Source organism: Corvus moneduloides, chromosome 3, assembly GCF_009650955.1.
Source record: "Corvus moneduloides isolate bCorMon1 chromosome 3, bCorMon1.pri, whole genome shotgun sequence".
Taxonomy (NCBI): Eukaryota; Metazoa; Chordata; class Aves; order Passeriformes; family Corvidae; genus Corvus; species Corvus moneduloides.
This window is the reverse complement of record NC_045478.1, coordinates 59,727,044-59,848,894: the sequence shown is the minus strand read 5'-3', so window position 1 is coordinate 59,848,894 and position 121,851 is coordinate 59,727,044. Positions and strand designations below refer to the sequence as shown.

At 38.1% G+C, this 121,851-nt stretch overlaps 2 protein-coding genes across 4 annotated transcripts; both read left to right on the top strand.

The window, feature by feature from the left end:
- Positions 1-44,124: 44,124 nt before the first annotated feature.
- HBS1L (HBS1 like translational GTPase) lies at positions 44,125-103,739 on the top strand. 3 transcript variants are annotated; one of them, XM_032101788.1, is made up of 18 exons: positions 44,131-44,277; positions 46,854-46,919; positions 48,701-48,838; positions 50,971-51,165; positions 78,300-78,408; positions 86,613-86,869; positions 87,340-87,505; positions 88,555-88,672; positions 91,270-91,416; positions 92,070-92,144; positions 92,908-93,025; positions 93,212-93,280; positions 96,495-96,599; positions 98,604-98,694; positions 100,279-100,387; positions 100,984-101,084; positions 101,978-102,122; positions 103,075-103,739. In XM_032101788.1, the coding sequence occupies exons 1-18, from the start codon at positions 44,235-44,237 to the stop codon at positions 103,084-103,086; spliced, it is 2,064 nt and encodes a 687-aa protein (XP_031957679.1). In that variant the 5' UTR covers positions 44,131-44,234; the 3' UTR covers positions 103,087-103,739. The 3 variants fall into 3 exon arrangements, with proteins under 3 accessions (XP_031957680.1, XP_031957679.1, XP_031957681.1); XM_032101790.1 differs by lacking the exons at positions 44,131-44,277; positions 46,854-46,919; positions 48,701-48,838; positions 50,971-51,165 and adding an exon at positions 61,856-61,935; XM_032101789.1 differs by lacking the exons at positions 78,300-78,408; positions 86,613-86,869; positions 87,340-87,505; ... (9 more) ...; positions 101,978-102,122; positions 103,075-103,739 and adding an exon at positions 51,829-54,813 and having other exon boundaries at positions 44,125-44,277.
- A 2,368-nt stretch (positions 103,740-106,107) lies between these two features.
- Positions 106,108-117,880, top strand: ALDH8A1 (aldehyde dehydrogenase 8 family member A1). The gene is made up of 7 exons (XM_032101791.1): positions 106,108-106,303; positions 110,882-111,029; positions 111,402-111,557; positions 113,297-113,446; positions 114,106-114,362; positions 115,173-115,334; positions 116,743-117,880. The coding sequence occupies exons 1-7, from the start codon at positions 106,166-106,168 to the stop codon at positions 117,193-117,195; spliced, it is 1,464 nt and encodes a 487-aa protein (XP_031957682.1). The 5' UTR covers positions 106,108-106,165; the 3' UTR covers positions 117,196-117,880.
- The last annotated feature ends 3,971 nt before the right edge of the window (positions 117,881-121,851 follow it).

Here is a 121,851-nt window from a genome sequence, read left to right as displayed (position 1 = left end):
CACCGGGGACCAGTGTTAGTGCAGAGTGACATGTCTGCAAAGCATTTCTCTGCGAGGAAGTGGGTGGGGGGGGGAGTTAATGCTAATCTAGAAAATTGAAGACCAATTCAGCTGTGTTCTACACCTTTGTGTAAAAAGCATTTTGGCGTCAGCAGAGAACAAGGCTGCTCATATCCATTGGTTTTTTAAGTTGTTTTGTTGTTTGTTTGTTTGGTTTTTTTTTTTCCCAGTAAAGATATTTTGGGCAATGAAAGAAATCAGGAGACCAGAGAAAATACAGAAAGATGTCTCACTGTCATCAGGGTTGCCAGGTGTTCGGGATATTACTGTTGCAAAATCAAAGCTGATAATAAGCCACAAGAGTATGAATTTTGTGTGTGTAAAATGCTCCTGAACTCTTTACAGAAAGTTATTTAGAAGTAGGAGAGCAGTACTCTCTTGAGTACTGCTCCACCAGTGAGTGTTGCTTATGTACACAGGAGGCCCAGAGCTGAGCCTGTCATCAGGGTGGCTGTAAGGATATGTCAGGATTCACTGGATCTTCTGTTAAGGATATGTACTACTCTGTGACTGAAAGTGCACATTTCACTGAAGTGGTCATTTTGCCTCCAGAATCCCAGAGAGGTAGAAACAAAACTGTGCAAGGTTATCTCTTCCTTCTTCTGCAGGAAACACTTTCCCTTATTGATTTTTGCAAATATTTCAGTGTTAACTGAGGTAAATCCAACATCTTCCTGATTTGGATGTAAATTTGCTGAATAAATGCAAAGAATGTCTATTATTGCTCTCAAGAGAGTTCTTAATATGCACCATTTTCTTCTGACAGTTTTTTTGCAAGACTACATTTCTTCTCCAGTGACTCTGAAGAACCACATTTTTTCCTCCCAGACTGAAAAAAGAATCCACTACATTTGGTTTATAAGATTCCATAAAATTGCAAATAAAACATATCTTACTGTGTTCAAAATAGAGAAGGAAATGACACCTCTGCTCCAGCTTTAAAGATCAATCTTCCACAACTCACTCTGCATATATAAACCCCACTAAAATCAGTAAGGTGTGTGCATGCACTCCATTCGTGTTGCTTCATTCTTAATGTTTAAAATTTAGCTAAATACAAGCCACAACTCTACTATTTTGCTTTATTTTCCAAGCATCTGTAGCCTGGGGGACTTTGATGTGTGAGGGTTCTTTTTAATATATTCTTGCCAAAGCCCAAAAGAAAAAGAAATCACCCTTCTACGTCTCAACTTAGATATCATATGCCATAGATGTGAAGTAGCAGACTTCTTCTTATATTACCCTTCCAACTTCATTAATTAGTGATGTCTCTGAGCCTATTTATAGTAATTGCATCAACTGACAGAGTAATTATAAACAGTATAACTTCATGTTCTAGTGATTTTTTTTTGCTTACACAAATTATATAGGTAGTTTAATAAAAGTAATTATATAAATGGTAAATACAAGTTGAATTAGTTGATTTCCTGCACCTCCACTATAAACATAAACCTCAAAATGAAGTTTAAAAGCATGTGAAAAAAGTTTCAAGAATCCCAGTTAAGCATCAAATCCAAGCTATGTTGTCTTCTTCCTTATTGTTTTCCTATTGCGATTTGCTGTTCAGCTGGCGTGGCTTGGGCTGAGTACAGAAAAGGAATCATGAAGGAAGTTTAGCTGTAAGAAGAACAGTGAGCCTGAACACAAGGATTTCCCAAATGGACAGGAGATAGTTGCATACATTGTTTTTAGACTTTGGAAAATCTCACCAGCAGTCTCTACCTATGTGTTCCTATTTTTTCTGAGTTTGTCAGAGAATCTGCAAGGAATACTGTGAAATCAGTGTCTAACAACTTACATGATCACACATGTTTTTTCCTATCAAAAGTCTTATAAATTGCCATCTTTCCCTCTGGTGCAAAGATATCTTAGAATTCCAGAAGCATTTTTATAAGTGTATGTTTATGTGTGCTTCTTTGGTTACTTTCTGCATTTCTTTCAGCCTGTGCATCATAAAACAACAAGCAACTTTCACTTTTTTAGTTTCACTTTTAGACTATAGTTATGGTAAAGTTTCAAATGCAGTTGTGGTATTTTTACAATTGAACATCAGGTGATTTTTGGTATTTTGGCCAGAAATGTTTTTTAATGAATACTGTTAATACATCTGAAGCAAAATAAAAATGTATGCTTTCCTTTGATGTAGACTTCCTGAAAAGTTCCTCATAAAAGGCGATAAGAAGAGTGATTAAAAGTTATGGGGAAGGAGGCAGGAGACCAGGGTTTAATGCCTCTTGCATACCAAGTCACTTCGAGCCAGATATTTAGCCGGATTCCCCTATCTGTGGATAAAAATTACATCCAACAATGTGCATTAACATTTTTGTTCTAATAAACTGTGCAGTGTGTGAGGGCCAGGCTGGTGTCTGGCCCTATGCTGGCTTCCTGAGGGGTAGCTGCCTCAAAGGTAGCTGGATGTGTCACCACCCAGATTTGCATGTGCGCCGGGACTCCAAGAAAACACTTAGGTGTGAGTGGAAACCACCTCCCCTGCTGAAAGTGGATGCAGCCTGGTCCTGGGTAAGGCCGCAACAAATGGCAAACTGTGGGCCAGCAGGAGATGCAGCTACCTCACACCATCATACCCATGTGTTTTTACAGCCAGGCTGGAAAGCCAGAGAAAGGGTACTGTCATGGTTTAGCATAGGTAAAGAAGGCTCCATCAGCAAGTAATGGATATTTTGAACCAAACCACTACACTTAATTGGTGTTTCCGCCCGGTTTATGAACTGAACCCACTACAGGTAGGAAGCTGACTGGAAACTTTTAGCAGCTGGAAACAAGTTCTCTCCTAGGATATGCGTCCCTGTGCTTAGAGAAAGAAGAGGTGCTCTGCTGGTTCCTACTCCAGCAGTGTAGATGGTGTAGCCTAGATCTTTAACTTTGTACCTCTGTTTTCTGCACATGCAGGTTTAGAGCCCTCTAGACCACTCTTACCCTGATTATAGCAGAGCACCTACACTGAAAATACAGTGTGTTCTGGTGTACAACAAAAATAAGATAGCAATGGTTCAGACTTACCAGTTGATTGCATTATATCTTTTTCTTTACTTATTTTGAAAGTGTAGTTGACCTTAGATCAGGTAGCAATAAGAATTCAATGATAAGGTGAAACTGAATCAATTGAAATTTTATAGGACTTGATGAAATTAGGATCTTGGGTGAGGGAGCAAAGGTAAGCCTTAGACTCTTCAGCAGAGGCTCTTTTTTGTGGTAAACCCTCTTTGTTTGTGTATGGCTTGGAAGGAGAGTAATGCCTGAGGCCTTCCAACTGCAAAAATAGCTTACTATAGGAACTGAACATATGTTGTACAAAAGCTGTTTTTCATTTGTTCTGAAACAGCACGGTACAGAAGGTGAAAAAGGAGGCTTGGGGCAAGTGGCACCAGATCTTTGGACACCAGCAGAACCACTCATCAAGTCGGCTGCCCAAGCATGGTAGGCTTGGTAGTGTTCCAAGTGCAGGGCCTCCTGTGAAAACTAGCCTTTCCATGTAATGCCCTACATCATCACACAGAACAATCTAATTTCTTTTTAAAACACTTAAAACACATAAAACAGTACAAGCAACAAGAAGCATTCATCGCATATGCAGCTTCATCTTTTTAACCTGTAGCAGAGCACTGACATTCAAAGCAATAGAAAGTTTGCGATATGGTGGGATATTGACATCGTATGGTACCAGAATACCTGGAGCAATACAGCCTTTCCAACTACTCTCATCACACAGAAGACTATGTGATTTCTTGACTTTATTTTATTGCTAGCAACTACTACTTGAAAGGCCATAATGACTTTTGTTTATTTATTTATATAAAATATACTGTGATAAAAGTATTAGGCAAATTTGAGTAATAACAGAAGAGAGGATAAATAAGTGTGAACATAGGCAAATAAGTATATTTTCTTAAATGATTCCTTTAAGCATACTAATATGTCAAGGAACAGCAATATGCATTTCAAAACGATAAAGTAAACCCTATTCACAAAAGAAGTGATTTGCTCTATGTACATGTTTACCTAGAAGGGTGTGGTTACTATAATATATGCCTGGCTGGCAAGCAGAGAGGCTTTTGTTCTGTGGCTGCTTTTAAAAGGGTCCTCTGAGGGAGGTGCACCTTTGCACCGGCTTAGCAGAGAATTCAGTCTATTCCTTCTCTCTTGTAAATGCAAAGCAACTCCGACGATGTTTCTTAAGGTTCTGTAGATATACCTGGCTGTACCTGAAAGCAGAGCTTAATCTATAAACCATAGAAGTGTAGTTGAGAGTAAACCCATGTACATGAGTTTAGCCACTTATTTGTGCAATGCACAACATAGCAAGATCCTACAGACACCAACTGATTACATTTAGCCTTTTTTCACTGTCATGCAGCTGGAAAGGCCTCGTTCCCCATTACGGCAGTCTTTCTTCCCTCTTGTTCTATTGACTTGATAAATTGGAAGGAAATACAAGGTGATTTACACCAGTTTAAATAAAAGCATGGGCAGATTCTTGTCAAGTCCATTGTCTCTAAAATTCATTAATTTCTCCTATTACTGGAAGATATGTACAGGAGATTTGTCCCTTCTGTGGTTCTAGCTCACTGGTTGCAGTAATTTCTTACATGTTTTCTTTTAGATGTTAACCCATAATTCCAAAATTAATCTCTTTTTTTTTGTCATGGACACTTACACTTCTCACACAAAGCCCTATTTCCCATGTAGTCTGTTATTATCTTATTAAAATCCAGTATTTTATATGCTTATAACCTTGCCCCTTTCAGACCGTCTCCCATCATTTAACTGACTGAATATTGTGAAGTGGAATCAATCTCTTCTTTTTCCACTTTCCTACACTCTTACTGTATTGCTGTGGAAGACTAATGTAGACTAGCTACTAAAGCTTTTCATTTTCACCTTTACATCCTCAGGCCCTATGTCACTCCTTTCTGTATTAATCAGTAGGAGGTGCCAAAATATTGGCAAGAAAAGTAATTTTTTCAGGCCAAGACAGAATCACCTCCATTTCTGTATCTTGCAACCCTTGTTAATCACTGCTTTTTAAGAGGTAGTCAAATTATGTTTGCAGTAATGCTGTGTATACAAACACGGTAGTGCTCTTTCCTCTCTTCCTTGTGCCCATAAGTGCTGCCATTTAATTCCATTAAGTTACTCCTACATCACACCATTAGCTTTTAAAGAAGTTTGCTGGATCTTAGACCAAGTGGTTGAATAGGTGATTGCTATCACTTAGACAATTCTGAAGCAATCACTACATTATTAATAAGTATTTATGTCCAACAAAGTTTGGGTATGAACTTTGAAAATGTGTTCACCAAGTATTTTTTAGCAATAATTCTTCAAATTGTATGTTTACATGCACTGTTTTTTCAGCGCTGAAAATAACTTCTGGGACCCGAGGTAAAATATTTCCCCAGGTATCTTGTAAATGTCAATTGACAACATAAGGCAACTTGTGCTTTGAGAGCTCAACCAGATAGGAGAAGGATAGTCAGAAGTATTGAAAAAGCTTGTGCTCAGCTTCTTGAAGAGAGGATACCTCAGCAGTGCTGGGTGCTTAGTTTTCTTTAGGGATTCGAGCCTTTATTGGGTTTACATGGCAAAATTAGCCAGAAAATGATCCTTGCTGGCTAATTATAAAATGGAGTTGGTTTAGTGGACCCATAAAGTAAGTGAGTAGAACACCAGGTCTGTGGCCAGAATGACTTGCTGGCAGTGCTTGGCTTTGGGTCTGCTGCTGTGCAGTAACTACAAAGATAAATTGTGAAAATGAAAACAGCTTTAAAAGACAGGTGTCAAAGTGGAATTTTCTGTGCTTTCCTTTACTTCTCCCTTTAGTGAAGGCTGGTGAGTTATATAGAAACTGATACTTGGAAGACTCTTTCATACATTTCTTAATTATATACCGTGTTCTTTTGCTGTGCACTCTCTCACACATGTAAAAGAAGCCATTACCTTTCTCATTCACTCTTCCAGTGCTTTCATTATGTTCATTACTAATGACTGCACTTTCTGGACATGCTGGTGTTTGTATCCCTGTTCTTTAATGTTTTATTACTTCTGTTTTGTGCTTCCCATATGTTTCCGGGGAGAATTCCCTTCTTTCTTTTACTTGTCTTGTTTCTGCTTGCTCTTTCTGTGTATGCCAATTAATAATGAAGGCTATGCCTGTGCTTCCCCTCCCTATGGCACAATGTGGTTTTCTCTAGCTCTCACTTTTTGTGAAAAGTAGGCCATCTACTGTTGCTTTCTAGTATGGATTACAGATCCCCTGGCAAATGGCCATGCCATGCATATAACTCCAAATTTGGCTTCACAAGTGCCTATTCTCCTGTTTATTGGCACTTCTTATTTTGCAGGTATACTGTGATGTAATAGTCTCAATAGCAAACTGAAATCTTATTTCTTTTTCTCATTCTTATGAATAGTAACCAATATAATTGGCCCATGTTCATCTGCCATAAACCAAGTTTTTTATTTTGTAATCTAGATAGTATTCAGTGTTCTGGTTTGCTACTCTAAAACTTTTCCTCAAATAAACATTTTTCATAGTTATACATCGAGCACCTTTCCCCTTTCCCATCCCCATTGAAGTTAGAGGGCAAGAGATGACCACCTATTGATTTAGGCAGCTATTAGTGACAGTTTTTGTCAGTTTAGCACATCTTTGTTGTGGGGTTTTTTTGTTTTAGTTTGGGGTTTTTTTGCTTTTCTTCTTTTTTTTTTCAGTGTGGTTTTGAACAGAAAACTAACTTTAAAAATTGAATCTTGGTAGCACACATTCTCCATATGTCTTCTGAGTCATATCTGGATAGTACACTGATGAAAACAAGCTCCAGTGTTGTCAGCACTGTAAAACACAAAGAGCCGTGAAAGGGGAGCTGGCCCATCATCTGCCTGTTGTACCACCAGGTCAGCAGTTGGGTTCTGATTCCTCAGCTATTTTTGGAGATGCTACAGAAACTAAGCATTGACAGTGCTCAACTTCTTATCAAAGGTGAACTTGCTGTCGGAGCAATTGTTTGGACTTCAGTTTGATGGAGATACTATTGGTAGATTAGAATCATGTGCAGCCAAATACAGCTTTTCTGGTCTGTACTTTTAGGTCAAAGTTGGATATTTCTTCCTTTCCTTCCTGTGAAAACTGACTGAGTGGCTTATCATACAGCATTACTTTTGTGAAAAAATATTCCTTTATTTAGTGGCCTATTAGTCTTAGTTCTGCAATAAAATATTTACTACTTGGTTCATTAAGAATAAAGCATGAGTATAATAATTTTAGTATGCTCAGTTAATTTTTTGTTCACTTGCAATTACATATTATTTCTCAGGGCCTTGTCTCTGTTTTCACATGGAACCGTCATTAAAAATTTTTATTCTGGTTTTATGTGAATTGCAATTTTCAGGGATGTTCCCCTTTCTCAGTTAGAAAAATAAGGGATTGTAGTTCCTCTTGGGAGTGTTTTGTTTTTTTTTTTTAAATACACCTACTTTATATAAGCAAAATTACAGGACAATTTCATCTTCTTGAATACCTGGCTCTTTAAACTGGTCACTAACAGAGAGGCAGTCTTCCACTGGGGGCAATTGCTATGCAAAATAAAAGAGAAAAAAAAGTAGGTAAAGGCCCCTTTAGTAGCTCTGAGAATGATAAAATTATGTAGATCCTTAGTGCTTTGTGGATTGAAATATAAGTGGAGACAACTCACTTTTCTTAAATGACAGTTAGGGAACCAGCTAAATTGCTGAGGGGTTCATATGAATAAATAAAGCATCTGTCCTTACTGATCTATCACTTGTCAGATGTTTTAATTTGACGAGGAGGCCAATATCTACTTATGGCCCCACTCTGCTCAAATATAACTGGAGAGCAGGACTCAACCTTTAGGGTGAGGCACTAGAACTGAACAATGGCAGCACACCAGCTAAGTGACACTCTGGATGTGCAACAAATGACATCTAGATAGATACATAGGAGATATCTGATTACACTGGAAGAGGCATTAAAATTAACCTCAGATCCCTAAATCTCAGTGTGGTAAGCTAACACACAGGCACACATTCTGTCTTCCAAGGAGCCAGTGCCTTCTAGAGGTCAAGAATGAAGTTGAAGGCATTTACTCTGTGTTAGAAGGAATCTAAGCCTAGAGGAGTTTGGACAGAATTGAGAAACATTTTTAATGTTTCCAATATAAATGATTAAGTATTCAATGACAATGCCTAAATGGTCCATCTCTAGTTTTCAGACAGTCAAATGAATGTCATGAGCTTATCATGGGAGCTGCTTCTTCAGACTGCTTTAAACAGAAGCATAAATCCCATACCAGTTTATACTGTTCAAGTTAAACACATTTGACTGAAGCAAATACGTATTAAACCTATTTTCACACTATCAGAGGTTGCTTTGGTGGCAAATCATGTGATTTTTTTTAACCTCAGATACCTCTTTGCAAGAAATAGAGACAATGTTGCTGTTTATGTTAAATATACAGTTTCAGTACTGATAATAACAGACTTCAGCATTTCTTGTAGAAAAGTACGCATATGATTTTGCTGACACCATTTTTTTTTTCTCATCACCTATATTCTCATCTAAATGTTTCAGAAACAGCTGGACATCATCAACATGGTCTGTACAACCTCTATGTCCTGTAAATAGATAGGTAGATACATAGACAGAGTGTCACTCACTGAGATGGCAAGTGCTTCTCTGTAAAGTCTGTTTTATTTAGCTGACATAACAGGAGCTGATCTGTACGTAACTGTGCCAAGGAAGGATCATCTTGTCTGCACATTTCTTCCAGTCTCTGCCTTTGCTTGAGGATATTGTGGGCTGGTGATAATGCAGTAGAAATTATATCTTGCCAAAAAAGCTTTGAAACCTTGCCCTATAAACACTGGGGTTTTTTTTTTGTTTTGTTTTTTTTTTGGTTGATTTTTTTTTTTCCAATAATAGTTCCTCTGGAATTCCCCAGTAAGAAAACATATTCTTAACCTTCCTAGTGACATTTTAGTTGTACTTGACAATCACACAGTTCATGAGTGTTTTGGCTAATATTCTAGCCCAGCTGGCTATTTTTCTCCCTCTAGCACACAAAGATTGATATCCACCCTTCTAGTCTCCCTCAGACAAAGCTGGTATTATCAGAAAATCACCTTTTTTTTTTTTTTTTTTACTGCCTTAATAAAGTGTCAGAATTCAGAGATTCTCATGCTTTTTTTTTACATGCTGTAGGCTACTCTAGAAATAGTGGCTTTTTCAGCAGTTTCTGAAGGCCTCAGGGCCATCCTGTCTTCTATTTTCAGTTTCCTCTCCAGGTTTTAGGGATTACCCTAAACCTACAAAAAATATGCTTTTTTTGCTTGTAGCTAGCAATTCACTACTGTTTTAAAAGGCAGGGATGACTGTTTACTCTACTCTGTAAGGTACTGGTCAAGCAAATGTAGTTCTGTTGGTTTTGGCTTTCCCGAAGATTAATGGCCTGCAGAATTCCCTGACCCTCTGTGTCTGTGTCTGTGCTTTCTTCTACAGCATAAACATGTTAAGATTTTTGTTTCTATAGCTGGATGACAGGTTGGGATATCCACTGTTATCAAATCTTTCCACAGGAAAAGCTTTGGAGTAATTTACCCCAATACTGTATTAACAGAAATTTTTGTGGAAGGAGCAAGTCACAAAAGCTTCACATGATTTTATATAAGAGAAGAAAGAAAGAGGGAAAGAAAGAGAGAAAGAGAGAGAAAGAGAGAGAAAGAAAGGAAGGAAGAAAGGAAGGCCCATTTTACTTTGACGTGGAAAGGACCAATACCATTCTTTGTTTTATAAGAAACATTTTCAGGCAATTTGGTACACTACACAATTTTTTTAATGGGTGTTGGAAAGGCCCCGTCATACTGTATTCCTTTCCTTTCTGGTACAGATGAGCTGACTGCACAGAATGACCTCATGGTTACTGTAGGCAGCAGCGAAACTCACAAAAGATTCATTTGTAGAATAAGTGTCTTCCACTGGTCTCATATCACAAAACAGGACAAAGCCCACTAGCTACTTCCTTTTGCATGAAGAAAATGCTCTCCACTTGCAGTCATCTTCTTGTCGAGAAATGAGATATGACCCCTGCAACCCTGCTGCATCACTCTCCAGTTTTTCATCCTCCTTGACACTTTCAAGAGATCCACATTCTTCAGATATCCCCTTTACACTTCTGTATCAGCTGCATTGGTATGATGCTACAGCTTAACAGACTGCAAACCTCTGTCTGTCCTGTACATGGGGTCTCAACCAACAGCCCCAGTGTGTTGTCTCCTCTGTAAACTCCCCTCTCACTTCCGTTTTCCTGCTGAGCTACTGAGGGCAACACTGGCTTATTTTAGCTTGGATTGGCAATGAAGATAATTGTATACTAGCTCTGACAGTAGAAATATCAAGCCTGTTTTAAAGCTCATATGCTTGCCATGAAGTAGGAAACCAGGTTCTCCAGGGTTCATCACACTTAGTGACACAAGTAATAGAGCCTGAGAAGAATGGCTCTGCATGCTCCTCCTGGGTGCCTTTTGCTCAGCACACAACTGAAAAATGATTCTTCCTCTGTCATTTCCTACATTTTGCATTTCTAGCACATCTGTGACCAAGATCATTCTTTGAGTACTGCCTATTGTTTTGATCACATGTACTTGCTATGCTTTTCTGTGTCCTTTCAGTAGCTGCAAATACTTTTGTAGCATCTGTCTCAAATACTTTGTTAAATGGCCAACTTCCTATTTCTGAGGGTCATCTCAGTGGTGTTCCTTGAGTGCCCGTGGCATGTGACTAGAAAGCCATCCACCTTTTCAGAAACAACAATTACTAGGTTAGTCTAAAATTTAATTACTTTCACAGAATTACATCTTAGGAAGCACTTTACAGTATCCCTTTGGCTGTATTACCATCTCATAAAGCTGTATTTAGACATAAAGCAATAGTTAACTTTCTTGGGACTTTTCAAGGCTTTCATTTTTTTTTTCCTCCTTCCTTGATTAGAAAAGCTATGATTGGCAAACCAATATTTTCTTCCTACATTATTGCAAACTGGTGGATCTATCCCTTACATCTAACTGTCAGTGTTAAAATATGGTAGCTGCCTGTGAGAACTCCTTCTATTTTGGCTGTTCTGTAACTTCATCAGCATTTTAGTGCTTCAGAGTACTAAGGCTAGACTTAGATTTTCATCTTTGCCAAAGTTAAGGTTGTTTATCTTGAAATCACACTGGAAAGCAAGTGAGGGAAAACAGAGCGACACATGGTATAAAGCATATTCTTTTTGTTCAGCCTGACTCATATTAATTTAGATTTAACTATCCATTTGGGATAAAATTTACATGAATGACACATTTCAATTATTTTTACTTCATCAGTTTAACTGAAAACAGTATTTTTAAACTATATAGTTTTTCATACAGACAAACCTCACTGGTGACATACAAATAATACTATTTACATATAAGTAAATTTCCTAGCTACATACACTTCTCGATGTACTGAGTTAGTAAAACCTACAATCCAAAGCTCCTGGAGAAGTTAGTAGATAATTATTAGAGATAATACATGGCTGACCTCAGTGTTCATTGATTAGTTGCTTCATTCTTCTATTGAGGTTTGGGCATACAAACTACGATTTTTGGCAAGCTCTCTTAGACTGGCAAAGGTGGTTGGGTGAGGGTAAGAAATCAGTGAGAGGAGGTAAAAATGTAAAATGGTCTAGGGAACAGGTTAGATATTGATAGAAAAAGATGTGTACAAATATAAGTATATATGTCAATTTAGACAGAATTCAGACTTACTCAGATGCAACCCTGAATTTGGTACTTGAACAGGCTCCTTGTATGTCATGTTCCTGCTCCTGTTCACAGCAGAGTCAAAAGGATTTTTCTGTTCATCTAAATGAGAAAAGGACAAATCCAGAACATAACATGTGAAGGTCAGTCCCAGGTGTAATGACTGCAAGAGCAATGGCCAGCAGCAATTTGCAAAGGTACAACTTCCTCAAGTGCTCAAATGTAATCTTGGAGTTGCTGAGCTCACTTACCAGGGCTTAAGAGAAAAGGACTGCATGCTGCAACTGATGTGCTGCATGATCCAAAGCATATCATCCAGCTTCAGCAGGTCCAGCTTAAGGACTCTTACAAGGGTTAATAACATTTCTGTTCTTTAGACGACATTGCAAAAGTTAATCCATTAAAGTTCATGAGAATCACTGAAATGATCATGATGTAAATCAAATGGAAAATTACTGAAGCAAAAGAACTCTCTGAGAGATATCCCTCTTTTAGAACAGTTTTTCTGCTCCACTTCTTTTTTCCCCCACACACTGGAAGTCAACAGAGACATTAATTTTTCTAATATCTACAGATTTTTATTACACAGTATTTAGGCAATTTTCTAAAAGGAAAGCAGTATTTATGCCTTCCTTAAAATTCTTTCACATCTCTGGCCTGAGAAAGTTCAGCTTGGGTTCTTCTGTCAGATACTAAGGTCTGTTTCATTCTGGAACACAATGCAACATGAGGGATAATGGTATCCCTGTCACCCATACAAGTGAGACCTGATTAAATAAGGTGGGGCTTCTTCTTTCATCTGAATTATTCCAAAGTATTTTTTTTCTTAAAGCTTGATCACCACAAATGCCTAAACTGTTTGTGAGAAAAACTTCCTCGTTGATTTTTAATATTATCTTTCTGTTGAGGCTGGAGAGATTTCAAAACACAGGAAGGACCTCTAATAAGGGCACATCTGATACATAAAAGCAGCAAAGAAAACAAAGCAAACAAAAATTTGCATGAAACAAAACCAGCAGAGACAAACATGCCGTGCCATAGTTGTTTCCTACTCTTACAAAACATACTGTGTAGCAGTGCTCAGAGCCTCCGTTACAAATGATAATGGCAATATTAATGTGGGTCCTTATCTGAGACCTGCTGAAGTCAGTTAAGGCCTTCCATTGATTGCAGGGAATATTAGATCAGGCCCTTTCAGAACGTATTTTGGTCAACTCTTGTCCAACCGTTATTTCACATAGGAGAAATGGGGTTTATCTCCCCTCTGCACTCTCGGCTTCTATCAGCAGAGTGACATCCAAGTGAGGGATCCAAGCACGAGAAAAGTCCAGGCTGTCCCAGTGGTGAAGTACAGAAGGTGTGGCAGTTTTTAAAGAGTCTCAACACAATGACACATGAGAGAGAAAGGGAGAGTGAAACAAAATAAATCATAGAGCAAGACTGGAAGGCAAAGACATGGAAAAGTATAAAAGCAGTTCTTTAGTTTTTCTAAACCAAAAATAGTCCAGTCATGTTAAGACGTGAACAAGTGGGAAAGTACAGCTTTGCAGCTTTAAAATTGTATATTGTTTTTCATCTGTAACACAAAAGAGAGTTTGAAAAAAGTGAAAAACGTTCCAGCAGGTTTCGGAGCAGGAAGGAAACCATGCCAAATTATTGCTGATGTTCAGTCTTTACAGGTGTGCTTTCTCCTTCACCTTAATGGGAAATCCCCTCATTTAATCTCATACAATGTAGCAGAATGACTGTAAGCAACTTCCTACCTGGTGTCCTTTTCTTCTGCTTTTCAAACCACAGTGAGGCAACAGGAATTAAGACCCTGCAGATTATGGCGTATGGATGAAATCATATCAGCTTGCACAGCATCTCTGGCAGTGGGGTTCTGGAGGGATGCTGGCAGCCCTGCAAAAGGAAACATTTACCACAGCAGAGGACAGCTTGAGCTGTTTGCTAGGGTTTGGTCTTCCTCCGAGTGCCTTCTCCCACACTTTCCAACAAAACTTGCTTTCCTCTTACAGGGTGCTTCATTTCAGTTGGGAAGTGTTGACTGTAAGTGCAATGAGCATTTGTTTTACATTATTTCAAAATAAAGATGATTCATGGGGAAAAAGATCTTAGAAACCTATCATATCCTGTCACCATCATGCAAACAGAACTAGATACTAATATCCTCTGTTGCACATTTTATTTTCCAAAAACCAACATTACAAAAAGTAAAAGGAAAGGACAAGCATGACTAAAATGTATCATTTCCCTAGGATCTTCATTGTCAGAATCTTTTTAAATATTGAAAAATTATCAGAAGACACTGTCAAAATACAAATATTTCAGAAGATTTAATTTAATTTTTAGGTAGTTTGAATCTTATGACCATTATCAGCTTCCATATGTTATTTTATTTTTCTTGTGCTATTTAGTTTTTATTTGGTTTGTATTTTAAGTTTTTTAAAACTTCTACATTAGTGCTACTATGATGTCTGTACTCTCTTAAATATTAGAGAGAAAAATAACACTTTGTGCTGCTGAGTTGACATCATGTAGCAGAATCATTTCAATGTTTAGTGTTGTGATACACTTGCTTTGATGTTTTTCCAGAAACCTTTTGGATTTTTTTTTTACAAAGCAAATCTCAATATTTTGACACTTTGCCCCAAATATGGAAATGCAGTTTCTCCTTACTTGGCACTAAGCTGATCATCAGCACCATTTTCTTCTCAGTTTTCATGGAGTCCATATGAAATCAGACATTCTTGTCCCTGCTCATTCCCACCCTGATGGCAGAGCCATAAAACCAACACTAGTCCTCTTCCCTGTGCACTCACCCAAGCACCTGGGACTATAGCTGAGACATTTTTCCCTTCTTCTAGGAGCTCAGACTCTGGGACCCTGATAAACCTGGCAAGTTGGAAAAAAACAGGGCCACATCTTACCCCATATCTTTTTAGTAAGATACTGTCTTTTTTTTCCCCCCATGATTTATTAGTATAAAGGACAGAATGGGAGATGAATACATCTTGTATTAATTTTGCAAACATACCGCAAGAAAATGTATCTCAGAATATTTGATAACAATTCACATATACATTGCTATTTCTGTATGTGCAATGAAAACATAAAGAATGGCACTGTAACTTAGAAAACATGAATTGTTGAAGAGATTGTTAGAAATAGAGATAAATATTCCATTAATTTTATTTTTAATCATTATTGGTTTTCACCGCTTTTTGCACTCAATAAATAAAGTGTTATATATTAAATATTTGACTAGAGCAAATTAAGCAACAAGTTGAGACAAGCCTTAAGAAAAAAATGTATTAGTTACTTTTGATCAATTTCCATATCTTTAGATGTTTAGTGTGATGAGAGATATAATTAAACATTTTTCAACAAAGGCCTGATCCAAAACTTGTGAAAGGTAATAGGTACCATCACAATTTCATTAAAATTAATTGGCAAGGCTCCTTCATTAGAATGAGTAAGATTTTGAGCATGGTTACTTGCCTGAGTTTTGAAAATTCAAGCTTTATGTTTTGAGATTAAAATTCCTGTTCATACAAGTACAGCCTGTAAAAGGTAATGAATGGAAAGTAGGGTGGAAATATTGACGTGCTTGTTCATTTAAACAAGAAAAAAATAATGTGAATTACCTGTTTTTGTAATACTTTTGCAAGAAATTACAAAAATGGTCTATCATTTCAATTTTCATATTCTATATATTGATATACTAAACTGATGCTCAGGTTAGATGCTAAAAGAATAATTTTTCACTGAAAGAGTGGTCAGGCACTAGACTAAATTGCCCAGGGAGGTGTTGAAGTCACCATCTTTGGAAGTGCTCAAGAGGTTTCTGGATGTGGCACTTGGGGATATGGTTTTGGGGTAATTATGGTGGTGCTGGGTTGATGGCTGAACTTGATGATCTTGAGTGTCTCTTCCAACCTTGAGCATTCTGTAATTCTGTAAACAGGCAGAGCATTCTATACTTGTATTGCATCTTTTTCTATCATAGCATTAGCCAAAACCTCAAGGCCTAAAAGAAATCTTGTTACATACTGAAAACAAAGTATAATTCAGAACATAACAGACTATTTCAGTTTGAAAAAATTAATAAAATCTTTAAGTTGTTCTGCTAATTTGTGATGAAACAATATGTTGGTATCTCAAAGCCTCGCAGGGAGTGACAGTTGAGTTGCACACCGGTGGCTGCTTTCTGCAGTCACGCGCTTGGCTTGCCAGCCCGTTGTCTTGAAGTCAGTGGAAATTCTGCCATTGTGTAAAATAGGATAACAGCTAAGAGATTTATTTTCTTTTAAATAAATAACGTAGCGTTTTTCTTCACCTCACCACCGCCTTTTCCCTCTTGCATCCCCACAGCTATCTCTCATTTTATGTGGCTGCAGCCATTTCACGTCTGACAGACTGGTCTCAGTCCAGCCGGTTATGTGCCACATGGACGTTTTGTGATTGAAGAGTCTCCATTTCAGGAAGAGCTGTCTAATTGCAATGCCTCTCACAGCCCCATCTCTCTGTGATCAAAATATCTTACGTGATTTCAAGCTGATTCTGACCAGCCAGGAGGAAGGAGAAAAGAGGAAGGACGTCGGTGCGGTTATGGTGTTAGCCAGAGCCTCTGGGGATGATGGTGTATTTCCTTGTTCTGCCACAAATGGCTGTCGTGGCTTCAGGCAAATGACTTGAAGTACTATACAGGTCCCTAAAATGTTGCTTAGGCAGCAGAATAATGCTTTAAAAGGCATAGTCTTGAAACCACTGATGGTTGTGGCCTGAAATCTATCAGCCCCCTAAGCTTCTGCTTCTCTCTGCCTGTGTGAGAAATGCCTCAGTGACGACATGACTGAACAGCTCGGGGCCTGGCTCATGCCTCAGCTTGCCTGGCCAAAGAGCCTTGGTGCTTCTCTGCCTGCTCCTCCCGCTGGGACAGGGCCTGGCAGGTAGGTGCCTCTGCTGCCATCCCACCTGGCTGGGCCCCGGGTGAGGGGACATGCAGGGCCTTCACTGAGAATGCCCGGCAGGAGCTGTCAGCACCTGGTGCCAGACTCCAGCTGCTCACAAACTGAAACCTCAGATAACATCCAGCGGGTGGACATGGGGTCCTCAACATCAACCATGCCACGCAGTGCATCCATGCCTGTTGGGCTGCTCTATGTGCTCACACAGATGCAAGAGTGGCAATTAAGAGCAGAGATGCTCCATGGCATCCTTTTTTGTACCTCACCTTCCAGGGCTCTGCAGCACAGATCCCCACACAGAAGAGAGGATTTCACACTCTGCTTTAAGGTGGGTATTACCTTGCTTGAGTAAAGATTTCATTTAAAATAATATAAATAAATACTTTCTTGGAATGAAAAATTTTAGGCCAAATCCCGTACTTAGTTAAATATATATAATAACCAAGATCCTGGGAATTTTCTTCCTCTATTTTTGTAGAAGAATCAGAGAACCTCTTAATCTGCCCCGATTTCCTTTACTAACAGGCAGACAAATACTGTCCTCTTTTATTTCAACAGAATGGTTTGGGAAGGATGGGAGTTCAACAACATGTTTTCAGTGTCTTACAGACTTTTACATTTCCCTATTTTTTCTTAAATGAACTCTTCCCCACACCTACTTTCTCACAGGTGTGAGAAACTGATGTACATTTGACCTCCTTTCTCCCCTCTGCACTCCACCACTGTCAGGTGATTAGTTTAACTTCTCCAAACTGTCTTTCTGTCTATACTGTTAAAATCTTTTCTTTTCATATCCTGACTCTCCTGGTGGTAACTTGAAAAAGAATTAAAATACAGGCTTTCTTTCATTAAGAAAAGTGATGCATTGCAAACTAAGTTAATTAATCTTTGACAAAGTCTTAAGGAAGACTGAAGTTTTTAAGCCCCGTTAGCCAGTGAAGAGGGGTGAACAATTTTACCAGAGATGGAGAAACACACACAAAAAAGGTTAAGATATTTTGAGGTTTTAAATCTTGTGCAATTGGTCTATGAGGGAGATGAAAACTGAAGCAGAAATCTAGAATACATCAATGGCTTGTATCCAAGTGACACTGATTTTTCAGAAAGTTCAAGAAAACTTAAAAAGGCTAGGTACACTTTCTATGTACTAGTCAAAATTACTACATTAGGTTCCTTGGGCACTCCTTGACTAGATGAGAAAGATTAAAGATTGGGTTTTTTCCTTGGTTTCAGGCTTGTAGCACAGATCATGAATGAAATGGATCAAAACCAACCTTCACTTTGTTTTTTCCTTCTTTGTTTTAGAGAAGACAAGGTCTGTAATATGGAGCACATACCAGGTGCGTACGAAAGCAATGTATAGTTTCAGTATGAAAACGATCACCTCTGTGCCTCAGAATCCTGTGAATATGCATCATACTACATAATCTGGTGTATGTTGTGATTGCTACTTTCAGGAGCATGAGAGCATGAGAGTCATACAAGCTGACTGTGTCCTTCAGTCAGTTTTGGACTGGGCCCTTGGTTGTCCTTTCTGAATTGAGCACTGGCTCACTCAAAATCCTTGTACAAGCTACTTGGGGAAATCTTTTCTAAAAAGTCCCCCACATTTTGAGTTCTTCTTTTTTTTTTAGATAGCCTAAATTAGACACCTGCTGGTAAGTCTTTAAAGCCAGACAACCGTAAACAGAGGCATGCAAAGTCAGTGAATACTTTTGAGCCCTTTCAGCCTCACCTCTGTATGGCTGAATAATTTCTGGTATGATTTGGGAGGCCCAGATGAGTTATATCAGGGCTAAATTGTGAAATTTATGTTTATATGTATTAAATTTGTTGAGTTTGTTTGTCGGGGTTTTTGGGGGGGTTGCTTTTTTGTTGGGGTTTCTTTTTTTCCAAAAAGCTGATTAAGATCTTCATACCATAAAGACTAAAGGTAAGTCCTCAGTCTACTTGCATACCTGTCTATGCAATATGGCCTGCTTGATGAGATGTATCTCTTCACCAAAGAGGAAAATAATGTGTATTTAGATTCCATAACTTTAGGCACTTAAGACTGAGCTGAACCTCTCACTTCAAGAAAAAGACATGATTTGCAACTTAGTTCAAAAATGCAAAGGAAGATAGTATGAGCAGAAAGCACATCTGGTAGTCACCTTTTTACTGCTAAGCTTATCCCTGTCACAAGGAATTAAAAGGATAATCAATAAACAAGACATTGAAAACTGAGAAATCCACAAGAAAAAAGAGTATGACTCATGAAAGGTATGCTCTTACTTTCCCTTATTGGTAAAAATGAATCACTACTGTGTGTGAGAGCTAAATGAAAAAAAAGATCAACTGTAAATACTGCTTTCTTTTTCCTCCCTTTTATCCAGTTCTTGCACCTATCAAAAAGGTTGCTATGAAAAAGAAATTACATTTTCTGAAACAATATCCATAGAGGCAGAGTCTTCACAACACTCAGTTATCTAACCTGGAAGTTAATCTGGGTTCACTTGTTCTGTTCTACTGCCCAAACTTTCGGCCAAAGCGAATGAGACCAATTTTTAAGGTTCAGCTCATCTGTCCTTGTACTTAAAGCCAGTATTTTTGCTTTTTGGGAAACTCCTGTACTCATCTAAGATGGAGAGGTGGTGTTTTGCCTGGGCAGTCTTTTGAATCTTTGATGCCGAAAGCTTGTGCTTGCAGTTTTAGTTTGCTATGTTTGATCAAAACTTCTTGTGCCTTGGTGCCTGCAAATAAGCCTGGCCTTTTTTCTGGGCAGTCTGTGATCAAAAAATAAAGAGAAGAAGTAAGGGTGATTTGACTTTGAAGTTAAAAAAAGGTGTAGGTATGATTCAGTAACTAAAAGAAATCCTGCCCCTAAACTTGACCTTAGTGGTTATTGGCCTTTGATATAAAATCCTGAGTATGGGATATGTACCAATGTTCAGTAAAAACAAAAGTAAATCCAATCCTATTGAATAATTGGGTTTTTTTACAATAAAAGATGCCATATAAACCAGAAATGTTTTGGGTTTTTGTTTTTTTTTTAATTCCTTTAAACACCCAAAATACTCCCAGGTAAAATAGCGTCAGTTCATTCACACAACACATAGATATAAAACCATTTGAACATGTAGGGCCAGATCCATGGTCTCTTATAAATCAGACAAACTTACTTTTTCCAAGTAGTGCTGCAGCCAGTTTTCTCTCACTGAGGATCAGTACTATTGTAAATTAATGATGGAAGTGTGGAGCTACTGCCACTAAAATAAAAACAAGTGCAGTTGCCAGATTATCATTCAACCTGAGCTTTAAATACTTCAGTCATTCTTCTAGGAAAGTGAGTAAAGTTTTCCAGAATCTGTCCAAAAGGCTTTTATCACCCATCTGCATATCACTTGTATTATCTGAAGTGGTCTTTGAGTCAAATCCATAGTTACATTTATCAACTTCAGAATACTATATGCCTCTTCAAAACTACCCAGCACAAGCAATATCCTTCCACCTCTGATTTAGCAGGAGAACCAGGATGGATCCCAGGCTTGGCAAGAGGGTTGAGAAGCAGAATACATCTAATATGCAAAATAGATGTGACTAGAATGCTTTTGGGGGCCCACAGTATTAACACAGTGGGCCCCAGTGAAGGCACCATCAGAAATCTCCCCAGCTCAGAATAAACTAGTTTTTCCTTTTTTTTCCTAGCCATGTGATATGTCATCTCTCTGCTGTACTGGGCAATTTCTGCTGTACTGTGCAAGTCACTACGGAAACATTAAATACAACTGGATTCAGTAAACCCAAGGCAGAATCACATCCACTTGAGATACTTTTTTGTTTGGTGGGAAATCACTGATAAGCAGATTTGAAACCAATTCAGCCAACCTTATCTACCTGATGGTGACCCTATCAAGATTCTGCTTCCCTCTGAGAATACCGCGTGGACAATGACAAACCTTTACTGCAGTAGAAATACAGCCTTGCTCTGATTCTTCTTTCTGTGCTTCTTATGTCTATTACCTGTCAAAGAAATGAATTAGTTTGGTATGAAGTGAGCTGTTCTTGACACACCCTTGTTGCTTTTTTTAATCACTTTATTATCTTTAAGGCTGTTGACATGGATTGTTCAGTAATTCATTACAGTATTTTTATGGACTGATTAGTTTATGATGCTCGGCATCTTCACATCTTTCTTTCTCCTTCTGTAAAAGACTTCTGCCTTTTCTCATTTTCTAGAGCTTCGTTTTTGCTCCCCAGGTTCCCACATGCCATCACTAATATTTGGGAAAGTATCTTGGTTAGTTCCAAAATCAGCTACTTTGGCTACTTTGAACTTTTGCTAGTTTTGTCTAGAGTAAATTTCACCTACCTCTGCTGGCTAAAACATTTGTTTTTTTTGTTTGTATTTGTAAATTTGTTCTTTAACCTGCTTTTTCTGTACTCTGTCTGGTACTCTTCTGTTCTTCTTAAAATATATTTTCTTCCAAGTGTGTGATTGCAATGTATTTTTCATGTTTGTGTGTATGTGAAGCCATGCTTGTTTGCTCCTACATTATGGAATGGATCTATACATTGTTTTCCTCCTTTTTCTAATATATTAATAGCTACTTTTTTCCTTTCCTTTTAAGCCTCACGATAATTTAAATATATCTTCCATCTGAGATTTTTCCCCACTTGATCATACTTGGAGATAATGCTTATAAAATAATATGCCTTTCAAGACTGCTTGTTGTAGAAGTGGAAATCCTAACATAAAGGCCAGGAAATACAAGTTTAAGTACTTAGCTTGCAAAATAAAGTTCCACAAGAATGAGAATTAAAGTGACTGAGAAACAGGCTGCAATCATTTTTCAAAAAGAAAGTGACTTCTTCCTTTCACTCAAAGCTTAAAACTAGTAGCTGCATATTATATGGCATAATGAACTAACTCAAATATATTGGATCAAATATTTGTAATATAAGGGAAATATAGAGAAAAGGTGACAGATGTTATTAGGAAAATAGCATCAAGATTACAATATAAAAGTTCTATTTTTTTTCCTATAGATTGTATTTTAGATTTGACATAGGGACACTGTAGCTGTACTATGAGATGGGTTGTGCTTATCATGTAACTGACCTAAAATCTTTGAAAAGTATCATATGTACTTCACAAATAGCTTCTGTGAGTACATATTGCCTCTTGTATGGTCATGCACCTTTCTCTCCTCTGTTTAGAAGCCTAGGCTTTTATAAAGAGTCTGTGTTTTCTTTTAAAAGCAGCTGTGATATGCCTTTGAGCATGTTTCATCTGCTGTTTTGACTGGCTTGACTTTTCACTTCAACAATGCAGCTGAATTAGAAGTCTTGCATTAATTTTAATTCATCCTTTTGATAACATTGATAACAAAGAAGTCAGTCTTATCAGGGTAAGAATCAAGAAGGATTAAGAAGCTGAAGCATGTGGGACAGAATAGAGCATGAATCAGGTCTGCCAGATGGGAAACGAAACGATGAAGAGGGAAGAGTAGGGGGTGGTTTATGAAATAGAGGAGAAGAATGAAATTAGTGAATTTTGTGGGAATTCAGAAACAATCAGTCTTGTCTTCAGACATCCCAGCCTTTTCTTAGCAGCACTGTGAGTACAGGCACTGCAGTTCTGGTAGTGATTACTCAGAGAAAGGTGGCTGTCTGCGTTCCTGTACTGCGTGAAACTGGGAGCAGGTCACATGTGGTTGCTGTGGCGAGACCCTGTGGGCTTGGAATGCCTAAGTGTACAGGGATGCCTAGAGTGAAAGGAGAGGAGGTTCATGACCTAACTCCAAGCCCTTTCCCATCCATTCCATGGGGCAGTGATGCTACAGTTGAAGGAAAAGATGCTTCACCTCCCACCTGTCACCACATCCTCCCCCAGGATCCCTCTGCCTGTTCTCTGGAGATACATGCTGACCTTCTGGCCCTTGGCTACAAGGAGATTATCTTAAGTGGCCTGGAAGAAATAGAAGAATTGGGTGCAGTAGGTGGGTATCATACAACCGAGGGCAAAGGCTAGCTATGAATTTCTGGGTGCTGTTCTGGCCACATTAACTTGAAGCAGAGACCGAATTAGCATGTTACTATTCATAAGGGAATTTTCAAAACACTGAAGGGCAGCTAGTGACTAGTCCCCAGAGAACATCAGTGAGGACCAAACACTTGACTCTCAGCTGCACCTCCCTTCTGCATCACTTACGGGGCTGACAGAAAGCTAAATCAAGAGGTAGACTAAGGAGTGTTGCAGGGGTGAGTAGGAATAAGAAAGGGGAAAAGCAACAACAGAGCATACCCATGTCTTTGGCTTAAAGGACTATTACATTGACAGGGGTTGGCAATCAGCAGCAGGAATTATGGACACAGGAAAGCACTTCTATGTGCATTTGTGGATAGAAGTAATTTTTTTAAACAAAAGAGTATTTCACGTAATTGCAGGTTTCATGTGTTGAAACCAGTTGTTGCTTCATTAGAGCATTTGCAGTGTGGTTGGTCAATTTGCAGGTATGTAAATATAAAGGTGTATACATATATATATTATGTCCTTGGGAGTCCACACAGCTTTTCTCTGACTTCTGGTGTTATGTTTAAAATAGCATGATGGCTGTTACTATAATACAGCTTTATCATGGGCACTATTTCAGTCTGCCAAAATAAATGGGGATGTAAAGGAAAGAGAGGGATGGTGGCTGACTGAGTAATGTTCAAACTGTCAAATTTCTCATGAACAAATTAGCTGATTCTAATCTAGTTGACGTTGGGAAACCATCCAGGATTTTTTTCATTATTTGGGCTTTTTGATATAAGATGACTTTTTATTGGAACTGAAACAACTCTTCCTTGGCTCTGATTACATCCTTCCTCACCACAGAGTTCTTGGTAGGGCAAGCAGAGAGAAGTCTTATTCTTATGCATCCTGCCTGTGCATCAAGACAAAGGGTTTGAGGAATAGGATAAGAAAAAACTCTTTGCTGAAGGCAGCCTGAAGAAGAAAGCATATGGTAGGCTGATGCAGATGTGAGAATGCTAAAGCTTTGCAAGAAGCTTAGGCTAGAGCTGGGCCATTCCATCATACAACAACAGTCACAATTTTGTCATGATCCTTCCGAAACTGGGTCTTTCCTTTCCCATCTACTTGGAATAAGTATGTGCTCTTATTTTGTCCTCAAACCTCTTGGAACCAAACCCCTGACAACAAATGCACAGAAGATACGTTCTGATGTAAAAGACTTCTGTTGTTATGTGGGTGAGGTGTGCCAGTTTTAAATTGTCATGGGAAATCTCTGGATGTGCATACGATGTGCTTAAACGTGGTGCTTGGGAGAGCTCTTCAGAAGTCTGTTCTTCAAGTTTTGTTCCTGTTCCAGTTCCAGCAGGCTGGTCCACCAGCTCAGCTTTCTGGTTGAAGAATGAACAATTTGTTACTTAAATACCTTTGGGTTACAGATTAAAAGTGAGGTTTGGCTAAGTATCAGTGGATGGTTGCTGGATCCTGGGGAACTAAAAGGCGACAACCAGAGGGAAAAGAAGGAATCTCATGTCTTCTGTTCAGAAACAAAGAGAGAAAAAAGAAAACCCTTAAAAGGGGAAAATTAAGAGTTACAGCAACCACATATTAGAGCTAATTGCCCGGACACTTTACGAAATTTGATTTCAGTGTGGGGGAACTTAATTTGCTCTTGGCAACAGGGTAGAATGCTTAATTCAACTTAACAAAAATACGTTTTTTGAAAGAGGAAACAAGACTGACAGAATTTTGGCATGTCAACAAAAGGCAAGAATACAAAAAGAAAAGGATTAGTGAAAATGAAGATCAAGAAAGGATCAAAAATATATTGGCTAGAGTCCAAGAAACATTTGTTACATTTTATAAGCAAAGCTATTCTTCTAAAGTGTGTAGAACAGAGGAACTAGCTGATCTTTACCTAAAGCAATATTGGCCACCCTGTGTGCTAATGAACAGATGTCCCTATAGGAATCAGAAAAGCGTTGATCTCCGTAGTGTAACCGAAATGGCATAAACTGCCAGGTCTACATGCATTTTCCCAACTGGAAAATTCAGTAGGGACTTGGACATTTGGACTGATTTATAAGTAAACAACACTATATTTAATTTATATGTATCATATATTTAATATGATACAATAAAATTATTTTACATTTAGTAAACGCTTTCTTGTTTTTTACTTCTATTTCTTGCAACATAAGGACTTGAGCCACTCCATAAAATGGTCAGACAGCAGGCCTAAGAGAAGGAGAATATTTTTTCCATGTGATGTCCAAGTGCACTGTGGCAAAACCAGTGCTATAGGACAGCAAGAAAGTCAAAATATAGATTAATTAAAAGAGATCAGTCAAATCATCACAGGATGAATCCATCAGGTGGTTTCAAATTGAGAGACCCCTCATTTGCTAGTGGCCAAAGCAGATGTTGAATACTGAGCTAGATCAGTCTTAGGTCTTGCCCAGAGTATTTTTACAGTCTGCTCTTACACTCCTAAGACCTGATTTTCTATCTGCCATATTTTTCTAACAAAAAACTTGGGATAAATTTACTCTTAGCTGCTATTCCTAGGTGAGGCTTGGTAACTAAACAAATAAGCACTCTGTTATGAAGTCAAACAGTTTAGCTCAATCCAGGCTCAGACTGGTTTAGTTAGTAGTTAGCCTCTTCAGTATTGCACTGAAAGGGTCTAGGATTGTTCACAGGATCAGCAATGATACGAACAACAAATAACTCCAAACTCCTTGATTTTTTCCATGTGGTTGATGACAGGCACACACTGATGTGTACCTTGAAGTAAAATAAAAATTCAGAGCACAATTACCGAAGAATTATCTGACTATTGGTGTTGCCCATCCAAAATTTTCACATTATCTGTGTGTAATAAGATATAGAATGAACAGAGTAAAGAAATTCTTCCTGTGGTATAATCTAGGAAGGGTATAACTTATTTTATTCAAATAATTTCTCTGCAAAGCAGATTAAACTTGAAGGACTTTCTAAAATTATTCAAAGCTATTACAAAACTGCATTATGTCAATTTTCAAAAGTATTGCCTGCAAAATTTGTCTGAATACTTGTCTTGATACTGCTAGGATACATTTTTACCTTGCCTAAATTCAGATCAGCTGGGGAAAAATTGTTTAGGACAGAAGACTGGGAACTGTCAAGAGGAGTAGTCATTGTAGGCCAGAGTCCTTCACTGCTAAACTGTGTCCACATGGACACTGCTGAATGTGTCAAATTACTTTGATTTAGCTAAACTCAAACAACCCACAACTGTCTCTTTCTGATATGGAAAAACTTTTTTTTTTGTTTTCAGTTTGTGTTACCTCATTTGGAAAGGGATTCATGCTTGACTGGGAGAAACCTCCTCATACCTGACAGAATGTTCAAGCTATTTTTATCTGAGTAATGATACTGGTGCAAGTGAGCAGCTCAACCTTCCTGTGTAAGTAAGGCAGGAGTCACAACTCAAAGGCCGTGTAAGTAACCAAGAGACATAATCTGGTGGCATTCCAGTGGTCTGCTAGCATAAGTTCTGTTCCCTTGCTCCAGTTCCTGGGAGATGACCATCACCACCAGAATTCCAAGTAATTTACAATCTGAGATAGAGCACTCAAGATCGATCCTCTGCACTAGGGATGGCCTTCCAAGATACAACAAGCAAGAAATGTAAACAATCTTACCCACTAGAGCCCACTAGCATGCCTGTTTAGGGGCTTAAAAAGAAGAAGAAAACTAAATCACAGGTTTTTGATATGAAAAACTACCCAAACCATTTATTCACAAGAAGAAAAAAAGTTTTCGAAACAAGTACAGATTGTTATGATTGTTATCAGAGTTTTAAAAACGGCAGTGAATCATCAGAAGTCACTTACAGTGACTCATACTGTGGTCAGAGTTTTCATATGTCAAACAGGTATTTTTCTCAAAGAATACCTTCTGGTGTGTCTTTGTTTATATTCAGTTATTCAGAACATTTCTTCGTCTCTAGTCTTCTCCATGAGTCCATACTACGAACACATACACTTCCATCTGTCAGATTAGCCAATTGTGCAACACTATGTTCTGTACCTCTTCTAGTTCAGCTATCGCAAGCTTTGGATAGTCAAAGGCAGCTCAGCTGACCTTTCGATTACAGTGCGTAGGTACACAAGAAGAACTCTTGCTGATTGCTATAGGATGGGTTGTGTGGCTTCTGCCCAAGCATGGAGAGCAGATTCTCTACCTCCTGCAACCTGGGCCTAATCCAGTGCCCACTGAAGCCCACTCATGTTTGACTTCACTGAGCTTTGGACCTGGATACTCCTGTAGAGTGTAGCAGCCATATTGTTATTTGACAATGCCCTCTATAACATAGTCAGGATGATTTTTGTTGTCTGCTGGAGCAACGTTAAGACACTTTTAAGAAGAAGGATGCAGTTGTGCCCCAGACTTCCTTCTTAGCTCCTGCCTTTACTAACCACCAGTGCAATGGCAGTTCTTAGAGGTTCAACAGCAACTAGGTGGGTAGGATTTCATTTTCCTGTAATGCACTGTTTAATATGGTACCATGCTACTTCCTTCAGGATATACGCCTAAAACCACTTCACCCCATTTTCAATAACACCTGTTAATTATTCGGTAGAATTTTTTATTTTGACTGTACTCAGTCTCTAGGGAAGAGTCTTCATGCAGATTTTAAAGATGACTTTCCACTTGGCTTGTGTTTTCATATTCTTTTCTAAGAATTTCTTTGGAATTTTTCAGTATTTTTACTATTAGTGAAGAATTGTAGCAAATAAATGTGATATATTAATGTTATTCCTGACACAAACATTTGCGAGATGTGAACATATATAAGAAAAGGACCAGAGTTTCTCTGAATACTTGTTTAGAAATTAAAACCTTTAAAAGAACCAATTTTTTAAAGTTTCTGTAGAAACTTTAAAAAAAGTTCATTATTGGTTAATTTTAATGGTGTTCATAATATGGACTCATGGAGAAGAGTAAAGACAAGGAAATATCGTGAATAACTGAATATAAACAAAGAAACACCAGAAAGTTTTCTTTGAGAAAAATAACTGTTTGACATACGAAAACTCTGACCAAAGGTAGTGACTTTTTTTTTTTAGAGGAATTAATTGCTAGTTTAGTGATTTGGGGAGGAATATTCTTTACCAGTACAAATACAGTCTTTTACATAGGAGGTGTGATCCTTTATAAAGGTTCAATTTAAAATCAATAAAATTAAAGCTGTAATGCAGTTTTGCCGGTAGTTGCCACCACAGTCCTCCCTTCTGGCATTTTTGGAGAAATCAAGGATTTGCCATAAGGTGGAATAAGCATGTCTTGGAAACAATTCCTGGGGCACCACAGCGCTTCAGCTGGGCAGAGGAGTCAGGAGCACAGGCTAATCTACAGCAGTGACCAGGCTGACTCCCATGGCTCTTGCTAATGCTAGTCTTGTTTACAATTTTGTGCTTTGTTCAACTCCCCAAAGTTTACATAGAGTAACACTTGAAGAAGTGGCTGGACTTGAGGAAGCAGTCATTTTGAGACTCCTCTTCTGGTATGTTAGAACAAAACTGTGGAGACATGTAAGAATGTGGTCTATGGATGTGTTATCTCTGTTCTGTTTTGTGACAGGCTTTTGATCCCATGATGACTCATAAAAAAAAGACTTGGCAGAGAAGCCACGATGGGCCATGTGCCCCACTGGTGATAGCAATGAAAAAACAATGTCTTGGACTAAAAGTTTGTCTCAGCCTTTGTTTCAGAAGATACCTTTTTTTATCACTCTTTGCTTTGAAACATACATTCTTACAACTAATTATGCTCAATTTTGGTCTTGTACTAATATATTAAAATGCTTCTGGGACAGTTATTCTTTTTTAATTGGACTTGAGATTTTTGTCAGTAGTCTGGAGAAAATTGATCATGCTAATCAAATTGAAATGATACTCAAATTTTCGGTGTGCCTATATTCTAAGCGCTGTAATAGTATGTTATCTTTGTTTATGCAAGTAAACATTTGAATGTTTAGAACTGATGCATTTACATATAAACATATTCCTTAGCTATTTTGTACACATACTTAATTGCATTTAAAGATGCATTTGGGGTATTTCTTCATGCATATGCTTATTGAATAGCTTACTGCATGCTGAATATTTCTGATTGCTGGGAGGTTTTGTATTTGTAATTAACAGGTGGTTCTATAAGCAAAGGAATTGATGGCTTCCTACAGATTTGAATCTTTTGTGCCTTAACCATTTTGACCACAATAGCCTGTCTCAACAATAATTTTTACATGGCTTACCTGGTGAGATTGATGAGCTCTGTGGTCAGCCAATATATGTAGGTTCACTGGACAACAAGGTAAATATTTATTATAACTGCTGAGTTCTTCCTTTTGCTCTTCTGCAGTATTAATGTATGGTGCTATTCCACTAAGGAATTCAATTCCAAGAAACAGTTAAGATCATAATTATCTTTGAGATACTTGCCACATTTTGAAATGTCTAGAAACTGGATAGTGAAATCAGAAGGTATGGGCAGGAGACATACAAAGGAAGAGATAGACCTCTGGACACAATCAAATGCACAATCAAATGCTCATTACCTTAGGAATTCAAGTTAAAAAAGGAAGAGGAAAATTTATGACATTTAACTTACAGTATCTACTGTAACTTTTCAACAGCTTGAGGACAGAGTTTGCCCCAGGTCCATGGTTACCCTGCAATCCATGTCCTGAAACTAAGTTCAACTGAAAAAGCAACAACTGAAATGACAAAGTGTTGCATGGCTTTACTGTTGCAAACAAAACCTTCCAAATAAAGAGCAGTAAATTACAGGTTTTTTCTACTTAGTCCTAGAGGAAGCTTGATATAATAGAGTAGGGAAATCTTACAATCACATGATGATGTGGGCTATAAATACATTACTCTCACACAGTGTTTCTTTCCTCTGATCTAGCCAGAATGACCTATAATTCTCTTTGCTTGGGTTGTTTTTAACTTGAAAAAAATTTTCAAAATTTCTGGTGCTTTTGTATTTCCTTGGCCTAACTTTAGGCTTTTTTTTCACTTTTTTCTTGTTTCTAGTATTTAAGGTCTCTTAGCACCTGTTGACTGTCTCATTTCCCACACTTTGTGTCATCATGTGATAACACCAGCTGAAGGGCTGCTTCTAAAAGAACAACCACAAAGGCAGACTGTGGTTTTGAGAAAGGCACATTTTGCAGAGTGACATTGGGTGACATCCAACACTATCATGATGCCACCTGTATCTATGTTTGAAGTAGTCTCAAAAGTAATATGAATCATGTCTGACTTTGTAGAAGTGTCAGAGGTCTAGTGTAGAAACTTGAAAAGAAAATTAGCTGCTTTTATAAAGAGGTCACTTACTAGCAAGCAAAAAGCAACATATTTTAAGCATTGAAGTCAATTACCTCCATTAGGATAATTTGAGGACCTAACCATATCATCACATACCATGACTCTTACTCCTTAGCTCTTTCCCAAATACAACAGCCCCAAGCTCTACAGAGTTTCCCATTTCCATCTCCACATTCCCATCCTACCTTATGATCCCAGTAGCAGCTGTATGCACAGAAAGTCTTTTCGCTTGGAGCTGCCCTTCTTCAAGTACTGTGGACATCTTTCCTAAGACCTCATTCCCTGCTTTCAGACATATTGAGTGAAGAAGGAAGTGACACCTGCTGCCTACCTGAGAAGAAAATTCACCACCCTCATGGAAGAATTATGATTGGGCAGCAACAGTCAAAAACTCCCCCTTTCCTCCCCAAACAGCCAGACAATACTAGGACGGTATCAGTAGGTGTCTTTCAATGTTCAAGTACTTCAGCTTGAAGGGCTGGGTCTTTCACATCATTGCTTCCTCCTAGAGAATATAATAGCTTTTGAAAGAGAGGTACTGCCATAAGGACACCCATGAGAAAAACTAATGAGAAATACTAAAAAAAAAATACCCAACCAAAAGATGCATAGATGACTAATTAAAAAATACTTTCTATTATCCCCCCACATGAATGAGAACAATGAATGGCCTCCTCTGTCCACCTGAACCTGTGAAGAAAATTCAATGACATAAAAATTAACACTACACTTGAATTCATACTGAACATAGTAGGTCTTGATATGCTCCCCACCTCACATCTCAGAAATAAAGTTGATTCTAAGACAGCTTCAGAAGACAGCTGTATAGAGTTGTGACCAGTTTGCCTCCTTCAGAATAACTCATTCTCCTGTGAATGCTCAGGATTTTCAATTCTCAAAATGCTACTTTGTCATATTATTACAATTACAGTGATCCCACCATCAATTGCACCAGTTGCTAACACTTCCTCACACCTTACTTTCCTTGCGATGGACAACACCTGTCCCTTTCCTCAGCATGAACTGTCAGCACAGCTAGCTGTTAGCCTGCTTTTAAGGATAGCTACCACACCACATATTTACTTGGGAGAATAAACAGGAAACAAAATATGCAAGAACTGGGATGTAGGTTGAAAATATAAGAGTACACATCTTGGAGATCCTGAGACCCCCAGACAGTGGTGTATAAGATACACAGTAGTCAAGACAAATAGATGGGAGGAGTGGAGTATCTGGAGAGGGAGTGTTGCACAAATGACAGAGAAGTAAATTGCAGATGAAGAAACCTAAGAGAGTGGCTGCAAGCTTAGATAAAGGTCACTGAGTTTTTCTTACGCATGCAAGTAAAACAGGGTCAGAGCTCGTACTTATGCACTCTTCTGCAGTTTCTGATACTTCCAAAGTTTTAGCACACTTTGATCCTTGACAACTAGCACTACTACCCCGGAAAATGTGTGGGTATCACAAAGTGGACAGCATGTTACACAAACCTTTCCCATTAGTTTTGGATAAAATAAATCTGGTTGGGATAGGGTGGTGGGGATTTTTGGATCTCAGTTCAAGTCATGTCACATATTTTCTGGGTCAGTGCACAGTTTCCAGTCTAGTTTACCCCTAAATGTAGTCCAAAAAACCTGTTGTAGAAAAGGAGGCAGAACAGAGTGGTCAGGGGTTGTTGGCTTCAGGCCTCGAGGTTTTTTTTGTCTTTCAAGCATTTACTCAAGAGATCAGGATAAAACAGTATATCTAAAAGCCATGCATCAATTCAAACAAGAACTGCTTCAGACAGTTTATGCAGGAGGCCAGATTATGTGATAACATTAGACTCTTCTTGATTTATAATCTGTAAAATGATCAGTATTCCTGGACAAGACAGAAAAGAATGCTTGTCAGAAAGGAGCAGTAAACTTGCACAGAAACCAGGTAAGTAATTCGTGTGAAGATGAAACTTGTCTCAAGGTTAAAAGTAGTTCCATTATTACTGAATGCCAGTGCTAAGTTCTAAATCAGCAGGAACTTGTGTGTGGGTTATAAATGAACATAAAATATTGTCTTCCAGGTCTCACTGCTGATACCAGGAAAAGCCTTACAGTCTTCATTGGCTGTTGAAAGAATCATAGTGAAGCACAGTATTTCTAGTTAAACAAATCACACACGTTATTCTTGGTAATTACTCATTGTCTTTTGCACACAGACCGGAGGTTTCATTCACCTTTTTTGTAAATGTTTTCTTGCTTTTGCAGAGATCCGTGTTTCATTTTGTGATTTTTATAAGGGGAGACATTTTGATTTTTCAGAATCAGGTGGGTTTTGAGAGCAGAGATGGAAATACTGAAATCAACTCATTTTTGTTTCTTCGTGGGAGGCCCACAGGAAAGAACAAAAACAAGTTTCCTCAGCTCAGACAAGTTTAGCAAGATAGTGTGAGCTGAGAGCTGAGACATATACACCGATCATCTGCAGGCCATGTATTTGATGAGCATAGAGCCCTTATTGTTGATGGTGTACAAATCCCTCAGGATTGTCACACCAATATTGTATAACCAACCACTTTGTGCTCAGTAGAAAGAATTTACACTAATGAATGGGGGCACTCTTTGAGAAACACTGTTATGTGAATTCTCATGTCCATGAATCAAACAATGAAAAAAAAATATTGCATATAGAGTTAAAAAAAAATTTATTTACTGATGGTGGCTTAGCTATAATCCTTTATCAGAAGGGATTGTCGTAAATTGTGACTGCACCGTTAAGGTGATGGTGTTACACAGCTGCCTGCAGATCACCCACATTTGTGTGTGTGTCCCTAACAAACAAATACCTGAAGGCCACACTTGCTTCTTCCCGTGATCCCGTCTGCCTATCCTGTCACTGAGCCATGTCAACATTGTTGTTCTACCTCCAACCACTTTGCCACTTGAAAGGCTAAGTGTGGGCTTCACTTCTTGCTCTTCCGGGCTAAGTTTAGCTCATGAGAGGCTGCTGAAATACAAACAGGTACCATGGAAGTGGAACTCACTGCAGTTGTTAAGGGTGAAGCCAAGGTCACTGACAAACAGCAGGAAAACAACAGCTGAAGTCACAAACACCATTAATGTAAGAGCGTTGCAACATATGGGAATGTACCTGTAGCTGGTTATACTCACAGAGGATGGATGAATGGATAGATGGATGGATGGACAGATGGATGGATTAATGTACAACACGATCCCCAGAATAAGCATGGCAGTACAGCTTCCCTTGCTGCTCATGCCTTCCCAACTCATGCCTTCCCTAACTCTTACCATCAGAAAGTGTAATAAAGAGTAGTTATAATCTAGCATTTGCACACTCTGACAACTGAGATCTACATTTTTAAGCACAAGCTTACTTTTCTTCACTCATCTGCTGACCTGTGGTTATACAAGTCTCTCCATACTTTGTTTTTCATTAGACATTTATCCTTCAAGTAAAGAAGGGAAACAGAGTAAATAGTAAACAGCTATGTCTGTGCTGCATAGAAATAGTAGGAATGATTGATTTTTAAAGAAATGGTTTAATCAATTTGCTTTTAAAAGGTTTTAAAGATTTGGATTCTTTATTATTACAATTGCCCCTTTTCCTTGAAGATCTGGTCGTAGGGAGAATGTGTACAGAAGAATCCATTATTCCCTTCTTGCCTGGGGCTGCAATTATAATGTTAGGCCAGACAGTACTTATTACCTGCCTGCTTCCTGTTATTTTTGGAATGATCTTAAACAAGGTGAAAGTGCTTATTCAGGGTGTGGGAATAGGAAGATTTTATTTCACTTACCCAAATACAAACTCTGTATTTAGTCAGTATTTTACATGACAAGCTAAGGACCAAAATCAATTCATTTTTATGCGACTCTTACAATAATGTCAAATAAATTGGATGAGATCCTGAAATAACAAGAATTACACATCCTGTGGGAATCTGCAGATGTTGCATTGTCATTCTCAGCAAATGCTGTACACCATGTGGCAGTGCCTGCAAGCAGCTCTTTTTGCACTTTCTAACCCTCACAAAGTATTTACTGTTCACAGAGTCAAGTGTGTTATGTCTGTATTAGGCTCAGACTATAAATAGTCACATTGCTTATAACTGGAACAGATTGTTTTTTAGAGCATTCTCACGAAATACAACTTTAAATCAAAGCAACACATTCACCCTTTCATCAGCTAAAACTTTCTCCTCAATACAGCTGATGCAGAGATCACATTTAAACTATATTGAAAGTCTGTCTGTGTTTTGCTTCTTGTAACTGATACAAAGCACTATAAGAGATGAATTTAGCTTCCAGAGAGACAGGATAGCATTAAAACTAGCAATCTGTTTGAGTAAAACTGAATGTAGACCTAGTTTTACAGATTTTGCCCTTGCTGAAGGAAATATATGCAATAATTTTGACTTTCCTTAATTATTATTTTCCTTTCTTCACGTATATATCTTTATTATGGCTGTATTTTTGTCCTCCATTCTCAATTGATTGATTTCTCCCTGGTTATTTACAACAGAAAAACATCCCAACAAGGTTTCAATAGCTCATTTTGTGCCCTGGAAGCTGGGAACCAGCATGACTAACTATGGCTTCTTTAATTCACATTGGTAAGTAATACAGTTTTCTACTATTTCACACATAGCTTAGGATTCTTTTCAGAATGAGAGCATGATGTAAAAGAGAGAAAAATTAGTTCCTCTGGGTCTCTTCCTGAACAGAATTTTTTTTAGAAAGATATGGTAGTTGTATCCAGGTTATAAAGTGAAAGTTTTAAATCCTGTAAACTTAATGTGCAGTCACATTAAAGGTGTCTGCAGAGTAAAGAAATGATGCTCATTTGAACATTAATTTATTTCAGGAGCCTACAGAAGTCATGCAATGTGTACAAATGCCACTCTGCTGTAAGACTTAGAAGTGGACTTCCAATACATTGACAGTGTTTTGACTGGTCATAAATATATGTGTGTTTATTTTCATCTTTGAGATACCAATGTTTTACTGCTATTGCTCTTGTGTGTAATTTCTGGAGAAGAATCAGGATGTTCTCAGTAGGGTAAAAATACAAAAAAAATTACAGACAATCCTTTTTCCAAAGAGCTTACAGATGGAGACAAGCATTTTTTTCCTGGTTGAAGAATAGTTACTTTTCAACATGCAAAAAGTTTTCTTAAAAACTTCAAATCCATTGATTGTAAAATATCTCTTTTTACTTCTTTGTTTTGAGAGGTGATAATTTTTCTTGATATGCACTCAAATATAATATGTCAAATCTGCTTGAAAATACTGGAAATAGTAATGTCTTTATTGCAAGGTGAAGTGCTCATACAAGCACACAGCAGTTGCTAAGTCCCCATGTTTTTGTATACTGGCAGACTCCCTCACCTGCCAAGGAAAAAAACCCAGTACCACACCCAGGCTTCTTTAAGGCCCTTCCCTTAGGCACAGTTCATTACCTGAAATGCAAACTTTACCACGCAGCAAAACACAAGATATTTCCCCTGACTAAGGCTCCTACAATTGGGAGTCCACAGATCAAGCTGAGTTTCTTGGTCCTTAGCAGAACTCACTTGATGCCTTCCCCTTTGGTCAAATAATGGCTCAGGACTGGCTGGTTCCGGTGCTCCTCTCCCACATCCTCAGGCTCAAAGGGGCCCTTGGTTATTTGCCTCCTCTTTGCTATATTTCATTCTTTCTTTAATACGATCTTGTGTTGCCACAGATAACATCCATTGACATTTTCTCACTGCCTGAGAACATAGATAAGAAATTTACTATACCTATTATCTTTTGTTGCTCAGCTCATGGTTTCTCTAGCAGTAATAGGGTGTCTCTCTAACACAATTTACTCCAGTGGAACTTAATGTAAAATGTTGTACTTTTGTTCTACCAAAATCCTCTTATTTATATATTTTGTTGGTCTGGTTAGTGTCAAATTGATTCATGAAAGCAAATGCAATTATCTCCATTGACTTTCTGAAGGTTTGGACCAGGCCCCAAATGAATTTCTATAAAAAGATGACCAGCATCTTGTAGTTGGACAGTATTCGTAGAATTCTGCTGTAGCTTTTATTGGGAATGAAATGTGGATTTCCTCATGAGCACAGCTGAACTAAATATTCTAGGAATATTTCCTAGAATAAATATTCTAGGAACTTCATAGGAATATTTTCTGTTCCTATTACAAAGGATGCCCTTACTCATCCTGCTGGTAACATTTTCAATCATTCTAAACTTTCCTTTAACAGAATTACGTGACCAATACAGAGGGCTGGCATTGCATCATAGCTGTAAATTATGATGTCAAATTTTTGAAATCCAGCAAATTACTGATGCATCTAGCTAATGCTTCACCAGAATAAGGGTTGTGAGTGGCAAGTAGACATTTTATTATTAAATTTATTGCTACAGGATTAAAATGTGTTCTTGATTAAATTTCACTGAATACACTTGCAAGGTTGATGATACTGACTTAATTCACCCACTCTAAATCCTGCAGAGTGTCAATTATTAAACACTGAATAGAAGTAATTTCATTAAGTCCTGGATATCCTACCATCAACTGATGGAATGTGGAGAGTTTGCCACAATTTCTATTAAATACTTCAGGCTACAGGAATAGTTTATGTCAAATAAAACAAGCTATTTCACAAGCAGTGAAGGGATGAAACACAGATTCTTTTGCACTGTATCTGTTGTTCCCTAACTACTCTTCTCAGCTGTAACCAGAATTGTGTCTGTATCTGTGTGACCCATCACTGGGCCCACACTATGACTAATGTGAAACTCTGCATATATGCAGAGCATGTAACATTCACTTTTACATGTTTTTCCATCTGAGAGAGCACTAATTTGAGTCCCTCTTTTGCATCTTGCCACTGAATTTTATGATGATTAAATATATGAAAATTGGTTTTTTCATAAACTTTGCTTCTATAAAAGTTTGCAAACCCCTTCCCCCCAAAACCTCCCACAAAATTTACCAATGTAGAAGGAAAATTAACTTATTCTTTATTTCCATGAGTGCAGGGCAAAGAGAGACTTCATTGCTGCAAGGATCCCCTCCATTTAAAGATGATGCAGTTGATGCTGTAAGTCAGAGGTGTTAGTCTCTGGGGTTAGACAGGTATTGTCTGCAGGAATGATTGGTGCAAGGTACCAGTTAGAAGTATTGTGGGAAAATATTTTATCCATAGCAGAGAGACAGAACAAATCATTGTGTCCATGCATGGTTTGGAAAAAAAATTTACTTAAATGATAACTGAATTTGGCTTACACTGCAATGCTGTTGTGTCTTTTAGGGAATTCATTCCACGGATACAAACATAAAACACACGTGGACTTCAGTACAAAAATGAAAGCTCGCCACATCTGCAATCAGCAACAAAATCACATAAAACAATTATAATTTTAAGCACATTAAGCAAACTTTTATGTAGTTAACCTGTCCTAAGAGATAGCTCAGAAACTGAGACAATGTTCTTTTCAGATGGGATATTTTGGAGGTAGTATGATATTTAATTAGAACATCCACATCAGTTCAGCTCTGGACACCAGTATTAAAATATTGATTCATAAGGCCTAAGCCATGTTTGCTTTTGTGAAGCGCAGATAGGAAAATTGGGGAGATGAGTAAGTTATCTCCAGTTAAACTGAAATCATGCTGTCATCCATGAAGCAGCTGCTGCAGCACCTTAAGACCAAAAGCTTACATGCTCCTGTTCATAATATATGGTGTACAAACTTGGAAACTTTGGACTGGTAATTTTATTTTTTAATTGGTGTTTCTCCTTTACACTTTGTGGCTAATGTTCTCCTATTATCGAGGTCTTGCATATTTTAAGCACCCACCCAATTCTGTGGTATTATATGTATTTTTTTACGGTCTGAGTGACAAGTACATTGATATAAGTGAATCATCATTTTGCAGGCATAAATTTTTATCAGATCGGTTTTCTAATAGATTTCTACATTTAAGACAGTGCATCTGCCATAAAAGATTAGTTCATGGAAGATAGGACGTTGTTCTAATAGCAAATGATAGAATTTTATACTTTAAACATGTGAAGCAAACTAGATAGTAAATGAGCATCTTGTTAAGTAGTTTCTGGTTATCAGATAAAGAGAAAAAAACTGAACTAAAAGGATATTATTTTGCAAGATTTCCATTCCCTGCTAGTGTCACGGCTTTGTGCTGTAGGACTGCATTTGACTCTAGGATACACCAAATATAAGCAGATGACAAAGCAAGAAATGCAAAATAAAAGGGCATCTGAAGTGCATTATATCCTGTGATTGCAGGATGAATTAGCAATACCTGCTATGGGATTCTTCAGCGTGCAGTACGTGAGAATTGGTTGAGAGATAAAGAGGGACTTGGTAATTTCTTGAAGAATCACCCTTTGAAAGTGAAATTTTTGGGGGGAGACGAAACAAGGACGTCAGTCAAAGACTGGTGTATAGTATTAGTCTGAAGGAAGCCACATTTCTTATTCATCATATGTTGCTACCTGACACACTTAATAACACCATATGAATCTTTTCAGCCTGATGTATCCCAGATTTACAGATTCAGTTCTGAGTCTCGTGTGAAGAAATGTGACTCAGGATAACCATGGACGTAGTGGATTTCTGAGAGAGGCAAGTACAGAGGGTTTCCCTGACTCAGTGGCCCAACATGTATAGCTGTGTTTGTCAAAGGCAGGTCCCAAAACCATAAAACTGCAGAACACAGAAAACAAAATCAGAGTAATTCTAACATAATTCTTAGAATTTCACAAGCTGTCTTCCCAACAAGCTAAGTATTATTGTGCCTCCCAGAAGCATACGTGTCAGCATTTTTTATTTAAGGTCTCTATGAAGAGATCAGTAGTGGAGTGTCCCAGTCAGATTTGTGTCATGAATTATTCTATACAGAAAAGTGAGGGACTTTTCAAACTATGTTCACCCTACTTAGATCCTGGAAAATGTCTTTTGAGAAACATCACACAGGTATCCACAGCTGCAAATCAAAGTTCCGTTTTTTTTTTTTTTTCTACTACAGATGCAGTAGAAAAAGGCCTCATTGCTGTTACTGATTGCAGCTCTATGTCCAATTATCACAGATATATTGATGAGGACACAGTTTATGGTAGTAGCCAGGATCCATGACAAACTTTTAAAAGCAGTTGATAAATCAATGTATATAATCACACACAACAGAATGCTGCCTATATGCACAATAAATATATATATGTGTCATTATAAATTGCTTTAGTGTAGACACATGCATCATATTAAACCGAGTCATAATGACAGCCTTCTGTTTTGCCTCTTCCTTAGGTCTGCAGCTCCCTTAATTTATCCTGTCAGTCACCTGTAACAAGAAAAGTAGATGGAATCTCTAACATGAAGATTTTTATGCCTTGTAGAATTTTATATAGGCTTTAAATATTTACTGTGATCATGTTTAAGTATTCTTATCATCTACACAAGGATCTAAACCATTTGAATCTTGCTAATTTTTTTTGGCCATGATAATTTCTTTTGCCCATGAACTTTATAGTCTAATTCTGTGCTGAATGAAAATTGTCTACTGTTATCAGGTTAAAATTTGCCTTCTTTCAGTTTCAGGGAAATTGACAAAAGCTTTCACTATGAGAAAAAAAAAGCCCAATTGTTATTTCTGAGCCATTCCTCCTATAAACTTCGGTCATGTTCCATTTTATACGTCTTCTCTGTAAGACAAACTCTTAATCCTTTTAATCTTTCTTCATATAAGAAATTTCCCATACCTCTGATGATTCTCATCACTTATCTCTCTCTGTACCAACAATAAACTTCATAGACCAACTAGAAGTGAATGCCACTCTGTTGTAATAAAATACTATTTTTATTCAGGGGTAAACCCAATAGATAATAGGTTTTCAGTGAGTGCTTCACAGTGGCTTTAGCTACCATGCTCTTGGCAACCATGCTTGAATTTGAACTCCTTCTCTTCCAGCTGTGTAGTTCAAGGCAGTTTCCCTCTTTGCAGAGACTGACCTTCCCTTTCTGGGCCAATATTTGGGTCACTACAGATGGGAAGCAGTCTGAGAGCAAGCAGGGAGGCAGCAGGGTGACAGGGGAATTTGGGATTGAAACCAAAGTGTTTCAGAAAGTATAGATGCAGCTAAAGTCACCAAAATATTTTATTCCTTATTGTAACAGGAAGTTTACATACTTGTCAGGAACACAAATGTGGTGGACTTGACAGCGTTAGGTTTATGGCTGAATTGGACTCAATAATCTTAAAGGTCTTTTCCAGTCTTAATGATTCTATGTTAAACTATACAAATAGGTTACTTTTCCAGATTGAATTGCCATTACATTACCATTTGCCATCAGCTGCCATCTAATTTAGCTGTTAATAAATCCTGTTGAAACTGCGTAAGGTTTTGACTTAACATAAATCACTCCCTTGTGAAACTTGTTGTTCTGCACTGATCCATTCCCAAAGAAATAATAAATATATTTAACAAGCTCATTCAGACTGGGGAAAATTGGAGACACTTGCTATTTACCATATGTACAAAATAATAATTTATTAATACTCTTTGTTTTCTAACTTTTAAATCGGCATCTGACTACATGGCATCATTTTAGATGAAAACAGACATGTATGGCTGCAGTTCTTTTGAGCTAGTTAGATCATTTACCAGCTGGAAATGTGTTTAGTGACATTAATAATACCTATATTTTAGAACTTAATACCCACACCTGGTAGTGTGGTAAAACATCTGGAATTATGCTGTTTTTTCCCAGACTAGGTCCTGGTTGACTTTGGTTTAAAAGGACAATACAATATTGAAGTAGACTGAATATTTTGTAGCTAAGACTATTAAACTACTAAAAAGCTTGGTAATTTCACTTTAAGAAGAAATAACATCATTTGAAAGACCTTCCACTTATCCAAAATGAAATTATTAAATATTTTATTAACTGATTCTTACAGTTACAAAAAAATAATCGTAGTGCTGGGGCTGGGAGTGCCCAGGAGATTGCTGAACAAAACAGGATTACCAGAAAGGCTGCCACCTGAATCGAGACCAGTGATCTTGGTTCACGTCTTAAGGCACACACCTTAAAGTAATATATAATCTCAGTGGGCAGGAAGGAAGTGAGTGCCGGAAGTTACCTAGTTAGCCATTCCTCAGTCAGAGCTGCTGGAGCCAGATTGGCGAGGTTCTCTGATGGTGCTCTAATTGCTGCTGAAGGAATAATGCTTAGTTACAGATTGCTTTGCTGTCAGATGAATAGTTTTCATGAACCTTGCATTCACATACAAGTAGCACGAACTGAGGTAGAGCTAGGGCTTGAGAACTAAAGCTTATTATTTCTCGAACTCCTTTCCCTAAAATAGTTACATACGTCTCAGAATGAAGAAAAGGCAAGGAATGATCACAGTGTATTTATGACTCTTTGAAGGTACTACCATAACATGAAATAACTGTGCTCCTGTAAAAAATTGTTGTCTTTGGGTTCTTTTTCCTCAGGTCTCGTATGATATAACCTATTACACTTCAAATGAAGAAAAATAGCAACCTTTCAAGTTCACTGTTAATGCCATGGAAAGACTACATAGTATATCATGTCCTCCATTTGGCTTACCTTTATATTCACCTTTGTATTTTCACAACTGTTATTTATTTTGAACTAATTTTGAAGTCTTGAAAAAATGTTACATTTGACTATCAAACAAATGAAATGAGCATCATATCTGTGAAAGTCACAGCCACTGAAAATTAAGAGAGGCAATACAAAAAAATTCAAACATGAAAAATTTATTATTTGATAAGCAGCTGGTAGTCTATGTAAAAAGCGTCAATAAGAAGAATAAAAGAAATATCTTTGCAACAGAATGGTCAGGTGTGAGAAATGAGAACTGTCACTACCTGAAAGAAAAAAAAAAAGCTAAATTTACATGATTAATATTTACTGGAGTTTTAACATTTGAGGAATGGGATCTAAGTAATTTAGAGGCGGGAAAGTGTGTCTTTTCCAAAGTAAAGCTGTTGGAGGCAGACTGGGAGGATGCTCTATAGTTGTAGTGATACAGTGTCTTAGGTTACTTCACTGAAGACTCAGAGAGCAGATGCTGGAATCAGGTTTTGAATTTAGAAGTGTGCTACCCTGGCCATAGCAATAATGGATGATAGCAAGTCTTCACTTTTGTATCTTCAGCTCATGTCAAGAGATTGGGATAGATAAGGATTAGCACAACTACTGTCAAACCTCTGCTGCAGAGAACATTTGGGACACTAAAGGTCAACAGGACACCAGTACTAACTAGAAATCTTTGTTTCCAATTCTGTTGTAATCCTAGCACCATACGAAAGCCACTGTATAGAACCTAAGCCTGTGAGCTGCATGTGCTTCTCTGTAGAAATTAGTTAGAAATATGCAAATAAGGTAATGAAACAATCTGCACCTTTGCATACAATTTGTATATGAACACAAACTTTGGCTTATGGTTAACAGTCCCTGCCTCTGGCGGTGATCAGGAAGGATGTGGAGCAGTAGATAGTGACAGTTTCGGCATGTGGGCAAGGACAAGACAATAGTTAGGTGGCAGTTACAGAAGGGCATGTGTGTTCGTAGGGATGTTTGGCGGTGTGCTGGGGTATCAGAGGACACCTGGAGCATGCAGCTGGCTGAAGGGGGCTCAATTTCTCATATTGTCAAGACTGGATGAAAAGATGGTAAATAAATTATTAAAGTTCTCAAAGATGAAGACACCTGACTTCAGAAATATTAATAGGATCACCGGCCTAGCAGCTCCCAAGCCCATAGATGAATGCAAGTATCTGGGGAACAACTGGGGCAGATACAGAAGCAGATTCTGTCAGAGCTGGAGCTCATGAACTGGGATCTCTATCCCAACTCCCTTTCCCACCAGAGCTTAAGGTGTTGTCTGCTTGTCCTTCTCTCTCTGCCCCAGCATGAGGAGTAGCTGTAGGGACATTCCTTGGTCATCTGAATCCTTGGCAGTGCAACTGCTCCTGCAGGCTGAAACTTGGTATTAGATGGTGTCACAGTAATGTGCCAATTAAGTCAGATCAAGGCTCCATGGAGCCTAATGGTTTGACATTTTGCTTCTTAACACTGCCAACAGCAATGCTAATTATTACAAATTGTATTTACCTACAGCAGTTCATCTAACCCTGGCCACTAGTCAGTCACTGGATTGTAATGGCTACTCGTCACCAACAAGCCAGGTCAAGTGATCCAGAATTGAAAAAGGCCTTGTACTTAATTTCAAAGCCTTTCAAACTCTCTTCATGCGGTGGTGCACAAATCATAGACTTTGTTTCAGATGTGTTTAAATGACTATGCCCTTGGTGAACTTAGGCCAATCCACAACGCTCCCTTTTCATCGATGATGCAGCCGTTTCTGAATAAGCTTTAAAACACTAGCTTACATCTGTGCATGTAACATTTCCCATATCTGGCTTGAATCAAACCCATCACTGATAGAAAATGGGCATCTCATACCTAGTTTTCCCTTGTAACTCACATTACTACACAGACAGATATCACAGGCAGACTCTGTACTACTAGACCCCATAGAATCGCAGCAACATTTATTCACGTTGGAAGAGGCCTCCAAGATCATCGAGCCCAAACTTGAGCTGGGCTCCACCACGACATTTACACCTCAGCACCAAGTGCCACCTCCAGTCGCCACTTAAGCGTTCCGTCACCGGGGCCGGTGCTTCCCGCCCTGCCTCAGCCGGGCCCGGCGCGTGGGCGGAGCGCGAGCGCCCCAGGGAGCGGCCCCCGGCTCGGCGCGAGCCGCCGGCCCGAGGACGCGAGGGAGCCGGGCGGGACCCGCCGCGCGCATGCCCAGCAGCGCTCGAGGGCGGAAGCGGTGCCCCGCGCGCCTGCGCAAGAGGCGATTCCGCCAGGCGCCGCCGGACTTCAACATGGCGACCTAGGCCGGCCGCGCCAGCGCCACCGCGGGCGGGCGAGCGAGACCGCCGCCGCCATCGTCATGTCCCGGCACAGGAACGTCCGAGGATATAACTACGACGAAGGTAGCGGTTATGGCGAGCAGGTGCTGGTGGCAGAGCTGCGGGGCCCGCCCCAAATCTGGCCCCTCCACGCTGCCCCCGGCCCGCGCCCCTTTTACCGGCCGGGCCTCCCGTCCCGGTGGCCGCGGGCAGCAGGGTGTGGCGAGGCCCGCGCCGCGGTAGGGGAGGGCCCGGGGGGCTGTCGGGGCGGTGGGAGGGGAGAAGCCGCCCCCTCACCTCCCCTCGGCGGGGGTTGGACGGGGCTCCGGGCGAGGCCTCTCCCCGCCCCGTTCCCGGCCCGTTTCACGCCCGAGTGGAGGGTCCGGCACACGTGGCCGCTCTGCCATCCAGGATCTCCTCCTGCTGCCGGGGCCTCCCGGGACTTTCCACACGGGGAGAGCGTGGCCTTGCTACGCGGTCCAAGCCACAGCTGGATTCTACCTGCGTTGCCTTGAGCTGCCCAAGTTTGACTGTGCTTTTCAACAGCGGCATTGGCTTGAAGAAAGCCTCAGTCAGTTGAAGCCATCCATCCTTAGTCTTGTAAAACTTAAAAATTGATATTCACGGCCAAACTCTAGTAAAGTATTGCTGATGTTAATAAATGGAGTCACCAGCTGTTACCTGAGGAAGAAAAGTAATTCTTAAAGATGGAGTTGTGCATTTAGGGAATAACCTTTTTCAAGCAGCTGTCTCATTTTACTTAAGCTTGTGTGGAATGAACAAGTTCTTCTGTAAGAACTTGGCTTGTACCTGCACTTTCTTTGTGCCCTGGCCCCATTAACTTAGCCAAACTGTAAATCAGAGGGTTTTTTTTTCCACTCGAAGCCCTTACTTTTGTTGGCTTGGGCCATGGAGAAATGGACACACTTCAGTTGATACCCGTATTTTAAAGAACCCTTTGGTAAGAGCAGCGATTTTGTTGCTTCACTTTGTCAGATTATTAAAAAAAATGCAAGAAATGCTTCAGCCGGCCTCTGGGCTTCTGCTGAGTGACCAGACTACGCGGTTTATATGTATGATAGTAGCACAAATTGGGTTTTGCACTGCGATCTTGGAATTTCTTGGAAGTTGTAAATTCATGTGAGCTGTGCTGTGTGTTCCCACCTTGCAGTTTCTGCTTGTGTAAATTTGCCTAATATAGGCAAAATATTGGACTAGATTGGGAATTTTACTGCTTGATTTTTCATCCTCCAGAGACCATTTTTCATCACAGATTTGTTGAAAGTATTTCAGCTGAGTCTCTGGCATTCATAAAGTTAACGTGTGCAGTCCACTGAGTTAATTTCAGTGTTCATACACTCATCAGACTCTCTTTTAATGAGTTTGCTGAGATACACAGTAATTTGCTGTAGCCATTAAGTTGCTGTTGCTATTGGAAACCTGACTGTGAGGTTACATGTCAGGTCTTGACCCTTGTACCATATACTGCCACTGTAGTCACACAGAATCATTTATGGCCCAAATGAAGTAGACTTTGTGTCTTCTTCTCTGTTAAATGCTATATATTCTTTTTATGCTGCTTGTGATTCTGTAATGTCCAAATATAAGTTGCATTTCTAAACTAAATATTTACAGTATTTTTTGATTCCCTTTCATAGGAAGACTTCTGAGGCCTTAGATCTTCTGGTCTTCATTTGACCATGTTCCATTTTTTCCCCCTCCTTTCTGAGATATTGTGAATGTAACCAATGTGATATTCCATCTGCAGATATGTTGGCAATACAGCTGGAATGCTTCAGTAGCTTCTACTCTTCTCTGTAATTTATGTGATTTTTAAATACTTTTTTTTATGGTCAGTGCATGTTGTGGTCTGTAAGTCTTTTAAAACAGTAAACAATAGATGTTACTTGTGAAATTGCCAAGTGCAGTAGTGTCTTTAATAATAGTTTGTTATTTTTTTCAGGTGTTTCCTTATTACTTAGTGAAATTACACTTTTTTAAAAGATTGACATAATAGTAGGATTAGATTTTGGAGGGAAAGGTGCATAACTTACTCTTTGTATTTCTTGGTGCCTTTTTTTATGAGAAAAGAATATTTTTAAGTAACTGTATGAGATACTTGCTTTTTGCCTGAAACAATTTTGCGTGTTCAAAAGGGAATTGTGAATTGGGATTTTTGCCTTGCTGAACTTCATTTGAAAGGTGGATGGGTGTGAGGACAAAACGGAGAAGAAAGGTGAGGAGTGCATAGGAATGGAGTAGAAATGCTGATCCTGAGTTGTTGGAGTAGAAATTGCAGTTGAACTGTCTGTCTGGGGTTAAGACTGAGAGGTCAAGTAAAAATATCAAGAGAAGTGCCATTTTTGGAACTGGATTTGGTCTGTGAGGGCAGAGGAGATGCTGAAGGAGGAGGTGTGAAGTATGGTAGCTCTTGAAAATTTTCGGCCTAATAAATAGAGAATTAAATGTTAAAACATATTGTAATAAAATTTTATTACTGTAATGTAGAAGGTTACTTCTTACCTAGGTAAATAAACAGAACTTAACTGCACTTCTGGAATACAGGAAATGAATAATTTCATAAAACCTTATGCAAAACCTATGCTTTGAATTATTATTTAGAAATTGTGCAGATTAATTTTGCTGTTTTTGCCTCATAGACTTTGAAGATGATGATGTGTATGGCCAATCAGTAGAAGATGATTATTGCATTTCTCCTTCAACAGGTTGGTTCAGATAATTACATTCAAGTATTGTTCATTGATACCTGCTCTGATATTTATTTCTAAATTAAAACAATATTTAAAAGCTAGTGACACTTTTCGAAAGTGCCTAGTGGCCATAATCCTATTACAGTCAGTTACGTAGTGTTAGGCATTATACTTCTGAAAGTCTTATTAGACAGCTGGCCACATTTTGCATCCTATATGTATATTGTCTTAGATGGTTGGAATGTACTTGGTAATGTAAAAATCTGGTCTGTGGGAATGTGTTGATAATCTTGAAACATTTGGTATCTTTTCATATGGTTAGTAGGATCTACCTGGGCTTAACAGTAGTTATTGTGCACCTGGTAGTCGTTCTATGCAACTTCGAGTAAATATGGGTTAGCGAGTCTTATTGTGGGTTGCAGTGCTGGTCCTCTCGTGCAAGATCATGTGGAGCTAATCACCCTTCCAGCATTTGTAATGTTGCAAAGTAGGTTTAAAATAGTGATGGCTGTGTGCTTAGGTAAGGCATAATTGTAGTCACTCGGCTCAGCTGAATTCAGCCTGGCTGTAGAACATTTAAGTTGTGTTCTCCAATCAAGTCTCTGACAAGATTATCAGTTTAGGGTTTCCCCAGATTTGGTGGCAATGTTTCTAGAGCTGAGTAGGCCCTGGAAATAGTACAGCTAGTGTTGACACAAAGCTGTGCTACTGCAGGTAGCTGGTCTGGATCCAGGTCCACTGTGACTGTGATGTAGTGTGTGACCTCTGGCCACAGGAACTTGAGATAATTTGTTCTTTAAAACTCTGGTCCTCTCTCATGCTCTCGATTTTAGTGATGAAAATGTGCAATGTGTACTTTTTACTCAAGTATAGACTGATAAATGGCAAAATTAATTCCTGCCTGTGTACAGTAATTTTCCTAAGAACTCTTCATGTGTAAGCTTCAATTATAAAGTAATCTGATCTAGATTGTTTAACAATCTTAATAGTTGCTTCAGTTATGGGGATTGAATATGTAATGCTGTGTATACATTTGGGAAACAGTTGCCAAGGCTGTACTACTTCTGGATATACACCTGCTTTCAGTATGGATTTCAGAGCTGCAGAGACTATTATATAAGGCAATTTGTTTACATTATGCTTTGCGCATTTCTGAGAGTATGGAATGACTGGGGCTCTTGTTCAGTGAGGAGTTTTATTTGTATATGCCTTAACATTGCTAAATCAGAGTGATGCCATGCACTCGTTTAAAGTTTTGTGTGAATATGCATTTTTACTCATGGGCTGTATTTCAAATGAAATTCTATGAAAGAAAGGATGTGTTCAACTCTGTTAAATTCTTACCAGTAATTTGACAGTGACATGCTGTAAGAGCAATGTTAATTTCGTGCTAACTTTTGAAAATTGAGACTGAGTTTAACAAAAATGGTTGAGTAAGGTTCTGAAGACATTAGGCCATAGATTTGTATAGAAAGTACTGTTTTTCAAACCTGGAGTATATTCTTTTTTCTAATGCTGAACTTTGCAGAATTACTGCATTCCATGGATACAAGGATATTGCCCAGCCTGTAGTTTCACTGTGATGAATTTATATATATTCCAGCATGAGCTGTTGTATGCTCTGTGCAGTCCTCAGGTAGTAGTAACTATACAGCAGTGTCTCACCACCCCCTTGAAACCACTGCAACAGTTCAGCATCCTAACTTATTTTACCTTTACTTGTGTTCTGCTTTTAAAGGAGGAAAAACATTTGACCTTTTTTTTTTTTTTTTACTTTGTTTTTTTATCTAATGCAGCAGCTCAATTTATTTACTCCAGACGAGACAAACCAGCCACATTTGCTGAGCCATTAGAAGAAGAATATGGCTATGAAGGTACCGATGCTGCTGCTGATTGTTTTCCATCCACGCATCAGTTGACTGAAGTTGATAGAGGTAATTATGGAAAACAACTATCAGAATAACCTCTTACATGAATTAAGGATTTACTAGAATAGTCTTAAATTAATGTTTCTTACTTGACTGACACGGCTCAGAATTCTGGAATCTTGTTATAAAGCAATACACTTCAGGAGCCTCCCTTCAGTGGTCATTCTTCAAGTTCGTAACTCCCTTTTGTGTACTACTTGTAACTTGGTTGCACACATTGAAACGTGTTCTTAGTTTCTTACTAGAAATAGTGAGGTTTCATGTGGAGACATTAGGACATCGGTACTGACAACTCAAGTCTTGACTTGAATATTATAAACTGAGTATTTGTAGAATGATTTTTTGGTTGTTGTCAGCAGTATTTGAGAGGTTTTCAAAGTCTTGCATTTCCTTGAAAGAGTAGCCAATATTCTGTACAATCTTTTCTTATCCTGTTTTGAATTCATGAGACTTTTGTTTCCATTCAGTCTTGCAGCCGTGAATTCCACGTTTCAAGCTGAGTTCTGAGCTGAGTGGTTGGGGAAAAATACTTGCTTTTGTTTTTTAAGCTTGCTGCCTGATTGCTTAATTGCTTGCTTTGTGAAAAAGAGTCACAAGTCTCTTTTCTAAGTGTTAATAGTTAATGTAGTTTTTAATGTTTTGGAAATAATCAGGGTTATTTTTAAATGTTGATAAGATCGCACTAAAGTGTGTTGAAATTCAATACTTCAAAAACGTTGCAGAAAATTGTGAACAATTCTGAACAGTAAATTAGAAAGAATTTTGATTCTATGTCAAGTGAATTGGTAGAAGTTAAGCTAATGCTTAGAGATATGGTTGAATATGGTATATTGGGTAATAATATATATGTTTTTACAGCAGGAAATTAAGCTGTAGAGGGCGATTTGAAAGAATGAGCTAGTATAATGGTACAGGTGATCTAGACAATGCAGTCCTCTGGCTTTGCAGAACACTTTTGACACAGTCAGCTAAGAACTGCTATTGGGGCAGGAAGGAAAATAACATTTTGGACTATAAAAAAAGAGGGAAAAGAAACCTCAAAATATCCACTCCTACTGTGAAAACAGCAGTGGTCACACAAGACCTAATATGTTTGATACAGTATGTAGTGTTGGCCATTAATACAGAATTATTGATGTAGCCAGTGTGGCTGCAAAGAGTTTCACGAGGTTGTTCTTGTTGAGTATTAGATAGTAAAATGGCAACAAGCACGTTGTGCAGGGCTCTGCCCGTACTTGTTTTGCAGGGCAGATGTCTGGGGAAGATTCACTTGCTATTTGAATTACAGGTAAAGGGTGCTAATATAAGTAACCTTGTAGAGGTTGGAATTCTGTGGTGTTGAATTCCTTTAAGCAAACTTCTTTAAACATCTTCCAGGAAGTGTTCAAATAAAAAGATGTAGTTGTCTTCCTGTTCTTCAGCTCCTGTTTTCTAAAATCTGAACTGGCAGCAACTGGACTATTCAGGAAGATTTTCTTGTGCTCTTTAGTGTTTGTATGGCTTCCAGTGAGTGGCAGCCTGGTGAATTTTCAGTCTCTTGTTGTGCAGCAAGTATCTTAGTAAATGCTTATAGTAGTTGCAGAAATACGCGCCAAAGAAAATTGATTTTATCAGCCAAAAATATATTACAATTTTAGAAAAAGTAAAGATTACAGGTAGTTTGAAACCTGGCATGTTGATCAGTTTTCAGTTAAGGCCTGAGGACCCTGAAAATGCTGTTGTACTTTGGGTGTTAATTGTAGCCTCTGTAAACACTTAAATGTGCTGTTCAGTGGGATTTTACGTTGACTTACTAAATTATTTTAGATAATTTTAAGGTGATTATTTGTATTTCTCCTCTGCAGTGAAGATACATATTTTACAACATCAACATATTTCAGTACTGAGACTTTCTAGAATAATAAATGGTAGTCAGTAAGATGTTCTTCATTGCAATATCTGAAATAGGTAAATATTCTGCAAGGTGTGGGAACAAAGTTTATCAGGGCAATAAGTGAGATTGAAATTAATTTCTAAAGGTTTTAGCTCTTACTGTAATATTTTTCCCTTCTGTTCACTAGTCAGAGGTGTGGTGCTAGTGGTTAGGCCATTGAAGACATATTTTTGGGCAGCTTATAACAGTAATATGTTTCTTTCAGCCCGTCTTAATTCATGCCTTGATCAAATGAGAGAAGTTTTGGCAGAGTCCATACCAGAACAAGCAATGGTGCAAGCAGTACTGGATACTAAATTTGATGTACAAAAGGCTTTGGATCTTGTGCTTTCACAAGGCAGTAAGCAAAATGTGAAGACCAAGAATAAGGATGCTGTGATTTTAGCAAAGACTACAAAAGGTATACTTATATTTAATTGTTTACATTCAAGGTGATTCATTTCTATCTACAGTTTAATTTTGGCTTTACAAACTGTGAAGACGCTTATCATAGCAATAGTCATTTCTTGGAAAATGAAAGAAGACTGACTTACTATATGTGTGTTCTAAAACATTTAAAGGAAACAGCTTTTCTTGAGCTAGAAGTCAAAATAGCATCTCAGTGTCAGTTAAAATTCAAGCTGCGACCATCTACAGTTCATGATCAATTTCTGACTTACATGATTTAACTGAATTAATGCATGTCCTTAAATCTTTAATTTAAAGCATCTTTAAATTTTTAGTGCTTCTCTTGTTTATTTGATGAATTGACATCTCCCATCCCTAATACCTCCCTTTTTTGGTAGTGTCTCTATAGTAGCTTTCTTATTTTGATTTGTACTTAAATATTGGTAGTCTTTACTGGCATTCTCTACTAATTCTTACAGTTCTTTATGTATTTCAATAGATACCTGTAATTTAATTGTTGAACATTCCTTACCTTTGGATAACACTTAGTAATTAAATGCCTTTTCATGTTTCTTGATTTTTTTTTTTTTTTGTTCCTGCTGTCAACTTTTAAAAAATGGGATATTTCATTGTGACTGGACTTCCATCTGAAAATTATTGGCTATTGTAAGGTAAGGAGACTTACATTGTTGTCCAGAAATGTGTATTGATACAGGCAATTTCTCTTGTGCAGTAGACAATTTTGCTGACAACACCAACAGACCTGGGTTTGGAAACTTGACAGCCAAAAGTGGTTCAGCTCTTTATTCTTTAACTACAAATTTTGAAAAATCTGATATACCTTCATGTGAAAGGAAAGGATCGAAATCCTCTTCACTTGTTCTGTCATCTGCGTTCAGTGAGGATTTGTGTAAAGGATCATTTTGTGAACCTGTGAATAAACAGGCAGAGAAGCAACTACCAGAAAATGCTAATGCTGTAAATCTGGTTCCTGAGAGTGAAGATGTTCACTCTAGCATAGGAAATAACCCATTGAAATGCAAGGAAACACAGGACTTGAAATCCTTGCTGATGCAGAATGTGGTTTGTGATTCTCTGAGTCCTGAACACAGCATTCCTCTTGTTTCCTCAAAAACTTCCGATTGTAATAGTAATGCACATTTTTATAGTCCTCCATGTTTAACAAGTGCTTTAGGAAACTTGGCTCTTGATAATGAAGTCAGTCATACTGTAAATAAAAGAAATGAACTTCTTGAAAATTTTTCTTCACTTGCGCATAGTCGAAAACAAGAAAGCCCCTCTTCAGATATGGCTGCTTTGCCAGTGTTAAGACCTGGAAGCACATCATTGGCTGACTTGCTTCAGGAGCACCAGGAAAGCAGTGCTAGCCACTGTTACTCTTTGGCTGATCTTTACACCCAGTCAACAGCAAGTCTCACTGATAGGAAATTGGGAACCTCATCATTATCACAACTAGTAAGTCAACCCCAGACTTCAGGTGGGATGCCAGAGCTAACAGGATCTTTGTCTTCTCTAGCCCTTTCTAAAGTTTCTCCAATAAAGGAGGTTGAGAATTTATCACTCTCAGATTTAATAGCAGAGACCATTGAAATAGATAAAACTCAGCTGAGAACTGACTTGGCCACGCACAGTGTAATTGAATTGAGGCCCTCCCAAGGAACAAACATTGATTTAAGTGTCCTTGTAAAAAATGCAGAGGTATCTACAGAGAAAAGTGTGGTAGGACAGTCAAATATACTAAGTCCTGAAACGAAACTTTTAAAAGAAAAACAAGGAAAATGTTCTGGTTTTGCCAAAACAAGCAGGAAACCCAAAAAAGGGCATGGTCTTAAGAGGCAGGATTTGTCCCTTTCATGGATAAAGGCACTGCGTGCAAGACCTTCAGCTTTTGCTTTAACCTTGTGCCTCCGTTATCCTCCAAAAGGATATAAGCAGAGCACAGTTGGGATACATAAAACTTTCCTATACAGTAGACAAGTACAAGATGTAAAACCCAAGGAAACTGGTCCTACAATAGCCATAACACCATTTGACTTCAAATCAGCATCTCCTGATGATATTGTGAAAGCTAACCAAAGGAAAGCTTTTACAAGACAGTAATGAGAGAAAAAAAAAGCATCAGTATTAATATTGCATTATATTAAAAAAAATTATATAGGACCTATTTATGATCCAGAACTGACTTTTTAAAAAATTTTTTTAATTGACATATTACAGTTCTTGCTGATAGGCAGAAATTTGTATGTGAACTTTGAAAGTGTTGCACTGAATATCTCAATTTTTGCATAATTTTCACTGACAGTTTAACATTCTTAACTTTTGGAAAGTCTTGAACTTTACTGTATAGCTACTGCTTGTACAAAATTCTGTAAACACCATTAGACTTCTTGAAATACGGCTCTATGTGTTCAAGATACAGTTCATTGGGAAGAACAGTGAATGATTATTTTGTAAAGTAATTTACTTTTGCTATATGGTGTACAGTTTGGGGAGCAGGAGCCTCAGTTTATATTACAACTGTTTTATTAAATGTTCTTAAGGTTAGATATTCTGATAAAAGTATGTTATTAACCTGCCAGTCTTGTAATGGATGTTTCCAGTCAATGTCATTATTCTGTTTCTATCTTTATACTGATCACACTATTACAACAGAAATGCCTTTAGTTTTTAAAAGCCTCAAGGACCTCAGGTTTTGACACTTCTGGTTGTGGTAATACACGTGTAGGTTTTGATAGGACCAAATTTGTAGGGGAGCAAGCAATTAAATTGTTGTGCCCCCCGACTGCAATTAGCTATCAAAATGTGATATCCAGCATTTTAAACCAGCAATTTTATAGGTATGTACATGCTGCATGTATTTCATAAGAAGTTTCCCTAGGATTCTATTGTTTATTCTCAAGTCTTACAAAGAAGTACTGAAGTATCAGTTCTTACAACTGTAGCATGAGAGTCTCTGCTCAGTGGAAAAAAAAAAATCAGGCAAAGCCTAAGTGCTATTTGTGTCTGCCTCTTGTCTTTTTTGAAGAAAACTTCCTTTAGAAATGGAAATGCATTCTCTTCTACTGTTTGCACCCATTGCTGTTACTTTGAATCCTTAGATGAAAGATCCAAATCAGAACATTCTGGACTTATTATGGTGCCCTGTTATTCAAATTAGTAGCTGCATGTATGTTTGAACTTTCCTTTTAGTACACATTATGACTTCTAATTTATTTCCAGTGTCATTGTCAGTATTTTAGATTCAGAACAGCAATAATTTCAATAGAGATACTGCTGCAACTAGAAAATGTTTGTTCATACACTTAATTCATGCTAAACTTGGCAGCTAGTATGAAGCAGTAGATATGACTTTCATCTAGTTGTAATCTAATTTTTGTTGAGCATGTTACATCAAAAAGAAGACAAACGCTTTAGGTTTATTCCTGACTCCAGGTTGCACTACGATTTTGTTTCTAAATAAAGTAAAAGAAAACACGTTCCAGTTCTCTCAGGTACAAATTTAATGGTCTGTATATTTTGCTTTTTGTCTAGTTGTCTTGTCTGTCAGTTGTCATTTAGGACTAAGAGCAGTGTGATCTTTGACCTTGTGAATGAAATTAATGTTTCTTAACCTAATTAATAAAAGTTTTATATAATTACAGTGCTGCAGTGTTTATGTTCTAGTTGACGTGTTAATCTAGCCATCTGTATCCTAACCTATTTGGGGTTCCTTTAAAGGATTAAATAATGCAATCTAGTGTACATACTATGATCTGATAAGTTCATTAGCAGGAGCATAATTGATTTCCTGAGAAGACTTTCCATAGAAGTCTGGTTTGATACTGATTGTAATACTGGTTGTTTTATTAATTAGTCATAATAGCAAATTCTACTGTGTCAAGAATATGATATGCTTTTCAGTGATCTGTTTCTCTGAAGTTAATCCAAGCATTAACTTCCCCCTGCTTAAAAATCCAAGTCTGTTTTTCCTACTGACCAAAGGGTCCTATTAGCAGAGTTTGTAATTAAAGCTCACTTTTCCCAAAACCGTGTGTATTTTTCTAGTAGAGAAATTCTAATTTTTCAGCATAAAACATGAGTGCAAAGTTTGGCATTGTCATGCCTGTTATATTTGTAGGTGGTTTTGCTTTCCTGTGTTTCTAATACTCCAGACTTAATTAATGTCAATAGATATTTCTAATACATGTGGGTCTTTTAAAATTGAATAGCTTTGCTTTCCCATCTAAATCTTTTCTTATTTTCTCTGTCTAGCTTCTCTTTGGTTTTGGTCTGTTTTCTCATTTCCCTGGCTGCCCTTATGTGCATAAAACTTCTTATAATTTGTAATAGTTTTAGAGCATGAACTGGATATACAACTAAATATAATAAATATAATATCCTGTGGATACCATTGGAAAAAGTAGTAGGGGGAAGTGTGTAGTACTTGGAGCTCAGATTTGGCATAGTTTTCATGCAGATTAAAGTTTGAACAAGTGACAAGCTAAAGGGCATCAGCATTGTATGTTAATCATGGATCTTACTGTGGGATTGTTACCTTAGTAAACAACTTTGGATCTTGTTAGGTACCTAGATTTTCATATATAATTAGTTTTTCATTGGCATTTGACTGTGGTGTTCGTGGTCATGAAGGAGCAGTATATGCTGTTCAGGGTATAAGCAGTAGGGGAGGGATTTTTCTTCAGTTTGCAATCCTGAATCCTGAAATGAGCCTTGAATTAATACAGACCTGCAGGCTGAACATTGGAGAAGGTGCCTAAGTGGTGGGTAAACCTGAATTCCAGTTAATTTTCAGCAGAGATTTAATTTCATGCCTAGACAATTTTATAGTTTTGTTTTTCTAAACAAAAGGTATTGTGTCACTATATTTGCTTTTTAAATTAAACAGGTATTTTAATAGTTTCCTTAATTATTCCTTTAATTTTTTTACTGAGAATGAGGCTTATGGTATCAAGGACAGTTTTAATTGTGTTAGAATACTGCATGGTAGGGTATGTGGCATTTTTGTGTAACAACTGTGTTTGGCCTTTGCACCAAAGGGTTTGTGCCTAATGAATGCTGGAATTCTAGTAAACTTAATCTGCCTATTTTAATATGGGTTGTGTTACTTGTTTTGGAATTCAAATATTAACATTGCAAAATACTTGTCTGTCTTTCCATATAAACAGAAAAAGATAATATTAAACTGCATAGACATACTACTACTGTATAGTCCTAAGGCATTTAGTACATCAAATTTATTTTGTGCATAGTTTTTAAGTGGCTGCTGACTATTTTTAATACAAAACTGACTTCTGGATGTTGCTTTATATATGTAAATAAAATGCATATTATTAAAGGACTGAGTTAATTACAATTTCTTGTTAACTTACCTTATAGAGTTGAATGTTCTATAATGTTTGTATCTATTGTGGAAACAGACTCCAGTTCTTACCTAGGTTTGCATGGGCATTCTTTGCACAGAAGATTCCTTTGGAGAAGGCAAGGCAAAATCTATATGAACAGTTCTCAAGATCTTAAGTTTCACATGCAGCAAGCTGTTTGAATTTCTAGAAATGCTGCACAATATTTCAAAATCTTATTTCTAAGTGACTAATGGGTGCAGTGAGGTAGTCTTTGCAATCTTGTGTTTTTCCCTATTTCCTTACTGTGCCATTCAAAAACATTTTCCCATAATCAGCAATTTCTCAAAATCTGCACTTCTGCAAAAAGTTAAACAGCAACAACTACTACTGCAAAAATGAGTATCTGTACAAAAGATTTGTATGAAGATAGGATACAACTCGTCTTTTTATGAAGCAAATGTGGTTTATTACAGTCCCATTATACAGGGGCAGTAGTTTACCTTTATACAGGGGCTGTAGGTTAGGATTATACAAACATTCATTCACATCTTTTTCAAATCTAAAGTACTCGACTTCTCAAATTTTTAAAATCTCTTTGTATTAGGTATTGATTATGGATCTATATTTCAAGCAAATACTTCATCAGATTGCAATTCATGTAGTAAAGGTAAACTTCCTCAGGTGCTGAAAGGGGGTGTTTTTCTGTTTTTTGGGTTGCGTTTTGGCTGGTTTTGGTTTTCTTTAAATTTTTTAAAAAAATTTTTTTATTTGAGTTGAATTTTTTAGATGTCTTACTTTTTTTTTTTCTCTGAAATGTAGAAAGCTGATAAACTTAGATTTTATGTTCAATTTATTGTGTCCAGGCTTCTAATGAGATAATAGGAAATATTATTAGTCCAAGTTATCTGTCTGCACTGGAGAACAATGTTATGAAACAAAAAGCCAGTGGTGATTTATTTATTCATTTAAGCATGCATTTGTCTTCCCAAATTGCTATCTCAATGCAGTTCAGTGGGAATGGGTTTCTGTTTTAATATTGCTGTATTATGCAGCCAGTTGCTTCTTTGTGTGGTCTGTGCATGTACACCATTTTACCAAAAAGTAAAAGCTAATTGCGGTTTGTGATTTTAGGTGATTCTTGAGATGAACAATCTGTATGAAACTGCTCATCAGCTTCTAGTGTCATCATGGAAGTGTGCTTTATCTGGTTTGTGGATTTGTTACATTGCATGCTTAAAAATGGCCCATTAGAAACAGTTGTCAGTGACTTCTGAGGTATGTCTGTAGTTTGTTGGTCAAATAATTGATTTGTATGCTTAGTGTTGGTAGGGTTCCTTTAGAAAATAACCCATTGCCCTGTAAGTTTCTGGTAATAGTAAGACCAGAAGATGACTAGAACGTGTAAAATGGTTGTAGTCTGTAGAGATTAAAATATGTGTTGAAAGAGAATCTTTGAACAATTTCTTAAGAATTAGACTTATGAAAACACAGTGAAAATTATTTTATTCTTTTTATAATGAAATTATGGAGATTTTAGAGAAGAGTTGTTTGTGAAGCATTTACTCATCATCAGTGAGGTCCCGCTGACTGGAAGCTGGTGAGCATTGTCCTGATTTTCAAGATGGGCATTAAGGAGGACCCCAGAAACTACAGGCCTGTCAGTCTCACTTCAGTGCCTGATAAAGTTATGGAGGAGATTTTTCTGGGTGGTATTGAAAAACATCTGAACGACAGCACAGTCTGCGGTCACAGCCAGCATGGCTTCATGAGAGGAAAGTCCTGTCTGATTTTGTTTTATGACAAGGTAACCTGCCTAGTTGACCAAGGGAATGCAGTTGATGTAATCTTTTTGGATTTCAGTAAAGCTTTTGATACTGTCTCACAGGATCCTTCCTGATAAAAGGTCCAGCACACAGCTGGGTAAACACATTGTGAGATGGGTGAGCAGCTGGCTCATGGGTCGGGCACAAAGGGTTACAGTGAATGGGGTGACATCAGACATTGCTAGTGGGACTTCACGGGGCTCCATCCTCGGGCCTGTGCTCTTCAACATCTTCATAAATTACTTGGAACACAGAACTGGAAGGGATAATGAGCGAGTTCACAGATGTTAGAAAACTGGGAGGACCTGCTGACTCTTGAGGGCAGGGAGGTCCTGCAGACAGACCTCAATAAATTGGAGGGTTGAGCAATTCTCAACCAAGTGAAGGTCAGCAAGGGAAAGTGTCAAATCCTGCACCTGAGATGGGACCACCCTGGCTGTATGTACAGACTGGGGAATGAGGGGCTGGAGAGCACTGCCACAGAAAGGGACCTGGGGCTCCTGGTCAGTGGCAAGTTGAACATGAGCCAGCAGTGCCCTGGCAGCCAGGAGAGCCAAGCGTGTCCTGAGGAACATCAGGCACAGCATCGCCAGTCAGGCAAGGGAGGGGATTGTCCCACTCTGCTCTGCACTGGGACAGCCTCGCCTTGAGTGCTGGGGGCAGTTTTGGGGCCCACAATACAACAACATTAGAGATCATCCAAAGAATGATCTGGGTCTGGAGGTGAAGCTTTTTGAGGAGCAGCTAAAGTCACTCAGTCCGTTTAGCCTGGAGGAGACTGAGGACAGACCTCATCACAGTCTGCAGCTTCCTCATGAGGGGAAGAGGAGGGGCAGAGACTGATCTCTCTGGTGACCACTGACAGGACCTGAGGAAATAGCCTGAAGTTGTGTCAGGGGAGGTTCAGGTTAGATATAAGAAAAAGGTTTTTCACCCAGAGGGTGGCTGGGCATTGGAACAGGCTCCCCAGGGAAGTGGTGACAGCATCAGCCTTGACAGAGTTCAAGAGGTGTTTGGACAGTGCTCTCAGGCACATGGTGTGATTCTTGGGGATGGTACTGTGCAGGGCCAGGAGCTGGACTTGATCTCTGGGGGTCCCTTCCAACTCAGGATATTCTGTGATTTTGTGATCTTGTCAATGTATGGAGATAATAGCTGATGAAGACGGACATTATTTTGATATTTCAATTGGCTATTTTGAGTCTTTTTATCCATAACGTGAAAGAATGAAACCTTAATACAGATTTCTCCTTTTGACTGGTGCGTATGTTCTTGACGTGTAGAATTTCTCAGGTGTCTTTTGCTCTGGTATCAGTGATATTCAGAGATTGCAATTTGAAACACACTCTTGTAATAAGGTGCTCTTACTGGTAGTCAAAATAAGCAAAGATTTTTGTTTCAGGAGTTGTAGCTGGTATTTATGGATTCTCTGAGAAATCTTTCATAAAATTCAAATTTCTAAAAAGTATGTGTGTGAAAATGGTACCCTTAGTCAAAAAGATCTGCATTTTCTGCATCTTCGTTTCATTTCTGCATGTTTTTTTTCTGGCTAAACTACATTTTCATTTCTTTTTGCTTGTGTTAGTGTTAACAGAACAAACAGATACTGGTGAGTGAGCAAGGTTCTATTCCATTTCAGGCACCGATAATGGAATTGTTAACCACTTTATGACATTAAGATTTTTGATTTTAGTGATGCTTGAGCAAGAAGGAGGTCAGATGTCTGTAAATGTGCAGTCCTTGCAGGAAATAAAAAGTGCTGTGAACTGAGTCTCTTTGGTTTGATTGCCGTTGGGGAGCAAGGAATCTAGAGTTGAGCTGTCTTTGTGGTGGCACTGGCCATTTTGTTTTATGGTAATTTCTCAAGAATAGCACCAAGAACAGGTCTATTTTTATAAATATTTAATAAGAAGCAAGCTTCACAGTAAAGAGTCAAAGTTGAAAGTAAGGCACAGGAAGCTGAAAAAAAGCCTTACTCATGACATGCCTGATAATCTGGGAGTAGTGCACATGTCTCACATTTAAATCTAGTTTTGTAGATACTGGGCTTTACTAGTTTCTTAATAGAGAAGCAGTTAATAGATGTTAATAGAGACACAGGTATTTCTTCACTGGCATGTATTTTTGATTTATGCTTTTTATTAATACTGCACATGTTCAGGATTTTGACATAACTGTTAATACAGTGTGGGCAGTTTCAAGAAAAGCACGAATAAAGTTGGCAGGTGCTTACCTTGCATTTTGTTAATGTTTCTTTTCATTTTCTGAATTCTTTTTTTTGCCTCTCCTGTGTAAGTATCTTCTTCAATTTTGCTTTACACCAGTTGCAGTTAAAAGTGAAAAAATCATACAAACATCACCACAGTGTGACTCGATGTCACTAGCTTTTTCTTTTCTGTCAGTTGAGTGCAGCAAGATTTGGTTTTGGTTCACAATGATAGGTGATTCTCTTTCCATGAACAAATACTTATTTGTCTTCTGTCTTTTTATGTTGCAGATGGACATTGTGATAGCAGTTACTTCCTAGTGCAAAGTGTCAGAATGCAGATTATTGTGCTTTAACAGATAACTTTTATCACTTCTGCTTGTGGTTAATGGACAAATGAAGTTGGGAGCCTTCAATGAATAAAAAAGCAACCAAACCCAGGCAAACTGATACTTTTGGATTTTATTTATAGGGAGAATTCCAAAGAGGAGCAAACATTCTGAAGGTTAATGGTGATGTACAATAAATTTTCATTAGCTTTAGAGTTCCTCAGGTTTTTCTGTCATTTATCATATAGGGCTCTGATGCTTTGATTTTGCGCATTTGAAAATCCATTCTTTATACATGGATATCTCAGAAGAAATTTTTATTCCCAGCTTCAGTTGGCTGTGGTAACTTTTCTGTAGCATTACAATTCTCAAATGCCTGCTATAGAGATGAGGACCTGTTGTACTTAATTACACTGAGATATGCCATGCATTAAGTCTGTGACAAAGAAAATTGTTCTTTTCTCAGTGGAAATGTTTAAAATCTGACATGATATATCTTAAATCATGGAAAGTAAATGAGAATTTAGGACTTCCGTGTTTTGGGTAAGAAAAATATATACACAGACTTTGTGAAGTTACTGAATCTTGACACTGAGAGTGTACTGTGTGGGTTTTAGAAAGGAAGTGGCTTATTTCAGGGAAAAATGTGTCACCAGCAATGAAAAGTTTTTTAAAATCCTTTGAAATACATTTTTGAGATTCTCCTCATACATACTGTACACCTACACTGGAAAAAGTGACACTCCAGGCTTTTTCTGAGTTTTCCTTTATGGTCCTCTTAACACTAGTTACTTTTGTTAGGACAAAGTGTAAACCAATACAAAGTCAGTAATTTCTGTAGTTGAGTGTATCATGTATGAAAACTGGGTGTTTTGCTTGGAAGCGAAGGGAACTTGGATGAAACTAAAAATGATTGTGTCCTTTTTAGAACTTTGGGATTCCAGAAGAACCAGAGATCCTGGGGAAACCGTAGCTCCACTTGTTCTTACAGTGTCCTATCTCGGTCCATTCAGGTCACGGTAAAGATCAGCTATCACATGATTTTCTCAGTGTTGTTAGAAGGTAAAGTGAAGAATTTACTAAGTCCTCAGGTGGGATTGCTGGGGTGTCAGGAAGGTATAATTGGAGAGAGAATTCTTTTAAATCCTGCCTTAAGGATGAATTAATCACTGCTGCTGTAGTGCTATCATATACCAATTTAAAGATTGTAAATCCTACCTGAAGTTTGCACTTTGAGTGCTCAAAGCAAGGCTGTTGGGAATGCTGACACAGGAGTATTTCACAGTTGAAAACTAATGCATTTCAGCTCTAGAAACTAGTAAGACATCTAAATGTTAGAAGTGGCATATCCAATCCAACATAATGGGAGCAAAAGAAACAGTTTAAAATACATTACATACTGATAAAAAGGAGCTTGAGTGCTAACAGGAAACCTGGGAAAATTCAGAAAAGTAAAAGCCAGGAAGGTGTAAAAATGCAAGCTTTAAACACAAAATTACTTCACAATGTCTGTTTATGCTAAGTGTCTTTCGCTACAAATACTGTCCCTTCCCTAGAAAATTTGTGTCATCAGTGCAAACTTCATCTCTGTACTGTCTTCTGGATGTGTTTCTGCAGTATTGTGGCTGACTCAGAATTGTTACAAAGCATATTAGTTGCATAGTCTAGTGTATTATGGCACGTACATATCAGACATAACAGAAGTGCCACCTCTAGTTATATTTGAACTGTTTTCCTCTTGGGTGACAAGATTTTACCCATTTTTCATCATCTCAGTTTTTCAGTCTTCAGCGTGGACACTTAAAAATATGTGAAGTACCAGTTTCCTTCCTTGTGTAATACTTGTGATGATTGAAATGCCCATTAGAATTAAAACTCATGGGTTTACTGTCTGAATCCCTGGGAGAAAGTAGAAATTCATGCTTAAAATCCCAAGAGCTTGGAAAACCTAGCTAATTTTGTTGTGGAAAATACTTGTCTCTGTAGAAGTTGTAAAGCCATATTGTCAAAGACATGGAAGAGCTTTGAGTGGTTCTTGCTTCAGTTCTTTTTCTATGTTTTTACTGCCTATAAAAGCTCACCCTAAGTGGAAATTTTGTATCTAATTAATTCCAAAATATGAGTTGAAGTTATTTTGGGTACTCCTTGTTCAAGTCCCTGCTGCAACTTTTTGTGGTTTTAGAATCACATTTTCCTATTTTTAATGTTTTCCTCTTCCCTATTGCTGACCCACATAAACAGGAAAATGACTAACTTTGCTTGTCCACTAGGCAAGATGGCATAACTCTGTATACACCAAGTGCTGTGCTTAAGTTCAAAAAAGGAAAATAAGTGCTACCCAAAGATGTTAGATAAACATTTTTCAAGGCAAAAATGTACTTTAGATTTGAAGCTTTTGATGCTATTTTTAGGATAACATGTATGCAAGCAAACTATTACAAGATTGTAGATGCTATCTGTGTGCTTACAGGTGCTACTGTAAATGTGAAGTGTAGAGAAAAACATCAAGCAATGAACTTGAGTCCATGCAGGTTCCTTTCTTAAGTCATGATAGAGTGAAATGCAGTGCTTGAGTCTGGCAAATGAAATTTTTCTGGTGTTGATCCACATCTGATAAATCTTCCAGAGCTCATCTAAAACTATAGGCTGTACTTTACTATATTCAATTTTGCTTCTAAACTCAGATATGCAGCTTTTTATAAATCAGTTTATGTCTCTGAACTATTTTGGTAATGAAGAATAGAGTCTCAAGTGTTATGTTTCACATCACATATATATATATAGGTTGTTGTTCTCTAAATATGGGTCTCTCTTTTTCAGATTATGGTAATAATAGGTCTCAATTTTTTCTAGTCTTAATTAAACAAGTTCATCTTTGATAATGCTCGGGTTCAGATAAGTTTGGCTGATGCCGGATGAGTTCATAGGAAAATGTGGAGTAAATTTTCAGAGTAATTATATAAGTATTGCAAGTGTAGATAAGTAATGCAGATAATGTAAAATAGCTGCAGTTAAAAAGAGAAAACATTTCTTATGCTGAAGTATGGTCCAATTTTTATAAACTTTTCCTAAATTTTAATGCAGAGGTGATAAGGTTTTTAAACGTATTTTGTGTTTTTCAAATGTGTGCTGCTGTGTATGTCAAGTAGCTTTTTTGTACCTTGCTTACTTCAGCTTGGCCAGTATCTGTACTCTTCCTTGCAGTGATTTCCCTGATAAATACAGTTAGAGCTCAATTCTAGGATTTTATATCAGTTAGCCACTCAAAGGCCTGCTGTCAGCTTAATCATCAAATGAATGGTTGGTTCTCTAAATCTGTAGTAATGTCCATTGTTGCTGTTGCCATCCGTAATGTATTCCTTAGGGAATTATGTCTTTCTGGTATATAATGTGTTGTAACTAGGTGTTTGTACAAACTGTGTAGTGCACAGCAGTGGTCCAGGAAAACTTTGGGACATTTCAGATAGCTTAAGTTTAGTCTCTAAATTTGTAGTAATAGTTGTGTGAACTTTTTTTTCAGTTTTTTTTTTTTTTTTTCTGCTGATATGTTGGTTTTGGTACTGTGGAGATTCTGGACTGCAGATAAATTAAGTACCTTTGATCAGCCTGCTGCATTGATGCAGCTGAAGTTTGTTTTGCAAGTTAGATTCGGAGATCTTTACCAGATTCACACCTAGCATTCAAATATTCTTTGTATTGCCAGTAAGATATTTAAATAAGAAAGAATGCTAAAGCTTTTTTTTTTTTTTCCTTTGTAATTTTAGTAGCCATTGCTTCCTCTTCATTTTTGCCCTTCCTCAAATGTACTCTATTTATGAACAGGACAAGATGACAGTGTGGCAAACTAATTCTGTTTATTTAGGAAATGAGTAGGGTACCTTCCATTAGAATTGAAGGAAGAGCAGAAATAGATGTTGAATGAAGCCTCTTGATCTTACAGTGAAGACAAAGAGAAAATTTCACAAAAATGGAACTAGAAGAAAATTACGTGAAGTAAAGTATGCCTTAGTAGTATCAAACTTCTTTATCTAACAGTTTCCATCTCAAGCTGTGATAATATGGTCATCCTCTCCTGTAGGTGTATTTAGTTATTACTTGTCTTTTGTTAAAGATAGCTGCTGTTGATTAGGTTTGTGTGTGTGATAATTGAGCTTTGATCTGTGTAGCACTGAGGACAAAACTGAGATTGCACTCTTTCTTTCCAAAAGGCAGGAGTTGCTTGAGTTTAGGAGGTACATGCAAAAAAAAGTGTCCTTTACAGCACAGGAATACCCGGAAGGTCTACCAGCTAGAGAGGCTAGTGGTGATGTAGCTAGTCATATCAGAAAAACTGAGCTTTGAATATCAGTAGTAAGGTAGAATAAAATGCTGGTTCACCAGCGTAGTTATGAGCAGTCAAGGCTCTTCCAGTTGAGAGCAGTCACATGTGGAGTAACACAACTTCATATACCCCGTTATGTTATGGACAAATTACCAGAAACTGGTAGATACAAGTGTGACTGGACTTGAAGCCTCATTTCCTTTTGTTTCTCTTCTGATGTTCCAGCATGAGTGGCAAATAGCATTGAGAGGGGAAGATGTTTGAAATAGTATCTAATAAAAAAATAGTGAGAGCACCCTGCTAAATAATAGCACGTTGTGAAATGTAATCTCTAGTATTGAACTGAGGGTTGTGAGCATATTGTAGAAACATTTGATGGTGCACCTACAACCTTTGGTTTCATGATGTAAGAACACTGAAAACAAAATTCAGCTGGAAGGAGGAAATCTTAAGTATTTTCTCCTGGTATTATGTTTTTAAAATTGAATCCCTCTAGAGTACTTAAACTGTCCCAGCTACATAGAAATAATTTATAAATCTAATATTTTAAAAATTATTTTAGGCTGAATCTGGTATAAGAAAAAGTGTTAAACTTTATGTAGCTTTTCTGAAACTTCTGTGAAAGAATTGTGATCCTGCAGTTATTTTTTTAACCCCCCCACTTAATATTTTGATGTTGAGTAATAATGCAAAATTGAACTAATAGCCTAAAACATCATCCCTTAATCTGAAATCTTGGAACAGTTAAGGAGGGGAAGAGTAGGTTGATCAATATTAGTCTTATTTGGAGAAAAAATGCAAAGGAGAAACAGCACTTTGTTAATTATTTTGCTTGGTTCTCTTCGGTGTTTTACTTCATTATGTTACATTTAATCCTAGTAAAACAAGCACTATCAGAGGTGTGTGTTCACTCAGCATGTTTCCTTTGAACAGATTGTGTGAAATGTTTAACTTGACCTTATTTACATGTGCAAAGATCAATGTATTTTTAATTCCTTTTGTTTCCGATTTGTCCTTTCTTGACATTTATCCCTTCTGAATGGTAAAAATCTGAACATTTAACATTTTTACCTTCAAGGTAATTGTTCAAGTGACTTTTAAACGTATGCATTTAACTGCTAAAGATTCAGTTTTCTAAAATAAACTCAGTGTATTATTTAACTTTTTACAAGGTTACACATTTTCAGTAGCTGCTTAAGTTTTGGATATTAAGGAATTAGTTGGAATAGCACAAGAGGTAGGATTTTAAAGTTACAGTACCTTTGAGCTATTCTGTTTTGTAAAATTGTAAATACCATCTCTCCTACTCTATCATCTTTATTACACCCCTGGTAATTAGGGGCCTATCAGCTCCTAGGTCTGGGAGTTCTATATTGGCACCTGTCAGAGGTACCTTTTCCATCATTCAGGTGTATTATTAGTTCATGTGCGATATTTACAGTAGTTAGATATTTATCTTACATAAAATACATGTGTGCACTGCTACAAATACCTGCTCTGAAAAAAATTCCAATTTTTTTGGGGGCACATGGGCAGGGCCACTCTGCTAGATTGCCTTAAAAAAGTGAGAGCATGTATTAGATGTAACATCTTAGTTCCTATTTCACTCCTTGGGTTTTGTTTTTTTTTGTTCCAGAGTAAAAGGTGTTGTTTATTCACTGAGCTAGAGGCCTTGCATAGAACACCACTGTTTCTGAAGGCGAGCTTGTTAAGATGTCATTCTTGTGTTTTACTGGTTTTATCTTCACTGGAGCCTACCTTCCAGCATCATTATTTCCATTCTGGTTAATACTGTCAGCTTTTTCCTTGTCACTTTCCTGAATTTATTAAAATTGCTCCTGATCAAGAAACCCAAACACTATACGTTGTTTTCTGACAATTTGGAAAATGACTGGGTCTAATTTATTTGATCAAAGTGATATCTTTTAATGATTTTTATTTTGGGATTGAAAATAGCACACTTGTTTCACTGTATTATTGTTGGCAATGTTTTTTTGTGTTCTTGTATCTAATTGTAGTTTTTAATCTAGGGAATTGTAATATTCTTTGGTACATTTTTAATATTATGAATATTTAGAGTATTATTTATGTTTCAGAAGAAAAAGTTCTGGAACTTTATTCATCTTTGTTCCTTAGCATTTTTTTCTTCATTAGCAGTTTTCTTTCTTAGTGAAAGCAGCACAATGTCCTGAAGCAATTCTTCTTGAGTTCAAATCTCCACTATGGCTATGGGCTCTAGAATTCAAGTGGCATTTAAGTATTTGTAGCAAAAATACAAGCTAAGTCTGCTTTGAGTTCTGTGTATGAACAAATACTGAACATAAAGATGGTTCTGAACTGAGGCTCACACCCAAAGCTGGTTAGTAGTTATAGTGAAGTGCTTTTTAGTGGGAAGGTTGTCTCTTGCCTAAGTAGAAAAAAACCCACTCAAAAATATCAAGAGCCTGAACATTTACTGTGCTGCGGATGATACCCATATCATCCACAGTTTCTGTCAGTTGTAGTAAAGATGGAACTTAGTTTTGCCAGATCCCAGAGAACTACCCTAACTACTGGCTGGGGGAGATGTGTCCAGCTATGTTGAGTAGGTGGTGGGCATGGCAAGAATGATCAAGAAGTCAGTTTCATCAAACCAAAAACCCCTCTTGAAATCTAAACTGTTTCACATGATGTGCTTCCATCTTTTCAGTTCCGTTTCTGCTGGCAATCCCATACCTCCACTCCTACTGTCTTTAATGAAATTTTAGTAAATACTGTCATTTCCTTTTATCTTCATTATAAATAAAGCTTTCAAAATGGGAGTATTTGTCTGACTTTTTGTAAAATATGTAAGTAGAATACATCTATGTTTTGTCTTTTTAAGGGAAAAAACTCACGAACTGAAAGGGGACGTCTCTGAGGATTTGCTGTTTGATTACCATAACCATGCAAGCAGAAATGCAAAAGTAATTGTCAGTCAGTGAGTTTCTCCCTTGTACTCATGAACAACTCCTAGTTTTTGTTATTAAATGCATTTGTGTATCAGTTTATAGTAAGGGATGGGTGTTTGTGTATACACAGATTTATGAATAATTACTGTACTGCTGGACCTTGATTTTTTTTTTCTTTTAAACTATACTCAACCTGTTGAATACTTGCTTCTTTAAAATCACATCTTATGTAAGCCCCTGAACTACTTTTTTCAATAACTGATAAATTTTTGATATATGATTAGACTTTTGGCATTCTGAAGCCACCAGTCTTCCTCTCTGGAATGTGCCTTACGCTGTGGCCTTGCCCTATGTGGTCTGCATTGCCATCTCTGAAATCATGGAACTAACTTTACAGAGAAACAAAAAAGCGAATGCGTGGACAAGTGAAATTTTCAAATTTGAGTTTTAAGACAAAAAATTATTGATTCGCCCACAGATACATCAGCTCTCTGGCCTGTTCAGGATCTAGTGTGATTGTAATGTCACCAGCAGAGTGGGAGGGTTGAGAATTCAGAGAACCTAAATTAAATAAGGCTTTAGCTAATCCTACCTAGAAGTTTTTACTACACTAAATTTTTGCAATTTTCTGTAACATAAAAATGTTAAAAATGTTGGCAGCTTTTACAATCATTGGCCAATAAATACATTTTCTTCTGCAACTTTTAAAGGCTATCTTATTAAGTTTCTGGAGAAAATTTGCAGAATGGTTGTGGAAAAGTTGAACAATTATAAGATGGTTTTACTCTTCAAACACTGTCAGTTCTGTGTTTTTCATGTTCACTGTTCTTATATTTAAACTTCTGTTTCATACTGAAATAGTTTCAGTGCAAAAATAAAAGTCATGGATCAGGAAAGCTTTCTTTTTGTAAAATGCATTGCACTCCTTCAATACAATCAACAAGAGTGTACTTAAATAAATAACATTGACATGTAAAGGGCATGATGTTGTTTCTGAATTACCTGGATGATGTACAGGCAAATAGCACCATCCTCTGGCATTATAACGTTAGTTATTAATTAAACCTGAAATTGCTATTTGTTATTTTTGGAAATTCAATACAATTATGATAGAATGTACATATTGTACTTTCAGTTTTACATACTCATTTTGGGCCAGGGTTTAACAGAAATTCTGGTAATTTGCATGGACTCTGTGTTCTGTTCAATTAAGTGACTGGCTAAAGGGGATATCTTTTTCGGGTTATCCTGCCCATAGTGCTGACTCTGCTCTTTACATGACCATTTATGGCAGGAAGTTGCACTTCAGAAATACCGGACCGAGCTTTTTCTAAATCTCAGTGAAAGACAATTCACAGTCATTTAAGAAAAATTCGTTGAGTTAGAAAACACCACCAACGACCTATGGTTGTGTGTAAAGCTGCTGTAACAGAACAACTGCAAATATCTAATAAATTATTTTTATAGGAGATCGTAGCTTCAGTTACGGGTTGAGAATGGGTATCGTTGGCATTGCTAGAGTGCAGAGCAGTACACCTCCCACAAATTAGGTTTCAGTAGTTACAGGATGAGTTGTGCTGAGTTACGGTCATGTGAAGGACTGGATTTTAGTCCACTGAACTATAAGCAGTAGGTATGAGAAATACCACAGGGACATTTTTTTGAAAAACTTGGTGGATGAGAAAGTTGCTGTTTTCATTGTTGAATTCCTGTTGGACCTTTACGCATTTTTTGTATCGGAAACATCAAAAGGAGAGACAGCTGTTTGGGTGCTTTAAAAGAAAAAGTACACCACCCCCAATCTGCCTTTCTGTACAGGAGAACTCCGTTCTTTTACAGGGGAGGTGTTGGCTTAGTGAAACTGGAAATCTTAAGAGTTTTGCTATAGCATCAGTGCCTGTCTTTCCCCTAACAGATTAACCACGAATGCAAACCAGACCAGTTATCCATGTTTCTGGAAAGACTGTACCAATGGTCTACATATAGAATCTGGTCTGTGCATTTCTTTGCTATTGTGTGTTGCTTAAACATAATTTCATAGAAATTGGAATGTTGTATTAAGCATCCAAATATTTAGACATACAAGTTTAAGTTGTGAGAATGCTGAAAGCTCCCAGTTGTAATAGACAAGAGTAAAGTCTTTCTATATAAAATATATTTGTACTCTGTTCTCTGAGACATGTTTCTGTAGCAACTTTAGATATTCTAAATTAAATGTACAGCATTCAATGGAATGATTGCAATAAGGAGTCACTGGGAAAAAATAGTTTTAATAGGTGCTACTTGCAGGCTTGACTATACGTAATTTAAATAAGTCCTGATGGCCAGAAAATTCTCACGGGAAGACATTTGTTTCAGGCGAGAGGAGCAAGAGAATGCAGCTGTAACTGACTGCTGGATTCTGTATCATTTGGCTTCATTCAGGGAGGTAGTATTGATGGCAAGAGACATGGTGAGACTCCAGAAGTTTTGGCTGTGTTTCAGACAGGAAAGAAAATGTGTTGTTGCCTTGTTATAACATATTCCACTCCCTCTGCTTCAACCTGATCTAACATCAGTGTCTGTGTCCTTCGAATCCTCTTACTTGTGTTCAGTTTTTTTGTTGAATTCGTCTTTGTGCTGTAAACACAGTATTTCCTCATGTCAGTCCACATTTTTTATTGCAGTTCATTTTTTCTACTTCATAATTGCAAACTCCTTATCTAGCCATTCCCAGTTTCCTACCTATTTTTCCACTCATTGGCCATTATTATTTTCCATGTTTGCTCTTTTCCAGTCGTAGTTTGCATTCGCTTTCAGTTCTGCTCCTGTTCTGCTTACTTTGTTCATGTTTAGCTCTGCATGTAACTTGTCATTGAGTATGTGGCCTCTTACTTTCTCCCTCTCCTTACACACAGCTTTTCCCCAAATTAGGTTGTTCACTATTACTGGCTTTTTTTTTTTTTCCCCCAGTCACTCTATCTCTCATTTCATCTTCTCTTCTTGATTGGTTTTCATTCTTCTAGTCTTTGTCCTTGATAATCTGTGTGTTTTGCTGCTTGCCAGTTCTCACTATATGTTTTTCTTCTCTTGCCCTCCAGTTTTGTTTGTTTTTATGATTTACCCAAGACAAATTTATGCCTCCAGTTTATTGATGTGGTAGGAAACTATGGAGACCATAGGAGAGGTAAAATTTGAGTTCAAGCGACACAGCTGTGTCCAGCCTGGACAAAAATATTCGCAACAGCTACATACTGAATGTTAATGAAGTGTTTCTGGGATTTAGTTTTAAAAACTTAAGCCATAAGAGCATGTGCAAACTGTTTTCTAAGGAAAAAATCAAGTGGGTTTTCAGACTGTGGAAAGATCACTTGAAGGACTTAGTTTATGCAAATAATACTTTCCTTAGGTGCCATTTTAAAAAATCTCCTGTTGTATCTTTTGTCTTCCAGTTTCTCTGTTCTCCTGTTTGGAAGTAAAAAAAAAAAAAAAAAAAAAATCAGCCCCAGGCAGGAGCCTCATTTGAACACATTAATTTTTGGACTAGAGATGTCAACTTGCTGAAAGTTGCAAACATTGAAAGTAAAGCTGGAGAGGTGAGGAGTGCCAGCTGGCTGTAGCAGGCTGCCAGGCCTTCTCACTGTGGCTGCTGCACACCCAGTTGTTGCAGCTGCATGTAGTGAAGCAAACTGTTTCTGGAACTTCAGTCCTGGGGTAGCGAGTTGTGCTGTTTGTGTATTGTGGATCCCAGGAAACTGGCTCATGATGGAGAGACTCAGGAATATCACCACTCAAGAGCCTGCTGTATCCCTCTTCCCTCTTGCTGTATCAAACTTTAAGAACAAAACAAAAACATTCTTGTAGTTAGGTGCAAGTGGACATTTTTATTTTCAGCATTTTTCAGTGAAAATGCCTACTCCCAGTTTCATGAAAAAAAAAAAAATCATATTCACCATCTGAAACTTTGCAGAGAAGGTAATAGTTATAACAACGAGACCAAGTTACCTGGAAAGCCCCTGACTGTGGTTTCTATTAGGAAATAACCTTTCTTTTAAAAAGAAAAAGTTCAGTGTTCTTGTTTGGAGAATTGTTTTCAGTAGTATCTTTAGAATGGCTGTCTCTCATCACTGGGTGGTGACTTAGCAAGTTGCCTTTTCTATTATTTTGGACTGTTGCATTATATTTGGAAGTGCTGTGGATATTCAGTAGCATCCACTTGCATATTGTGGTTCATAGTAGCATGTCATACAGTTTCCTAAAAATGGATGTTTTGAACCAGTATAATTTAAGTACTGAAGTTTGCATATGAAAGAAATTCTGGATGTTGAAGTTCTCACACATGCAGACTTTGTCACTGCTCTTACATCCAAAGGCATTTAATTGATGGGCTATAGGGATGATGCACAGCAAATTATATGCAGGCAGAATGTTTTAAAGGTTAGGAAACTGTCTAAATTTAGGAAATCTGGGATGTTCTGAGTTCTGTAGTCATGTTATGTACTGGTGGTACATTGTTGAGAGTCTTGGACTTCTGGTATTGTTCTCAGAATTGTGATATGTTGGTAATACTAATACCCAGTACCAATGCCACTGATGATACAGTGTGCTACATCCCAGTGTAAACTTAACTAAACTGTAAGTTGCCACTATATCCTACAGCATTTTGTAGAATTTGACTTTCAAATAATTCAGTTGAATTACAAAACCAAAATAAATTATTTTCAGTAGCATATCTCTCTAATTTGACAAGTTTTGCTATTTCCTTATGTTATTTTTTCCCATGTGCTGTGAAATTTGAAGAGAGAAAAATAAAATTCTACTGTATTTAAGGCAAATTTAAAAATTAAAGGCTAGAAGCTTGTGAGGTTTATGGCATAAAAAGAAGAATGTAAACAATTTGAAGTTTTTCAGGTGGGTTATGTTACATGATGGATTTATTAGATGTTAATATAAACCCAGATATATGTGAGCAAACCGGTGATACATGTTTCTGGGCATGAAATTGTGTGTAACCAGCTGCATATCTAACATCTACTTGACTCACTCGTCTATTTCAAAATATTTGAAATATTTTCACAATTGTAGGGCCTTAAAATTAGTTTAAAATCATAGCACAGCATATAGGAAGGGAAGTATTACCTTGAGAGGGGCCTGAGTTATTAGTTCTGCTTTTCAGATAAAACTGTCTTCTCATGATGTGTGCCAAACTCATGACATGGTGCACAAAGCCAGTGCCCTGTTTTCTTTTAAGTAATTGGCTGTTGCTGTATAATCAGCAGACAGAGATGCAAGTGGCTTGTTTGTGGTTATATAGAAAGTCTGTAGCAGAGGAAAGGATGCAAACCATATCTTGTAGATTAGAAAGCATGGTGTTACATGTGTATTTTTTTTCATGGCAGTGCTGGTTTAGACAGCATTAGGAGGACCTGCTTAAGTAACTTTATTCTGTCAAGTATTCATTGAATGTAGGATCCTTAGCCTCATTCAAAATTGAAATAGTATGCAGCTGCCTTCAAGTGCACATGCAGTTTTGAAAAGAGACGAATCAATATTACCAATAAAAACGTCAGAAGCATGCAAGTGAAAAACTAACTGCATTCTGTCTACAGTTAATTGGAACATAATTCCCTTGAAAGTGTGATCCTTTGCCAGTGCTTATATACCATTAGTAATTGGTTTGTGAGTAGAGATGGGATTGCCATCTGAAAAAACATGGACTCAAGACATGCCTGACTTGTTGACATTTGTCTTTGTTTTTCATGCTGAATTGAGGCACATGAAACATTCTGGTTCATTGTATCAGAAACAGGCTTCTCTGTGCAATGAGGTAGTTGCGTGTAAAGTCTCACTACCAATTTGCAGTTTGATGAATGAAAGACTAGTTGGGAGGAGAAGCTTACGTGTGTAGGAATTGAAAGCAGTGGCATTTTGTTTCTGCTGTTGAAAAGATATGGTCATCTGAACAAAGTCAGTGTGGATTTAAATACCCAGTGCTCATGTTCGTTTCTCCAAATTTGCCAATATCCATTTAGTGTCAATGTGTATTTCTTGAGAGAGTGGCTGTATAGCAGACTCCTCTTTTCATTCACCTCTAAACTACCTGGGAACAGACTAGACTGTCAGTCAACTCTTCCATTTACTGAAACCTTCCATACCTCCAACAGAATTAGAGAAAAGATCAATTTTTATCTTCCTGTTACTTTCAATCTCAAGTGTGTATATGAACCAAAACTGAAAAAAGGACTCATCAAGCCTGCTAGGTTTGATAATGTAGCCAGAGTAATCTTTGGATTTCTTTGTACAGATCTTCTACAGGTACTGCTTACAACCAGTTTTAGAAAAGAAATCCAAAGGGAGTTGCTCACAGTAAAGGAAGATGGTTGACTATATACTTTTGCTATTCCATCTTGAACATCTAGAGAGACTGTGTTAATTTTTAAAGACTGTCCCTATGTTTTATTTCTTTCCTGTGTATGTATGTGTCTGTGTCATGTTTATCAGCCTGCAGGTGCTTTATTGTGCCATCAGATTTTGGGGTTGTACTTCTAAAAATTTTGAAGTTATATCAGGTGTCACTAGTAATACTTTTTGAAGTAATACTTTTTGACTAAGTCAAAAGTCTATTTAAAGTCAGAAGACCAACTGGCAGTCACAGGAAAGGTAGAAAAACAGCCAAGAATAATACAAGAGAACTTTGTCAAAGTGTCATACCCTCCAGTTGTGCTGGAGTAATGGCAGTGCAGGCCTGTAACAGTTCCCTTTGGTGTTAGGCTCATCCCAGTTTAATACTGAGACAAGGTTCATCAGTACACGTTTAGTTTTGTAATACTGTTTGACTTGTAGCTACAGTGCGCTTTAGCCTAGGTACTCTGATGTTAGTGCAGTCCAAATACCTCTCTGGAAGTTACTTCACTTAAAATAGGCTAGAAGTTTGGAGTTCTAAACATTCTGAATTGTGAGAACTATCATGCTGATAAGCCTTTAAGGTTTTACTTTTTTATTTTCAGTTTTAGTTTTTCTGGTTTATAAATGTATACTATGTGTTTTCATGGCAGGAAAACTTCTAAATTTTCCTAGTGTTACGTCAATCAGTGCATTTACTTGTAGGGATACACACCTAGATTTACTTCTTGCAATGCTAGAGTAGTGAAATGTAACAAGGAGGTATTGGGGCTTCTTTTGGAGTTTGTGAAAGATGTATCTGTTTTTATTTTATGTGTGCTCTTGATTTAGGAAACATTGAATTACCTAGGTATGTGTTTGAGAATGTCCAAATGGCAGTAGGCATGAAGAACTTTATGAAGGCCTTCTTGGCAAAAATCTGTATATCCTTGTAAACCTTTCCCTTCAGAAGTTGTTTTTCCACAGCTGCTCTTGTCCTAATCAGATTGGGATTACTGCTTCTGCATTTTTTCTGGCTTTGTAGTGCACTTCAGTTGCTATAGGGTACCCTGCCTGTAGATTAAGAAGTGTTTTAAGAATTGTATCAGCTTTGTGCATTGACTTCCTTTTAGTTCCAAGGTGCAATTTAAGGATTTGCATGCAATCTGTTAAGTGCCGAATAGCTTTTGCTTTGCCTGCTAGAGCAGATAAGAATTTATCATGCAGTTTTCTCCGGTTCCCTATAGATTAGATAGTAAAGTATACTCCTTTCCCAGCCTTCTCTCCTTTGTAATGAAGCCATAATTATTAATCTTTAATGGCGCCTGCAATGCATAAAAGACAGACTTGGTCCTTATCTCAAGGTGCTGCTTGATTTTATTGTGTTTGGTTATAAAAACATGGAAGGCAGAAAATTGTATTTGATGCTTCTATCAGTAGTGTAACTAATAATTCTTGCCTTGTCTTTTCATCTGTTTGAATGTTGCCATTCTGGGATTATTTCTATGGTTTGATTTGTCTTTATATGATCCCAGTCTGTTTCCTTGCTCCACCTATGCTTTAGTATTTATATATTTATATAATTATTATTGTTACTGTTACCTATAAAACTAAAGTATATATATAAATAAAGGAAAAAAGCCACCCAAACTGTCAGTTTTAATGGACCATTATTGTTTTACTTTCTCGTGTTCTTTGTGATTTTAGTTTTGTATCGTCTTTCCACTTGCGGTGTTTCCCAAATTCTAGTTTTAAGTTTATTTTTGTGTCAAATACTCCATTTGTTGAATGTATTTTGTCTTGTACAATTTCACTTTGAGTCTGTGTCAAACACTGCAGCACTACTTGTACAGAGTAAAGCTTAATTTCAAAATTGATTAGAGAAGGTATCTTTTGTAAAACCTTTGACGTTTGGAGTAGTAGATTGCAAGTTATTTTCAAGTTATGTAATATAAATTTGTCTTTTCTTTAAACTAATCTCATTTCAATTTAATTGTGTTTTACTAATTATTAGTTCCTTGCAGCCAGATTTCAAACATGTGTTTTTCTGAGAATTAACTGTAATTTAGCTTTCAAATTACATGTAAAGCAGTTGTGTTTACCTGTCAGTCAAAAATTATGTCTGCTTGAAAATTGTTAGAATTGAAGCAGAAAATATCATACCAATTTGGCAGCAAAAGTAATTTTTACTGTAACTGAAGTGTTTAAAAATGCCGTAGGGGATCTATTTAAGAGCTTGAAGATAGAACACAATCTTTGTGCTTAGCTAATAGTCCCTGTCCAATGAGAATTTTATATTCTGAATATTTATATTTGTTAGTTACATGATTTGAGATTCTTGTAAGCTGTGCTTTCTGCTGTTGTCTTTATTTCTCTTATTTTGTTTCTTATTTACAGTGTAATTTGTATGCAACTATTAATAAAACTCATACAGGCTACTTCTTCCAGAGATCTGCAGGTGGCATATAAATAAAATAGCAGATAAGACAAATGAGGGAGATGAAGACCAAGTCGTCAGATAAATAAGAATGTCTCCATCTGTATTGTGACTGCTTGCTTTTTTGGTTTGTAGTTGTAGACGTGTCTGTGGTATTCTGTTTCCTTGTCTGAAATCTTCAGCAGCCTTGACCGCAACCATTTATGTAACCTGCAAACCAATATGATTTTGTGGTTTAAAGGTGTAGCCGTTGTGCTTTAGAAGGAAGCGCAGCATTAACATAAATGACTGGGGCCAAATGGCTCCAATAGTTCATCCTAATGTAGTATATCTAAAATACTTGCAAGAGTAACTTGATATTCACTTGACTCTTGAGTATCCAAATTGGTCTGATACTGGAAGAGTAGTGGCATTTTTCTAGCTTTCAGATACACTTGTAGGTAAAGCATGTTTAAAAATTGCAGCTTAATTCTGAATTCGGGTTATTGTTTTGCTTTCTCATGTATGTAACATCCTTCAGAACACAATGTGCAGCTACTGTCACAAATGCTGTAAAGCAGGAAGTCTTTTTCCTTGAAGGAAGAAAGGATCCTAACATAATAACAAGGAAATTGTGGAAAGAAAATAACTAGTTTACTTCTTTTATAGAAACTCCTCCTCCGCAGAGTAAATAATTCATCTTTTTTTTTACAGCTTGATAAGAAACTAATAGCAAGGTAGTGCTGTTAGTTGTGCAACTAGTTTCACAAAATTAAGAATGAACTTTAATTGTGTTTCCCTTTAAGTTATGGTAAAAGTTAATACCCTTAATGACTTAAGTTACTCAATTCTGGTAATTATTTCTAAATAACCTTTAAACTAGCTAACTTTGGAGTATTGCTTGGCTTCTTGAGTGTAATTCAGTACAAGACAACTCTGTTTACAGGTTTCAGGGAAGGCCTTACAGCCCACACAGCTGGTGCTGCTGCTAGCATTCCCTGAGGTGGAAATATTTTTTTGCTTTACAATGTTAATAATGTTAAGGCAAAAGAAAAACTCTAAAGAAGAATTAATTCAATCATCTAGTGAGCAGCTGCAAAGTATTTCTTTATGCTTGTATTGTATGAAATGCTTCTGGCATCCTGCAGAGCTGCTTCTAGTAAAGCTCTTGGATAGTGTAGGTGTCAGGTGAATGCTTGGAGATTTTCACAATAGATCTAACTGTACATTATTTCGATTAATTATGTAATATGTTCAAGTAAGATACTGAAATGTGAGAGTTGGTCATGAAGGACTGGCATCTTTGGGTTGGAGAGAAGTAATGGGACTTGTTAAACTTTGTATTTAATACCTGTTAGTCACAACCTTAAGTTCAAACTTACTTTTTGTCTATTACTAGGAAAAACAAGGGATTCCCAGTCAACCAGAATGGAATCTGAAATTGTGCCAAAAATTACCAAAATGACAGTGTCTGGAAAGAAACAGTCTATGGGATTTGAAGTTCCATGGTAAGCCAAGCCCTCATACATCAAGGTACATCAGCAGCTCCTCTTTCAGACTGATGCACCTGTAGCAAGTTTTCTTCTTATTTTTTTCTATTTTTCACAGCAGTTTTAGTGTCTCTCTTCAGAACTAACCATCTCAGCTTCTTGTTTGACTCAGAATTACTTTCAGAAGATGGTACCTCACGTTTTGAATTTAACAAATCCTTTCACTATGAATAGTGCATAGAGATATCAGGTAGTCAGATTATTTAAACATCCGCTTCATAGAATACTGAACTTTCTTGGGGTTCGTTTATTTTAAATTTAGTTCTCTAAGTGGAATTATGAAATCAATAAATCTTAACTGTAATTGCTTGTTCTTCAAAGGAAGTAATATATTTAAGAATAGTTAATGGGGAAAACAATCACTTATGGCTGAACCTTGCCTTCCTCTGCAGCTTTTATTAACTTTAACAGGTGTCCAGGGTACAACTGTTGTAGAGTTCAGTCCTGCTTACGCTATAGCTAAATTAGAGTGGTTCTAATTTTATCCTGACTTGGAACTGTTGAGGGTGATGTCTCATGAGAGCAAGAAGACAGACATCTGGATCAGAGTCTACCTACAACAGTAGCTAGCAGTGAATAGTTAAAGAAATATATAAGGACAAGGCATGTATTTTGGGAATGTGGTCCACAAAATATCACTGAGTAGTGTTCTGTGCCTCCCCACAATTTTTATTTTCTTTTTGGTTTTGTCTATTTCTATTAAGAAAGGTCAATGTATTTTTCTTACTTAGGTACCCTTATTCTGTTTTTGAGCCCAGTCTTATAATAGCCACCTAATCTGTGGCAAGAGATTCCATAGTTCATCCTGAGGTCAAAAAATTCTCAAGTGTAAGTGCCAACATCACACCTCATCCTTCAATGTTTGTGGTTCTGGTCTGGAAAGCATTTTTGGGAGTACAAGGGCAGCATGCTTTATTTTACAGTATCTTGTGCTTGTTTGATAACTGAGTGGAAAGCAAGCAGTTTCTGCTTAAGGACATTTAATACAGGGCGTGAAGCTGATGTCATTATTCCTTTATGCTGCTAAATGTCATTGCTAAAAAACATCACCTTCATTCAGTCTCCTTAGGTACAGTAAGCTCCAAATCAAAAATTTCTGTGACTTTCAAAATCTTTTGTCTGTACTGTTTGAGAGTTGCAATATATAAAGGAAGCATAATTTTTTTTCCCCTTGCTGTCTACTAATCAGTGTCTCTGGGTTTGAAAACTGGACTTGATCATGAAGTTTGGGGCACCTTCATCTCTTATGTTCCTACTAAACTTCTCAGAAGCTGGAGTTTTTCAAGGGGGCTTTCATGTAGTAATTTAATTTGGATAGAAGTTTATAAATAGAAAGGAATATTAAGTGAGTGAAGACAATCTGCCAGCTAGTTTTAAGTAGTTGTGATTGATTTTTTTTTTTTAGTCTGTCATAATGACTAATTTAAATGTTTGTTTCCAAAAAAGAGCAAATACAGAATTTGTATCTCTGATACTTAGCATGTGTGCCTGCTCCACAGGGAAGGAGGAGATAAGAAAAATGCTTCCTCATCTGTAGACTAAAGTAATTCTTGGACAGGCTAGTGATGACTCAGTCTCTGATGAAAGATGATTGTCTGCAACATGGTCTTCAGCCATTCTGCTTCTTTTCAGGGACACTGAAATAGTTTGTTTCATGCTTGCTTACAGTTCAGTGGCAGAAAAAAGACCAAGCCCTCATGACCTGTTGGTAAATGCTTTAGATAAATCCTTAATATTGCTCTTGTGAGGCCCCATCTCAAGTGCTGCATCCAATCCTGGGGTTTTCAGCACAGGAAAGACATGGACCTGTTTGGAGTGGGCCCAGAGGAGGCTACCAAGATTATTAGAGGGATGAAGCACCTCTGCTATGAAGACAGCCTGAGAAAAGCTGGGCTTGTTCGACCTGAAGAAGAGAATGCTTTGGGGTGACCTTATTGCAGCTTTCCAGTACCTGAAGGGGATATATAAGAAAGATGGAGACAGACCTTTTGGAGGGCTTGTTCTGACAGGTATAATGGTTTTAAACTGCAAGAGAGTGTTGATCGTACGTAAGGAAGAAGTTTTTTACAGTGAGGATGTTAAAACACTGGAGCAGGTTACCCAAAGAAGTGGTGGATGCCCCAACCCTGGAAACTTTCAAAATCCGACTGGACCAGGCTCTGAACAACCTGATCTAGTTGAAGTTGTCCCTGCTCATTGCAAGGGGTTTGGACTAGATGACATTTAAAGGCCCTTTCCAACCTAAACTATTCTGTCATTCTGTGCTTGTGAAGATGGTTTTTAATTCATCTCACTTAGTGGTACTGCTGAAATACTAACTGAAAACAAACTTCCCTTTACTATAGAAATTGGATATACATTAGGTATTTAGCTTTAAGTGGGAGGAATAAGTAAGAAGTAGAATGATCTCTAAAAGAGCATGACATTTGGGGCACAGCCAATCAATGAATATGGAAGAAGATAGAATTTAAATGGGAAAGTTACTTGCATGTCTTAATGACCCTTGCTTCAAGGAGTCTGATGAAGGCCTCCTTTCTTTTTTTGTCCAACAGACTGCTGTGGAGGCACTGCCAAGGCCTATGACTTTGACTTTATAGAAGCAGAGAATCATCTATTTCTAAACTTGAAAAACAAAACAAATCATGAACCTCCACCTCAATTCAATGAGTATTAGGATTGGTTTTTTTCTTCTGCAGTTACCTCCTGCATTAATAGCAGGATAGGGATAACCTGTTAGGGAGCAGAAGGAATCTGTGTTTATTAACACCTAAGAAAGACTTGTTCCTTTGACCCTTATCATACCTTTTTTATGTTATTGTTTCATTGTTAATTTAATACAGGGTGTTTATAATAATACAGCTTTTTAAGTACATAGTTTATGTCACTGACCAAAAGCACTAGTATGAATTACTCAAAGCATTCTAAATGGATTCTAAAATGTCTTTGACTGCCCCCTACTTTCACCCCAAAATATTTGCATGGTGCTGGTGCAGATACCATTAGAAGGGGGTTGTATAGTATATATGAACTAGTTTTTGTTGTTACCACTATGGGATCTTAAAGGTAATTTTTGGACCATGTTTTTAGAAGCAGCAACACTGGAGTAGCCAAGAAACCCATTCTTTGACTAGCTATTCAGTCTATGTCAGTCTTTTTATGGGGCATAACCTCATATTGATCAGTGAATCTTATTTGAAATGGATGGATTATTAGGAGTCATTAATTGCTTTGAGCATTGATTGCCTTTGTTGCTGTGTGTTAGTGGGATTGGCTACAGAAAATGGAATTTGCTGGTAAACTGGTGCTCTAGCAAAACTGTTTACTAGGCTTTTTCTTTCTGTTAAGTAATAAAGGAAGTCAGAAGAAGTTGTGACCAAAAAGGGTTGATTATTTTAACTAGTATGACCAATATTTTGTAATTAATAATTTTGAAAGGGGAAATAAATGCAGACATTTCTGTAATGACTGTAAGTACTCCGAAAGAGTCGGTTCTGTAAAAATAATTCACCCAGCATCCAGACTAGAAGATTGAAATTAATGTTTAAAAGCTAAATTCTGAAGAGTTAATATTGAGCAGATAAGCTTTCAGGTTCCTCTTTGAATGCATAGTAGTGTGAACCTTTCAATACTTATGGGAGATTGAATGCCTTCTAACACATCTTATAACAACATACATTGTATTTTTTAATATTCCCCAGTAATGTAACCATAACATTTTATTCAGTTTACTGTTGTGGTCCTTGTTGGCAAGGCAGCATAGGAAGTTTCTGGCCTGGCAGTTTTAATTTTGACTAAATGTTGGCACTTGCCAGGCTTTGGTTTGTCTGCTGATTTCCAAAAGAGCTGTTTTGACATTTGTGTGTGAATTGCTGATGGTCAAGCTTTCTTGAGTACGTGATTGCAGTGGGCATACAAGGTTCATGATAGTTCTGTCCTTTCAAAGAAGTCGAGTTGCATAATCAATCAATGGCTCCACGTTACCAGCTAGCAGTGGCTGGCAAACTGAGACTGCTTTTGATAGTTCCATCGAGTTCTCAAACAACAATGCAAGCAATTGGTTAGGAAGTGGTCTTCCTCCAATATAAATTTTTCTTCATATGGTAGGTCATCATGGCTCAGACCAAGCTGGAACTTTGCTACCAAAAATGCTTTCTAGTGCAGTTGACTTGGTTATATCCTGAACTGCCTGCACTAGTGACACACTAGGTACTGCCTTCTGACAGAAATTTTCAATTCAATAATTTTGGAAAACCTTGTGGGAAGAGGCTTGCTGAAGAGCATTTCCAATGTCATTCATTTTGTTTATTAACTGTCAGAAATGGAGCTCCTTAGCATTTTTCTGAGCCATTATGAAGCTTTTAATAAATTACTCATCTAGTTGCCGTGAAGCATAACAAACTGTCAGAGTCTTACTGTTGTTTTTCTCTTCATGTACTTCCATGAGACTGGAATTTCATCTGCCCACTTTCCTGTTTAGGTACCTAGCAATAAATTTGCTCTCCCTTTCCCTGACACTGGTCAGCAAGAAGCTGAATTATATTATTAGAGATACTCTGTAAGTAGATCATACGCTCTGTCCATTCTGGTGTTTATTCTCTGGAATGGCAAGTCTAGATTAATCATGGCACAAGTTGTTTCCAAGTTTCCAAAACACACTAATATCTGAAACTTTTAAAACTCTAGCAGTGTACTGACTGTTCAAATACTGTACCCTTGAAAAAATAGCAAGTCCTAAAGATGGCTGGAGTCATGTTTCACTCATTTCATTTGTATCTAGCACTTTTTTCTTTGCACCACCCAAAATAAAAGCTATTTGGCAGCCTTAAGCAGTGGTGGTTGCAATAAAAGCTACTTAGAAATGAGAGAGTATTTACTGTTTCTGGCAATAACCATCGTTCTTTCAGGTGCTGTCATTAGTTTGAATTCTACCACACAAAATCCATCCTGTTTTGGGGAATCCTTACTGACATAGGCTTTGGCCTGCAGGAAGATCTTATTAGCATCTGGGATTAGAAAAAGAATATTTAGCTAACTTAATGACATAAAATTTAGAAGCTTACAAATAACCTCTCTTTGAAAATACATTCTTGTCTGTTAATAGGCTGATGTGACAATGCTTGAATATATTTTGGAAAGGTATAGAAAACCATGAGAGTTATGTTTTTAGGTCATACTGCTTTCAGCTTCATCTAAATAACTACCTTTTAATTTTCTTTTTTTCTTTTGAAAATTTGGTTTGGGAAGAAATGCAGACACTGAAAAGGAGAGAAAACTATTGCCAGCTGTAAAGGCTGCTTTGATATGACTTCTTACACAAATACTTTCCTCCAGAACTTCAAATATTAGACTTTCAAGGAAGAAAACTTGATACCAATGTAAAATACCATATTTGCATTACAGTGTGACCTTTGCATATTGGCACTAGTCCTGGTACTTCAATGTGAACATGCTAGATATTATGCTGAGACTGAAGTGAAGTTTGCCTGAAAAAAGGGAAAAAGATGGAAGAGTCTTAATCTTGATGAAAGTTGTCTAATGCAAATTAATTGTAAATACATGAGACTCTCTTCAATGATTGAGACCAAAATTATTTGGTATACTTTACATCATTCAGATGATTTTAAATACGTTATTAAAATATGTAGAAAACTTTGTTACCACAATTCTCTGCAAATTTACCCTCTATCAGCTTGATTGTTTCCAGTCTGTTTTCATGAAGTAACATTTTCCTGCAGAGACATTGGCAAAAATAATTGTTTTGCCATTCCTAAGTAGATTTTCAACTAAAACTTAATGTACTATTTAAGTAATTTTAGAAGCAGAGCCTTCTGTTCATCCTTATAGAAATGCACTTACCTTTTCCAGTAAAAGAAAGCATAAATGGTTGTAGTATATTTTTCCTGTGGAATAATTAATGTGTAATCAACGTTCTTCATAGCTACATGTAGAGCAGTGATGGCCAACTGTGGTTTTGGTTTAGAGAATCAGGTATTATAAAAGTTATTCAGCTTGTCAAGCTGCAATGTTATCTATAACATTGGAGCGGTAGTTGGTGATACAGAACACTTGGCTTTGTAGTGTGAATTCTGGAATGTCAAGACTGTGTGACCTAAGGCAATAGTTTGATATAAACTTGTCCTTCTCCTTCAAGCGGTTTACAATATTTTGATAGGGTAACTTCTTTTTAGAAAATACTTCAATACAAAAATATAAATAGACTTTATGCATCTATATTTTATTTAATATCAAATAGGCTTTATACAGAATTGTCTATCCATTCTGCAGAAGCACAGGTACCATCTAAACCCCTGCAACCATCAAGGCTGGCATAAAACAGGTTGTTTGCTTAGCTAATTTGAGAAGCATGCCTGGGTATCCAGCCTTGAAGCAAGAGCCTGACCTTGGGTTTTGGAACTGTAGCCAAAAATATGAGTGTTGGAATTTCTGCTTTGGTCTCACAATCAAGAGAAAGACTTGGCTTTGGGCCTTATGAAAAGGTGTCAAAATCAATCAGTCTGCTGCAGTACTGATAACACAGGTGGGTTCTAAAACTGTGGGGAAGAAGGGAGAGCCACAAACCACTGATTATTACAGTATAATGAAAATCCCTACAAAACACTGTATTTAAAATTTTATCCAAGGGGAATAAGCTTCTTTCCCTGGAAAACTGGAAATCCTTTCAAGTTCAATGCCATCATGCTATGATGTCCCATGTTACTTAGTGCTGTAATGAGAGGCTAAGTTTGCGTTTGACCTGAACGTTTATAATATTTAATTTTTTAGATCATAACTCTTCAGTAGACTAGCATGTTTAGACTGTATTGTTCCACGAGATCTGTGTAATGGAAAGGGACCAATGCAGTGCAAATACGCCTACACAGACAGAAAATGAGAAGGAATGTCAAATAAAAGCTGAGATGTCACAATGTGGGATTCTAAAGTACCAAAACAAATAGTTTTGTTTGTAGAAATTGAAAAGATTAAAACTGGGTAGTTAATTGTGGCATGTAAACAGAAAGTGGAGAGTGAAGATTTCACTGTGGATGTGGAAACACTTGACTCTTTAGAGCCTGCATGAACCTGTTCCTGAGAAAGCAGTCTGCAGCATGATGGTACTGAACTTGAAAGGATTTCCAGTTTTCCAGGGAAAGAAGCTTCTTCCCCTTGGATAAAATTTTAAATACAGTGTTTTGTAGGGATTTTCATTATACTGTAATAATCAGTGGTTTGTGTATTGACGTTTGCTGTGATAGAATGTTGGCACACCTGTAATAAGAGCTTCTGTTCCTGTCTTGTTGCTTACATTAATGCCTCACCATGCAGCTGTCAGGCAGTAAGAAAGCTTTTGCTGTCTTTAAAATGTTACTTAGTGTTTGTTTTTAGTGATCATCTTTGCTATGATAGATGAAGAATAATATTGTATATTCTCAGAAAGCTTGTGTAAATCAGGAAAATATGTTCATTTACAAAATGGAGACAAAAAGAGAGAGTGTAAGAAAATAATATATTGAGGATTATTTACCATTAGGATTAGTATGGTGATCTGTGGGAGAACAAGGTGTTAGAAAAAGGGAGCTTGAGAATCCAAATCTCTTTAGTCCTAGGTGCCTTGTTTTATGCATGAAACAATTTTTTTCAATATTGATAAATCTTATATTATCTGTTACGGTTCTATATAGGCATTGCACTTTAAATTGCAGCTTACACGTGCTTAATATCAACTCTTTATATTGTATTGCTGTTCTCACAATAGGACATCACTATATTCAGCTGCAGTAATTTAGTGTATGTGGAAACTGTTTCAGGATCCGTGCTGCAAAGCTGACTTGGGCTCTTAGTTCAGAGGAGACCTGCTCTCTGTGGTTGTTCTGCATAATTGTCCTTTCCCTTCCTGGTAGAGTCGATGGAAAGCTTGTTTGTCTATTTCATATATTTTACAAGATTACTTCTTATCTTGCTTTTATAGACAGTGCTTTTCAGACAAGATGTTCAGAGCTGGTATAGCTGCAGTTTGTATCCAGCTGCTTATCGGTTCCACCTTAATGGGCTTATCCCATACTCTAGGGGGCTTACACAATACTGAAGGGGAAACTCAATTTCTATCCTATATATCTATGTCTTCTTTGCCATTTGCATTCTTTGTGTTTTCTTTTTTTCCCTAGTGCGATTGCTGAGGAAAATGGCCACACTAACACACCTCAGAAAGGACTGTTACCTGAAGACGCCAGAGTAGCTTCTGGGGTACTTGAGGCTGTCTCAAAATCTACTCTTCCACCTCAAGTAGTGCAGGTTTCAGAAGAGCAGAATATGGTGCCTAGTCCAGCAAAAAAGTCAAGCAAGGCAAAACCACAAATAGATGTGAAAGCAGAGTTGGAGAAGAGACAAGGAGGAAAGCAACTGCTGAATTTGGTGGTAATAGGTAATACTGTGAAATTACATTTTTGACAAACATAAAGTTTAAAAAGTGCGTTGATTGAATCTGGAAGTGATACAGAAGCAAAACTGTCCACACTCCAGGGAAGGAAAATCTCATATTGTTTTCAGTTGCATCTGCATTCTTTGGAGGGAGTACATTCAGATGCCTTTGACGTGGACAGTGAGGTTGACTTGGCTTCCCTTTGAGCATACAGTAGAACATGTTTGGTTTGGTTTCATTGTTGCAGCGTGTTGTTTTTAGTATGAATTTGGAGGTGCTCTATGGCTGTCATGCTAACTGGCTGTTAAGGATAAACTGTCTCCCTGTGTCTCTGTCTCACAGGATTATGAAGTTCTGTGGATTACACAAGCATTATTAGTGCATGTGATGTTCATATGTTTAGTATATTTCCTGTGCTCTACCTAAGTTGCATAAATGAATAAAATTGCTATAATATTTATTTTCCTCCACAGGACATGTTGATGCAGGCAAAAGTACTTTAATGGGTCATTTGCTCTACCTTTTGGGAAATGTGAACAAAAGAACTATGCACAAATATGAACAGGAATCTAAAAAGGCTGGTAAAGCTTCATTTGCCTATGCATGGGTCTTGGATGAAACTGGTGAAGAAAGAGAAAGGTAGAAATACATTTTAATGGGAGTAACCTTTTTTCTCTGAAAGAACAGCACTTGTTAGAAAATATTAATGTAATAAACTAAGCATTGAAATGTCAGTTCATCACATTTGACTTGTGTTACTTTTAAAATTAAATCTACAAATTAATTAAATTAGCAATTATATTTGTATGCTTTATAAAATGCCTTTATTGATTTGAAATATGAAATTTAAATTACATTTTTGTATTGAAGAAGTGAGTTTTCTGAATTGGTATTTTCAATTGATTTTATTTTCTCTTTGCTCTGAGATTTTTATTTTTAGAGAAAAACTTTCTGGAGTCATCTGTAAATCGTTGGGATTTTGGGGGGCTTGTTTTGTTGTTGGGATTTTTTGGTGATTGGAAGTAGCATACTAGAAGTATCTACTACTACAAGATGTTTTGTCCCTTGAAAGTTTCTATCTCTCTTAATTGTCTGTAAAGGGAGATGCAGATGACTAACCCAGATACAGACATGTGTACAGTAGACATTTGCATTTGATGAGATGAATCCTATCCTGTGTATCATGCAGAACATGTAGTGGTTAGTGAGGTGTGGAACTGAGGCCAAGCATGTTGTGATCCTTCCTTGGTAATTGGGAGGTCTGCCTGTGGATCTTTGCAAATATGTAACTGTATCTCTATAGTCCCATACCACTTTTTTTTTTTAAACTCAGCTATGTTTCTCTTACTCTGATGATACCTTTTTCTGAAGAACTAAATATCAAAAGTATAATTAGTAATGATTTAAATGTGCAGTTCAGTTTTCATGTTCTCGCTGTGCTTGTTGGGACACAGTCTGTGGGTGCATGGGGTTAGTACTGGGAATTTTGGGTGTTTTTCTTATGACTGGATTTACTAAAAGGCAGCTCTAGAGGTCTGCTCTTCCAACAAGCAGGTATCCCTATGGTGAAGGCTAAATCAGTGAAAGATATGAAGTGTATAAGTGCATGGTTGTGTTTTTGATACTTCATATCTCTGTGAAGTTTTCGAAGCAGTTTTAATGGTGTGTTGCCTGTATGCTTGTTTAAGGGGAGTGACAATGGATGTGGGTATGACCAAATTTGAGACACCGACTAAAGTAATTACGCTGATGGATGCTCCAGGCCACAAAGACTTCATTCCAAATATGATCACAGGAGCTGCACAGGTAGAGATGGTCTCAAATGGTTTTTCCAATATTGTTTTTTTCTTTTAAAATCTAAGATCGAATGGAATCATTGATGGTGTTAGCATATCTTTGAGTTTTCTAAATTTAAAAAAGAAGGTGCTTGTTAAACATTAAAGGTAGTTGCATTTTTTTGATGCTAACATTTGGGAGGAGGGTTTTATTATGCAAGTAATTTAATAGTAAGTTTCAGTTTGATAAAATTGCAGTTGAGCTTTGAAAGCTATTTAGATGTGGTATATGGCTACTCAGTGAGTAGTTCTGTGAAAGTCATCTTGTAGGTTAAGATTTTAAGTGATTTTGAGCTTAAAGAAAAAGGATTTATAGGTCAAACAAAACATTTTTCTGTTTTACAGTGTATTTTTTATGGGATGAGAAGACATAGATAACAAGGTTTATACAGAATGCATCTGTCTTGTCAAGAGGGTATTTGCAGAGACTGCATGTCACTTGTTTTAGGAACATTAGGCAAAGTCAAAAGTATTGGACACTACCCATTGAATTAAGTATGGCGCTCACCAGTAATCTATAGATTACTTATTTGTGGAAGTAATACATCAGAGGTGGGGGAAATTAACATGGTTACATGACATTAAATGAGTGATTTTATTTTTCTTCACTTAAAGGCATCCTTCTTTAAATAATAAAATTGATTCTCCAAAGTAGAGATTTAATCAAATTTTTTTTTCAAAAGCAAAGCTGTGTATAGGTTTTTGCTTTGTGTGTGTCACAACAGTCTGAAATATGGGTTATATCTTAAGATCTTTGTTGAGATCTTACTTGGATGAGTACTGCTAGTATGATCTTACAGATAGAGAACTACACTGTAGGGAGACTGATTTGTCCCAAGTTCTGCTTTAGCTCTGAAGCAGAGCCTGAGTGAGAACTCAGACCTTGTGACCCAGTGGTTAGGCTGCAGAATAGTCAGAAGTTTGCAAATTATGGTGTAGTGCTTATACAGCCATCTATACAGTGGAATATATGTTGTAGCAATTTTATGAGTTTAAAAATTAGAAGTGTATCTTTAGTTTCAGAGCAGTGGAAAATGTTGACTCAGATGTGCTATTTTCTTTATAGTTGTTATTTAAATAGTTTTTTCGTTTGGGAGAAAAGTAACACAGGCCAGAAGTATTAAGAGAAGAGTTGCAAATCCCCCAGCAATTGTATCAGTTCAACAGAAGATGGTGCTGACCACATAAAGCTTGGTATCTTTGTGTTCCAGCTCTCAGGATGATGAGAGGCTGGTCTGTTCTGAAGCCTGTTAAGGAATCACTAAAACTTTGCAACTTTCCATTGCCTGTTAGAGTAGGCTCAGTGCTGAAGCAATGGCTGGAAATGGCTTTAGTGCCTTTTTATTGTGGAGAATGCTGTTAGGAGGTGAATCCCCAACTGCTGTTATGCATAATGCAAATCAGCCTTATCAAGGCCAGCATCTGGCCTTTGATACACATTCAATAAGTCCTGAGGTACTGTTTTTATAATTTATAATTTAGAAAATGCAGGATGTCTTCTTTTTTTTTTTTTTTTTGAAGGAGAAGTTCACTGCAATGCACTTCTGAGGCTGGGAGCTCTGGGGAAATTCATCAGTCATCCTTTTCCCGTTCTCACACTCCTGCTGTCTCTGAATGAGCTGTGGGGATTTCATGCCTAGGATGAGGCGAGGAGAGTTCAGAGTCAGGACTCAGTTCCTTTTCTTGGCATTCTGAAGCATGGGTGTTTAAGGAAAGGGAGAAAATACCACTTTTTCTTCCCTCTTTCCGTTATGTCCAACTCCTCAGGCCTATGAAATTGTCCTACACCTGCCTGTTGACACCAGTACCTTTGTTGTTCTTGTCTGTTGCCCTCACTTAGTACATGATGATGATCTAACTGGCAATTACTTACCAATGGAGGAAAAGTGCAAGAAATATTAGCAGCATTTAAGGCTAACAGCAAGAGCTGTGTTTTTTCCCAGTGCTTACATGCTGCATGACTTTCATGCAGCACTGTAGACTATATGCTCTTAATGCTTTGGTATTAGAGAGTTTGTCTAGGTGATAAAATAGGCTACTTTGTCTTTGCCACCTTGTGATTTTGGCACGCTCTAGTGTGTTGAGTGGACTGTGAAGCATCCACATCCAGCGTACAGCCAACTGGTTGTCCCAGTTGTATAGTGTGGGGATTTGTTTGCTATTTTTGCAGCTTCTCACTAACAAGGTGTCCAGACTGAGACAGGGGGAACTGGACACTGTGCTCATACGTTGTGTTCTAAAGCTTCTGAGCACAGGCTGCTTTTGTTTAGATCTGTGCAGCACCCACAGTGGGTAGATTGAAGGGCACAGGTTCCCCAAACCAGCAGTTGTCTTGTGTTTAACCAGGAGGTGCTGGTTTATGACATGAGATGACATAATGCCATAATATCTCAGCAAAGTGGGTATGATACAGATGGGACTGAGCAGTTTCAATTACCTTTGGAGCACATCAGGATCCCTCCTCTGTAAAGTACGTTGTGTGCGAAATGTTACTGATTGAGGTGTTTATCCAGATTATTTCCACCTTTTGACCACTTTTGATTTTTTTTTTTTTTCTTTCTAATGTAGGCTGATGTGGCAATTTTGGTTGTGGATGCCAGCAGAGGAGAGTTTGAGGCAGGATTTGAGACAGGTGGACAAACTCGAGAACATGGATTATTAGTGCGCTCTCTTGGAGTGACGCAGCTGGCTGTTGCAGTCAATAAAATGGACCAGGTACACGCTTAATTTCTGCGTTTAAGTGAAGGGCTTCTATCTAGATTTGTGGACAGTAAGTTTAAGGATCAGTATTGTGGAACTAATAATAAAGCATTGTTTTTTTGCTTTCCGGCTCTGTCCCTTATATTTAGACTTTACGATGCCATTCTTTTCATTTATGGGTGTATTTTCACAGTACACAAAAGGTTAATTCTGGTGCTAAAATGAGCAGGGGTCCCTTTTGTACTTGTGGAAATCTCACATAATTGTTGATCTCAGTGGCATCTCTAAGATCATCTTGGTGGTCATTCAGGTCAAGACCGCAGTAGTTTTATTTAAATGTGTAAAGTGTGTTAAAGATGACTATTTATGTTTTAAGTTACTACTGTGTTGAGTATATCTTGCTGAGTCTGAATTTTGTGTAAACTTAAAAAAAAAACCGTTGCTGTTGAAATTAAAAGGGCTTGCAATTTTGGTGGTGTGTTGTTTGTGATCAGTAATTGCTAATGTGTATGCTCTTATATATTCAAGTATGAATGCACCTGGAAATCTCATGTTTATAAATACACATCTGTTTCTACTACAGAATTGATGACATGCAGCTGTATGTTCAAGTCATGGTTAAAAATCTATCATTTTATTATCATATCATAATCTGTGCTTTATTTTAGGTTAATTGGCAACAGGAAAGATTTCAGGAAATTACAAGTAAGCTTGGCCAATTTCTTAAGCAAGCTGGCTTTAAGGTAATACATTTATGATGCCTTCATTGCTTTGTTCAAGCATTTGGGTGGAATGAGCTTTTCCTACAGTCAGGTTATTTTGTGTCACTTTCCTGCTACTGCTACGTGTGCATAATATAGCAGATTCCTTTTCTTACTGGTAGGGTCACACTGAGCCCTGGATAAGGGTAGTCAGTTCTTTAATACTCTTTGTGTCATCATCTTTGTTTAGGTCTGTTGAATCTTTGGGGTACTCAGATCACTTGTAAGTTCTTGGGATTGTTGTTTACAAAGCAGAAGAGACCAAAAATGGTCTGTCCTAATGTTCACGATTACGTGGATGACAGTAGAGAGTTTTATACTGCAGCAGGTGTCAGTGTGGATTATGAGCTCATGAGAACCCTCTGCTCACGTTTTCTCAGTTCCAACTACTATTCGTTTGGACTGGGTGTGGTCTTCCTGCAATCTCTATGGATAAAGCAGCAATTCAAACCAAAGTTTTGCCTGTCAGACATGGATGAGTTTGTTACCTGAACTCAGTTTCTAGTTGTCAGTGTTGATATCATCATATTTAAGTATCTCCAACTCTTTTCTGGAGCAGAGTGATCAGGCAAGAGGTAACCACAAAGGAAACGGATCCACTGAGTAACCTGCTTTCTCCAGGGGAAATACTGATGTGACAAGTATTCAAGTTTAGATGTGTAATGTTGAAAAAATGCACCTTTTGTTTCTGCTAACAGATCCTGTTGTTAATGTATGCTTCACATCTGTTTGTTTTTTTCATTAGGAATCAGATGTGGCTTATGTTCCAACAAGTGGCCTTGGTGGTGAAAACCTAGTCACAAGGGGTCAGTCAAGTGACCTCACACAATGGTATAAAGGAAAGTGTTTGTTAGAGCAAATTGGTAAGTGCAGTTTTCCTCACTTGAAAACTAATACATCTTAATCCTGTGTGTGTTAAAACTTTTATTTTGGGGAAAACGTGAGACAAAGTCATTGGAATGCAACATAATTAGTTTCTCTAACTGAGAAGTTGCTGAGATAGTCATTATATGCAGAAATTCTAAAAGATCTTATCAATTTATTTGCAGATTCTTTCAAACCACCACAGAGATCAGTGGATAAACCATTTAGACTGTGTGTTGCTGATGTTTTTAAAGGTTGGTTGTTTTTATATTTTTACCATCATTTCACTGATATTTAACACAAGTGTTGAAAAATGCTGTCAAAATAAGACTTAAAGTTGGAACTTCATGTATGTCAGTAGTCTTGGACCAGAATAGTAAGTTTTCAAGTACTATTCCTTGTCAGATTTTAAATAGTACTGCTGAAGGTGAAACACACTGGAAAAGAAATTGAGAATAATAATCCGCATGACCAGTTATTTGTCTATGTAATGGGTTCACAGTTCTGTGGGACAGAACGTGGGACTTTCCCAAACTGGTTCTACTGGACTAAATCAGTGTTTCTCAAAGTTTTTATTAGTGTAGCTTTGGGCTCTTTTGCTTTCCAGTCCTAGATTTTAAACAAGTTTGTCTTGTTTCTTTTCTGTTCATTGTTTTAGTTGTAAATAATGATACATTCCTTCAGTTTTGTATAAAAATTTGGGCAGGTGACGTGGAAGAAAAGGGTGGTGGTGGCTATTACAACCAGTCAAGGATTTAAGGCAGTGAGCTATTCCCTATCATTAATAAAGATAGGAACAGCAAGAAGTATAACCAGTTCTTATTTTGATTGTCTGGAGAAAATAGACTGCCTCCAGCCTCTAAAATTTTCATAGTAAACTTGGTTTATTTTTTTTTTCCATTTAGTCATGTACAGTTGGAGGTAACTTAGAAGAAATACGGTTTCTAGACCCATCCTGTTTGAAACATTCTGTAGGTCTCTTGAGGAATGTTGCAAACTAAATGACAGCATGATTTGAAATGTTGTAAATATTTGTAATCAAGTATTATTATTGAAGTTCATATTTTAAGAAATTTTGCTTGATACTTAGGGTGTTTATAGGGGAAGTACAAAAAAAAATCAGATCAAAATACTGATAATAAATGGAAATAACCAAGTTTGTGCAATTTTCATGTGGGCCTTTGAAAAAACACTAGATATTCTACATGCCCTTGGTTAGCTGATTTTACTGAAGCCATAATGCTAAATATTGAAAACTTGCACGGGAATTTACCCTGATGTGATAGCACGGTTTTCTTCATCTATGCCATCACTGTGTTTATTTTTTATAATTTCGTGAGCTGTGGGAAAGTGTTGTTAGGATTATTGATTGAGATCTTTCAACATACTATCACAGCTTTTCAGCTGCAATAATCATTTTTGTGTTGAGCAAAGTTTCACAAAATGAGCAATTTTGACTAAATCTGTTTTGCTAAAGTATGCAAAAAAATAATGACTTTGGAAGGGACTTAATTTACATATACAGGGTTTATCACTATATGCGGCCTTTTAGGTGTTTTTTTAGGCTATTTTTTCTTACCTTATGATCTCAAAACTTAATTAACTTTGATGCCACCAGAGGAAGTAGCTGCAGATACAAGTACATGAACCAACAGTTGGTCTCAGCTCTGTTCCAGTACCTGTGCATGCTCAGGAGGAGCTGTCCATAGAAGTGTGTAAAAAGTGAGAGTGCTGAGTGTACTCTTACATGGTTTGGAAAACCCCTTTCTGTATTAAGGCTGCCCACATATATGATTCACCTGCCTCAGGCAGATTTTAGCTGTTATCTGCCACAGGCCTCCTAATATTCATGCTCTCCAGGCAAACTATCTCTTGATTGAAGAGGTCCCTGTAAATCCCTTCACTGCTTCATCGGTCCCCACTTACCATATTATAATTCTGCCTAGGGTATGACTGATCTAACCCTGAAAGAGCCTTGTCCACCAACCAAATCCTGAGGACAAAGAACATGCCCTGGCAGAACCCAAATACCATAATGCACAGAAATGGGGACATTTTTTATGCCCTGATTCTGTCCCCCACTGTCCATTTTGCACTTACACTGATTTCAGGGGGAACTGAAGGAACTTGACACCTTTCGGGAAGCAATCAGCATGGGAGTTGGTGAAGCTTCAAAGACCACATTGGTTTACCAAGCCAGACCTGGTGATGAGGGGAACAAAAGATAAATGGTTCTCAATTGTGCTTGGGAGTGGTTAAGAACCTGGAATTGGTTCATGTTTCTGGTTGCCACCAGTGCTTGCAAAGCCAGCTTCAGGTTCTTTTGCGTTCCGTATTGAGGTGGTATCTGTAACGTGGCTTGGGTATTCTTTTTCTAGACAGGATCAGCTTTGACAGTTTTCTGTTTGACATTTGATGTCATCTGTTAATTGTCTGTGTTCATATCATTTGCTGGAATGAATAGAGGAAAATTAGCACGCAGGCATACTGGTAATATTTTTCCAGGTAGAAAGATGGAAGCATTCATTACACGGAAGCATTCATGACTATCTGTGAAGAATGCAAAGAGCAAATTGGTAGTAAGTGACCTCAAGATTTGAGATCAACTTGTTCTTTTGAATTCAGGTTTAAATTCAGCTTTTAATTTAATGTGAGACACAAAATACTAAGATATTTGCTTATATCACTGAATTCAGCAAAGGGTTATTTGCTGTTTGTGTGGATACTGAAAATGTCATTGTAGAATCAGTTCAGAGAGTTCTTTTTAAATAGACCTGCAAATGCATGCTAAGAAGATGAGGCATTTGTTAAGGTGTATGTCCATAAATGTGCATGTGTAGCATATCTGTGGAAAGTAACTGGCATATCATTCAAATGATGAACAGTGTTAGGACATGAAGAAGAAAACTTTGCAGATCTTTTATTCAGAAATACTTAAATCATCTCCAGTTATAATAGTTTCTTGTGTTAAATAGGCCTCAATCATTCTTTGACTTTTCCAGGAGTAAAACTAATACGCAGACAGAGTATGTAGGTTTCTGACTCAGTTAAACAGTAAGTGGCATAGGAATTTGCACCTGTATGCATGAGAATTATTATGAGAGGTCTGTCATATGCCTTTAATCTGTAATTGTAGTGAGAAAGTGATAAATAATATTGCTAGAAATAAAGGGGCTTAGTCTAATACTGAAAAAACTAAAAAATATTTCTTTATGTACCTACATTTGTTTGAAAAAGAATGTTTCTTCCTTAGTTCTGAAAAATGTAAGATCTAGAGGTTTTGAATTTAATGTTTCATTTTCATTATGATGTGCAACTGGCTAACTTGCAAGTACTGAACACTCTGCTGGGAGGGGAAAAAGTCTTCATTATATTAAAAACTTGGCTATGCATTGATGAAGGACTAACTTGTCATGGGAAATTGACTGTATTATTAGGTTTTTGAAATTGTTGCTGTGTTTATTACAGACCAAGGGTCAGGATTTTGTGTGACTGGTAAAATAGAAGCAGGCTATATTCAAGTTGGAGAACGACTTCTGGCAATGCCTCCCAATGAAACTTGCACTGCAAAAGGTATAGTCTTCAGAAGCATGTTTACTTTCAGGTCAATACTGGGCTAGAAACAGTTACTGAAATGGTAACAGACTGTCAAACTGATACTAACTGTCAAACATAGATTGTGAAAGCATAAAACGAATTTCTTTAGATGTGACTGTGTCTGTATAAATATGTCTGTGAAGAGTATGTGAAATCTTGCATGCATTTTTTTTACCATATCAGATAATCCAAATGTTATAGCCTTGTGGCTTTTGACATTGCTTTATGAAGAGCCTGTAAAAAGCATTTGTGTTCTAGCAATGTCTATAAAGATACTCAGTACAGGAATCATTAGTAATCAGCTTTACTGTGGAGTGTTTCTGCTGTTAGGAAGTGTGAGGATGTTGAACAACCTTTAGAAATTAATCTTATTAATTGGTTGTGAAAAAGCTTGAGAATTAAGTCATCACTCTTGTTTGATGTTGTAAGATTTGTCACTGATCCTTTCATAGTATCAAACTTTCAGGTCTTAAGCAGCTAGAAAAGAGAAGAAAATTGGATTTAAATTTCAATGTATTTGATTTCTGAAAAGAGGAATAGCTAGACATTAAGTGCTTAGCTGTTTCCTGATTAAGCTTGCTGTCTTTGTACTGCATAGTTGGTTTTGTTTCATATGCAAATAGAAAGATAAAATTATGATTTTCCTGCATTGACCAGTGAATAAAAAATTGGGTCCTCGAGGTATGAATAGATTTTTGTATCTAAGTATTTAGCCTGAATTCAGCAATGTGTTGGTTTCGTTGTCTGTTCTGTTCCAAACCCAGCTTGTTCAATGCTAATTTGGGAAGCTCTTCAGTCTATCAACTTACACAGTTCTATGCACATCTTTCACATGCACAGGAATGTTACAATAATGTAGATGAATTTGGGTAGCAGACCACTGTAGTCACTCCTCTGTGTGGGGAGTGGAGGAAGTACCATGGAAAAAGATGTATTTTGTCTGAGTATCTCCAGCAGCATGATTCTATGGTTTTTCTTCTGTAATGCCTCTCTCATGACTGAAATGCAAATGAAGGTTGGGGATATTAGTTCATTAAGCATGTACTATTTATATTTAATGTAAAGAAGTAATAATTTAATTTAGCATACAGTATTTACTAAAGACAGTGTGCACATTAGGATTCAAGTTGTTCATTTCAAGAGGCTGAATTTCATTCATTCTGTGATAACGACAGATAGATGAAATAATTATCAATGCTGCTTAAAAAATGGTACTTAACGTGCTTATAGTTGAATCATGCTTTCTGGCATGTTTTTGGCAGGTGATTTTGGGAACAAATCTGCAAGTCAAGAGGTACAATCTGCAGCAAAATGGAACTAGATCCTATAAATATATGCAGTATTTCTAAAATACAGTTTTTATCTTTCTTTCTTGGTGCCTACTAGAAACCTCAGAATGTTTAATCAGAGCTAATTAGTCTTGCCCTCACCCACCAACCAGGCTGTCTTTGAAAGAAATTAAAATACATAAAAATCAGAATTAAATTACTTGTAAAGGTGCTTTCTAATAGACGCGATGTTGCGAACAAAAGGCGTCAGTTACGCTTTTTTATGAAAGAGTCAGCAAACCCACTTAAGGTAAATGAAAGTTGACACAGACCCATTAAAGTATATGAAAGATGCGGTCTAGGGTGTGCGTGTGCCTCAAAGGGTGGGTGGGGCAGATACAGAGATATTAGTACTACAGCGTTTTCGGGATTGCGTCATCTGTGCCAGTGACAAGGGCCAGGTCCCCTCCTCTGGTTTAAATAAGGCCATGTTATGGTGCAGGGTGTGGTGAGAGAGAATAGCGAATCCTCACCAACGGGAAAGAAAAGCTTCCTTGGTCTTCTCAGTTAAAAAGCTTTTACTCTCAACCCATTCATACTGAAAATTGATGAGTAATGGTTGATGAAGCACAAATGGCCCAAACAGAGCTGTTTGTTTGTAGCTCAGAACCTAGGTACTTCACTGTGAGGTTCTGTTCTTACTCATTTCCAGGAATCACACTGCACGATGAACCAGTTGATTGGGCTGCAGCAGGAGATCACGTTAATCTCACTTTGACCGGCATGGATATCATCAAAATCAAGTGAGCAGAACTGGGTTTCAGTCTAAGTAACGGTTTGTTTTTAATGAAAAGCTATATAACTATTACACTGGGCTGTATTACAGCGGTTTACTTGAAGAATGATGTGGCTACCAGGATATTTAAAACCAAAGTGATGCATATCACCTGGCTTGCATGTACAAACGTTGGAAACATCTGCCACATGTGCAACGGCAGCCTCAGAAGAATACTGTCAGTTTTCATCCTTTGCCCTAGTGCTGACACCAGTAACCTTCCAAGCCCTTTTCTTGTAGACTAGTCCTTGGACATTTTAATTGCCAAATAAATTAAACCTGTGTTGCTAAACTAAACAGAAAATTTTTAAAGAACTTCTCAAATTATCAGTTATTCTAACGAGACACATCCAAACAACTGCCATTTTGTAGTAATGAGTAAATCTGTACAAGTGGAATTGATGGAAACTGTTTATTCAACACATTTAGCTGCTTGTAAGATTTGTTTTCCTAAATGTTTTGCTGAGGGGTGGTTTGATAGTGAGACACAGCAAATCTCCTTGTGTCTTTTCCAGTCTGTAGGTTTCATGCTAAGCATTAGCCCCAAGCTTTTAGGTGTCAGTTGTTGTTCAGGCCAGGTAACTGGATCCATAATTTGTTCAGCTTCTTTAAATTCCAGTTGGACTTCAGACAGCAAACTTTCAAGGTATTCTTTGAAAATCTTGCATTGATAGCTTTTCAAGTTTATACTCTGATTTAAGAGAAAAGTACAGGTATTCTGTATTGCTGTATTGGGGTGGGATTCTTAGTGGTAAAAGGGTGAGGGAAGTCTTGTTCTATTTGTTGAATGAAGTCTTGAGTCAATTTGTTACCTTGATGTCATTCATCTTTTGGAGATCTGCTAGAGTTGTCAAGAAAAGCTGTGAATTTTCAAGTCCTCTTGATATTGATGAACTTTGATGTACATGTTTAATTGTGCTGTTTGTTCTCTTCCATCATGTTTTCCTGTGTGGGATTAATTTTCCTTTCATTTTAGATGGCTAAAACTAGCCCCTGTGAAAAAGCTATATGCTTACTAACTTGTAACAAGCAGCAGCTTTCTTGTGTTCTCCATGTAGAATTTTTTGGAAATGAGTGCTGCTGAGAGCTCAGGTTTTGAGTCCTGATCGTGATGTTCCCTTCTTATCCAGAAAACATTTTAGCTACAGGCAGCAGTACTGCAATTTTGGGGACACTGCAGTATTTTATGCTATTGAACGGAAACACTGAATCTCTGAATGAAAGTTTAACTCTTAAAAATACCTACGCACAGGAAACAATGACATTTTCAGAAACTGATTATCAATGGACGTAATTGTTCACTGAACTAGACAGAGCCCTTCATGCATACACACAAAATAAGGTAGACATTGTCTAGGAACTCATTTTGTTACAGGCTTTAATACAGTGTTGCTGGATATCCATGCACCCACAACCCCCCTACCACCCCGGTTATATTAAAGTGGTGTTGCTTTTCCTTTGCTTGTCTTAATCACTGCACTGGAAAAGGGTAATTATTTAACGCTTTTATGTCAAGACACATCTGTTTGATTTTTTTTGTTCTCTCTTGTAGCGTGGGCTGTGTATTTTGTGATCCCAAGGAACCCATTAAAGCTTGCACTCGGTTCAGAGCTCGAGTTCTCATCTTCAATATTGAGGTTCCAATCACTAAAGGATTTCCTGTAAGTCTCTGTGAAAACTGTTCATGGCAGGTTGCTCAGGGCTTTTCTTCTCCGTGTTCTACCCCTGAATACGAGACACATTCAGAATCCAGAAGTGGTTCTGTCTCTCCAGAGGAAACTGATTCTTTTATAATTCAAAGTGGATAAAAGGGGCTACTGTGGCTGTCTATGCATATTTTTACTGGCTTTTAATACATAGCTGAGCCATTTCAGAGAATGTGAGTTTCATCACATCTAGGCTTTAGAAGCTCACATCTTGTGGAAATATAATGATGGACTCAAATGTAAGATACCTTTTAAAATAAGTATCAGTTCATGCTATAGAACTGCACTGAGTTGGCAAAAGCAAAACACTAAAGGATGAAAAATGTATTTATGATAACATAAAATATGGCCTTTGTGTCATATCAGTAATCGTCACAAAGTTTAGGAACTAGGAACAGTTACTGGATGTGAGGCAGACACTCCTGTGAGAGAAGTTTTATAAGCATTTCTTTTAAAAAATCAGTCTTAAAAGAAGCAGCTGTTTTCAAGTATTAACACCTAGGATTGCTGAGTATTGTAGGATGTTTAATAACTGCAAAAAATGTTTTCAGGTGCTTTTACACTATCAAACAGTAAGTGAACCTGCTACTATTACAAGGCTGTTGAGTGTCCTGCACAAAAGCACTGGTGAAGTGACAAAGAAAAAACCTAAGTAAGTGTTTTGAATAGTTAATAATTACTCAAGAAATGGGTTGACTTTTAATACACAGTATGTCAAACAGGTTCTACTATGAATCAGTTGTATGTTATAAGAATATGCTTTTATTGTTTTAGTTGGTTTCGTGTTTGGATTTCAACGTGCTTTGCAAAGTGAAGAACCTCCTGCCCACTTGATAAATGTGGAGCACCTGAGAAGTGCAATGACTTAGGCCCAAGGTCACTTGCAGAATTAGGAATGAATCCTAGATCAGCAGCCCTTCACTTAAAGGGTTTTTTTTCTCTCTTTTTCTTTTTCAGTATTTCTTTTTTTAATGTCAAAGTATGGGATCCTTGCATAATTCTGGAGGTGGCTAAATGTCTAAAATATACGTGACTAGACAGCGTGTCAGTGCAAAAGAAATTTAATGAGTCTTCCCACAGAACTACAATATCATCCCTCTAGTTATTTAAAGCTGTATTTGGGTAGAAATGCTGTTTTATACATACAACATTTTCAGAATAATCCTTTTCCAGAAATTGCATAGCTGAAACTGTTGCAGACTTCTACAAAGCAATGAATTGGTTTTTTATTCGTGGGGTTTGAAACAAGACTTGATTTCCACTTGACATGAAAAAACAGGTGTTAATGAGATAATTAGCTTCAAAACAATTTGTTAAATGCTGTGGTGAATGCCAAGAAGTTTTTGAAGAAAACTCAGATGCCTTATTAAAATGTACTCCAGGCAAATGAGTTTTCAGTCTCATGGTTTGGATTATACTTGAAATCAAGCTTGATAACTATACTTTGGGCCTTTTAAGATGATTTTTTTCCATTTATTCAGTGTTGTTTTATTCATTTATCCATGCATCTATTTCTAATAGAGTTTTCTGCTTTTTTACCTGCAGGTTCTTGGCTAAAGGACAGAATGCTCTAATAGAACTACAAACTCAAAGACCTGTTGCTTTAGAGTTGTACAAAGATTTTAAAGAGCTGGGGAGGTTTATGTTACGCTACAGTGGTTCCACTATTGCTGCAGGAGTTGTTACAGAGGTATGGCATTTTTGTAATAGACTTTCTATACCGTAGAGGAACAACGATATGGTTAAGTCCTGTTTTACACCCTCTAGCCCAAAAAGCGAATTATTTCTGCTAAAAAAGAGACAGTGCTTCAGCAAGATGTGAGGAAAACTTGTCATGACTCCGTTTAATTTATTAGGAGTAAAAATTACTCTATTTAGAATTTCCCCTCTTCCCCCTTGAGTTAACATCAATCTTTTTGAAATCTGCCTGTATAAATATACTGGAAGCAGTTTGTAAATAAGATGTGTTGGCCATTTTTACTGTGTCTAGGTTGGGTCCAGTATCTTTTTCTGTTAAAATTAAAAACTATTGTACATTTGATTCTTACGTATGCTAAAAACATTTTCTGATCCTGTGTGAGATGAAGCAAAGACTGTGGGGCTAAACATAAATGTTTTGTCTTCTACTGGAAGCAAAAAATATGAATGTCTCTCTATCTGTCCCTTTAAAAAGTCTTCCTGTGATTTAGACACATTAACCAAGTCCTAGTACTGAGAACTAAAGGCTGAGTCATTTAATGTCAAAACTTAGAGCACGAACATTTCTGGTTTCTCCATCCATGCATAGGAATGATGTGCTAGGTCAGCCAGAGGCATTATGGATGTGTCTGGTCTTAAATAAGATCCAGAAATAGGATGGATTGCACCCATTTTTCATTAAATTTAGGTTGAGGTGACTGGGGTTCTATTTAGATCTGCTATGTTTAGATCTAGACTAATGTTTGTAGAATTGGGACTAAATAAACTCTTTGATTTGTTATTTGGGAATTGCTACTTTAGTATCTGTTGTCTTGTTCTGAGAATTTAAGCGGAAAAGGAATTATTTTTTCCACAACTACATAATACTGAAAAACACTGTGATCATTTTACACTTAGTACTTAATTTTTCACCATAAGGTTTTTTCCATTTACTTGTATTTTAGATTAAAGAATGACAGCGGTGACAGAATTTCCACCGTCCAAGCAAAACTCAATCAGATATCCAAACTTCTGTTTAAGAATCCAATTATTTCAGTTGAAGGAACAAGTGCAATTAATTGGGGAGAAGATGGTGGTGACAAAAGTCAAATTGTGTGAGACATCTGGGGATCCCTTCATCAGTCTCTCCTGGTGCAGAACAAGATGCCAACTGACAAGGAACTGCAAGTGTTGCACTTCTTATCTCAAGAATCTCATATGTTTATCCATGTGGAATTTAGCCCTTAGAGAAGTTGATGGAAAAATATTAGAAAGTTGAATTAGAGAAAAAGATGATGAATTATCATGAAACAAACTCCTTACTTCCAGACATAAATTGTTTACATATTTTCTTTGGTTGCTTTTTTGCTGCACATTAATTCAGTAAAGTAACTTTATTGGTCTAATATATTTTTAGTTTTGAGTTGAATGCGTATTCAGGGGAAAAAAGAGAACTATTTACCTTGTTTTCAAGAGAACAGCATGTAGTATTATCATGGGATTGTTTTCCCTTTCCCAAAATTTATTTAAAAAAAAGAAATTTTCTTTTGCTGTGTAGTGGAAGCTGTGCCAACTTTGGCTAATTTTATTTTTTAAACAGTAAGAATAATAAAATTAATTTGTCTGAGCATTTTTGTCTCTTTCATCTTTTTTATTTAAACACTCCTAAATTGTGTTAAATTGTTCTTCACTTACCATAACTGAGACGTTTCAGAGTAAACTTATGAGTTAAAATGCGAAACTGGCATCCAATTTGGCTTTCTGAAGAAATAATTTCAGTTTTTCTCATGTAACTCAGTGCAGCCACTGTGCATACACCTCTTTCATCCAGATTTAGTGCTCTTTTGAACAAAGGCTGACAGTTTAATCTTGTGGTATCTGCTAAAGCCAAATTGTGCTGACTTATTCCTGTAACTCTTTCCTGCTTTTCAGTAATGGGGCAAATGAAGTCTCCCAGCTGAAAGGAGGATCCTTCTGCCTCCTCCAGCTCAGAACAGACACACTTTACTACAACTTGGAAATTTTTTTTTTTGGGTAGGAATTTTGAGAGGATGTCAGATATTTCAGGACCTGCATATGAGTGCAGAGTGGAGACAATTCACCTTTGCCCAGAGTTAGTAGTGAGGGACAGGAACTGAAGCAGTTGCTCCAGAGCGTTGGTTGCTGTGGTTAACCAAAGGAAAGCTGTGTCCAGAGTTGTGAAGAACACAAAAATGCTGTTTGTTATTTAGTTCACAGTCCTTCATGGTCTGTACCTACTCTTCCCACGTGATTTTTTTTTGTAGATAACTTTTTTTGCACTTAGGTGTTTTAGCCCCAATTCAGCAGCTACCTGCACTTGACTACATAGATGAATTGTATTGTTGACTGCATGGATATTTGTAGAAGTATCAGCAATGCTTTATGTAGAAATGACTTCTGTAAAATCTTACGAATCTGAAACACCTGAAAACTGTTACTGCCAAAACTGAAGCTATGAATTACCACTATTTGTTATGTCTTTTTATAGACCAAAAATTGCACTTAAATATTTATCAGTTTCAACATGCCACTGTGAAGGTTTTGGTGCCCTTGTTGGATTCCAGAGATTTATACTGCCAAGCTCCTGCATTGAACCTGTTCCACTTGAGCTTGCCTTCAAACTTTGAAAGTGTTTAGGTTGCTCTTAAGTCAGGGGACAGTTGCAGTCTTCAGTTTTAAGACTTGCATTAAGTTCCTTACTGTTTATGGACAAGGAAGTGTGATACAGGGTGAACCTCTGATAACTCTTCTCACACATGGTTGCATTAAATTTTGAGGCTCACTCTTCTGTGATAACAGAAAAGCTACTGCATGTTTTCCCAGTTTGCATTTTGAGAGAAGCATGGTATTACTTAATCCAGTTTCAACTTGACTGCACTACCTTTCAACACAGATTTGAACTCTGCCCGGAGGTGCTGCTTGGTTGAAGCATAAATGATTTGTTGTTGTGCAATAGAAGCATATAACCTTTCTTCAGTCAAAATATTATTGCATGTTAATCCACGTGAAACTTGATGGCTTGGCAGTGGTCTAGGATGCAAAACCTTCCTGAACTGCTGATTGAGATACTAACAATCTCCTGATGAGAACATACTGCTCTCTGGGTGTAGTGCTTTTAATATCTCTGGAGAGCAAGGAGGTGGCATGCAATCAATCTTAAAGCAATTTGATAATCCTAAGCATTGTCTTGGAGAAAATGTCTTCTACACAGCTCTTACCAGGCAGTTTAGGTTCTTGGGAAGCTAATGAAAAAACTAATTTTGTGTAACAGGCTTCTCTGTAGTAAGATGGCTTCCACTGGAATATCTATGGAAAGGAAAGCATGAAAGCCAGTGTCTTGCTTTTTTTGTGGGAAAAAAAAGAGATTATTTTCTGACAACGTGTAATATTGTACGAGGTACGATTGTGCTTCTCAGCTGTTTGAATTTAGGGGTCACTCAGCTGTTTGTATTGTTTGATGTTTGGGGATATCGGTGGAAGAGTTTCTTAGTGCTTAAAATCTTTTGGTTTGGTAGGTGCGTTGGTTTTGGGGATAGAAGGAAAGTATTGAGGATGACAAAACAGTGAACGTGAGCTGCAGACATGCTGGTCTTAAGTGTCTTTTCTTGTGTCTGCTGACACTTAGAAGCAGTTTCCTGGCTAGGTGTTTGAGTGTTGAATTATTTTGTTTAGTTGTTGCAAAATGTTTACAAACTGTAACTTGAAAAACTGTTACAGGTAGAAATTCCCTTGTCATACTCTTCTTTTTATCTTTTTTTCAGTACTTTATTTCTTATAGACAGAGAAAAGCTGGTTTCCAGCAACTGTGCTGTTCTTCCCTCCTTGCTTTGACTCCTAGAAAAGAACCAAGTGTCACAGAAATACTAATTTTTCCCCTTTCCTGCTGTTGTTGGTCAGGGTTTGTTCCCACTTGTAAGTGGTGCAGGGAAGAGGGAGGGGGAGGAGTTCGGACTCGCTGTGCAAATACATACAGACATACTAATCTAAATTGATGCCTCACTGAAAAAGAATCACAGATGAAGCAAGCAGCCAACGATGGCTCACCCACAGGCTCTCTTAGTGCTGGAAAACTTCATTGGTGGCAAATTTGTTCCTTGTTCCTCCTACATAGACTCCTATAATCCATCCACCGGAGATATCTATTGCAGGGTTCCAGACAGTGGCAAAGAAGAGGTGAGTACTATCCACGGATACAAAGGAGTGAAAAATGTTAAATGCATGTAACAATAACCTTTTGGTGAGAGAAGCTGAAGGTGAGAGAACAGAAAAATGATGACTTCAATGCTTAAACAAGTAACTTCTTGATTATATTGTAGTATTGTGTAATCCACAGCTGCAGCAGCAAATGCTGTCATTTTTTTCATTTTGCTATTAGAAAGTTACGGTCTGGATTCTAAGCTGGTGTGAATCAACAAAGCTTCAGTAACTTGCATGGAGCTTCTTCAGCTCACATGGTGGGAGATGCCTTGTGCATAAGTTAACAATAACACCCAGACAGGCTGTAAATATAAACAATCTATAAGTGAGAAGAGTGTTTGTTGATCTTTTCTGTAAATAAATTTAGAGGCACCATATGCAACTAAATGTGTTCTTCCTTAGTGTCTTGATGATCTGCAGTTTTCATTTAAAAGGATTTTTGGCTTGGTGTCTCTTCTCTGAAGATGGTAAAGAGCTTTCAGACCTCTCTGGTTTTGAGATTAGCAGTTGGATATTCAGTGGCTGTAATGAAGTGGCTGTGATAAGTGCATTTCCTTACAACATACCCTGCATCCATAGGATTTTCCTGGTCTTGTGCTCTCTACTGGGGTGAATGTTTCCTGAAACTTTGTACATATTCAGGTGTGGATGGGCAATGACATTCATCAAGGGTGCTGCAGTTTCATAGATACTACTTTATAGGGGGCCTACAAGTCTATGTCCAAAATAGTATTTCAGACTTACTGAAGGGGGGAAGTGACTGTATAAGCTTGGATAGCACAGAGGGCTTGGAAAATATTGTCAAATACTGACAGCACTTTCAAAATGTATTTTTAAACAAACTACTACTGTGTGTAGCTGATCCCTTCACTTACATTTCAGCCTTATTGACATCCTTTCTCTTTGCTTCTCTCTGCAGAAACCTTTGCACTGTAATTTCAACTGGGTAAATATTTGTTAGATGCTGATGACCAAGGGTTAAAGAGTAACAGGTTGGGTTTGTTGGAATACATCTGTGTAAGTTCATTTCTCTCTTAATTCTGCCTGAAAAGAATGCTGTTTTATGTGCAGGTGCAAATCTTCCTGTCCAATCTTTCGCAAAATTGTTAAAACCAGAGAGATTCGAGAATGCCAGAGGCTGCTGGTTACTCTAGAGATCCAGCTCAAGCATCCTAAGAGTAATGGCTTGTCTCTTTTCAGCTTTCTGAGTCAGTGCTTGTGTGTAGCAATGGGAACCCAGTTTAAAGACTTGTAGATTTGGTGAGTGCTTTAGTCGTGCCTTTAGACACCTGTACACAAAGGTTGGGCTCTGCAGAGCTGGCATCCGCTGGTGACTGATGGAATATGCTGAAGAAAATGCAGTCACATACTACTTGAGGTTATCTAGAGATATCAAAGTAAGCATCTGACCTGAGTTCAACAAAGGGCTCAGGATGCTGGTTTCTAGCAAGGCTCAACGTCCAGTTGCGTATCTTCTTGGTTAATTTTAGTGGGAAGTTAGAAGGTGACACAAGGGGAGACAGTGAGTCTGTTGCTGACCCTGGAGTTTAACACCAGGTCAGCTGCTGTGGCCATTTTCAGCCACCTTCTGCCAAAAATGCCAAATGTATTTTTTTTCTAGGGGTTAGTTTGTTCCCCAGCTAGATATCTTAAATTCTAAATAGCAGTACCACAGCAAGCTGAGTAGGTGCCCTGTATCTCCAAAAGACAGGCTGATGAGGACTAATTAGTGCTGACAAATACCTACTTTAAAAACACTTCTCTTTATGATGCCTTTTCCTGGTCTTAAAATCAAGAGTCATACACGGTTAGAAGGGGAAAAGGGATTTTACCTTGGTATTTATTTTAAGGATCCTTAGGTGCACACGTCCAGGTCAAATGCATCGAGATGCACCCCGCCGAGTCTATCTCTGTGTCCGCCTCCCCCCCCCCCCCAACATTGGGTATAACATTATAGGTTTTACTAATTAGCATATCTATCAAAGATTCCCCAATGAGAGGTTCAAGTGAGCCCCCCCTCCCCAAGGAACCTTCCCCTGGATGGTTCTATCTTAGTTTACAGAATATGTTCTGGAGAGGACCTTGGGGTCTGGGACACACTGATCCCTAGCTACGAAGCTTCTAAAATGTTTAGTCTCTTAGCTTGACAAACAAGCCCAAGAATGTAGGCAAAAAGCACTAAGAATACAGAAGTTGTAAAAAGGTATAACAGGGGTATAAAAGAAAAGGCAAAAATCTTCATGGCATCATTTAAAGAACCTGTCTCCTGCACATCATCCCCTGCAAAAGCAAACATCATGTCCTGAGGGCAGTTCAGTTTGGGGTATTTTGATAGCAATCTTTTACGATGGGTCTGGATTGTGTGTTGTTTCTCTGTGTCTGTCTTGTGCAGAAGAGGAAAGCAGAAGGAAGTGTTTCAGACACATGAGTTCATAGTTGAATTCTTATGCGTGTTTTCTTTGTGGCTTGACTTTCTTTGCTGCTTTTTGCTAGTCAAACTAAGTAACTGTTTAACCTTTGTGTGCTCTCTTACTTCTCTACAAATCTCCTTTTTTCCTCTTACTTTTTTTTAGATGAATCTACTGCCACTTAATTCCTTCCTCTGCTAGTTTTCTCTTGTGCCGTCTGTGAAAAAGCAACGTTTTTGTCCTTTTAAACCCACTGAAGGGTTAAAAATGCAGACAGTCTTGACTATCTCCTTTCCTGGGAGCACCTGGTGGAAAAGGCCACAGAGGAGAGGACAGATGAGCAGCATCAGCACCACAGGACGGGAGGGTGGAAGTACAAGTTAATTAGTGAAGGTGGTATGGTTTCACAGGGGGTGAACCTTTTCAGGGTAGCGTGGCATCTGCACTGGACTCACTCAGGAAGCTGCAGTTCCCCTTTCCCAGGCCTGGTTTGGTCCTGCTTCAGCTGTTCAGTGGCTGACAGCCTGTTGCCATTGGCACTTGAGCAGGAGGTTGTCGAACTACAGTCAAAAGAGAAGAGTCTGGGTTTCTGAGCATGGCCAGTGATCCATGTGACCCTCTGCATGTTGGTTTATTTCCCACCTTGCCATCTGTACTGGTGTTGTTCTGGCTTTCAAACTCTGGGCCTTAGTTTTACAGGGCCCATAGATTCTGATGTGTGTGGGAGGGGGAAGGAGAAGGAGTAGATAGATTTTATCTTTTTGCTTGCTTGAACTTTTGTGTCATTAGTAAAACATCTTTGGAGTATCTGTAAATTATTTTGTGATGGTTTTTATACGACCCGTCACAATCTGAAGGAACAAATTCGGAACTCAGTTTTGTGGAATTGGTGGAAAGGAGCCTTCAGTGACTTCATGGGAGCCAGCAATGTAGCAACATTCAGAGAGGTCATAATGGTCTGATTAATATTACATCAGCATCCTCCTAGTTATTGATTTTGGCAGATTTCCAAAACTGAAGAAATTCTATGAGCAAAATTTTGGGAAATCAGCTAAGACAGCTTTGACTAAATCACCACTTGGATGCATATATTGGACATTGGGAGTATTGAATAAGTGATACATAGGAAGCAAAAGTTGGGAAATAGGGCAGTTAATTAAAATATGGAAGGATATTGATGACCATCTTTAGTTAGCGTGAGACTGGTAAACCTGAAGAAGGAACTGCTTATAAATCAACAGATGGCAGAGGCAGGTAACTTCCATTTAAGACTCCCGAGGAAATGATTGATAGGAGAGAAAGCCTTCTTCTGAATTTTAATCCTTTGAAGACGGGTCTACTTTCGAAAAGTGCTGGTAATCTGCCACTGTTCAGAAATGTCAGGCTGAAGGACATGCAGCAGTCACGTACATCTCAAGCAAAATACTGATAAGAGTGATGTGCATATGTATAAATGCATGTAATGATGCTTATTTGTAGGCTTCCTTAGGTGTCTGATGAGACAACTGACTAAATCTCGAGTTTAGAAAGGAACTTTTCTTTTCCTGTGAGGGCATTAATGAGTTTCTAGCTGTGATCAGGTAAGATAAAATTTTTCTCTGAGTGTCCATTCCCTAAATATATTCTTAGTCCTTGCTTGAACCAAATGGTGAAAATCAAGAGCTAGCAGACCATCCAGTCCATTTCTTCCCCAGCCCCTTACTTTCATCATTGCCTGGTGTGGCTGAAGTCCTGTGTTGCAAGGGTTGTGTGTATTTAGACTGAAGCTGCATTTGCTCTGGGGAGATTGTTGCTCTTTCCTCCATGAGAAACAAGATTCTTTTCTGTTTTGGCCAGTGGCGCTTGCTGGTGCCAGTTGATCAGTCCAGCATTTCTTCCAGGCCTGGATGGTGGCCCACAAGTTGCTGTAATTTGGAGAAAAGCAAGAGTTCCAGTGGAAGTTTCTTTTCTAGATATTCTGTTTCAACAACACTTCTTGAGTTATGGGATAGTGTCTTGATGACAATGGAGAAGCTCTAAGGAGTTGTCATCTTCCCAGCAATGTCAACTGGATTATTAGTCTCTAAACTATGAATTAATCTGCTGAGTGTTTGATATTTTCTTAAGCCTTTCATTAGCATTCACCATCCCTCTTTTGCTTTTTTAGGTGGAAGCTGCTGTCAAAGCTGCCAAGGATGTCTTCCCAGTTTGGTCCTCAAAAAGTCCATCGGAAAGATCTCAGATCCTGAACAAATTGGCAGACCTGATTGAACGTGACCTGGAAGCATTTGCACAAGCAGAGTCAAAAGATCAGGGTAAAAACTGGAACTGTTAATCTCAAATATAGTGTGCCTTGCTGAATATTGAAATGGAGGATTTGGATGAAATTTTTAGTGTGGTATGAACTGTTGGAGCAAATTGATGTGCGAGAACTTTGAGGATATTTTGGACTAGGGATTCCTGGGGCATTCTTGCTTTTCAGAATTGCTGACTTTGACTTCAGTTGTCAGATATTTGGAATGCATTACTAGAGGGGAGCTGTTGTTGACTATGGTTGCAGTGTACTGGGATTACTTGGGCACAGGACAAAAGACATTTCCCAAAACATACACAAATCAACTTTCAGAGCAGACTACAAAGCACTGTTTCTGTCCATGATGACAGCAGCATGTTTGGTTTTGTTTCAGGAAAAACTATTACGTTTGCCAGAACAGTGGACATCCCTCGGGCCGTGCACAACTTCCGTTTCTTCGCCTCTTCCATCCTTCATCATGTCACAGAGTGCACCGAGATGCCAACCATGGGCTGTGTGCACTACACCTCGAGGGCACCTGTGGGAGTTGGTATGATGATCTTCACATGCTGAAAAGCTTGGCAGAATGTCTGCCTCAGTACGGGCTCAGCAAAGAAAAGATTTTTTTGAAAGCATTTAGTGTCTCTGAGTTGTGTGCTAAACATGGGCTTGTCTGCCAAAGCATCAGCAACCTCATGTAAAATCAGTTATGCTACTTCATGGCAAAAAGAACGCATGTCTTAAAAAGCTTAGCCTATTGCTCTCACCTTCAAAATCTCGCTTGTGTTTTGTCTGTGTGTGTCTGTGGATGAGTATTACGGCTGTGGATCGGTGAGATGTGCAGAGAGCACTGAGCTGCTGCTCCTGCGGGGAGAGTGGGATCCCCCTCTCCTTTGGGAAAGCAGGAGTAGTTTGCAGTGAGTCTGTGGCCCGAGTGCACGTGGGTGAATAAACCACTCTAGCTGGGGAATTACAGAACTCGGCCACTAGATGCTGCTGCTGCTTCAGAAATAAAGTGGTTGTGCTGTGCTGACAAGTAACAGCGTGGCAATGATTTCATTATTAGGTTATGTTATATATATATATAACAAAAATAACATATTAAATATATATGAAAGCTCCACATTTACACTTGAATTACTTAAAACATAAAATCGGCTGACGTAGAGGACCTTTTAAAAAGTTTTCTTGAGCAGTGGAGGACATGACTTCTGGTAAAATTATTCTCATAAGGAAAAGTCCATCACTGCATCTACTCCATCAAACAGAAAGAAATCCTGTGGCTTTTGTGAGGAGTCACACCTGACAATTACAGATTTTTTTTTCCATAATTTTCTATAAATATGTAAAGTGAAAATATTCCTAAAAGCAATTACTGAAAATAATTCTGGTCTCTCAGCAATTCATGGGAACAACAGTGATAAATACAGTGATAAATTTTGGCACTCATAAGTTAGACTAAAATTTGTCTGGAAGATGTGTACTATATGCTATACATAGTTTGTTTAATACTAAAATAAAAAAATAAAAAACAGCTTTAAAGAGCAAGAGAAAGCAGGAATGATCTGAGCTGGTACATTCAGCCTGGAGAAGAGAAAGCTCTTGGGAGACCTACAAGAGAGATGAAGAGGGACTTTTTACAAGGGCATGTAGTGATAGGACAAGGGGTAATGGCTTTAAACTGAAGGAGGGTAGGTTTAGATTAGATATTAGGAAGAAATTCTTTACTGTGAGGGTGGTGAGGCACGGGAACAAGTTGTCTGGAGAAATGGACAATGCCCCAACCCTGGCATTGTTCAAGGCCAGGTTGGATGGGGCTTTGAGCAACCTGGTCTAGTGAAAGGTGTCCCTTGGGGCTTGGAACCAGATGATCTTTAAAGACCCTCACAACCCAAAACATTCTATAATTACTTTCACTTGCTCTTTGCTAACACAAAGTATTACCACAGACCAGTTGTTGTAAATGATTGTTATGGCTAACCTTGCATTAATGTTCATAGGAAACACTAAAAAACTTCCTGAGAATATAAAATTCTGCCCTGAAGAAGCAGCAAAACTTATTCAGAGAGTTCAGCTGGTCAATTTTAGAATCATTTGTACAGATCTTTTAAGAAGCTATCTCCCTGTGAGAAATGCTGTAAATTTATTATTGTACAAGTTGTCTGGAAATAAAAGCCATGGCCAAATTCCCTTCATAAAACTGAATTGGTGTATAAGTGCTTGAGGTCAGAGAAATGAGTTTTGTATCCCAGCAGACTGACCTCCTGTCTTTGTGTTTTTGTTTTGTAGCTGGTTTAATCAGTCCTTGGAATTTGCCACTGTATTTGTTGACTTGGAAAATAGCTCCTGCCATTGCATGTGGAAATACTGTGGTTGCCAAGCCAAGTGAGATGACATCTGTCACAGCCTGGATGATGTGCAAGCTCTTGGAGAAAGCAGGTAAGTCCCATAGCACTCTAAGGAGGGGGAAAAGGGTGGAAATGCTTGTCTGTGCACCACTATTTTTTTTTTTTTGTTGTTGTTGCAGAAAGCGGAAGGTGCTCAAAGGCTTTGGGAAAGACTGTTTGCTGTAGCTGAATGTTGTACTGGAGAACAAAAAGCTTTCTCTGTCCTCATTCTACCCTATCTTCCCCACCCCAGCTATTGCCCATTTTTTTCCATTATCTTCTGATGAAAAGTTTTTGTGTACATCCTTTGCCCCTCCTGCACTCCACTTAAGGACGTCCTAAGTCTGGCGCAGGCAAAGGAGCCGTGAGAGCATAAAAGACTGAGAATCAGCTCTTGGTAACTGTGTCATGGCTGTATTTGGTGCACTATTGATTAAAACTGGGAGGACAGTTGCTTTTTCCCTGAACGACTGAACACCATATCTCTGATGATGCATGTCAGACAAGCTTGATTAATTAGTGGAATTGGTTTTATCATTTAACCCATGAACCCCAGACCTGTTTAACGGCATGGATTTCAGCTACTACTGAAGTTAAGGGTCAGTATTTGTCACCCTCGAGCTGCTGGTTACTTTCTAACAAAACACAGGGAAGTGACCCCCTCCGAGTGACAGGAAGGGTCCGATGACTGTGTGCCTTTGTTCCCATCAGGGGTGCCTCCGGGGGTGGTGAATGTCGTGTTTGGAACGGGTGCCAAGGCAGGAGAGGCCCTGGTGTGCCACCCTGACGTGCCTCTGATCTCCTTCACGGGCAGCACGCTGACGGCCCAGCGGATCACGGAGAGAAGTGCTCCACACTGCAAGCGGCTCTCGCTGGAGCTGGGCGGCAAAAACCCCGCCATCGTCTTCGATGATGCTGACTTGAGCCAGTGCATCCCCACCACCGTGAGGTCCAGCTTTGCCAACCAGGTGCGTCCCACCCCTGTAACACATAAACCCCGCTGGCAGCAGGAGGGGCGTGTGCCTGAGGGTTTGTGTGCATGGGTGCATCTGCTTTTGGATCTGAACCTCAAATTGTCAAGGTCTGTTTCAAGACCGTGTGTGAGAAAATCCTAAGTAGAAAAATACAAAAACGGTTTCATTATTCCACAAGGAGGGAAACAAAGTAATAAAAGGCTCTTTTTTGTGCTCTCCATCAGAAGATAATGAGGTGCTATTACTCGTGTCAAAGTAGATACATTTCTTACCTCTCAGGGAAGCAGCTGCTTTAAGACCCGCTGTGCAAGTAAGTGGGAAGCCTGCTGATTTGCTGGAATTCAGTTAGAGGACTTCCCCCAAAATTTTACCAGCATTGTTCTTCCCTCATCACTACCTGCGGGAGAGAACACCAAAGCCAGGAAATTGTATCTGGGCAAACGTTTAGAAAAATAGCTTGGTATCAGAGGGAGATTATCAGGAAATGAAGAGAGAGATCATTCAGAGTTGGAAATCATAATTCCCATTAAAAAATGCTGGAGAAGAAAAATATATAATCAATGAAAAACCTAGTTTATTTATGGTAGTGATTGCATGATCCTGATACTGTTTTGCCTTTTCCATCACTTTTCCTTTTTTATCTGGAAAAAAAATCCCACTTTGCAGTGCTGGTTAATGTAGTTTGCATTCCTGAGGTTGCAGAGACACAAGTGATCTGGGTTGTAATTCCTAGTACATATCAATAGTGCAATGTAATATGAACCAATATTGCTGATTTCTTGTTGGTTTCTTTCTTTTTGGTAGGGTGAGATCTGTCTTTGTACCTCCAGGATCTTTGTTCAGAGGGGAATATACAGTGAGTTTTTGAAGAGGTTTGTGGCAGAGGCCAAGAAGTGGAAGACTGGGAATCCCTCAGATCCTACAGTCGACGTGGGAGCACTAATAAGTAAAGAGCATCTAGAAAAGGTGATGTTACATGGACTTTTTGTGATTTCATGTGATCTTTTAGAGGGCTACAAAAGGTAGTGTCAGGAGTATATGGGAAAGGATCATGTCAGCTCTAGGATTAGCTCTGAGGGATGATAACTCAAAGCTATTGTAAGGCATCTTTTTAATGAGGTTTCTGTTGCCTGTGGCCTGGGATCATGTAATTACTCTGAAAAAATCAAACTCCCTGGAGAAAATAACTTAAAATGACAAAAGAATATTTCCTCCTGTTTGAATGGAATAATTCTAATGGTTTCTAAGTCCTAAATTTATTCTCACAAATCTCAGAGTTCAACAACATTTTCTTGGATTTTAATAGTCTATTTGCTAGGATCACTTATTTGCCTAATACGTTATTTCACAAGGTAAAAGTCTTATTTTTATATCACTCTGGCAAATTCTGGGTGTACAAAACACAATTCCCTAGAACTGCTTGCAGGAATTTGTAATGGTCTGTGTGTGGAGAGCAGCTGGTGCACAGTTAGATACAGTCTGCTTTAGTGGCTTGTATGAAATGAATGCTGTGGTGTCAGAGTTCAGGGAGAGCAAATGCTCATATCCCAGAACTCTGACGCAAGAGGCAGACTGAAAAACCACAGTGTGAGAGAAAGCCAGACCTTTGATGTGCTTCCTGATGCCTCAGCAGGTTCTCCACATTCTCCTGTTCTGCAGTAGAGCGGTAGAAATACCCACTTCCTGAGGTCCTTAGTCTGTAGCACCACAGAGAACTTCCAAGTTTAACCTACTAAGGTGGCTAAAAGAGGAAAAAGATAAGGAAACCTGTGGTATATCTGTGGTCTTTCTGTAAGGAGAGAAACCAGGCAACGACTGCAGAACAGCAGAAGCAGATCAACAGTACGTCCTACATGTTCAAGGTAGCAAGCTTATGCTAGCAGCAGCCATGGAAACATCTTTAATTATTTATTGATGAGATTTTCTGTAGCATTCATGGCTTCATCATCCTAGTGGCATGTAAACATTTAAAAAGCCTTGCCTGTGAGGCAGGAAAATCCCTTGGAGTAAATGAGTGAACCGTGGCATGGGATATATGGCAAACTGCCCAGGCTCCTGGGAGAGGGGAGGGAGTCTCTGAGACCACTTGTGTTTTCACCAAGGGCCCTACTCTTTTGACAATACTTAGTGGGAAGGGCCAGCAGTGTTGCCTCCTAGGCTAGTAAGTGTTAGGAAAGAGAAAACCATTGTTTTTTCAGCAAGAAATACACAGCTTTGCATACAAAGAAACACAGCAACAAAAGTTAGGGAATGCTGCCCTCTGTTGTAAGAGGGCAGCATGTGCCAACTGGAGACATTTGGGGGCTCCTGCTGATGTGTGAACGCTCTGGATTTGGTGTCCTTTAGCAGTGATGTTTTTCTGCTGCTTCCCCAGGTAAGGAACTATGTGAAGAAAGCCCAGGCTGAAGGAGCCAGAGTCCTCTGTGGAGAGGGAGTGGATCCTTTGGCCCTCCCACCTGGCAACCAGAAAGGCTATTTCATGTTGCCCACAGTTATTGCTGAAGTCAAGGATGAATCTTGTTGCATGCAAGAAGAGATTTTTGGTCCTGTGACATGTGTGGTAGCATTTGATACAGAAGAAGAGGTGATCAAAAGAGCCAACGGTGTGAAATATGGCTTGGCAGCCACGGTGTGGTCTGGCAACGTGGGACGTGTTCACAGGGTGGCACACAGGCTGCAGTCTGGATTGGTGTGGACCAACTGCTGGCTTGTGAGAGACCTGAACTTGCCATTTGGTGGGATGAAAGCCTCAGGCATAGGCAGGGAGGGAGCAAAGGATTCCTACGAGTTCTTCACTGAGGTCAAGACCATCACAATAAAGCACTGACATATATCAACAGAAGTATTTCAGAGTGAAATAAATGACAGCAATTTGAGTTATCAAAAATGGCTCCTTAGAGCACAGGCTACTATTGTGGCCATTCCTTCTTGATCTTTGGTCAAGTAATATCAGTGACAGCTGAAAATGATCATCCCAAATACTAATGTTAAAGGCAGCTTTTCATGAGGTTGGATTAGAAGATCAGTGTGGACTCCAAAATCAACCCATCCCAAGCCAGATGACTTGTCTGTCTTACAGATCCTAAATCTTTTTGATATTCCTGTCTCAAAAATCTGTCCCTCTAAGGCAGATTGGAGAAAGAGTAATATATGATGGTAGCTCTGGTTGGTGAATTACCTTCAGGGAGAAAGCAGCAAGCACGTGGTGAGGCTGATATTATAAAGGGGCATCAGCTCTATTTCACTCTGAACAGTGTGAAAATCCATCCATATTGCACTTCACTGATATCAGACAAGGATTGATACTATACTACACTGAAAGCCTGAGGAACTACTTTTAACCTACTAAGTGGTTTTCAACCGCGGGGTCATGACATTCTCATGATATTCACAGAGACAATAAATGTTTTAATTATAAACTTCTTTATAGTAGGGAGCTGAATGATCCTAATACCTGTTCTCTAACAGGTATTATCTAATTTTTGAAATTAAAGCCTTTTGTCACTTTGAGACCTCAGTGATGGTGGTTTTTACATCCCTGCACAAAAATATGGCTGCATCACAGACAACATCACTCTACATTAATAAAACCTAGAATTTCCTCCGAAGAGAACTAACTGTTGGAAATGTTTGTCACCAAAATGTAAAACCTCTTCCAACTCTTCCTCATTTGTTAGCAGAGATTTTTTTTAATCAAATATGTCACTTACTTACTTGTTTCCTTTCAACAAAAAGAGAAATAGGGTTGGATGCACCTCAGCATCTCTGGATGCCACCTGGTTGCAGGGCAGACCTAGCAGCCAGGCTGGAATTGTGGGCATTTGGTGGAGTTGGTACAAGAACCTCCAGTTGAAGGCATGTTAGGGGAATACGTAAAAAATAGGCCTAGCGAATTGATGTATTTTGAAGAAGCATAAACATTTTGTTTTAGAAATGCCTAGGTCTATTCATGACCATGTGGTGGCAGCAGGACACCTGCTTTGGTGCTTTTTATCCCCTGTCACTCAGCTGGGAGGGGAATAAACAGCCATGTCAGTGCATTTTGCCAGTTTTTTTTTTTTCCTTCTATTTACACATCCTGTTTGGAAGAGCAAAAGATCCCAAAAGCTGTGAAACACTTCATTAGTTGGGGGGTGACGGGGAGGGGTGCTAGGGGCAGACATTTTCAGCAACTGCAGATGGGATATTGCACAATTAGTAGAAATGGTTGGATACCTTCCCCCACCTGGGTCTAGTCTAGGTTCAGGTTTAATGAGATGAATTTGCTTTCAGATGTCGATTTTATCTTTGCATTAGATGTGATGGGAGAGTTCTATATGTATTTCACATACTGGAGACAAAGGCCTGTGTGCCATCTACATGATTCTGGCCCAAGACATCGGTGGTGCAGTAGTAGATGGGGTGGGGCCAGAGCTCTGTAGGACCCCAGGTGTGGGGTATGGAGGTGGTGGCTGTGTGTCCAGCATGGCTCTGAAGGTTTCTCAGAGGTGAACTTCTGGGAAGCCCCATTCCATCATCCCTGTGTCCAGCACCTCAGAGAGGTAAGGGAGGTCTGCTGGTGCTAATGATGCTGCTTACTTTTGAGCAGGAGGAAGAGCCCATGTGAAGATACAAAATATTGTCCCTTTCTGTGTTTTCTGTCTCTAATGGATGGACTCCTTCTCTGGTTAATGTGCAGTTCAAGTGCCTTGCTTATTCTGCTATTTCTTGCCCTTTAAGATTAATAGACATTCATACATGTACATGTACATGGGGGGAATTTTTTTTCTTGCCTGTAGTAAAGGGTACTTCTTGCATTTCCCATGCCCACCTCCAGCCTCAGGTCCTAGCCCCGAAGGGAGCTGCTGGTGCTTGTGCAGTGAAGCAGGTGCCATGGGACAGGTTGCCTGCTTGTACCAGGAGCTCTCTGTGGGCACACAGAATTTTCCTGTATACCGAGAGCTATACGCTTCCCCATGTTTTTTATTCAGATTGACTTCCAGTGTAGCAATGTGCATGGATAACTGTCTCATCTTACAGATGAAGCAGTCCAAGGACTTATTCCTGCAGATAATGAAGGTGTCTATTGCAGCTGCTTTATTTCTGAGTTTTCTGCTCTCACTCTAAGTGGAGAGTGAAAAGAATATCCTGGAGGATGAGGCAGACTGATCCAAGTCATGAGGCTGACAGCTCTTGCAGAGCTCTTCAGGCTACACATTCTGGAATTTTCCAACATGACAGTAAAGCTTTTTTTTTTGTAGACTGCCCTGGCTTGTGCATGAAATCATGTGGTTATTGTGAGGATTTGTTTAATTACTGTTATGTAAATCTCAAAGAGTTGCTCCATCTGTTAATTCTTATTGATGGAGTGAGTACAGTTCTGTTTAACACTAGAAGATTATCTCACTGGTGTGAGATGATTACTTTACATGGGGAGGTATTAATATATTTTCCACCTTTTACAGCTCTCAGCATAGGGCTATTTTTTTTCTATTTCAGATCTTTTCTCAGCCTGTTTATGTCTGTATCCAGTTATTGTATAATGCTTGAAAGCAGCTTTGCTTAGGGAGACTCTGGATGTAGTTTGGAGAGGGGACACATCAGCTCTAATATTTATATTCAAATTGAGCTATGTCCATGTTCCCACAGTGTTTGTAACTTAGGCAAAGCAAGACATATTTGTAAAACTCTCAGGGATGAAAACAGACTTGACTTTTTGGATCAAAGAAAGTTTTGTGCGTAACATAAATGTGCAGAATGAGAATGTAAATTAGGCTGGTTTTAAAACCCTAGCTTTGGTTTTCCAAACTTCAGAAAGCTGTACCTTAAGATTCAACTTCACAGGTAGAGTCAGATACTTAAGATTTTCCTCTTAATAACAACAAAAGAAGGAAAAAGAAAAAAAGACAGTGGGATTGTGAGGGAACTGTGAAGAGTTTCTTCCCAGGCTTGTCTTCAGGGCTGAGGTTTAAGTTTTTTCCCAGGCTTGAAGCTTGAGCTCAGCACCTGTCTCAGCTCTTGAAGGGATGCTGGCTGAAGTGTCCAAGTACTTGTCCTTGAGATTCTTATTAAATTCGTGGATTTTATGTGTGGTGGGAGAGTGAAAAAGGAAAATGGAATGAAATTTTCTTAGTCTTAGAGTAAGACCAGGGTCTCACTTTCCACCCTAGTTGGTAATTAAATATGCTATAGAAAGCTAAATATAATGAATAAAGGAAACCAACAACAGTTGCAGGAAATTCTGGGACATTTTCTTCATTGAATTGTGTTCCCCTCCTTTCCAAGCATTTGTTTTTGCACTTGGAGGGCGATGTTTGTACTTAAGGGACAACAATGCCCAGGCGTTTTTCTAGAATACATCAAATCTCTGTTGGTAACACTTGCAATTTAGGTGAAGATCGAGGTATAAGGAGGAAAAGAGGGAAGCCCTGCAGTATTAAAACTGGTTAAACAGGATGCATCTTAATGCAGCTGAAGGCTAGTTATGCAGCCAGAAACTATGTGTATGGTGCTGCCTCCTGAAAAGGAGCAGCTGAAAAGGATTTGGAGATTATGAGGGAAAGCGTAATCAGTGTGAGAATACCAGTGTAGAACTCGGCCTGAGCCCTGCTACATCATTGCAATTAACAGGAGAGCCAGCATGATCCTGGAGAGAATAAGCAGAAGTGTGCTGAATCTGCAAATAATATTCACTTTTGTATGTAATATTACTGTCATGTTGTGCATCTAATTCTGTTCTCTTTAACAGAGAGATGTGGAGGGAGGAAAATTATTCCAAATTCTGAAAGAAGTCCTTCTAGTGTGGGACTTGGACAATGTGTTGCAACAACTTTTGGCTTCAAAAAACACCTGTTTTACCAAGACAGCTGGTGTGTATGTGTGTTCATATGCAGGGGAGCAATTGCAGGGGTCAGTGATGAGTCCAGAGTGGCAGATGCACACTCCTGGGGTGCTGTGTCAAAGAGCAAGTTTTGCTTCTTAAAACACAGGAGGTGGTAGAGCACACTGGACAGGTGTGTTCTCTGGTGGGTGACGAGTTAACCATGGCACAGCCTGCCCTGTAGCGTTTCTCTCTGGCACCAGGTGTCCTTAACAATATCCTAGAAAATGCAGATGCTTCCACAGAGGGGAGCACAAGGGTCCTGGAAGGGCAGTTGTTCAAGATGGAAAGGGGAAGATGGAAGTCATGACCTGTCAGGTGGATCAGGCTGAGGTTTCTCACCTGGTTGCAACCAGTCCGTTTTTGTCCTGCACTTTGGGAAGACGTGCTGGACCTTGCATCTTGGCTCAAGTGAAAGCAGGAATGCCTGGTCCAAGGAGCCCACTGGGACATGAGGAGGTGACAGACAGATGCTGAGCTGCGGTGGAGCCTAAGGCAAAAGCACTTGTGCAGCTTCACCAAAGGCTTGTGGGGCCTTTGTGCAGTTACGTGAAAGATGAAATAAGAACATTTCTCTGTGTGTAAGAGCTTCTGTGGTGTGCCCAGACATGATAATGAAGGGGT

Excerpts from the sequence above, each read along its gene's own strand:
- HBS1L (XM_032101788.1), top strand. The coding sequence starts at position 44,235 with ATGTCCCGGCACAGGAACGTCCGAGGATATAACTACGACGAAG. Across the intron at positions 46,920-48,700 it reads TTGCATTTCTCCTTCAACAG|CAGCTCAATTTATTTACTCC; the intron begins GTTGGTTCAGAT and ends TATCTAATGCAG. Across the intron at positions 87,506-88,554 it reads ACTGGTGAAGAAAGAGAAAG|GGGAGTGACAATGGATGTGG; the intron begins GTAGAAATACAT and ends TGCTTGTTTAAG.
- ALDH8A1 (XM_032101791.1), top strand. The coding sequence starts at position 106,166 with ATGGCTCACCCACAGGCTCTCTTAGTGCTGGAAAACTTCATTGGTGGC. Across the intron at positions 111,030-111,401 it reads AGCAGAGTCAAAAGATCAGG|GAAAAACTATTACGTTTGCC; the intron begins GTAAAAACTGGA and ends GTTTTGTTTCAG. Across the intron at positions 114,363-115,172 it reads GGTCCAGCTTTGCCAACCAG|GGTGAGATCTGTCTTTGTAC; the intron begins GTGCGTCCCACC and ends TCTTTTTGGTAG.